The 121,896-nt window shown below is 43.8% G+C and overlaps 2 protein-coding genes, 1 long non-coding RNA gene and 1 gene segment (V, D, J or C); 1 reads left to right on the forward strand and 3 right to left on the reverse strand.

The window, feature by feature from the left end:
* Nucleotides 1-34: 34 nt before the first annotated feature.
* LOC124481654 lies at nt 35-3,503 on the reverse strand. The segment is given in 4 exon segments: nt 35-520; nt 667-746; nt 3,031-3,293; nt 3,415-3,503. Coding segments are annotated over 2 exon segments (516 nt in total).
* A 6,925-nt stretch (nt 3,504-10,428) lies between these two features.
* LOC124482210 (vicilin-like seed storage protein At2g18540) lies at nt 10,429-20,862 on the reverse strand. Of its 11 annotated transcripts, XM_047042655.1 has the most exons (10): nt 20,508-20,862; nt 19,364-20,354; nt 18,229-18,304; nt 17,460-17,497; nt 17,253-17,318; nt 16,944-17,018; nt 16,571-16,711; nt 16,275-16,428; nt 15,140-16,000; nt 12,336-12,411 (listed from the first exon to the last, which is right to left on the reverse strand). In XM_047042655.1, the coding sequence occupies exons 4-10, from the start codon at nt 17,471-17,473 to the stop codon at nt 12,364-12,366; spliced, it is 1,359 nt and encodes a 452-aa protein (XP_046898611.1). In that variant the 5' UTR covers nt 17,474-17,497; nt 18,229-18,304; nt 19,364-20,354; nt 20,508-20,862; the 3' UTR covers nt 12,336-12,363. The 11 variants fall into 11 exon arrangements, with proteins under 11 accessions (XP_046898614.1, XP_046898617.1, XP_046898616.1 ...); XM_047042652.1 differs by lacking the exon at nt 20,508-20,862 and having other exon boundaries at nt 19,541-20,437; XM_047042654.1 differs by lacking the exons at nt 18,229-18,304; nt 20,508-20,862 and having other exon boundaries at nt 19,364-19,377; nt 19,541-20,437.
* Nucleotides 20,863-47,754: 26,892 nt separating this feature from the next.
* Nucleotides 47,755-117,164, reverse strand: dagla (diacylglycerol lipase, alpha). 3 transcript variants are annotated; one of them, XM_047041366.1, is made up of 21 exons: nt 116,912-117,164; nt 116,352-116,510; nt 67,796-67,897; nt 67,455-67,666; nt 67,142-67,243; nt 66,825-66,963; nt 66,566-66,653; nt 66,276-66,410; nt 66,107-66,184; nt 65,879-66,003; nt 65,453-65,603; nt 64,680-64,763; nt 64,237-64,314; nt 60,375-60,455; nt 60,010-60,152; nt 57,213-57,281; nt 56,892-56,964; nt 56,580-56,785; nt 56,317-56,443; nt 51,900-52,063; nt 47,755-51,381 (listed from the first exon to the last, which is right to left on the reverse strand). In XM_047041366.1, the coding sequence occupies exons 3-21, from the start codon at nt 67,888-67,890 to the stop codon at nt 50,268-50,270; spliced, it is 3,264 nt and encodes a 1,087-aa protein (XP_046897322.1). In that variant the 5' UTR covers nt 67,891-67,897; nt 116,352-116,510; nt 116,912-117,164; the 3' UTR covers nt 47,755-50,267. The 3 variants fall into 3 exon arrangements, with proteins under 3 accessions (XP_046897322.1, XP_046897321.1, XP_046897323.1); XM_047041365.1 differs by having other exon boundaries at nt 116,619-117,164; XM_047041367.1 differs by having other exon boundaries at nt 47,755-51,213; nt 116,619-117,163.
* On the forward strand, nt 117,091-121,674 carry LOC124481456. The gene is made up of 3 exons (XR_006957647.1): nt 117,091-117,132; nt 118,331-118,453; nt 119,270-121,674. It is a non-coding gene; the product is annotated as an uncharacterized LOC124481456 (long non-coding RNA).
* Nucleotides 121,675-121,896: the final 222 nt, after the last annotated feature.

Below are 121,896 nucleotides of genomic sequence, written 5' to 3' on the forward strand. Positions count from 1 at the left end.
GTTGGTTTCTGCCCAAACATGTAATGGCTTTAAGTCAGAATTAAAATGAATCAACTTTTTTCCCCCTCTGGAGGTAGATAAGGTAACTGCCTACTTAGGAAGACCCATTCTTTCCCACCACCAGTGAGCAGGCTGGGCCATGAACAGCAGGTGTCAGAGACTCCTGGCAGCCTCCCAGGGAGGGATATTGTCTCAGAGCTCCGTGACTCTGCAGCACCGTGCTGACTGGCAGCGCACAGATACACCGCCTCGTCAGTACTGCGCACCGCCTCCACGGCCAGAGACCACATCTTTTTCTCCGAGCTTGACACTCCAAAGCCAGAATCAAACCCAGGTTCGTAGCTCGGAGACCCAGCTACGAGAGTAGCCATCAGCACGGGCTCCTTCCCTCTCTGCTGCCTGTACCACGACATGTAGGGATGGTCTGTGTTGTTCTGATAACAGTGCATCTCCACCGAGGCGTCAGGCTGGCTGGAGATGTAGCCTGGCCACTGGGTGATCAGCACAGTCTGGCTCCAACCTGAGGAGAACCAGGAGTTAGACACTCAGAACCGGAGGTAGATGAGAACCAGGAGTTAGGTCCAAGTGAGTCTCAAACTCACAAGCACAAGACAAAGAATGAGGTAATTCAGTGTTGTAAAGGCAGAGGGTGAATGCTTGTTGTACCTGTGTGCCAGAGAGCAAAGACACTGATGGTGAGGGCTCGGAACATGTTGACTCAGTCAGAGACAAACACAATACAAACACTGACAAGTACAGAACGCGACAGGCAGGAAATAACATAATCAGTTCAACCACCACAGTAAAACACGTCACTTCCTGAATTAAAATGATACAGAGGAGCCACCCACATGCACCAAATAATATCGAATGTTTATGAAAAGAACACTTGAATTGTGCATTACTCAGTCCTCCTGAAACAAACATTTTAGAAGGGGTTTATGTTGAGGAAGTGGGCAAGGCCGGATTAACCATTAGGGCAACTGGGCCCAGGGGCACATGACATCTAAGGGGGCCTGGACAATGTCAACTAAAATGTTATATCACGTTATGAACGCAGTCCTAACTTTCCTTAATGTGAGTACTTTATTGCAACTCGTTCGATCAAAATGCGTGTGTTGCCCAGGGCACAGAAAATTGTTAATCCGGCCCTGGAAGTGGGGCACTTTTAGCAGTGCCCTCGATTGACTGCACAGAAGGAATCTATAGTGAGCCTTGAGATGTGTGCGTGTACACGGCCCTGGAGGCTGATGTTGGCTGTGGTTTAAGTAGCTGGAGAGGGCAATGTACAGCATGCCCAGAAGAGGCAAGACTCCACCATGGGCTCCTATAGCCGCTAGGAAACAGTATTGCCTGGCGCATTGAGCGAGATCAGAACCACAATTTCCCACACAAAAGACCACGCACGAATACAGTGAGCTAAAAGCCACGCACCATTGGTTAAGTTTCATCAATCTTTGCCATTAAACAAAACCTAACACTTCAATAAATCGTTTCATCCTAAAATAACCATATGTTCACGGAGACAAGTTTGGACCAGTTGAGTTTTTGTTAAGGGAAGTGGAGGATTGGTTTCACTGTGGTCGTTGCTGTGCAAAAATAAACACCGCTGTCCTTTACTGAGGCCAGGGCCGTAACTACCATTGAGGACACCGAGGTCGTGTCCTCGGTATTTTTTTTCGTATTTCTGTTTTTTTTTTGCTTAAATCGTGGTATATAAACTCAAAATAAAGTACACGTGAAACTGACTGCAGGACGATGATCTTGGTCTCCCACAAACCGTAACGTGATTTTATACTTGAAGAGCCGAGTAGCTCAAGAGTTTGGACATATGTGCTGCGCGTCATCAACAAAACGTACTGTCGTTATGGTAACCACCAAACACAAGTCGGACGCTGATGTTACCGCCATAGACATACCGCTACTGTTAGTGAATAGCCTATGTTAGTTACAGTCACTGGAAGAGGAGCGCAGCAAACTAAACATGTAGGTTAAGAGAAGTTTAAGTGGCAGATGACTGTGAGAAGAAAGATTCATTTTCATGTGGAAATATTGTATTGCAGCAGCGTACTACTCAGATAAGGAAACATCAAATCAAAGTTTGGTTAACTCCGTCAGTACTGTACCGGTGGTCAATCAATTTCCACCGGTTGAATCAACATTCATTTTGCGATTGATATGATATGTCATTGATGTGATTGATTGAAAATGAAATTCAGTGGCAATTGGGAAATATCAAACTGACTCGCTATCGCTCGGTCGATACGTTCCAGCCTCAGTTTGATATTTCCCGGCATGACCGAACGGTCGAGGTTAGTAAGTAGTTTATTATATGGCAATTTTAGATTCTTTTCATTTTGTAAACGAAAATAAATGGTACCTTTAGGCTAATTGTAGCTAGCTCTTAAGTCTTCTCACGGTGTGTTTCATGTGTTGCCAAGCAACTCATTACTTTTGATAGAAAGCGGACAACATGGTTCTGCTAAAATGGCTTTAATTTCATCACAAAATAACGACACAAGTGATTCAAAGAGTCTGGTCTTCATCCTCACTTTCGATGACAAAGCTTTTCAGCATCATCTGGATAGTAAAACTCAGCAGCTGACTCGTCGATATCGCTCATTTTGAAGCTGACGTCAGAGGGCAATACGGATCCGTATTGACCGGCGAGGAGGGCAACACGCTGGGGTGACTACCCGTTATCCAATCAAAACGCTCGTACCGTCGTTGCCATATAATAATAATTTAAAAAAAATTGTGGTAACTTGCCCTTACTTCATGAGTCCCATAAAGGTCCTTCAAAAAGCCTCAGAATGCCCCATGTTTACCTCAAAATTTCAAAAGCTCCACACCGCCCCATATTGAAATGTCATAATGATGATGTTTTTGCTCCTTAAGACTCAATAAGAGAAAATGGCCATATTTAAATAATGTAATTTAAAAAAAATCCGGGGGAGCATGCCCCCGAACCCGCCTAGAAGTTCTGACTCATGACCTCAGTATTTTTTGGGGCCTGCGTACGGCCCTGACTGAGGCGTTTGAAATGAGCAACAAGCCGCTGGAAGTAGCCGTCCAGGCCATGGATAACCGCTTATCGACGTCCTTTTCCATGACGTGCTCCGAGTAGAAGAGTCTGCCAAGGAATTGGAGTTCTCCTATCACAGATTGCTGGTACCAGTAAATATAATTGGCGCCAGTCTGCTTTTGATTGCAGCGTAGCTCGACATTCTCTCCAGCGTCACTAATTAAAGCGTGTGGGATCTGGTACACCTTGCTAATCACGGAGGAACAACCTGGGACATAAATAATGATCATATACGTCTTTCAGATTAACATTACTCATGCAGTGAGTTACTATGAAAGTGTATCTAAAACTAATGTTTTCTAATGTGTAGTGTTGCTTATGTTGTTTACCTGTAGCCAGGAGAAAAGAGAAGACAAGGAGGACGAGAAGGCCAGCTTTAGACATTGTCATGGCTGAGAGATGTGAACATGACATTCAGTCCTATTTGTACACATAGCTGGATGTTTGCACTGGGATGTCATGAAAAAACTTGGGGCTGTGCCTGCCCCCTTCTGGTAACTACTTTTTGTATATGTTGAAAACGGATTATTTCAATCTGCGATGCTGTCTCTTACCTATGTTTCTTTTTATTCATTATTACACACATTCTCTCTGTTAGTTAGCTGACTGCTGGACACCATGTTGAGTTATTTAGGTATGTAGCCTATGCTGTGTTCATTGTGAAAGACTAAACTGACTCCACCACACTATCAGTGCAGTTTTAGAACGGTGGTGGCTTGTCAGGCATGTGGCTTTGGCACTGACTTTTTGTCACCGAGGGAACAGAGATGTAACACTGTGCTGACTCGCTGCACAGAAATACACAGCCTTGTCATCCGCGGCCATGTTGGAGATGACCAGGGCGGCCTTACCCTTAGAGTGGCCCGTTATGTTGAAGCGTCCTGAGTGGAATTTCTTCTCCAGGTTTGCGTTTTCATAGTGTAGCAACCCAACCAGCTCCATGGTCCCCTGGCCATCTCTTTGTTGGTACCACAGCATGTAAGGGTAGCTGTTGTCGCCGTGGTGACAATCGAGCCGTGCCTGCTGGCGTTCAGGCGTCACCAGAAGATGCTGAGGGGTCTGCTGGATGATGAGGGCTGAGAGGACTTCCTCTGCAAGAGACACAGAGACAACACCAGCTGAGAGGGCCAGGGCGGAGAGACACAGAGCCAACACCAGCTGAGAGGGCCAGGGTGGAGAGACACAGAGCCAACACCAGCTGAGAGGGCCAGGGCGGAGAGACACAGAGACAACACCAGCTGAGAGGGCCAGGGTGGAGAGACACAGAGACAATACCAGCTGAGAGGGCCAGGGCGGAGAGACACAGAGACAACACCAGCTGAGAGGGCCAGGGTGGAGAGACACAGAGACAACACCAGCTGAGAGGGCCAGGGTGGAGAGACACAGAGACAACACCAGCTGAGAGGGCCAGGGTGGAGAGACACAGAGACAACACCAGCTGAGAGGGCCAGGGCGGAGAGACACTTCCCTGGACAGGAAGGGCATGTTTCTGTCACACTTACCTGTAAGATAGAGGGACAGGGAAATAAGCACAGACAGGAAGACTGAGAACATTGTGTGACTTCCGAGACAGCTAGATGTATTTGAGCTTTATGAATTCAGTTGAACGGTTCTCCGTTGTCATTAACTGATGAGTGGGTGGTAGACAGACGGCTGCTGTCTCCATCTGGGTTCAGCAGTCGGCTGGTGTTTAATGTGGGAAGGGAAGATGAGAGAGGGGGAGGAGAGAGGGGGAGGAGATAAGCGAAGAGGAGGGGCGGTAGAGGGGGGAGGAGTAGGGGGAGGACTGAGGTTTTGTGTAACGTGGAGAGAGGAGCTGCCTCACCGTGCTCTACCCACAGCGCAGTAGTACACGGCCCTGTCCTCAGCTCTCACTGCAGACGCCTCCAGGAAGCCCTCGGCCTCAGCGTCACCTGACATGGTGAAGGGTACTGGAGTGTCTAATGTGTTATGGAACATACTTTCTAGAAACATCTGCTTGAAGGTCAGGAAGCCCAGGAGCTGAAGCCCCTGCCCAGACCCCTGCCTGTACCAGTAAATCCGATCGTATTTTTTATCATGGTGGCTGCAGGTGAGGTTGATGGCATCTCCTAGCTTCACAACGAGTTCCCGTGGCGACTGTTGAACGAAGTTGGTTGAGAAGCCGGATGCCGTGGCGATCCAGAGGAGAGGGAGGACAGCTCCCAACAGTTCTAATCTGGTACCAGTCCTGACCGTGGGACATGACACAGAACCTCCCCCTGGGACCCCCAGTCTCCAGACACAGGCCACCACAAGAGCTGTAGTCATGGTGATTGTCAGCTTCACAGAGGGGAGTAGATCAGAAACACACCTAAACTCAGTTTCATCTTTAAACTTTTTGACGTGGGAGGAGCTAAGGGACCTAAACTCTATTTGATCTTCATACTACCTGGTGTGGGAGAGAGTTATAGCTGCTACAGCGTCACAGCTAGTGTTGTGCTACTGCTATCTACTGGATGTGTTAAATTACTGTGTTGCTAAGAAGGAAGTGATGTTCCAAGGTAGACATAACATTACAGAATACTGTGAGTTAATTTAGCTGACCCAACAGGTTGACACACCAGCACCATGTGATGTGTGGGTGTGTGTATTTAGATTTGATGATAGATCTGATGCGTTAATAATTTATCCGTAGTTAATTTCTTTTATTTATCCTTTATTGAGTAAAGCCAACTGAGGATGGGCCCCAGGACTCTGCAAACAGCAAACAGAGCACAGCAAACAGAGTTCCAGAACATAAACAGCCTTCTGCGGCCGTTGGAACAACAAGAGCAGACATTATGATCTGCCACTTTCAATACTCACGCAAACCTACACCAGCTAACCTACACCAGCTAACCTACACCAGCTAACCTACACTAGCTAACCTACACTAGCTAACCTACACTAGCTAACCTACACTAGCAAACCTACACCAGCTACCCTACACTGCTTCATGGATCTCATTGGTGGAGGGGGGATATAATATCCCTAGTGATGCTTTCTGTCTCTTTCCTTCAACCCACTCTATCTCTGTCGCTCTGCCCCTCTCTCTGTCTCACTCTTTCTCTCTCCTCTGAGTTTAAGACTGTGGTCGTGGTTTGATACAGGTGTGCTGCAGGGCCTGATAATGTCTGAAACGTTTTTGTACAGCAGAGAAGAGCTCTGTACCACTGTGTAGCTGGCTGCACAGAAATATTGTCCATCATCTTCAGGTTGCCTCAGTTGGAGATGAAGGTGGGCTTCTTTCGCACCATCTCCAGTCACATTGAAGATGCCCTGATATGGAGACTCAACAGTAATAGTTTTGTAATAAACATACCCTATTAGTTTCAGGGCAGTGTCTCCCACTGAGCGTTGATACCAGAGAATAATGTTGTAACTTGGAATGTTATGACTACAGCTCAGTTGGGTTTTATGTTCTGGCTTCCCCAGGAGAGTAGAGGGAGTCTGGTTCACCTTTAAACTGACTGACACTCCTGTGGAAAGAGATGGAGGGTAACACTGATTAATACAATCCGTAAAGCTTGCCACACAGATTTGAATAATCATGTAAGGGGACTACACCCCAGTTTAAAGGCATTTTGTAGCAGCGTCAACTTGTAATGTCCTTTAAGTTCAGCAGGTTTATCTGTGATCCAAAACAAAGGAACAGAGAAGATAGTGAGAAGTCTGATCATGGTGACCATCAGTGCTGAGCTTGGAGGACCAACTGAGGACTTAGCTTCACTTCCTGGAGTTGGAGCAGGAACAGGATGTGATGTCAACTGACTGTGCTGATATGATGTTGCTGGATCTAATTCAGACGTCAGATGCAGGTGTTTCACTCTGACACACAAACCACTCTTGAAGAAGAGAGGAAGGTTTTTGTAGAGAACAGAGGGGATCTGTAGCACTGTGCTTTGCTAGCAGCACAGTAATAAACTGCACTATCTTCTGACAGAGACAGGCTTCTAATAGACAGAAAGCCATTCTTGGTTCCACTTCCACTGAAATCACCCTTCATTGTAAAATATTTTGCGTATGAACCCTCATATGTGGGAACCTGAGAGTAAATATATCCAATGAGTGTGAGAGCTGTGTCCCCTGGTTTCTGGAAGTACCAGAGCATCACTCTGTAGTCAGTCTGGCCGTGGGTGCAGACGAGCTGCACAGTATCTCCATCTCTGCTGAGGAGATCAGAGGGAGTCTGGTGGACCTCCACAGTCTGACACACACCTGGACACAAAATACATATAAAACACTTTATTAAACAACATAAATACTTTACATTTAGCACATCTAAATAGTAATGACTCTGAGAGGAATATATAACATTTACCGGTCAGGATGAAGAAAATCACTGTGCCTATGAGACATGTGACCATGTTGACTCTCAGTCCAGAAATGTTCAGGGACTCTGAGGAGCTCTGAGCTCTGGTTGATCCAGAACAAGACTTCACTCCCAGTCTGGTGCTGGAGGACTTGTTGAGCTGTAACTCCACCTACAGGACAGATGACAGATGTATATTTGTGTTCATGATTCTCATCTGAGTGCAGGCTTGTTATTATGGTTTGATACAGGTGCGCCTTGATATTGTCTGAAAGGTTTTTGTATAGCAGAGCAGAGTTCTCTACCACTGTGTCATATAAGCTGGACAGACATATTGTCCATCGTCTTCAGGTTGCCTCAGATTGAGGAGATGAAGGTAGGCCTCTTTCTCACCATCTCCAATCACATTGAAGAGGCCCTGAAATGGAGACTCGACAGTGGGACGTTTGTATGAAACATATGCTATTAGTTTCAGGGCAGTGTCTCCCACTGAACGCTGGTACCAGAGTATAGTGTCGTAATTAGGAATGTTATGACTGCAGCTCAGTTGGATCTTCTGTTCTGACTTCCTCAGGAGAGAAGAGGGAGTTTGGTTCACCTCTTGACTGAGTGACACTCCTGTGGAGAGACAAGGGTATTACTTTGTAATACTGAATCATGCAATCCTTAAAGCTTGCCACACGGATATGATTAATCATGTAAGTTTGCTACACTAAAGTTTAAAGGCATTTTCGTAGCAGCGTCAAAGTGTAATGTCCTGTAAGGTCAGCAGGCTTACCTGTGATCCAGAACAAAGGAACAGAGAAGATAGTGAGAAGTCTGATCATGGTGACCATCAGTGCTGAGCCTGGAGGACCAACTGAGGACTTAGCATCACTTCGTGGAGTTGGAGCAGGAAAAGGAAGTGATGTCATCCGACTGTGCTGATATGATGTTGCTGGATCTAATTCAGACCTCAGATGCAGGTGTTTCACTATGACACACAAACCACTACTCTGTCTCTGGAGGAGGGGATCCCTCACTGAATTGCTCCTCCCAAGGTTTCTTCCATTTTTTTCTTCCTTGAGGGTTTAGGTTTGATTTTTTTATGATTTGTATCCTGGATGAGAGAGGAGGGTTTTTGTAGAGAATAGCGGTGATCTGTAGCACTGTGCATAGCTGGCAGCACTGTAATAAACTGTACTGTGGCTGTTTACACTAAGGGTTTTAATGACAAGAGAGGTGTACTTTGCCTTGTCACCACCCAGATCCCCAATGAAACTAAAATGTTCTTTATTTGATCCTTCAAAGTTTGGAGTCCCATGATTCAAATACCCGATGAGTGTGACAGCTGTGTCCCCTGGTTTCTGGAAGTACCAGAGCATCACTCTGTAGTCAGTCTGGCCGTGGGTCCAGATGAGCTGCACAGGATCTCCATCTCTGCTGAGGAGATCAGAGGGAGTCTGGTGGACCTCCACAGTCTGACACACACCTGGACAGACAGAGAGAAGACACACATGGACACACAAGACCACAGAGTGGAAGTGATGCTCTTGTTAACATCTATACTGTGTGAGCATTATCTAGTCCATCATGGAGATGTTTCCTATGTAGCCACTGACCCTACAGTACCTGTGAGCCAGAGTAGAGAGAGAGACACTGGGATGAGAGCTTGGAGAGTCATGCTGGCCCATGAGATCTGGAGAGAGCTGCTCTGAACAGAACCACTGGTGCACCTTCTCCAAACTGAGCTTCACTAGGACTGGGAGGGCGGAAGGGTGTGTATGTGTGTGTGAGTGAGTGAAAGGCCTGCATCAACTGAGGTGGTGTTGCATCGGAAAGCTCCTCCTCTCCTCATGGCTGAGCAGAGTTCTGGCCCTGGATCAAAGCTGGTGACGGTGGCTTCATGCAGGTGTGTGGAGGAGTCCTACCACACAGACAGCACAGTCTGGGGGATGTTTTTGTATTGAACAGGGGGGATTTACACCACTGTGGAGACTAGCAGCACAGAAATACACTGCACTGCTCTCTGAAGAGAGCTGCTCTATGGTTAATGTGCAGGTTTGGCCTTGGTTTGCACTTCCTTTCATCTTGAACCCAGTTTCAGGATTGCCTGAGTCTGCTAGCATGTATCCCAGATACACTAGTTCCATAATGTTGATTATACCATATCATGATTGTTTATACCAGTAAATGCGATTGTAACCCTGGATATCATGTCGGCAGTTAAATTCAGCAGAATCTCCCAGGTTCTTCAACAAGGCTGCAGGATTCTGGTGAACTTGGTCACTCAAAGACGAACCTGCAGAGGAGAGAAAACAAGATGTTTTTGCCTTTATTAAAAAAGTAACACGTAGGCAAATGAATTAAAAATGGCATAAATATAAACTCACTTGAACCCCAGACAGCATGAATGGATATGCTGATGAGCAGGATGATCATGGTGCTCCTGTCTGCTGAAGCTCTACCAGTGAGGCTTCATTCAGATAAGTAGAGACTTGTTCTGACCTGTTACTGCTGGACCACTGTTGTCTTTACTGGGACTGGCTTTGATTCTGTGTTGGTTTGTTGGATTGATAAATGTGCAGGAAAGCACTTTGTAACGGTTTCTTAAGTTCTGTTCACATGAAGTCTGCTTACTGACTGAGAGGGAGGAGGCTGTCTACCACTGAGCTACACCCACCCCCTGCTGTGTCACAGTGACTCTGCCCAGAGGAGGTGGATGGAGGGAGTGTCAGCAGAACACACTGTCATCTCACATGACGTCACTCAGGACCTTTCAGGAGAAGTCTGAGGCAACAGCAACATTAGAGACGTGAGGATTAATGGAACTAGAGAGCCCCCTACAGTCCATAATGGGGATAAACATCATCAGATGGTTCATCATTCTGAATGAAGATCAAAACTCACTTGGGTTTTTTTTGCAGCTGCACATGATGTCTGTATCACTGTGTTCATAAACAGCACAGAAGTACATGCCGTTGTCTTCTGGTAAAGAGTTCTTCACTGTGAAAGACCCTCTCTCTGCTACAGTCTTGTTTGCAGAGAATTTGACTTCACTGAACTCTCCATAGTCAGGCTTGCTGCTGGCAACAGTGAACACAACCTGCTTCATCCCCTGTCCTGGTAGCTGTCTGTACCAGTACATCTGGTAGTGTGTAGCACCCTTGTTGTGACTGCAGTCCATCTCAGCAGGCTGCCCCTTGATTGACCAGAGGATGCTGGGGGTCTGGGTGACATCACTCCCCTCAGAGAGACCTGGAGACACAGAGACCAAAACCAGAACATGAGGATGACTTGATAAACCACCGTTGAGGTCCACCAGCTCAGCTAGACCTGAGAATGAATCTCTCCACACTGTAGCAGAGAGAACAGTTCCTGGAAAGTAGCTGCAGCCCACAGTAGCGACACAGAGACTGGGATGACAAGAGAGATCATGGATGAGGATGTCAGAGCTGAACACATCTCAGCAACTGACCAGAAACATGACTGAGCTGTGCTTTTCTCTCTGGAGGGAGGAAATGACGTGACTCTGAAGAAACCCTCCTGATCTCCACCTCCAGTCCTGTCACCTCCTCCACCAGGTTAGATGCTGTTTCTCTGTGTGTCCTCAGAACAAGTCAGACCGCAGACCTTTATCAGCAGATCACCAGTGTGGTGGTGTGTGAGCGTTGATCAAAGTGCTGCTCCTGATTCGCTGGCAGACGTGAGCCCAGGTGTAGAGAGGGAGCCAGCCTCAGACTGGCTGCTCACACACACTGATCACCACTCTTATCACAGGAGGGTTTTTGTAGAGGAGAGAGGGAGGGTGCATCACTGTGCAGACTAGCAGCACAGAAATACACTGCTCCGTCACTTGGAGAGAGTGTGGAGATGGAGAGCTTTGACTCGCTACGCCCATCTCCCTCAAAGCTGATTTGTCCTTTCACATCTTCTTCTGGATATGGAAAATCAATATACAAATAACCAAGTAGCTGGAGAGCCCCATCTAAATGTTGTTTGTACCAGAGGATACGATCATAGCTTTGAATGCTGTGTGAACAAAGGATCTCTTTGTCAACAGAGTCTCCCAGGTTCTTGATCAGAGCAGAGGGGGTCTGCTGAACTGACTGACTGGCAGAGGAACCTGTGGAGAGAAACAGTGGTGATGACATAAACTAAAACCATGACTTATATTTTCTCTCTGAAATGTTGTGCTGCTCACCCTTGATGCAGGGCAGACAGAGAGAGCAGAGGATGAAGGCTAGGATCATGGTGAACAGTCTTCTGTTGTGTGACGACCTGATGACCTGCTGGCATTCAGCATGGTCCTGTACATGAAGAGGATGAGGGCGGGGCTACCAGAGTGACATCACAACTGTCACCTCAGTACCAACATCCTCAATCTTCAAAAGTTGAGGTCTGTCTCCCCCTGCTGACTCAGTGTTCAACCCATCTCCTCATTACATACACACAATCTAACATTTCACAGCTTTAAATCCAAAGCAGCACATTCAGGGAGAGGGTGATCATCCACAATGTGGTTAGCATGGTTTCTTCCAGGCTGTCTTGCACTGAGCTACCCCCAACCCCTTCTATGTCATCACATGGTAGTTCATGGTACCTGAAGAAGGAAGTGTTGGTTTGCTTAGGTTAACGGTTGATGATGTTGTTTGTTGATGTTGCCATGCATCAATTAAAATCTTTATTTGAATCAACATTGCACTGTAGAAGCATGTGGTCAATATGTCAACTTTATTAAGGTTCATTGGTTCAAGGTTGATAAGGTTCATGTTTGAGGAAAAGCCGGTAGATGTAGTGGAGATGATTGATTTCCCTCCAGGCGGCCGCCATGTCTGATCTGAGGCCCCAACTGAAGGTGTAGACTACGTATCCTCAAAGGCCTTTATGTTACGGTCGGCCTCTTTGTTCAGTTTCTCCACATAAGCTTCAATCTCAGCCAGTCTGGCTCTTTTTTTCTCCTCTTTTGTTGCCTTCTTTTTTGGTTTTACTTTCTGCCAGAACTGTCTCCAGAAACCACGTTTCTTCTCCTTGTCTGTTTACAAGAGACAAGCATTAAATACTTCAACGTGGTTTAGAGCACACAGAATAACGATTGTCAAGCCTACAACAGTGTCTCAATTAAATCATTCTGACATCATTATATAGTACACTTTCACATCACAAAAACATTTCTTACTTGTCTCTGACTGTGCCTTATCTGACTCATCCGTCTCTGACTCTTCCTTATCTGACTCTTCAGTCTCAGTCACTTCCTTCTCTGACCCTTCCTTCTCTGTCACTTCCTTTTCTGTCACTTCCTTCTCTGACACTTCCTTCTCTGTCACTTCCTTCTCTGGCCCCCACGCATTCTTAACCTTCTCTCTGCTTTTGCGTTTCATTTCTGCATCGTCCTTCTTTACGACTGTGCAATCCTCCTTGGTATCTGCTATTTTCTCCTCCTTGAGTTTCTCTTGCCTTTTCATTTCTAGTTCCATCTCTTTTATTCTTTGCTCCTCTTCTCTCCTGTACTGACTCCTTTCCTCGATGGCTCTCCTATTCTCTTTCTCCTTTCTCCTCATGACTGCTAGTCTATGCTTCTCCTGCCACTGTCGTCTTGCCTCATCGGACTCTTGTCCGCATTCCTGCCGTTGTCTTTCCTCCTCCTCCCATCTCTTCTCTGATTCTTTCATTTTTGCATCCTCTCTCATAATTCTCTCCCTATCTTTAACCAACTCTATTTGCTTGTCCAATGTTGTTTGGAGCCAAAAGTTATCTGCAGCTTTTTCTCTCATGTCATATAACCTGGCCAACTGGGTTTTGTCCCTCTCTTTTAGTCTCTCCATTTCCGCCTCCATCCACTCTTTCTCCTTGTCTCCTTTCTCCTCATGTTGTTTGAACTCTTCCTCTGACTTTTTCTCAAGCTCTTTCTGTCTCTTCAGTTCTTTGTCTTTCCATCTCCTGTCTCCTTTTTGTCTCCATCTCAGCTCCATGGCTTTTCTATGCTCTTCTCTCTGCCTCCTCTCCTCCGTTTTTCTTTCCATCTCTCTTTTTCTTCCCTCCTCTTGGCTTTCCGTCTCGAGCCTTTTCCTTTCCTGCTCACTGTCTTGCTCCATTTGATCCATTTCTCCAACCTCACCCCTTTTTTCCTCAGTGACCACTTGTTGTTGCTCTGTCTTCATGGCAAGTCTGTGGTCCTCTGCTTCAGTCCGCTGCTCTTCTTGGATTTCTCCCTTTTTGTCAAGTTCCCTCTGCATGTCTGCTTTGTGTCTCTCCTCCTCCCTCTCGCTTTCTAATTCTTTTTGTCTCTTCATCTCCCTCTCTCGTCTCTCCTGTTCTTGCTGTCTTTTAGTCTCTTTCAGTCTCTCTATCTGTTCAAGTCTTTCAACTTCCCTTTTCAGTAATTCTTTTTCTTTTGCATCCTCCATCTCCTGTTTGGCCTTTCTGTCAAACTTGTTCTGTCTTTTTAGTTCTTTCTGAATATCCTCTTTTTGTCTTGCGTCCTCCCTCTCTCTTTCTAATTCTCTTTGTCTCTTCATCTTCCTCTCTCGTCTCTCCTGTTCTTGTTGTCTTTTAGTCTCTTTCAGTCTCTCTATCTGTTCAAGTCTTTCAACTTCCCTTTTCAGTGCTTCTTTTGCATCCTCCATCTCCTGTTTGGCCTTTCTGCCAATCTTGTTCTGTCTTACTAGTTCTTTCTGAATTTCCTCTTTTTGTCTTGCGTCCTCCCTCTCTCTTTCTAGTTCTTTCTGTCTCTTTTCCTCCTCCGCTTGTCTCTCTTGTTCTTGTTGACGTTCAATGTCTCTTTGTCTCACCTTCTCTTCAAGTCCTTCAAATTCCCTCCGAAGATCCTCTTTTTGTCTCGCGGCCTCACTCTCTCTTTCCAGTTCTCTCTGTCTCTCCCTCTCCTTCTCTCGTCTCTGCATCTCTTCAAATTCCCTTTTCAGTGCTTCTTTTTCTCTTGCACCCTCCATCTCCTGTTTGGCCTTTCTGTCAAACTTGATCCGTCTTTTTAGTTCTTTCTGAATTTCCTCTTTTTGTCTTGCGTCCTCCCTCTCTCTTTCTAGTTCTTTCTGTCTCTTTTCCTCCTCCGCTTGTCTCTCTTGTTCTTGTTGACGTTCAATGTCACTTTGTCTCACCTTCTCTTCAAGTCCTTCAATTTCCCTCTGAAGATCCTCTTTTTGTCTCGCGGCCTCACTCTCTCTTTCCAGTGCTCTCTGTCTCTCCCTCTCCTTCTCTTGTCTCTGCATCTCTTCAACTTCCCTTTTCAGTGCTTCTTTTTCTCTTGCACCCTCCATCTCCTGTTTGGCCTTTCTGTCAAACTTACTCTGTCTTTCTAGTTCTTTCTGAATTTCCTCTTTTTGTCTTGCGTCCTCCATCTCTCTTTCTAGTTCTTTCTGTCTCTTTTCCTCCTCCGCTTGTCTCTCTTGTTCTTGTTGACGTTCAATGTCTCTTTGTCTCACCTTCTCTTCAAGTCTTTCAATTTCCCTCCGAAGATCCTCTTTTTGTCTCGCGGCCTCACTCTCTCTTTCCAGTTCTCTCTGTCTCTCCCTCTCCTTCTCTTGTCTCTGCATCTCTTCAACTTCCCTTTTCAGTGCTTCTTTTTCTCTTGCACCCTCCATCTCCTGTTTGGCCTTTCTGTCAAACTTGATCTGTCTTTCTAGTTCTTTCTGAATTTCCTCTTTTTGTCTTGCGTCCTCCCTCTCTCTTTCTAGTTCTTTCTGTCTCTTTTCCTCCTCCGCTTGTCTCTCTTGTTCTTGTTGACGTTCAATGTCTCTTTGTCTTACCTTCTCTTCAAGTCTTTCAATTTCCCTCCGAAGATCCTCTTTTTGTCTCGCGGCCTCACTCTCTCTTTCCAGTTCTCTCTGTCTCTCCCTCTCCTTCTCTTGTCTCTGCATCTCTTCAACTTCCCTTTTCAGTGCTTCTTTTTCTCTTGCACCCTCCATCTCCTGTTTGGCCTTTCCGTCTAACTTCTTCTGTCTTTCAAGTTCCTTCTGATGATCTTGTTTTTGTCTTGCATCCTCCCTCGCTCTCTCTAGTTCTTCCCTTCCCTCTAGGGCTTCCCTTTCTGTGTCCAGAGCTTTTTGTCTCTCCTTTTGTCTCCTAGCCTCTCTTTGCATCAGCTCTTCTTCTCTCCTTTCCATCTCCCTCTGCGTCTCATCCTTTCTTTGTTTTTCTAATGATTGCTCTTTCATCCGTCTCTCCATTTCTCCCCTTCCCAACACTTCTCTGCTTTTTCCTGCCCGGCACTGTGACTCTGTTGTGTTTTTTACTTCATCTTGCCTTGCTTTTATTCTATCCTTCTCATATATTTCTTGGACCTTCTCCCTTTTCATCTCTAGAAGTTCACTTTTCAGCCCCTTGATCTCACACTGCAGTTTGTCTCTCTGCCTCTTCATGTTGTCCCGTTCTTCCACTTCCCTCCGTGTCTCGTTCTCCTTTTCTCGCAAGCTGTCCATCACAATCTGCCTTTTGTCAATATTCTGCTTTGTTCGCTTATCAACCTTTCTCTCTGTGTACATTTCATCACTGTACATCTCTCTTTCTTCCCCTCTCTTGATCACTCTCTCTCTACTGTTCTCTACCCTCTTCCTGTCCAGACGTCTATGGCAAGCACCATTGCATGCTGCTTCTTTCAGTGTCTGCACCTGCATGCATAAAAGGTCAATGAAACACTATACACAAGGTGGCCTATGCTGTCCTCTATAAACATTGAACTCACAAATGATAAAAACTGAATAGGGACACCGATTTGTCCCCATGGTAACTCTTCTGTGTGTCTCTGTGTCCCTATAGCAACTTTTTATTTTGTGTTTACGACCTTAAAGAATCTTGCAACTGATGTTAGAACACAATAATACCATTGTTTTGGGGCATAACTTTGGGTATGTGCTGAGGAAGTAGTAAGTAACATTGTCATACCTCCATCTTGAGATTCTTTATCTCAGCCTTCTTCCTGGTTTCAACATGCTGTAATTTCTCAACCAAGTTGCTCAGAGAAATATTTTTTAGTTGAAGCTCCCGGATGGTCTTCCTCAAATCCTCCACCAGGTGTTCTAGCTCGTTTATCTTCCCGCTGAATGACAAATGGTCCCATTACAACATGGTCAATATCTTTGTAGTTCACTCCACATGTCAAGCAATCCTTCCTAACATGTCTAATGCATAATCATTTTGTACCATTTAGAGTGTGCGTGTCTTGTGAAGAGGACACTTACTGGTTCATTTGAGGATGCCCCCTTTTGGCTACAGGAAGTTGACAGGGAAGTCGGTGAGACGAGAAGGAAGAGCTCTCGTCGGAGGAACTCTCAGAGTCACTGAGCCCCAGGGTGATGGTTCCAAGATAGAACCTCTCCCCTCTGCAGTAACATGGACACATCACAGGCAGCAGGTTATCAACTCACATTCAAACGCGACAGACCGGACATCACAATTGTGTTTTAACCTCTTTCCAAACACTGGCATTTAGTCTCTGTCTTTAGTCTCTCTTAAAACCATCATATCATCTAAACCCGAACTTCAACCCCAAACTTAGCCGTCATTTGGATGCCTGGACCTTCCTACGATTCTGTTGAGGCAACCCTGTCTTACCGTATGTTCTTCAACATCCTCATGTCTGGAATCTGTCCAGGTGAGAGTGCTCTGAAGGAGGAGGGTTCATCATCCCTGTGGAGGGAAACACACACATCCATCATGTGTTATTGTACACAGGTGACATGCAGATAGAGGTCTACATACTTAAAAGGTCTATTGCACTCAATGTACAATTTGGAAAAACACATCATCCAAATGAACATTCTGTATTCTTGTAATAAATCAACTAAAACACATCAGACGTCCAAACCATAAACTGACAACTACTGGGCTTGCAGCATAAACTCTATTTTAGTGCGGACTTACTTTCGACTCCCCCTCTTCCAAAAGAGAGCTTTGGGTAACTCTCCAGAGTAGAGAGCTACTTTCTCTCTGTTTCAACACACATACACACAACAAATTAGACAACATGATATCCATTGTAGAATCATATTTCATCATAACTAGAAAAAATTGTTGAAGTCTAAAAACAAAAATCTAAATCTCAGAAATATTTTGTAAGAAAGAACTTACATCTTCCTTGGCATTTTTCAATTCATTTTTTCTCTCCTCTGTAAAGACACACATGGCAAGGGAAAGTCAATACCAAATCAAATGTTTTGTTCTGTAACAAATAAAACACTAAAAGGTCAAGATACAGGAAGCAGCAATAAGGTTTCAGCATCAACTTTATGTCTAAGCTAAATGAGCATTATAAACTCCCCTTAGTAATAAATGGTACATTCAAGTCATTAGCCGCTAAATTATGAACAGCATTATTGTTACAGCACCATGACATGGTCATAATCTTGCTACACATTTATTTTATTTTTTTGTTGTTAGTCGTTGCCTACAATTTTGTCTGCATCTCAAATCCTTAGCAAATAATTATTTAAAACGTATTTGTTCATTCGTATTTTGTAACATTTATTTATTTAGGCTTCTTTTGTTTCTGTTTTTTCCTGTCTTTAACGAATACATTATTTGTGTTGTGTTAGTTCCATCATGGTCTGTCTGCCATACCACTGCTCTCACGCATTTCAGTCATTTCTCACACCTTGTATTTCAGACAACTGTTAAATATTTCTCACGCTGAGAAGTAAGGGATAACTAGTCAAGCTATAAAATCAATGGACGAGGCATACCGAGGGAAGATGTCGGCTGATATGATAGTTGTCCGTTACAGGCTACATAGTTAAATGTCAATACTGTAAAAGCATCACAGGCCCGCCCCCAGCAGTTATGTAAACCATTCCCCCCAAGCAAATGTGTATTAGAAGGAAATTCTTATCTTTGTCCTCACCTCAATACCTCCATCTTCCTGATCATGATCACAAACCGTTAGTAGCAAAAGTCACATAACATAAATTGAATCTTCTCTGAAATGACATTAGAATGTGTGTGTTGGCACAACATAATGTTACAAAACTTCTGAGATTAACAATGACGTCATAATGCAAAAGTTAAGAATGCGCCGCCATTGGTTAGACTGTTGGATGCAGACCGCCGCGTCCATGACATTTACATTTATGCATTTAGCAGACGCTTTTATACAAAGCGACTTCCAAGATATAGTTTTACAAAAGTGCCTAGGTCACTGATCATAACAACGCGAGCCCCAAACATTTCGGGAAGTCAAACATGAAGCCAACGTGCAACCAAATAAGTCCCAAAGGGAAGAACAAAAAGAGCATGTAGTTAGACAAGTTACAATTAAACAGCAATAACCTCAAAATTGCAAGAGAGTAGGCTACCTGTGGAAAAAGCAAGCAACAATAATATATTTCGTCCATAATGGATTCTTGTCGTCACGTCCCTTTACGTCTAACAAAAGCCCACCTCACGTTGAAAAAAAATATATATCTGTTTCAGTTTGTGTTTATGTTTGTTTCTGGCTAGCTCCAGTCTCTACATCAGTCTCAGTGTTTATCAGGGAGTTATTTATTCATCAGGACATAATGCTTTTATCACTGAACAATAGGTCACTGATATTAAATACATCGATGCATGAAAAAATTTTGATCTTGGTCAGTAAGCAGCATTGTGAGTTGCTGTGGAAGAGCAGGCTATAACTGTTAAACTCATTATTGGCAAAATTATGAACAGCATTATTGTTACAGCACCATACAGCATATGACATGTTTTAAATCTTGCTGCACATTTTTTCCCCTTTACTGTCAGTTGTAGCCTACTATTGAGTCTGCATCCCAAATCCTTGGCAATAACTATTTTAAACATATTTTTTTATTCGTATTTTGTATAAATGTTATGCTTTAGGCTTCTATTGTTTATGTGTTTTCTGTCTTACAGATGCATTATTATTGTTATGTTAAGTCCATAATGGTCTGCCATTTTGTTATGTAAACCTTTCTCCTCAAGCAAACATGCTTATTAATAGAACATTTCTCAGTTGTGCCACTTAATGTCTTTGTCCTCACCTCAATACCTCCATCTTCCTGATCATGATCACAAACCGTTAGTAGCTAAACCAAAAATTAACTACATTCACTTGAATCTTCTTTGAACTGACAGTAAAACACAGTGCTGGCACAACTTAATGTTGCAAAACTTCTGAGGTTCATTACATCACAATGAAAAAGTTTAGAATGCGTCACCATTGGTTAGAATCTGTAGGTCGCATCAACTGAGGACTTAGGCCGAATCCCAATACTCCTCCTCACCCCTTCCCCAGCTTCACTTCCTGGAGTTGGAGCAGGAACAGGAAGTGATGTAATCTGACAGTGCTGATATGATGTTGCTTAAAGTGATTCAGATGTCAGATGCAGGTGTTTCACTCTGACACACAAACCACTCTTGAAGAAGAGAGGAGGGGTTTTGTAGAGAACAGGGGGATCGGCAGCACCGTGCATTTACCAGTCAGGAATCAAAAACAAAGTTCACATTCAAAGCAGTCTACCACCCCCTATAGACTAATACTTGTAAGTACCCATCATGCATTGCATCCTCTCAAAGTAAGAACCCTCAACAGAAGTAACATCTGTAGTTGTGATGACGATATCTATCTCCTCTGAGTACATTACTGTTATTGTGGTTTGATCCAGGTGTGCTGAGGGGCCTGTTGATCTCTGAAAGGTTTTTGTAGAGCGGAGCTGAGCTCTGTACCACTGTGTAGCTGGCTGCACAGAAATATTGTCCATCATCTTTAGGTTGCCTCAGTTGGAGATGAAGGTAGGCTTCTTTCTTACCATCTCCACTCGCATTGAAGATCCCTCGATATGGAGACTCAACAGTGGTATTTTTTAAGAAAACATCCTATTAGTTTCAGAGCAGTGTCTCCCACTGAGCGCTGGTACCAGAGTATAGTGTCGTAATTAGGAATGTTATGACTGCAGTTCAGTTGGATCCTCTCTTCTGGCTTCCCCAGGAGAGTAAAAGGAGTCTGGTTCACCTCTTGACTGAGTGACTCTACTGTGGAGTGAGAAGAAGAGTAAAACTGAGTTAGAGAATCCTTAAAGCTTGCCACACGGATTTGATTATTCCTGTACAACTACAACACTACAGTTTAAAGTCATTTTCCTGGTAGTGTAAAAATGTGATGTCCTGTAAGCTCAATAGGCTTACCTGTGATCCAGAACAAAAGACCAGAGAAGATAGTGAGAAGTCTGATCATGGTGACTATCAGTGCTGAGCCTGGGGGACCAACTGAGGACTCAGCATCACTTCCTGGAGTTTGAGCATGAACAGGAAGTGATGTAATCCAGCGCTGCTGACATGATGTTGCTGGATTTAATTCATACCTAAGATGCAGGTGTTTCACTCTGACATACAAACCACTCCTGGATGAGAGAGGAGGGTTTTTGTAGAGAACAGAGGTGATCTGGAGCACTGTGCATAGCTGGCAGCACAGTGATAAACTGCTGTAGCGTGGTTTGCACGGTTAAGATTAGCAATACTTAATTTATAATAAAGTATACAGTTCTTGGGGGCACCACCTCTGATTTATTTAAGGGACAGAGGAAACCTTATTGAATAATATTGAATAATAGCACTTGTAATAATCAGTCTAATCTTAAGTAGCGAATTCCATGAAAGTAGAGCAGATCAGATAACGTGAGGGATAACGCAAGTATTATAAACAATGATTTATTTAAGAAAATGTAATTATGATGAACAAATACCAAAGAAGTTATAGGCTAGTTGAGAGTGAGTTGAGTTAAACAGTATACAGTAGGTCCTAAACTATGATGAGAGCGGAATACTAGATGGTGGGTTGAGAGCGCGTGGGGAGGGGAAGAGAGAGAGATAGGCTTCAGGAGAACAATGGAGGGAGTCTATGTTAACTAATTCTAACGAAAGTTAGGTTGAATCATTTGCAAACTAAAAATCAAACGTAACAAATTAAATCACAATATGCCAATGTTCACAAGTAAGAAATGTAGCAATATCGCAGTTACTGTTGTCAGTTTGAAGAAGAAGAATCAAAGTTCCGTTCGTCGTTGTCAAACGGTTAGAGCAAAGGAATCTTCGTTAAAGTTCCTGGTGGTCCAGTGAGTTGCTGATTGAGAAGGATAGGTCAGATGTGTCGCGAACATATCCGGTGAATCCTTGCGAAAAAGCAAGGTTTGCTTGTGCATCAGGGTTTTATAATCCTTGCGAAAGGGGGGGTATCCTTTTGGAGGTGAACTCTTTGATTGGTCAGTTACTCCCACCTGGGCGTCCATCCTGAGATTGACGTATGGGTGTGAAGTAGTTGATAACTTTTCAGAGTTCAGCTATTTCAAATGTCCATGTATTTCTAATACTTCAAAATATAACAATACAACATTAATAAATGGTTTAGTTTGTAGATTAAAATCATTTTGATATCAAGATTAACTGATTTATCATAACAGGAAAGGAAGTTACATTAAAACATCAAATTATATCAACACAGCATAAAAGGGAAAGCATACATTATAACACATCAACTACTGTCATTGAAATAGTGTCCATAAGCCATGTAGTCCTTGAGCATATGTTTGTAAATCCAGAAAAGTTAGTCTTTCCTTAAACTCCTTTGTCTGCATACTGTAAGGCCATTTCGGTCTACCTTCTGACCCCATGCTGGGCCAAAAGCTTTGAAGGTCCTGCTCTGGAGATAAGGACAAGGGGGGAAACCCCCTTTCTCCTTGTCGGGGGTAGGGGAAAGGTGTGAGGGTACGTGGTTTGTTTGTTGGCTCTGCTACACTGCACTGTGGCTGTTTACACTCAGTTTCTTAATGACAAGAGAGGCGTTCTTTGCCTTGTCACCACCGAGATCCCCAGTGAAATTGAACCTTCAACGTATGGAGTCCTGAAATTCAAATACCCGATAAGTGTGAGAGCTGTGTCCCCTGGTTTCTGGAAGTACCAGAGCATCATTGTATTATCTGTTTTACTGTGGGTGCAGACGAGCTGCGCAGTATCTCCATCTCTGCTGAGGAGATCAGAGGGAGTCTGGTGGACCTCCACAGTCTGACACAGACCTGGACAGACAGAGAGAAGATATTACCACCACATGGACACACAAGACATCAAAACACTTTATTACAATATAGAAATCATTCACATTTAGCATATTGATGTGGAAATCTCAGAAGGTTCTCAGATAGAAGTGGATCAAAAATAGAGTCTCAAGTCTCCAAGTTTAGTTCTCAAGGCCAAAGAGGTGGCTTGATGGTGTTTATTCAGGCAGATAGTTGTATACAAACAACACTGGTACAGAACAAAAAAAAGCAGGCAACTCTCCCCAACACTGGGTAATATAGGCAGAATATTAAACGCACACCCCTTGTGCCAAGAGATAAGATTGTGCAATATGGAACCTTCTAGATGCTTCTGGAAGATGAGTCACACACACACCCCCCCCCCCCCCCCCCCGTTACTGCGCACACAGCCTCATCCTTGTCTTTGGGGGCTGCGCTCCCCTCTTATCCAGTGACCAGAAATAGCATGTTCCCCAAAAACCTCCACTTTCCTCGACCAACCCAACCATGTTGTTCTCACAAACCTTCCTTCACCCTACTCAGCCCCCTCCTTACTTGAAGTCACTCTGACATGCCCGCGTCCAGGTCCCACCCTTGGGAGTCAGTAGCTCCTTAGTTTCTCCTGAGAACAGCTGGAAACACTCACTAACCATGGCAACCCCTGCTCCCTTGTCTCTTCTTGGTCCAAACTAAACTATCAGCAGTGTTCTTCATAACAAGATACACACACAGAAGAAAATCCCCCTGTATTAATCAGCCCAGCCTCACACTCTCGGCCCCCCTCCTGCCTTTCAAGGCAAGTTTCCTTCCTGTTCAAACAGGCCTGTTTGCAGCCAGATGTTTAAAGGCAGCCTAAAATTACAAAATATCAAATAACATACTATGGTTAAAATAAGTCAATAAAAATACAGTAACGTAGACACACCCAGTTCGCATATAAGCAACAGAAAAGTGTACCTGCAGTACAAGAGCATCTGAGGCACATGACACACATGACATCAACACAACAAACACACATATAAGAAGACAGTACATCAATGCTTGCATACCTGATTGGCAACAAGCTATTCCTTAAGGCTATGTTTGAATGTTTTGTTTGTGTCTTTTGTGCGTATGTGTGATGGCAGAGCATTCCAAGTGTTTGCTGAATTTACAGAAAATGCTGATTTGCTAAAACATTATTCACTAATCAATAGAACTAGTCATTAGACACTAGTTAGTATGTTCTCATGTAAGCTTGCTATTAATAAGAGTAGATTGTGTTTATGTGTCAGGGTTAATAGATGTTCGGGATCAGGAGAAAGTACTGGTTAAACGTTCCTTGTCGTGACTACATTTACATTTAGTCATTTAGCAGACGCTCTTATCCAGAGCGACTTACAGTAAGTAAAGGGACATTCCCCCCGAGGCAAGTAGGGTGAAGTGCCTTTCCCAAGGAGCTCCAACTATGAACTCTTTAGTCTGATTGGTCATGTGTTAAGAGCAGTGAATCTCTTTCTCTGAGACTGTTGTAACATCATTACTGCCTGCCTGACTATCACTATATATGTTTACATTCTTGTGCCCTATAAAAGGTGGTCCTCCGGCCTTCAGAGCTGAGAGAGACATCATTGAGACCTAAGCCTGGTGTTGTGTTGTCATTTTATTGTCTGAAGTCTGGTTTTCTCTCCCAATCTGCAGATTGATAAATACGTGTTAAAATCCAGAACTCAACTGAACTTAGTCACTCCGTTTATGAAGAGACGGACTAAACACTTTCTTCATCAAGACCAGACATGTTGTTGTATTGTAAGTGTGAGCACTACGTTTACTATATTGATTTAACAATTCCCTTTGGAGGAAGCACTTGAAAGAAGGAAGCAAATGTATGCAAAAGTGGTAGTGGAAGCTAGGCAACGAGGTTGGACAGCCAGCCACACAAGACCATGGATATGGGTGTGTCAGAGGCTTGGTAGCTAAATTAACCATAACACATTTGTTGGATTTCGGTTTTCAAGGACAGTCACTCAAGGGAGTTTATAAAGGAGCAGTAGTCATCTGGTGAAAGGGCAAGCTATAACAGGTTCATCTTTATCGGGGAATTTGAGCAGGAAGCTTAGCTTTTCTACGATTGGTTTATGCTTATGTTAACCCTCACGCTCTCCTCATTGTCTATGCAGCTTGCATTTATCCCTCGCGCTGTCTCCGGGTCGTTGTGACCCACAGCTCTGTCTATTACGCCACCTTCGCACTGTCTCGGGGTCATTGTGACCCACACTGGGGGAATATAAATGTTTCACTTTATTATTATTTTTTTTTGTATTATGAGAAGTTGTCAGACGACCGCTGTGGGTCACAAGGAACCGGAGACAGTGCGGGGTCGCGTAATAGACGACACAGACGTTGCAGTGTAAAAGAAAAAAATATATATATAAAGAGGCAGAGACAGCACAAAGAACAAGCAACTCCCCTTGTGGTCTAGTGGCAAGGCTGCGAGGCTGTCAACTCCACAGCCCTGGATTCCTCCCCGGCCAGGGAAAATATGATTTTTTTTTATTTTTTTCATGTAGACAGATAATGTTTCACTTTTATTTTTGTATTACGAAAGGTCGTCAACACGAGAGTGGCGTAACAGACTAGGTATGGTGAGTCACAGCGCAGACTAGGATACAGCGCGAGAGTGTAATAATAGGCATGTAGACAAGGCTAGAAATAAAAAGTTTCACTTTATTTATTTATTTTTGGCTATGAAAAAGTTGTCACAATGTCAGTTTGACTCACCACGACCCCGAAACGGCACGAGAGTGGCGTCATAGACTAGGCAGACAACGCGAGGAATAAAATCAAATGTTTCACTTTATTTATTTTTGTACCATGAAAAGTTGTCACACCGTGCATGACACCGTGCATCACAATGACCCTCAGACAGCACTATGGATAGACCTCCAGCCTGCCGTCCTGATACATCATCTATTCATCCCATGCATGTAGTGGTGGTGGTGGTGCTGCTGGTGGTGGTGGTGGTGGCGGCAGCAGCAGCAGCAGCAGCAGCAGCACTGTGCTTTGACTTGAGCAAAGCCCATCTTCTGCACTCGACTGAGTTGTTCAGTCTCCTGCACACACTCCCGCAGGTCGTCCGGGGTCAACGGGAACCTCTCCTTGGCCGAAGCCCAGCTCGGTGGGGCATGTGGGGCAGTATACACGCGAACAGGATTTGCAGACATGCCTCTTACAACCGCGACAAACAGTGAACGTTTTACGGTCCTTCTTCACCGGGCAGACTTGACATCTCTTCCTCTTACTGGCAGGGACCGGCGAGGTCGGTCCTGCCGATGAGGAGGCGGCGGCTGCTGCTGCGCCATCCTCTTCGGGTTGTCGTCGAGGAGGTGGATCGCGACAGCTGGCCATACGTAGATCTTTCACAACCGCGGCAGCAGCTTCCGCGCAGGGCAGACATCGTCTCCTCTCGTTCAGCGGAGTCACGAGGGCCCTTCCGAGCTGCTCGAGGAAAAACCTCCTCTTGTTGCGCTTACGCGGCATCCAGTTGGGGTTGACCTCTCTCCATATCACAAAGGCGTTGTAGGAGGAAACGTCAACGATGTTGCTGAAGATGACGAGGGGCCACCGGGCCGTCTTCCTTTTACAGCTGTAGGCCGCGATGACCTTGTCCAGATTGTCTACACCTCCTTTGTTGCGGTTGTAGTCTAAGACGATGGTCGGTTTGCCGTCGTTTCTGTCGCTGATTTCGTCGTTTGTGTGGCGTGTGCTCATGAGTAAAACTTTCTTATTTTTCTTTGCGAGGTAGGAAACCAGAGTGGTGGTGGGAGTGAAGGCGAACTGCGACGACAGCACCCGTCGCCTGTTCGTCGTCGTCAGCAGCTCGGACGGGAGCTCGGACCTGTTCTTTCGCACGGTGCCAACCATGGTCATGTTTCTCGTCGCCATGAGCTCTCGTCCGAGGTCGTAGGATGTGAAGAAATTGTCACACGTGACATTGCGATCCTTCAGGCCGTCTGTCATATCGAGCACGACGCGCATCCCCTGGCTCCTCTCCGGGGCTCCGTCGCTCGACTTCCCGGTGTAAACTTGCATCTTCCAAGCGTAGCTGGATTTTGCGTCGCACGTGACCCACGACTTGATCCCATACTTTGCCGGTTTGCTCGGCATGTACTGCCTGAAAGGACACCGTCCTCTGAACGCGACCAGTTGTTCATCCACGGTCACTTCGGGCCCTGGGTCGTAGAGGCGGGGTAATCTCTCTACCCACATATCCCAGACCTCTTGTATCGCCGCCAACTTGTCCGTGGCGCGTCTCGCCGCTCACGTCCCACGGTCGTCAAATCGTATCGACGTCGAATAGGTGTAGAAGACTTTCAGCTGCATGGTAGCGCGGAAAATCGCTCTGCCGCTTTGCGCGTCCCATAGACTGGCGGCCGCTTCGCCTCGGGACTTGTACACCCCTGCCAGGATTAGCAGCCCTATGTAGGCACGTAGGTCAGAGGCGTCCATGGCTTTCCACTCCTCTCCGCGTTTCAGATAGCCTTCCCGATTTGTCTCGTCCAAGATCACTGTTTCGATTTGTGGCGTGACAAAGAGTAAAAACGTAGAGACGATGTCGAGAGCGTGGGAAACGGCGTACGCTGTGGGTCCTCTGGGGGTCCTCTCACGGCTGTCACGTTGCGACAGCAGCCTCGGATTCCTCAGATACGCAACCGAACGCCATTCAATTTTGCCATCTTTCGACAAGAAAGTATCTCTGTCGATTTCAGGGGCTCGGGCGGCGGCGGCCGCTGCTGAGTTGTTGTCGACCGCATTATACTCTTGCCCGTCTGCTTGTTCCGACACATGCTCCGCGTACTCTTGCCCGTCGTCTTTTTCTTCTTCTTCTTCTTCTTCCTGCTCTTCTGCCACATGCTCCACGCACTCTTCGCCGTCTTCTATTTCTGACACATCCTCTGTCTCCTCTTCGGACTCACTTTGCTCGATGTTTGCAAACATCTGTTGTAGAACTTGCAGGGCACTGAAATCCCGAGCCATAGCTGCGTGACCCTAGACAACGGCTGTCCTGACCCCCAACGAATGTGTGTTAGTAGCACTTGCCTACAGCTCACGTGATTACATGGACAAATGATTGATGATATGATCGACGATCGTAAAGGCCGTGGTTGGACTAAATGGAGTGGGAGAGTGGGATGTTTATTTATTTATATAAAGGTATATAAAGGCAGGCATAAAGTATAAATTATAAAAGTGACCAACTTTTGGTCGCTCGACCTGACCTCACAGGCCTAACGCGCCTCCGGGCCGGCCGGCGGACGGGCGGGCAGGCATGTCCCGCCGCGGTTTCCCCCTGACGACGCTCGACCTGACGTCACAGGCCTAAAACGCCTCCGGGCGCGCGGGCCGGCAGATGGGCGGGCAGGCATGTCCCGCCCCGGCCTCAAATTCCGAGGGGTGACACGCCTCTGGGCGAGCGAGCGGGCGGGAGGGACGCCCGGCCAATTCTCCCACCTAGAGGGATCGACGATCGTGAAGGCCGTGGTTGGACTAAATGGAGTGGGAGAGTGGGATGTTTATGTATTTACGTAAAAGTATGAAATTATAAAAGTGACCAACAGGTAAGTTCGTCTATCACGTGACCCACGATCGTTCTTCATAATCACAATAGCGTGATATTATTCCACTCCACGAGGCCTGCCATGCCAGGTCAGGTCAGGCCATGCCAGTCGCGCGTGCGGGCAGGCATGTCCCGCCTCCCCGCCTAGAGGGATCGACGATCGTGAAGGCCGTGGTTGGACTAAATGGAGTGGGAGGGTGGGATGTTTATATATTTATATAAAGGTATATAAAGGCAGGCTTAAAAGTATGAAATTATAAAAGTGACCAACAGGTAAGTTCGTCTATCACGTGACCCACGATCGTTCTTCATAATCACAATAGCGTGATATTATTCCCACTCCGCGAGGACTGCCATGCCAGGCCAGGCCAGGTCAGGCCATGCCAGGCCATGCCAGGCGCGCGTGCGGGCAGGCTTGTCCCGCCTCCCCGCCTAGAGGGATCGACGATCGTGAAGGCCGTGGTTGGACTAAATGGAGTTGGAGGGTGGGATGTTTATATATTTATATAAAGGTATATAAAGGCAGGCTTAAAAGTATGAAATTATAAAAGTGACCAACAGGTAAGTTCGTCTATCACGTGACCCACGATCGTTCTTCATAATCACAATAGCGTGATATTATTCCCACTCCGCGAGGACTGTCATGCCAGGCCAGGCCAGGTCAGGCCATGCCAGGCGCGCGTGCGGGCAGGCATGTCCCGCCTCCCCGCCTAGAGGGATCGACGATCGTGAAGGCCGTGGTTGGACTAAATGGAGTTGGAGGGTGGGATGTTTATTTATTTATATAAAGGTATATAAAGGCAGGCTTAAAAGTATGAAATTATAAAAGTGACCAACAGGTAAGTTCGTCTATCACGTGACCCACGATCGTTCTTCATAATCACAATAGCGTGATATTATTCCACTCGGCCATGCCAGGCGCGCGTGCGGGCAGGCATGTCCCGCCGCGGTTTCCCCCTGACGACGCTCGACCTGACGTCACAGGCCTAAAACGCCTCCGGGCGGGCCGGCCGGCCGGCCGGCGGGCAGGCATGTCCCGCCGCGGTTTCCCCTGACGCTCGACCTGATGTCACAGACCTAACGCGCCTCCGGGCCGGCGGACGGGCGGGCAGGCATGTCCCGCCGCGGCAGGCATAAAAGTATGAAATTATAAAAGTGACCAACAGGTAAGTTCGTCTATCACGTGACCCACGATCGTTCTTCATGATCACAATAGCGTGATATTATTCCCACTCCGCGAGGACTGCCATGCCAGGCCAGGTCAGGCCATGCCGGGCGCGCGTGCGGGCGGGCAGGCATGTCCCGTCGCGGTTTCCCCTGACGCTCGACCTGACCTCACAGGCCTAACGCGCCTCCGGGCGGGCCGGCCGGCGTCCGGGCGGGCAGGCATGTCCCGCCGTGGTTTCCCCTGACCTCGACCTGAGGTTACAGACCTAACGCGCCTCCGGGCCGGCCGGCGGACGGGCGGGCAGGCATGTCCCGCCGCGGTGACCCCTGACCTCGACCTGAGGTAACAGGCCTAAGGCGCCTCTGGGCCGGCGTCCGGGCGGGCATGCATGTCCCGCCGCGGTTTCCCCTGACGCTCGACCTGACGCGCTTCCGGGCCGGCCGGCGGACGGGCGGGCAGGCATGTCCCGTCGCGGTTTCCCCTGACGCTCGACCTGACCTCACAGGCCTAACGCGCCTCCGGGCCAGCCGGAGGGACGCCCAGCCAATTCTCCCGCCTAGAGGGATCGACGATCGTGAAGGCCGTGGTTGGACTAAATGGAGTGGGAGAGAGGGATGTTTATATATATTTATATATATATTCTCCGGCCGAGAGTAACGATGCAAAGTGTTTCATTCGAATCCAAGAAAGCAATTCATTTGACTCAACTTTTCATGATAAAATAAATAAATAAATTGAAACATTTTCTTTACACTCCGCGTGGTATCTCTCTCTCTCTCTCTCTCTCTCTCTCTCTCTCTCTCTCTCTCTCTCTCTCTCTCTGTCTAGCCACCTAGTGTTAACTAGTGATATAACGTGGCATATTCACTTTGGGGGTCACAATGACCCGAAGGTAGCACAAGGGTTAGGTAAAATTATTTACCTACACGACGGTGGGTCACAATGACCCGAAGGTAGCACAAGGGTTAGGTAAAATTATTTACCTACACGACGGTGGGTCACAATGACCCGAAGGTAGCACAAGGGTTAAGGGAGTCAGGTGGCTGAGCGGTGAGGGAGTCGGGCTAGTAATCAGAAGGTTACCGGATCGATTCCCCGCCATGTCAAATGATGTTGTGTCCTTGGGCAAGGCACTTCACTCTACTTGTCTCGGGGGGAATGTCCCTGTACTTACTGTAAGTCGCTCTGGATAAGAGCTATGGAGGATTATAGGGGCCAAAACTAAATAAATAAATACTTGGATAAATAAATAATTATATAACACAAAGCTTAATTAAATGACACTAAATATATAAATGTTACATGTATTTGTGTGTATACATGTTTACGTTTTCATGTGTTTACATTTATTCATTTATACTTACATTTATTCATTTATACTTACATTTATTTATTTATACTTACATTTATGTATTTATACTTACATTTATCCACGGTGAAACTTCCTGCAGCAAAATAAATCTGTCGTCCCCCCGTCACCAAGTCAGGGGGCGGGTCATAAATAAATGTAAGTATAAATGAATAAATATAAGTATAAATGAAGAAATGTAAACACATGAAAACGTAAACATATATATATATACACACAAATACATGTAACATTTATATATTTTGTGTCATTTATTTAAGCTTTGTGTTATATAATTATTTATTTATCCAAGTATTTATTTATTTAGTTTTGGCCCCTATAATCCTCCATAAAGAGCGTCTACTAAATGACTAAATGTAAAATTACATAACCTTCACTAGACAAGTTTTTACCAATTGAAAAATTGCTGTTTATTTTACATTAAGCTCAAAAAACTATTTTGCACTCAAATAAAGGCAATTTTTTGGGGGTTGTGTCAGGCCAAATAGTGTCCTAGGGCCAAATAGTGTCCTACCTGACGTCACAATGCCGTTCCGAAGCAAGGACGCGTCCGTTGCTATGCCGACCTTAAATTCCTGAGATATTTACGCGTGCTAGCAGGAAACTGTCATGGTTGCTATACTGGTTACTAGGTAGGAAGTTTTGTATTTAGGCTTATGTAAACCAGTTTATTCTACTCTACTATTTAAAGTTTTCACTCGTTTGATAGCTAGTGCTAGCTGGCTAATTGTTTTCGTCAAAAGAATTCACTTATTTAGCATCAGTTTTAACAGACCGGGAAGGCAACGTATAGTATTCTACCTGCGCGCGTTGCTGTCTCAGGAATGTCGAACGAGTGAAAACTTTAAATTATTAATTAATTATTCCCACTCCGCGAGGACTGCCATGCCAGGCCAGGTCAGGCCATGCCGGGCGCGCGTGCGGGCGGGCAGGCATGTCCCGTCGCGGTTTCCCCTGACGCTCGACCTGACCTCACAGGCCTAACGCGCCTCCGGGCGGGCCGGCCGGCGTCCGGGCGGGCAGGCATGTCCCGCCGCGGTTTCCCCTGACCTCGACCTGAGGTTACAGACCTAACGCGCCTCCGGGCCGGCCGGCGGACGGGCGGGCAGGCATGTCCCGCCGCGGTGACCCCTGACCTCGACCTGAGGTAACAGGCCTAAGGCGCCTCTGGGCCGGCGTCCGGGCGGGCATGCATGTCCCGCCGCGGTTTCCCCTGACGCTCGACCTGACGTCACAGACCTAACGCGCTTCCGGGCCGGCCGGCGGACGGGCGGGCAGGCATGTCCCGTTGCGGTTTCCCCTGACGCTCGACCTGACCTCACAGGCCTAACGCGCCTCCGGGCCAGCCGGAGGGACGCCCAGCCAATTCTCCCGCCTAGAGGGATCGACGATCGTGAAGGCCGTGGTTGGACTAAATGGAGTGGGAGAGAGGGATGTTTATATATATTTATATATATATTCTCCGGCCGAGAGTAACGATGCAAAGTGTTTCATTCGAATCCAAGAAAGCAATTCATTTGACTCAACTTTTCATGATAAAATAAATAAATAAATTGAAACATTTTCTTTACACTCCGCGTGGTATCTCTCTCTCTCTCTCTCTCTCTCTCTCTCTCTCTCTCTCTCTCTCTCTCTCTCTCTCTCTCTCTCTCTCTCTGTCTAGCCACCTAGTGTTAACTAGTGATATAACGTGGTATATTCACTTTGGGGGTCACAATGACCCGAAGGTAGCACAAGGGTTAGGTAAAATTATTTACCTACACGACGGTGGGTCACAATGACCCGAAGGTAGCACAAGGGTTAGGTAAAATTATTTACCTACACGACGGTGGGTCACAATGACCCGAAGGTAGCACAAGGGTTAAGGGAGTCAGGTGGCTGAGCGGTGAGGGAGTCGGGCTAGTAATCAGAAGGTTACCGGATCGATTCCCCGCCATGTCAAATGATGTTGTGTCCTTGGGCAAGGCACTTCACTCTACTTGTCTCGGGGGGAATGTCCCTGTACTTACTGTAAGTCGCTCTGGATAAGAGCTATGGAGGATTATAGGGGCCAAAACTAAATAAATAAATACTTGGATAAATAAATAATTATATAACACAAAGCTTAATTAAATGACACTAAATATATAAATGTTACATGTATTTGTGTGTATACATGTTTACGTTTTCATGTGTTTACATTTATTCATTTATACTTACATTTATTCATTTATACTTACATTTATTTATTTATACTTACATTTATTTATACTTACATTTATGTATTTATACTTACATTTATCCACGGTGAAACTTCCTGCAGCAAAATAAATCTGTCGTCCCCCCGTCACCAAGTCAGGGGGCGGGTCAAAGCCTCTGATTGGTGAATGAACAGTATTACACACCAGGCAGGCTCAACCAGTCAATCAAGCTCTCTTCAAGCTAGAGGGATCCTCTATCGCCTACTCTACAGCTGCTAGGGGTGTGCGACACTGCACAATGTGGTATAGATCCGATACCAAGGAGTAAATACAGGGCCAGTATTGCCAATACCGATACTTTGGGCTTAGAAAAGCAGTGGAGGGGCAAAGTGAGTTTGAGCGAAGTTAGACGGTGTTTGCACAACCACTATGATGTAAAGGGAGTTGTGTACTCAGTGTGAAATGAAACTTAAGTATCGATCTTATCACGCTATCAATCAGGCTATTGATACCAATGTTGGTATCGATAGTTGCCGGGTTTCCCAACCCGGCCACTGTCGGTCTTAAGATCGATATGCCCACCCCTATGCTGTATCATCTCGCTGAGGATCGTGAACACATTTTCATTGATGTCTGTGTCGGTTAGGGCCAATATCATTCCTATAATTTCAGCGAAGCTCTCAATATGATGTAAAAAAAAAAAAAAGTGAACTGGCAGGTGCCTCCATCTCTTCAGCTTCCGCCAACATTTCGACCACTGTAGCATTCAATATTTCATTCATTGAATCCGCACAAGGTGCTGCCACCTTGGAATAGTCAAAAGCAGTCGATTCAAGTTGAACCACCAATCAGAGGCTTTGACCCGCCCCCTGACTTTGTGACGGGGGGACGACAGATTTATTTTGCTGCAGGAAGTTTCACCGTGGATAAATGTAAGTATAAATACATAAATGTAAGTATAAATAAATAAATGTAAGTATAAATAAATAAATGTAAGTATAAATGAATAAATATAAGTATAAATGAAGAAATGTAAACACATGAAAACGTAAACATATATATATATACACACAAATACATGTAACATTTATATATTTTGTGTCATTTATTTAAGCTTTGTGTTATATAATTATTTATTTATCCAAGTATTTATTTATTTAGTTTTGGCCCCTATAATCCTCCATAAAGAGCGTCTACTAAATGACTAAATGTAAAATTACATAACCTTCACTAGACAAGTTTTTACCAATTGAAAAATTGCTGTTTATTTTACATTAAGCTCAAAAAACTATTTTGCACTCAAATAAAGGCAATTTTTTGGGGGTTGTGTCAGGCCAAATAGTGTCCTAGGGCCAAATAGTGTCCTACCTGACGTCACAATGCCGTTCCGAAGCAAGGACGCGTCCGTTGCTATGCCGACCTTAAATTCCTGAGATATTTACGCGTGCTAGCAGGAAACTGTCATGGTTGCTATACTGGTTACTAGGTAGGAAGTTTTGTATTTAGGCTTATGTAAACCAGTTTATTCTACTCTACTATTTAAAGTTTTCACTCGTTTGATAGCTAGTGCTAGCTGGCTAATTGTTTTCGTCAAAAGAATTCACTTATTTAGCATCAATTTTAACAGACCGGGAAGGCAACGTATAGTATTCTACCTGCGCGCGTTGCTGTCTCAGGAATGTCGAACGAGTGAAAACTTTAAATAGTAGAGTAGAATAAACTGGTTTAAATAAGCCTAAATACAAAACTTCCTACCTAGTAACCAGTAAAGCAACCATGACAGTTTCCTGCTAGCACGCGTAAATATCTCAGGAATTTAAGGTCGGCATAGCGACGGACGCGTCCTTGCTTCGGAATGGCATTGTGACGTCAGGTAGGACACTATTTGGCCCTAGGACACTATTTGGCCTGACAGTTGCGCGCTATTCGCACTCGCATTAACTGCGGAACTGCTACCTTTACCTAGCATCACTCAAAACACATCCAGGCCTACATGTATTAGCAGGCTAGCTGTGGTGGCGTACACAGGGGCAGATCCTGGTGGACCGGTCTGGATCAAAGTCCAGAGCCTATTTTTACTCCCAGTCTGTCCCTGCCGCAACAAGCATTAAACAATGTTTAATCAACAGGTAAGATGAAGCGAGCCATTCAAACGACAATTTCCTTTTACAATTGCAAACCTCCTTGCGAAACTACATTAGCCAGAGGATCGGCTACTGATTGCTGTATGGGCTGCTTAAAACATTTGCAAAATTAACAGTATACCCACTTCTCAACGACCACTACACCACTGACTCCGACGTCTCTGCGTGCTGAAAACAATTCACTTCCAGAAGAGTAGGTGCTGCTCCACTGCGATGCTAGCTAGGTTATCGAAAAGTCGGAGCACATTTACAAATTAGCCGTTTCATCGATTAAATAGGCACATTTTCAGCAACTACACTGCCCATTTCTCGTCACATTTTAATTCAGATGCTGATTTACATGTACTGTTTAGCTGAAATATGAATTGTAAACTTGCAACAATGGCGGTCAAAGGATTCTGTTCATCTTGTTGGTCACGGCAACCCCACCCCTGACGCAAGCGGTTCATAATACGGAACGATCACAGCCAAGGGGTATCCGTAAAATGACGGACGGATAGTCAGGAAAATAAGGAAGTGCACGTAGAGTTCTCCGAGGGGCTCTCCGAGGGCACGGAGAGGGCGTTCCTTGACAGAGAGGGCGTTCCCTGTGTGCGTGTCCGTAAAAACGCAGAAGTACAAATTGGCCTTAAGGCTGCAGGACACTAATAGAAGTGTAGAATAAGAGCAACAGAAACATTTTAATGTGTATGTATACATACTGTATATGGTGTGCAGCATTATAGAAAATGATATAAAAGAAAATTAATGCAAATAAACCCGTTTGTGCTCTCCCAACCCCCCCCCCCCCGCCCCTGGCCAATAAGGCCTGGGGGGGAATCGATAAGCAGGGATTGATAAGGAATCGGAATTGTCAAAATCTTATCAATACTCATCCCTAATACAAAAGTTGGTATCAGTATTGATTGATACTCACGTTAGGAGATTGATACTTTAATTTCAAATGTTCTTCTCTACATTCAGTACACAACTCCATTTACATCATAGTGGTTGTGCAAACACCGCTCCTCTCACTTCGCTCAAGCTCACTTTGCCCCTCCCCCACCTCCCTGCTATGCTGTGAGTTGTTGCCAGTGTGCACGTACAGTAACACGACTTGGCAGAACACTACCAACAGTATTTTTGACAAAACTCTTTGCCCTGTGTTTTGTTATGATCATGATCAATTAATTAAAGGAAAAATCATCATCATTCAATGATCATGAACATTGTTATTTTTAATTTCAAATTTGCATTTTGATGATGAAGCACCCCTCCCTGTTTGCATCTATTGTGCTTACTAGGGCTGTCCCCACTTGGTCGACTTGTCAATTTTCTGGTCGATATGCTCTTGGTCGACTTAGATTGTTTTAGTCGAGCTGCCATATGGCAGTGTGAGATCTGATTCCCGCTTGTGTCATCATTGCTGAATTAACGAAATGTTCAACAGAAATTGTAGATTATATTATTTAAGACAAATAAACCAACTCTAAAAATATATAATTTAAAAGAAAAGGTGTTTTCCCTTTTTTGATCTGCGCTTTGTTTTGTTTTGGTATTTTGCACACGGCACGAGCATAAGTGGCTGCAGAACTACAAACTCTGCCATAGCCTACTTTGTCGGTGTTATTAGTCAGCATGTACATTTATATTTACATTTACAAAGTGCCGGGTGACTCGAAAAACGTTGAATGCAAACTGAAAAGACTCCCTGGGACCTGGGCTTCTCCAGTCAGCAATCCAGGAGAGTGCTATGGTGAATCTGCCGAACTGAATGAAACTCCACCTACTGTCTAAGGGGCGGAGCCTATAAATAGGTAGTTCACCTAGCAGTCCACCCTTTTGCACTCCCCGCCAGGACTCCAGAGTTGTCCTGTCTCCGTGTTATGTCCTGTCTCCTCCAAAGTGTGCGTCTTCTACAGTTAACGTGAGTGTTCATGTCAATCCATCATTTGTTTGTTTCTTTTGTATGCCTTTTGTGGAGGTTTGGTGACATGTGCTTTGTTGCCCTAAATCCCTTTGTTCCCAGACATGTGCCAGGAGCCATGTGGGATTGTTTGTTTCTTGTTCAGCACCATTTCTTTTGAGTTGTAGATTGTGTCTTCGCACACGATTATCGTTTATTGTTTCATTGGATTGACCACTCCGTTACCCAATCGTAATTGTATATGCCTCTTTGTTTATGTTTTCTGATGCAGCACACGGATAATAAACTACTGGTATTGCATCAAACCTGCCTTCTCCCCTGCTTCATGTTCTGACCACACTCCTTGCCGTTCGAGCCTTCTGACCAAGGCTCTGTCTGCTCACCTACACTCACTCCCCCCGAACCACATCATCCATTCACCCATACAGTTCCTTCAATGGTCCTTCGAGCCGGATTCTGAGTGAGTGATACCATGGCAGGCAACGGTAAAGAGTCAAGAGACTTGGACCTGGAAGAGAAGGCTCTACAAGCAAAATCCAGGTCAAAGGAGGAGACGGCGACCAGGGCAACGAGAGAGAGGCGCCCACCTGAGCGCTACGGCTCCTCGGATCCTGAAGGAGGAAACCCCAGTAAGCCCAAAAGCCTCACTCATCACCGCCAGGTGGATGAACGGCCTCCACCCTAGGAGGCTGCTGATAGCCAGGCGAATGACGAGGAAGAACCGGAGCAAACGCTCCAAGCGAACATAAAGGAGGTAGAAGGGGAGGAGGAAGAGGTAGTCACCCACGACTACGACCAACCTGACTTGGCAGTGGGAGAGCAGCCCACTCTACAGCCAGCTCCACGGTCGGCAGATGCTCCATCCCACCCGGGAGAGGTGAGACCTGACAGATCCAGAGGCAAGCGCGAGCCACTACCAACGTCCTCCTCTTCTGGCTACACTTATGCCAGTGGAGGTTCCCGAAGCTCAGGCAGGAGCCAGCAGGTGGAGCTCACCCCTCTACAGGCGGCCATGATCGGGGAGAGGAGGAAACTTGGAGAACAACATTTATTCAAAAGCGTCTGCTAAATGTAAATGTAAATGTAAACTGGAGGAGATACAGAATCAAATTCAGGAGGAACAAGCTCTAGATGAACGGGCACAAGAACTGGATAGGCGAGCACAAGAGGCTTTAAGGGAGCGGGAGAGGATGACCCGGTCTCTTACTCTACAGCGACGGCTGCGGAAGGTCCAAAGAGAATTGGAAGAGGCTCGGTTAATAACATCCTTCACAGGGGATGCAGGTATGACCACAGAATATCCACCCGCTCCGCCGGTTACGTCCAGTGTGAATGACCCACCTCAAGTGCTGGCTCCTTTCTCCATGAGCCCCAGAGTTCTGTATCCAGCTGAACCTCTTGAGCTGTTCTCCGAGCAGCAGGCTCCCCCGGCGGGTCCCCGTATATCTCCCTCCTATCCAGTCCCTGCGGGTCAACGACCCCCTTCTCCGTTCCAACGCCTACCTCCAGCTGTGGGTCAGGCTGCGACCACCACGAAGAGTCACCCGGTGGTCCGAACTTCCAGTCCAGAACATGCCGCTCCCTCACCTCCTTCGTTTCACCGTGTAGCGCTGACTGCACCTCGTCCACCCAGGAGTCAGAGGCCTCCAGGTCCAGTTCGTGAGGGAACTGCACTTCTTTCCATGCCTAACCCCGCTGGGAGGGTATCAGAGGGCGCTAGTATCATGGAGCTATTAGTGGCGACTGCCTTTGGCGTCCCGAAGCCACAGTTGCCGTATTTCGAGAGCGGGAAGGGAAGTGACTTTGTTCTGCTTAACATGGCGCTGGAGAATCTGTTGATATCCACGCTCACCTTTCTGAACAGTACAAGTTCCAGGTCCTTATGGATCACTTGAGGCTGCCAAGTGCATACAAACTAGCGAAGTCTTATATGCACGCCTCAACTCCTTACGCTTCTGCTCTTGCTGCCCTTAAGGCAAAGTATGGCCAGCCACGGCAGTTGGTCCAAAGCGAAATCGCTAGCATTCTGCATTCACCACCTGTGAGACTTGGTGACAGTGACGCATTTCAGGACTTTCAGTGCATTCCTTGATCGGCATGCTGCGGTCAGTGGAAGGCGCAGACGGAAGCGAGCTGCGGTGTGGCTCCCATGTAGACAGGCTACTCACCAAGCTCCACGTCCCAAACCGAGACAGTTTCATTGAGCACTGTCTGCTTTGTGGCATCCTGAGAGATGGTTCAGGGCAAACATACACCTTGGAGGACTTTTCAGCGTGGCTCCAGGTTAAAGCCCGGGCCAAGAGTATCGCCCAACAGGCCTCTGGACTGGCGTCAATGGAGAGACGAGAACCAGCCCAGAAGAACCCGGGGAAGAGATCCACGCCAACTACGATGTACCTGGGCCACACAGCCACGGTGGAGTGCCAGCTTGATGTCCAACAGAGCCGTGGAAAGGGGACGATCATCCATGGCAAACCCAAGTTCCAACCTTTTTGCCCATACTGCAAGAACAACGAACACTTCCTGGGAACTTGCCCGAAAGTTAAAGAGTTCAGCCCATCACAACTAAGGACATGGATAGAGAAGAACGATCGTTGCTACAGATGTGCACGGTCATAAGCCAGATAAATGCACCCTCAAAAAGCCTTGCAACATCTGCAAAGAGTTGCATCTCACCATCTTGCATAACATAGCACTTCAACGATTAACCACAGGCCCCCATGTCTCAGATAGATCAGCTGCGGGAAACACCCTCAATCTGCTCGTCCGGGCACCTTGCCCTGCCGACACTCTGTACATAGATCAGCCGAACAGATCTCCCCGTGTGATGTTTAAAGTAGTCCCAGTCTTCCTGATTAATGGCCAGCAGAGAAGGACATACGCCATACTGGACGATGGTTCAGAAAGAACAATCATCCTAACCTCGGCAGTGTCCCAGCTGCAACTGAAAGGGCCAGAAGAGATCCTGAATTTCAGAACGGTGCGTCATGAAGTGATTCCCATAACTGGTGAGACAATCTCCTGCTCGATCTCCCCACTGAACCAAAAGAAGAGGATCAACTTCCTTATAGCCAATGCCTTTAGTGCCCCTGTCCTTAACTTGGCTGAAAACTCCTGTCCAGCCTCTGATCTGCAGAGGGAGTATCCCCACTTACGAGGCCTACCCTTACCGGATGTCGTCCACGCCCGGCCACTGATCCTGATAGGTTCGGATCATTGCCTTCAGGGCCCAGCCAATGCCTTACCTCAACCTCTGACTTCTGGGGTACAAACCTTGTTCACACTCTGCAACACTGTATCCTGCCCAGCTACTGCCGAGCTGATGGAGAACGTGGAGAGGCTGTGGAGACTAGATTCCTTTCCACACCGTAAGGAGAAGGAAGTAAGCCGGTCTAAGCAAGATCATTACTGTCTGGAGCTGCTCGAGACGAAAACCGCAGCGATAGAAGCAGGGGGGTGTCTCGGTATGCTACCCCATTGCTCAGAGCACCCAACAGTCCACAGTTAATCTCTTCAGTCCATAACTTGATGCCATGGCTGCGAGGAACTGAACGCAGGTTAAAGAAGGACCCTGAGCTCGTTGAGATCTGCAACCAGGAGATCCAGAAACTGGTTGAGCTGGGGTATGTGAAGGAGGTGGATCCCAAGGATGATCCGCCAGGTTCAGAATCTTGGTATGTCCCACACCACATCATCAAACAAGCAAGTGGGAAACATCGACTGGTATTCAACTGCTCTTTCCAGCTCCATGGCCTGAACCTGAATCGCAGCCTTCTTCCTGGTCCAACTCTGGGTCCCTTTCTTCTTGGCGTGCTCCTCCGTTTCCGTGAGCATAGCGTGGCCATCAGTGGTGACATTAAGTCCATGTTCCACCAAGTCCATCTACTTCCTGCTGACAGGCCACTGCTCAGATTCCTCTGGCGAGCTAAGGCACAAGCTGCACACCCAAAGACCTATCAGTGGCAGGTGTTGCCTTTCGGTACAACTTGTAGTCCTTGTTGTGCCGTTTACGCCCTGCAGCGGCAAGCAAAAGAGCACCCAGAGAGTGACAAAAGAGTGGTGGAGTCAGTGTTGAGGGCGTTCTATGTTGACAATTGCCTGCAAAGCTTCCCTTCCTCAGCCACAGTCAAAGCATTGCTGGACAAACTTCTTGCCACACTGTCTCTCGGGGGATTTGAAATTCGCCAATGGGCGAGTAATGACTCCAGTGTTGTCAAACACCTCCCTCCAAAGGCAAGATCTGTTAGCACAGACTTGTGGCTCTCTCAAGCAGGCATTGACCCCCAGGAGTCCACCTTAGGCTTGCGCTGGAGCTGCCTTCCGGATAGCCTGGGATACAAACACAGTGTGACACCCATCAAGATTCCCACGCTCTGCCTGATCTATCGCACTCTTGCCAGTCAATATGACCGCTTAGGGTACATCTTACCTTATACCACCAGGGCCAAAGTGCTGGTTCAGGAATTATGGAAGAAAAAATAGGGCTGGGACGACCCCGTCACTCCATCTGAACTGGTTGATCGATGGCTGAAGTGGGAACAGGAACTGGCTGACCTCTCAAGCATCAGACTACCTCGCTGCTATGTGCCCTCTTGTGCTGACCAGCCAGGTGTACACTGCATGTCTTCTGTGATGCCTCGGAAAGGGCCTATGGCACCGTGGTCTACTTGCGTGTCCATGACAGTCAAAACCGTGTTCATGTGGCATTCGTCATGGCCCGCTCTAGAGTGGCGCCAAAGAGTCAGTTGTCAATGCCTCGACTCGAACTGAGTGCTGCCTTGTTAGGGGCACAGTTGGCCACCACCTTGAAGTCTGAACTTACCTTGTCAGTAGCCCGAACTGTCCTTTGGAGTGACTCCACAACAGTACTGACCAGGTGGAAATCTGAGTCGTGCCACTACAAGGTCTTTGTTGGCACTCGTATCGCAGAGATCCAAGACCTCACAGATCCGAATGACCGGAGATATGTGGACAGTCCAAACAACCCAGCTGATGCCCTGACCCAAGGCAAGACGCTGGGTGACTTAGCTCAACCTAACTGCTGGACTAAAGGACCCTCCTTCAACACCCGGAAACTTGCTGGCCTGTTGCTCCGTGTGTCTTTAACACCTCATCACTCGCAAACAGGCCTGAATCAAGGAAAGCTGCGGCGTGCCTGAATGTCTCTGTTGCCACCAGTACCTGGCCGAGTACCTCTCAGCATCAAAGCTGGAGCGACCTCATCACTGCCACTGAGCAAACATTGACCCAATCCGGTCAGGTGGCCAAAGGTGTAGCAGCAGAAACCTTCCTATTGCAACAAGCCCAGGAGTCCTGCTTCCCTGAAAAGCTTGACGCTCTCCTGAAAGGAAAGCCTATCTCTAGGCAGGGTCGTCTACTCCAACTCTCTCCTGACCTGGATCCAGATGTCGGGCTGATGAGAGTAGGAGGAAGACTACGTAGATCCTTGGACCTGGACCCAGACATCATCCACCCGATCATTCTGCACCCAAAGCATCCCACTACGCAGCTCATCATCAAGCAATATGACGAGTCCCTACTGCATCTGGGCCCAGAGAGGGTCTTTGGAGAGTTGAGACGCAAGTGCTGGATCGTGGGAGGAAGACCAGCCATCAGTAAACATCAGCATGGTTGCAGGGAGTGTCATAGGTGGAAATCCTCTCCTAAACTTCCCAAGATGGCTGATCTGCCCCCGGCAAGGCTGCGTCTCTTCAAACCACCATTCTGGTCCACCGGTGTAGACTGTTTTGGACCCTTTATCATTCACCATGGCCGCAGGACAGAGAAGCGATGGGGAATCATCTTCAAATGCTTAACCACTCGTTGCGTACACCTGGATTTGCTTGGGAGCATGGATGTTGATGCCTTTCTCCTAGCGCTCCGTCGTTTCGTCTTTCGTCGTGGCAAGCCCTTTGAGATCTGGGCAGACCGGGGAACAAACTTCCGCGCTGGAGACAAGGAATTGAACCAATGTTTCCAGGCCATAGAACCCAAGCTTCAGGAACACTTGGCCGGTCAGCAGATTCCATTCAAATTCAATCCGCCAGGTTCTCCACACTATGGAGGAGTCTGGGAGCGCAAAATCAGATCCGTCAAGAATGCCCTACGAGTGGTTCTCGGGAATCAGACCACTTCTGAAGCTATCCTTCACACTGTCCTGATTGAGGTAGAAGGCATCCTGAATTCAAAGCCATTGGGATATCTGTCATCTACTGCCGGGGATCCTGATCCTGTCACTCCCAGTTTGCTCCTGATGGGGCGGCGGGATGCCTCCCTGCCACAAGCCATCTTTGCCAACAGCAAGCTCCTCGGGCGAAGGAAGTGGCGTCATAGCCAGATGTTGGCCGACCATTTCTGGACACGGTTCATTCGTGACTATCTGCCTAACCTACAACCAAGAGGAAAGTGACTGAGGGAAGTTCAAAACCTGGAAGTAGGGAAGACTGTTCTGATCCTTGACCCACAACTGTCTCGGGCCTCTTGGCCAATAGGTCGAGTTACAGCAGTCACGGCCGGTAGGGACGGACGCGTTCAGTCAGTTGACGTCCAAGTCGACCGACGAACGTACACCAGACCCTTGTCTCGACTGATGGTGCTTCCGGAGTTGGCAGAAGAGTGAGTCTTCCTTCCAGGAAGGAATTGATCCCAATTCCGGGGCGGCTGTGAAAAGACTCCCTGGGACCTGGGCTTCTCCAGTCAGCAATCCAGGAGAGCGCTATGGTGAGTCTGCTGAACTGAATGAAACTCCACCTACTGTCTAAGGGGCGGAGCCTATAAATATGTAGTTCACCTAGCAGTCCACCCTTTTGCACTCCCTGCCAGGACTCCAGAGTAGTCCTGTCTCCTCCAAAGTGTGCGTCTTCTACAGTTAACGTGAGTGGTCATGTCAATCCATCATTTGTTTGTTTCTTTTGTATGCCTTTTGTGGAGGTTTGGTGACATGTGCTTTGTTGCCCTAAATCCCTTTGTTCCCAGACATGTGCCAGGAGCCATGTGGGATTGTTTGTTTCTTGTTCAGCACCATTTCTTTTGAGTTGTGGATTGTGTCTTCGCACACGATTATTGTTTATTGTTTCATTGGATTGACCACTCCGTTACCCAATCGTAATTGTATATGCCTCTTTGTTTATGTTTTCTGATGCAGCACACGGATAATGAACTACTGGTATTGCATCAAACCTGCCTTCTCCCCTGCTTCATGTTCTGACCACACTCCTTGCCGTTTGAGCCTACAACAACGGTTTATTTTTAATAGTTCGAAGTCGAAAATGATGTAGCCTACCACCTGAAAAACGTAAGTTGGTGTAGCGTAGCCGTACTTCACTCATGCTAACGCTCTGGGTTGAAAAAGGAATATCTATTATAAGAATCACATCCAAACCGAATGACATTATCTTCTCCGGCCAAGACAAAATCTTTCTCTGTTGCAACGTTCCCCACTCAGTTTCTACTTAAGTTCGCATGCTGCAAGTTTTCAGGCAGTGATAAGCGCGCTCTGATGATTCGCATGTTAAACAAACAATATTTGTAATTTGTAGTAGGCCTACATTGTAAGAGATACTAAATACCATCGGCATTCTGTTACAACAGGACTGGTGATACGAGTCTTATTATTAGTAGGCTATTAGCGGCTGAATCTGCGATGTCCAGCAGCCATTGAGTCAGATTGCGAAAATGTTTGTACGTTTAAAGTTCAATTAGTCGATTTTCAGACGTTTTGGTCGACCAAAGAACCTTAGTCGGGGACAGCCCTAGTGCTTACGTAACAAACCTACAGTCGCCGAAAAACTACACGCATTGACCGTGACATACGCATTTCAGCCCCTTCACAGAGGCTTGAGAACCCTATTTATTTATTATTACGTTTCATTAGGCCTATTTAGATGGAACAAAACGTGAATTGAATCTTACTCTGTACTTGAGGCCTTTTGCAGGCATCTGTGGGAGTGGGAGCACTCGATGGTCTCTTCAAAAATCGATATCTGATATCTTCTGATATCGATGGCTAATTAATCCATTCCGAACAGGTAGACTAATCCACAACGTGTATGTGTGTACATACTTTGTGGATCCTGATGTCGCCGCCGCAGCCGCAACGCACTGATTGGAGGGTCACAGACCATACAGCGCAGATGAAATGATTCAGACTACAGCTTTTAAATGTTAAACAATATGAAATTTAGTCTTTGGTGTTTTAAAATTACACCAAATTTATTTCGGATTGTTCCAATGGCAGAATACGGGGCGCAGGGAACTTAAATGTGCGTAAACGCGCATACACGCTATTTAGAGGTGGATAAACGCTATTTCCGAATTTCAGGAGGTGTGTAAACGGCTTTTACGTGCGTTTAGCCCCCACTACATCCCTGGCTACATAAATAAAGTTTGATTGATTGATCAAATTATTTAAATCAATTTGTAAAACAAATGCGTATGGAAAAAACATACGTTCAAATATATTTGTCATAGTAAAGGTAAGGTATTTCTTTGTAAAGGGATGAGGAAGACAGTTGACATGTGATTACAGTATGATTACAGTAAGGTGAGTGTGTGAGTAGGGTTGGAAAATGCATACTTATGGGCTAAAACTCTAGAATGGGATTTTGCGATGGAACTCTTTCAACCATGTTAAGCTGGCACTGCAGTGGCCTTTCCTAATAGGCAGCTCCCGACCCCCAAATTCTGTGAGGCAGGACTGAGGGACATGACAGGTCTAATAATAAACGACCTGGTGGCAGGGCCAAGGATCGGGTCAGGTCAGGAGGGCGACCCGGGGGCAGGGCTGAGGATCGAGGAAGATTAGGAGGTTTACCCGGAGGCAGGGGGGAACCGTGCGGGTTCACGAGTAGGTTAGGTTCACAGAGTAAGTTACCATGGACACTGACCAAAGGTTTTCGTTACCTCTCTTTCTGGAATGGAAAACCCAGATTTTGCGTAATTTTTGGGTTACCCAACTCAGGGTTTTCACTAAACCCGCTTTCTGGAATAGATTTTCTTCAATATCATGTTTTATTAAAAGCTTAAAATATCTTTACAGGTCATAAATGTTGTTCAATCTTCCCCAAAATTGGCACAGATGATCTTCACACCAGGCACACAGAATTTTCACAAAGATTTTTAAAACCGTTTGTCAATTATCAAAATAATCTGCAAAACCACCAATTATTTTCTGGATTGACACTAGATTTACTATATGGGCTCAGAACCCATTTCTGACTATGTAAATCTGCTTGGCCTCTTCATTACTGCTTGCAGCTATATTTAACTCTGGTTTAGCTAAATGATTCATCAAATGTTTGAACTTTCCGCTGCCATTGATGGTTGAAGTTCGCAGATATAATTATTTCACAGTGCAGGTCATGTATAGTGTCAATACATTTTATTAAATGGTAATTAAATGAGGCAATAAAGAAATGTGACAGTAAATATTTAAATACTGAAATAAATAAATACTGATATTAATAAATACACGTTTAAATAATTAAATTTAAAAATAAATAATTAAATATTACATTACATTTACATTACATTTATGCATTTAGCAGACGCTTTTATCCAAAGCGACTTCCAAGAAAGAGCTTTACAAAAGAGCATAGGTCACTGATCATAACAACGAGGTAGTCCCAAACATTGCAAGCAGCCAAAACATGAAGCTCACATTGTGGAAAACTAAACAAGTGCCAAAAGGGAAGACCCATAAGAGCATGCAGTTATACAAGTTTACAAATTAAAACAACATGAACCACAAAAAGTGTAGGACTGTACCTGTGGAAGAACAATCAATAGTAAAATATTTCACAGCGAGTACAAGACTTAACTTTGTTATAACTAACCTACAAGAGCAACAAGTCACTCAATAAGAGTCATTGTGATCCTGGAGGAAACTAGCAACAGGTCTAGCCAAGCATTCCTAAGTGCCGTTGTACTCCCGGAACAAGTGTGTCTTGAGCCTTTTCTTGAAGGTGGGGTTACAGTCGGTGTCCCTGATGGAGGTGGGGAGCTGGTTCCACCATTGGGGGGCCAGGCAGGAGAAGAGCTTGTGTTGGGACCTGGCAGTCTTGAGCGGTGGGACCACCAGGTGGTTGTCTGAGGAAGACCGTAGGTGACGGGTGGGGGTGTAAGGTTGCAGGAGAGACTTGATGTAGTCGGGTGCAGTCCCGTTCACTGCTCGGAAGGTCAGTACCAGGGTCTTGAATCTGATACGGGCGTTGATGGGTAGCCAGTGGAGAGAGATGAGGAGCGGGGTAACATGGGAGCATCTGGGTAGATTGTAGACAAGGCGGGCCGCTGCGTTCTGAATCCTCTGAAGAGGTCGGGTTGCACATGCTGGGAGACCAGCGAGCAGCGAGTTGCAGTAGTCCAACTTGGAGAGGACCATTGTTTGGACTAGCAGCTGGGTGGAGTGCTCAGACAGGTATCTCCTGATCTTCCGGATGTTGTAGAGGGTGAATCTACAAGACCGGGAGACTGCGGCAATGTGGGCCGTGAGGGAGAGCTCGTCATCCATGGTAACCCCAAGGTTCCTGGCAGAGGATGAAGGGGTCACCGTCGCAGATCCCAGGGTGATTGACAGATCATGGGAGATGGAGGGTTTAGCCGGGATGATGAGAAGTTCTGTTTTGGCGAGGTTCAGCTGGAGGTTGTGCTCGGTCATCCAGGCAGAGATGTCTGCGAGGCAGGCCTCAATCCTAGCTGAGATCCCCGGATCAGTCGGGGGGAACGACAGGTACAGCTGCGTGTCGTCAGCTGCAGCAAATATTGACACAAGCAATCATATGTTTTACAGTTAATAATTTCTGGTAACGTTTCACATGTTATTTATTGAATTATTTAATATAGACTCAAATCTCCCTCCATAAAATTGCTGGTAGGCTCTATATTTTCTACTCGTGTCTACTGCTTGGATGCTATCCCAAGTGCTTTGGCCTTCATAGGACTTGACTCAGGACAGATCAAGAATATGGTTGGAAAAAAAAGACAAATAAGATTTAGTTTCTCTGAAGTTGGTTTTGCTTTATTTTATTACAGGCAAGGCAGTGGGGGATAGGGTTCAAATACATTCTCATTCTGGGACAAGACGGGAAGAGTAGCAAACCAAGTAAACAATGACAAGACATAATTGATTAATTTTCTCTTCAACATGACCAATCTCTTAATCTGATTTTAAAGGATTGTGTAAAGTTCTGCCAATAGACTAAATCTTTTGTATACTGTAGATTTTTTGTGTTCTTACTAAATAGATTTTTTCATACATCTTTTTCTATATATGTCAATATCGATATAGATTTATGATATACTCGTTTTCATAATACAGTAATTTTCTACATTATTATCCTATTGAAATGTAATATATTTTTTCTTAAAAAGACAAGTAACAAGACATGGCTTATAAATAATTACACAAAGAAGACAGTGCTGTACATGCCATAGTGAAAAAGTACCCTCTGCTTCCTGTGACTGTGCTCATCCCTTCAGTCCAAATCAGATTGTTAGCATAGACTGGAAAGTCATCAAACCGTGAACTGGACACCAAGGAAGAGCCTGTTAAGAGGTACAATAGCAAGTCCCTTAGTCACGATACAGTACAGAGCGTTACTAATTGTCCCAGCGACCCCATTAACATGTCTGTGTTGCACCACACGTTACTGTAATTACCCCATTCATTATTATAGAGTCCATTGCCTAGAAGATCCCCAAACCAGTCTCTCAAACAGCTCTCACTGCCACCATGTACCCCATTCAGTACATCTTCACCTGGACATTTCCCCACATATACATATATTCCCTTATTTAGGAAAGTCTGCTAAAACTCACCATACTCAACCTTAAAAAGCAAATGTTACAAGAGTAATAAAATGCATAATAATACCATCAACAATAGCAATAATCAGGATATCAACTGTAATGGTAATAAATAATGTAGTGTTTGTGCTAATGCAACATAACCCCAACTGATATGAAGTATGTATATGCCCCATATTCTAGTAAAATGTAGTGATACTTGGCTCTGTAATGAGCCTCTTGCTCCAGTCCAAAACCACCTAGGCTTGAGATGAACCAGTTTTAAAGAGACTCAGACTCTAAGGTCAAAAATTGAAAGGAGGAGAGCGATTACCTCCCCCAAAAGTGGACAATCGTCAACTCGTTTTTTAAGGGTCCCTTTGTGGTTGTTTGTATTTAAATATTAACAAGTTTTCAACTACATTATACACCAACAACCTTGACAGTTTTGGATGGACACCTACAGATACTTGTCAATTCTCCAGATTACACTCACCCCATCTTTTGTAGGAGAATAAATAAATCTCATACGGTATCTCAAATGTTATCTTTCAGCAAGCTGATCTTGGTGGAGACTCCAGGAAAGGGCATGGGTGTAGAGAGCATGGCAGTGTTAGTGAGTCAAAATGGCATCCCTTTCCACAGTGCTTCAACACAGAAATCCATTTGATTGGCAGAGCGAGAGATATTAAAATGAATCCTATCCCTTTTTTAGCTTAACTTGGTACTTTAGGGCTTTGTTTGTTGTTTCAATGGTATATACTTGAACAGTATTCACATACATAAACAATATTACACCTTTATATAAATACATTTGGCAATACATTTTTGGCAAAGGAGGATGGGATGGGGAAAATTGTGCATTTGTATGTGTATGACATTATCCAAATAAAAGTATTAACATTTGAATAAGAGAAACTTCCCCTTTAGTAAAGAAAAAAAAGTAATCTATCTTCATGCACTTCAAAATAAACAACTGGCGGCATTGTTTTATTTGTCACAATCACTGTTTTTAAGACACATGTATGTTATCTGATAAACATTCCCTCTCACCCACACAGTCAATTCCTGAAAGACCTGAGGAACTTAGAACATCTTAGTACCACTCCTCTCCTCTACTCAGCACTCTGTCTATCTGTTGTGGTCGTCACATTCCTGATATTGAGTTAAAGAGTTTAACGGGATACAGTGAACTTCTAGGGATGAGGAGGGAGGGCACTAGATAACATTTTCCACTTTTGCCTAATGTGTATTTTTTTCTTCTAAATTAGGCACCTGACTCTGGGAAATGCATCACCTAGATTACCTACAGTATAATAACTTCTCCCCTGCCTAGATCTTTACTTATAATAATGCCACATCTCTACATAACAATGCCATGTGGATGTGAGTGAGATAGTGTGTTGGAATGATATTAGTGAGGCTCTTCCTATTCAGCACAGGCCCCTGGCATGCACAGATAATTACATATTTTACACAACAACAGTAGTGAAAATGCTATACACAGAATTGAGCTTTAACACCTGAAAATGTTTTAATTAGAGTTCTTTGTCTCAGTCACTTCGTTTATGGTTTTGTTGTGTCTGTTGTGTCTCTGATGGATGCCAGCACAGCAGACTGCATTCAACTGCATGCATGCTCTGTGGTGCGTTGGAGAAGGTCAGATGAGAACACCCAAGGAGGATGGAAAGAGTGAGGAAAGAGGAAGAGGGAGGAACCCAGCAGGTGTACTACTACACCATGGAAGATAGTACGTTTTCCTCTGGGTAAGGGCAGGGAGTGGATGTTCTTAATGAGAGTGTGGTTGGAGGAGCTCCATCAGAGGGGGACAGGTCATTCAGCTCCCCAGAAGAAGAGAGGGGGAAGGAGGGAGAGAGGGAGATGCCGGAGGAGGGGTCTGCAGAGTCAGCAAAGGTGCGGGGGGGCTTGGGGACCAGGTTGGGCTCAAGAGTGGCCCTGGCCAGCAGCTGTTTGTCCTCCCCCCGTTGTTGTCCTTCCCCCGACCCCTCTTCCTGGTCGTATGATCCTCTACCAGACTCGGACTCTCCATCAGACAGCTCTAGAGGGGGAGAGCTGCTGCCGTCTAGCCTGAAGAGAGAGTCCAGGTACTGGGCAAACTCCAGCACTGCCTGGCTGGGGTTCCCATTGGAGAGTTGGGGTGGAGGGGTGGAGGCAGAGGGCTCTGCCTTGAGCTGCATCTCTTCTGCTGTCTCTCTTTTCTCCCACCCCTCCACGTCTCTTCCATATCCACCGTTTTCTGGCCCAAGGTTGGTCCGAGCCCTGTGGGGGACTGGGGGGGTGCTGTCAGGGCTGTAGACAGCAGGTATATCCTGGACTCCCCCATCTAGCTCCGTATCATGTGGGGTGCTCGAGTCAGACTGCTGGGCCAGGACAATCTGTCCTGCAGGGGCTGGGGAATGGTGGCCGCTGAAGCGAGGGGTGGCGGGTGACAGACGCATGATGTAATCTGGCGTTGATCCAGACTCCAGGGGGGTAAAGTATGGCCCTGCCTGTCCTAGGTGCTCCGGTGTGGCCTGGCAGAGGCAGTCGGCAGCCAGGAGCTCAGTGCGGGAGCTGAGGGAGGGGTTCTCCTCTGGGATGGGGGCATCCAATGAGAAGGGGAGGCAGCCCAGCATGGGAGATCCCCTCAAAGCCGCAGATGAGCGTCTGGAGTCCAGGCTGTAGAGAGACTCAGCATCAGACAGGCTCTCCATCACGGCCAGGGGGGCCTTCCTGTCTCTCAACTCCACCGCTAGGCGCTCCCTAGCCCCCCGTAGAACCACCGGTACTGGGGGAGGAGGACACTCCGAAAAGCCATCAAGGGATATCTCAGACCGGGCACAGGAACTAAGGAGAAGGAGGAGGAGTGGAAAGGAGAGATGGTGGGAGTGGAGAGGAGTGGCAGAAAATGACAACGAGAAAGAAAGAATGAAAGTGTAGAAGTGTGGGAAATAGACATTGTTTGAAAATAGTAAGGGAGGGGGGGGGGGGGACCGTAAAGAAAATGACACAAAAGTTAAAAAAAGGAGAACATAAACAAGAGGGGTGGGAGAGAGTAGCAGCCGGGAGGTTACATACAAACATGACTACTGGGAGGCTAGACTAGTTGTTCTCTGGGCCTAGGTGGGCTAAACCACAGAGGACGAGGAGGGAACTGGACACTACCATACGTAACTCTGTGGTCAGACAGCAGGCGTGCATGCGTGAGAGAGAGGGACATATGTACACAGAGTTAATTGGTCATGCATTACATAAAGATAATTTCATGCTATGTATAAATCGGACACTAAGAAGAATAGACCAGGTTTCCCCACTCCTCCCCTCCCAGCTTCCTCCCTCCCTCTTCGACACGCCAGTAGACTAACCGGACACTGCTGTTCCTGCGGTGATGCATGGCAGGCGTGGGCTGCTGGGAGTTTGGCACGGCCATGAAGATGGTCTCAGGGTTGAGGTCGACCTCCGTGGGGCTCACCATGATCTTAGCAGCGGATAGCAGGGCAGTCTTCCCTTTGTTGTAGTTCTCCAGCACCTGGGGATAAGATGGGAGTGAGGAAGAAATTAATGCACGGTCACCTTGCAACCAAGGCTGTGGTTATAGGCGGATCACCAGGGAGCTCTGGAGGGGGGGGTGAGAGAGGGTTGGAGTGTGGAGATGGTAGGGGGTTACGGGGCAGAAAGTTATCATTATTGACATTACAAAGACAAATTGTATGTTGTTAGACAGGTTATAACTGCAGAAAGGTCAAATTAATACAAAAATAGAACTGATATAGAAATACACATTAGAACGGAATGTTAGAGCTGAGAAAACAGGGTATTACAGATAGAAAACATGGGAGAAGTATAATACCACTACGCCCACCAACATTGACTTTATCACTATCATTCTCCACCAATCTCCTGTGGACATGCTTCACAGGCACTCACCTCACCTACACAGGTTGCTGCACAATACCTCAATATTGTGTGACAGATATGGGAAGGGAACACTTCCTGAAGAGCAAAAAGGCTGTAGCTATTAAGCGTCTTGTGCAAAGACTATTGAAGAATAACAGTTTAAATGGTATCAGCAAGATGTCACATAACATAAGAATGTTAGTAGGATTCTCATAGATGGATTAAAAAGGGCACTGCCACTGTAATGCATGAGAGAGTTTCTGAAGGTAGCTTAGTTTTGTGAATGAACACACATTGTCTTTTGACACATGAACCATGAAAATGATTGTACAGATGTAGAAGGTACAAAATCATACAGTTAAAGAAAGATTACAACATGATGGAACATCACCACGCATGGCCACTGTTAAACATTTGTTTGACTTTAATGGGTTAATGAAAACAATGAAAAGACACACGTGTAATGAATACACACAAACACGGTACCAGTACGTGCATATACTTTAAAGGGTCCTCTACAGATGAACAATAATGCAATGTAAACAATCACATGTAGCTAATAGACAAAGCACAAATTAAAATGACATGTTTAAGGAAGATACAATACATTGAAATGGCAGTAAACAAAGATCTCTCATGCATATAATGGCTGAGTGATGGAAAAAGAGTAGAGAAAGAGACTGGGGAAAAACAGCAACTATGGGGAAAACTAGGCTCAGTATTAGATTGTGCTCTCGATTTAACAACCAAGCCCCAGCAAAACAAGGGCACACACTATCACTCCTGATATTAGTATAGAACTACCAACAGCAGTAGAAGACATCCACACCAGAACTATAACTCAACAAGCCAAAAGCAAATACAAAAACTCCCATAATTGGTGTGTCTCATAGAAAGGCTCCAGAGAATCAGGGACATAGGATATACATGTCTAGAGCCAGAGGTGAAAGGCTAGAAGTCGGTAACCTCACCTCTCCAAATACAGGTTGCCCAAACATCATACAGTACAGTGCAGAAGCATTCGGTTTAACCCATTACTTTGACTGTAACCTGAGGAGTTATAACAATAATTATGACTATAAAATAATGGCTGCATAAAAATCAAACTCATGTGTATTGGATAGAATTTTAACACTTAATCATCAAAATTAATAAACACTGCATAGACTCTCTTCTCATTGGTCCAGACTGGTGGATCTGTAAAGGCATAGGTAATTCCTGAGAGCAAACAGATGACATCACCACAGCACTGACCAATAGAAACACAGTGTGACATGTAAAGGGGACTGCATAGAAATCTACCCAGAGACAGCTTCCTATTGTGTCGAGGTACTTAAAATGTGGTGTGTTGATGTTCTATTCTTATACAGCAGGAGGAGGTGTAGGAAAAACGAGGAGCACAAAGACACACACACAACACCTTGAGCTGCCAATTAGAAACCGCAGGAAGCCCACCAGGAATAAAGCAGAGAGGGGTTAGTGTGTGAGTGTGGAAGAAACCGCAGTTACCATGGAAACCCTGCAGCGTCTAGAGAGAGAGAAGCGTGCGTTATTTGGTAAGTAGGGCGTGTGTGTGTGTGTGTCAGTGTGACTGTGCTCCCCAACCTTAATAGATGTGAGAGGATAAGAGTTAGCCAAGGTTCATAATTATTAATACTGGTGTGTGGAACAGTAGTATCATTCTAAACTGGGGGGACTGAGCTTGGGTTGAGATTGGGTTTGTAAGGAAGGCAAGGGGGCAGGTCTGTTTTGGTGGAACATGGGGTGCTGCAGGCCTGAGGTAAAGAACGCAGGTCTACATACAGGCTGGATGCCAATTCGTGACCGGGGCTGGGGGCGCTGTGTGGCAACTGGGGGAGCGAGAGCTTGGGTCTGTCTCAGGGGTGATGTCTGACAGTGAGGTGGATGGTGGGGTTGAGAGAGAAGCAGGGGACAGGACAGGAAGTGTATCTGCTGGGCTGTGTAGAAGAGGAGAGATGGAGACGACATCACCTGGAACTAAGGGAGCAGTATGAAAAGAGGATGCCAGGCCCTCTACAGAAACAGCAGAGGTATCAGAGTGAAGAGGGATAGAAGGGAGCTCTGCTGGGTGGAGAGATTGGCCGTCTGCAAGAAGAGGAGGAGATGAAGAAGGTGGGTCTGTAAAAGATATGGAGCGACTCTCTGAAAGGGGAGAGGGGGAAGGTGGATATTTGTGAGTATCCGATGAGATATCAAAGATAAAAGGGGTGGACGGAAGCTCTTTTGGATATAGAGACGGGGAAATAGAGGAGTGCGGGTGTGTTTGAGAAGTTATGACAACATTAGTGAAGGATGCATGGTTCAGTTCTTCCACCTCCACTGGCTCTGAGTCTGTCAGTTCTGAACTGAGCCCAAATGGTTCCAATACCTGCAGAAACACCATACTAATCAAACAACTACACACACACTCAAACATACGCAAGCAGTCATACAACAAATACGGTAAAGATACAGACCTCTTCACTGTACTTGCACAGAACAAACAAAAGGCTGAACACTGAACGCGCCGCAGACGCGACTGGTGTAAATAAGGGGTAATATACAGTTTATGGACAATTGTATGTGGACATTCTTGATGAACTTTTCATTCCAAAGGGGCATTCCAATGGGCATTCCAAAGGAGTTGATTCTTACTTTTTTTTCTATGACTGCCTTCACATTTCAACAAAGGCTTTCCAAAACGCTTTGGAACATTAATGTGGGATTTGCTTCCATTCAACCACAAGAGCATTTGGAAGGTTGGGGTGATTAGACCTGGCTTGCAACAAAACTTTTCTGTATGGACCTCGCATTGTGCATAGGAGAAATTCCCATTTTCAATAACTAGGGACTATTTTTCATGGTTTTGGGCTACAGCCCTTCGTTCCACTGGTGGAAATATTAATACTAAAGCATAACAATTTCACTATAGACAATTCTGTGGTTCATACTTTGTTGCAACAATTTTGGGGAGACACTTTCCTGTTTTTGGCTTGATAATTTCCCGATGATGCACAAAGTGAGGTCCAGACAGAAATGTTTTGTCAAGTTTGGTGTGGAAAAAACTTGAATGGCCTGCACAGATCGCAGACTTCCATCAAACACCATCAAATCAAACACATTTGGGATGAATTCTAATTCAATCTGCAAACCAGGTCTAATACAGTGCCCAACCTCTCTAATGCTCTTGTGGCTGAATGGAAGCAAATCCTGCATGAATGTTCAAAGTCTATTGGAAAGCCTTTCCAGATAGGAGAAGGCAGTTTACTGTTTTTAATGTATTTAATGACATTTAGTCATTTAGCAGACGCTCTCATCCAGAGCGACTTACAGTAGGTACAGGGACATTCCCCTTGAGGCAAGTAGGATAAAGTGCCTTGCCCAAGGACACAGTAATTTTGCATGGCCAGAAATCGAACCGGCAACCTTCTGATTCATAGCCCGATTCTCTAACCGCTCAGCCATCTGACTCCCCCATATACACCCCAATATGGAATCAAACACACAGCCAAGTGATACCATCCATAAAAGCTTTGTGATCTCACACTAGGTACCATGGAGGATCAGTCCCAGGTCTTTTGGCAAACATTTAGATGAAACATTCAGATCTAAACATGCGCGCACATGCACACAGAAACACAACAACCATTTACTGAGCCTGTCCCAGCAAGCAGCCCTCAGAATGGACCCATGTGAAGCAGTGTTTCTTGATTGTATTTCATCGGTACCCTCTACCACTACAGTCACTTTTACACAAAGTCCAATCGAACACATTCGTCAGCGCCCATGCCTGCACCCACACAAACACCGACACCCAACCATACTATACACCTCTCTCTCTCTCTCTCACACACACACATACACACAAACAGCATCTCCACAGACCTTGTTGAGGCCTTCCATCACCATGTGAGGCATGTGTTCATTAAGCATTGCAGGAGAGATGATGACCTCATCAAAGGCTTTGTTGTCCCCCCAGAGAGCAGAGTATGTGGGTTCCTCCTGGCCACAGCTAAACACACAAATTAAAGATAGAAATTAAAAAATCATACAAACCAGAAAATTGATGTTTTTATGAAAGTGCTCAATGTTCTTTAAAACTGATGTGAAAGCCTGCCAGCTGGCTTGGAAAATTCCAGTCTCCTCACCAGGTTTCTGGCGGGTGGTTGTGCACCACATGGATGACCTTCCCAGGAGGGTACAGGGGGGTGGAGGCTGACAAGGCGATGCTGAGGTCACTGGGGTGCAACCATAGCCGTGTGCTGGGAGGCGCAACTGGGGGGGGCTGGGTGCTGTCCTCCACAGGCAACTCGGACTTGGGGATGCACTTTGTGCCCCCTGCGATGATCCTCCACTGTAAAGGACACACACACAATTATTGTCAGCCTGCCTAGTAGCTACAGTGTGTTACTACCATTACATCCTGTCTGTGTGGCTGACTGCCATCTGGTACACGTCACCTTTGGCTTGTCACTTTTCTGCAAAACCTCCAGTAGGTGTCGCCGAAACCCCTCCAGCTGGGAAAGGCCGATCCTGGGGGACACAAGCAGAGAGCAAGAATGACTATGCTGCAGCTGGTATGCGGTCTGACAGGTACTAAACACATTCTAGCCGTGTGCATGTGCAGAGTTGTAAAAGCTTTCAGCTATACATTCATGTTACATCAGATTGTGTCTCACAGAGGTGCGCAGTGATGTTATATATCAAGAGTATTGAACAGGGCCCTGGGATCCTCTGAGAGGGAGATGAGGGGAGGGCACAGGAGGAAGCATATTACTCACCTTGGGACCAGGTCCTTCCCCAAAACCACTGAGGTAACAAACTCCTTGGAGTACTCCATAGCATCCTCACTAAGGATGGATTGAATTTAGAGGAACAATTAGACAGGAAAATTGAGAGAAGAGGATCAAATAGAAAGTATTTGGCATTCAAATACATCCATGCTCATTCTCATTCCTTGAGTGAAATTGGAGGAGTAGATTTTTGTAATCTCACAGTTAACAAACCGCCCCCCAAAAAAATCATAGCTGCTCGATCCGATCCAAACAGACTGAATAATTCAGAACCTCTCCACAGCAAACATGGAGGTGTGATAGGGTGTCAAGGCTCAGTATGACGCCGCCTACGATATAAAACATTCAGCACATATCGACACATGACGATAGCACAGGCACAGGAGGTGTCATAGAGCCAATTCATTCCCCCCACAGTCAGATAAGTGCTGGATGAAGCAAACAAATGGTCTCACTAAGTAAGACTGCATATTCCTTGTTTCATAAACTCACATTCACAACATATTTAATAGGTCCTTTATAGGTGCTGCGCAGTGCTGAAGAGGGCTGAAGGACAGGACTTGTGGCTGGGTTCCTGTGGATGGCTGTTGCTGTCTCTGCACATGTTTCAACCACAAATGTCCTTATCTAGCTTTTCCACTGGCAGTGTGAGCTGGAGCATGTCATATCTGCCTGACACACACTTACACTCTCTCCGCACGATTTGCATATTAGAGTCAGTTAAAGCAGTCACTTCAGGGACGCAGTCCATAAAGGCAGGAGAAATGCCGTCCGACCCATGCACACACTATTATTCAGGTGCTGTATGGACATCATACAGTGCCCTCCAAAAGTATTGGAACAGTGAGGCCAATTCCTTTATTTTTGCTGTAGACTGAAAACATTTGGGCTTGACATCAAACGATGAATGTGAAACCAGAGATCAACGTTTCAGCTTTTATTTCCAGGTATTTACATCAGGATCTGATGCACAAATTAGAAAATATCACCTTTTTGTTCAAACCCACCCATTTGTCACGTGAGCAAAAGTATTGGAACATGTGACTGACAGGTGTGTTTTGTTGCCCAGGTGTGTCCTATTACATACATTATTCAATCAATAAATACCACTGAATGTCTACACTCAGGTTCAGATTGGGTAAGATAGGTTTTGTCTATGCAGACTGTATTCAGAGGTGAAAATAACATGAAAACCAGAGCGCTGTCTTTGGGTGAAAAACAAGCAATTGTGAGTCTTAGAGAAGATGGAAAATCAATCAGAGCCATTGCAGAAACATTGGCCATAGCCAGTACAACCATTTGGAATGTCCTGAAGAAGAAGAAAACTACTGGTGTACTAAGTAACAGACGTCGAACAGGTAGACCAAGGAAAACATCAGCAGTTGATGACAGAAACATTGTGAGAGCTGTAAAGAAAGACCCTAAAACAACTGTTAGTGAGATCAGCAACAACCTCCAGATGGCAGGAGTGAAGGTATCACTATCTACTGTTCGCAGAAGACTTCATGAACAAAAGTACAAGGGCTACACCAGAAGATGCAAACCACTCATCAGCAAGAAGAATAGGAAGGCCAGGCTGGAATTTGCCAAAAAGTACAGAGATGAACCTCAAAAATTCTGGGACAAAGTTTTATGGACTGATGAGACAAAGATTAACTTTTACCAAAGTGATGGAAAGGCTAAAGTTTGGAGAAAGAAAGGAACTGCTCATGATCCCAAACACACAAGCTCATCTGTGAAACACGGTGGAGGTAATGTCATGGCTTGGGCTTGCATGGCTTCTTCTGGGACGGGCTCATTAATCTTCATTGAGGATGTAACACATGATGGCAGCAGCAAAATGAACTCGGAAGTCTACAGAAACATTTTGTCTGCCAATTTAAGGAAAGATGCAACCAAACTGATTGGCAGAGCCTTCATCATGCAGCAAGATAACGACCCAAAACACACTGCCAAAACAACAAAGGAGTTCATCAGGGGCAAGAAATGGAAGGTATTAGACTGGCCAAGTCAATCTCCAGACTTAAACCCTATAGAGCATGCATTTTACCTGCTTAAGAGGAGACTGAAGGGAGGAACCCCACAAAACAAACAACAACTGAAAGAGGCTGCAGTGAAAGCCTGGGAAAGCATCAAAAAGGAAGAATGCAAAAGTTTGGTGACGTCAATGGGTCACAGACTTGCTGCAGTTATTGAAAGCAAAGGATTTGCAACTAAATATTAAGTCTTATTCACTTAAATATGTTTTAAGTATATCTGTTCCAATACTTTTGATCACATGACAAATGGGTGGATTCAAACAAAATGTGATATTTTCTTAGTTGTGCATCAGATCCTGATGTAAATACCTGGAAATAAAAGCTGAAACGTTGATCTCTGGTCTCACGTTCATTATTTGATGTCAAGCCCAAATGTTTTCAGTCTACAGCAAAAATAAAGGAATTCGCCTCACTGTTCCAATACTTTTGGAGGGCACTGTATATCCCCTCTCTCCCTCCTCCCTACCCAGCCTCTCTCTCCACCCAGCCCCACACTCCCACTACCCAGACCCCTTCTCCTCCCACACAACCCCTCTCTCCACTCAGCCCCACACTCCCTCCACCCAAACCCATTCTCCTCCCACCCAGACCCTTTCTTTTCCCACCCAGCTCATCTGCCCCACCTAGCCCATTCTCCCCCAACACAGCCCCTCTCTCCCCCAACACAGACTCTCTCTCCCTCACCCAGCCCCTCTCCCCCCACCTAGCCCTATTCTCCACCCACCCAGTCCCTCTCTCCCCCCTACCTGAGAAGGCCACCAGGCGGGGAGTAGGAGTAACACTGCAGAGTGGGATATTGGGGCCGTAGCAGGAAGGACAGAATCGCAGCGGTACCCGCACCTAGAGAGTGACCCACGATTACCAGTCCATAGTGCATGGTGCCTTTACCCTGCGTTAGAGAAAAGGGAACATTACCACACATGGGCTGGAACGAAATATCCTGTTTTCTCAAGTTTATCTTATGAGTAGATTGCATGTTTGTTGTTACATTCATAACATGCTAATGCAGACATGTGTGCAGATAAACACTGATCTACAATCCAATTTGCCAGGCACACTATACATTGAATTGATGTTTTTTTTATTAATGTACATAAATCTAGTCAAGTACCAGGTCTCTCCCAAAGGCTTGTGACAAGATCATCTCCTGTTCCAGCTTCTTCTTGATGTACTCTGCAGAGTACACCATCCCCTGGTAGGAGGAGAGAGAAGGGAGGAAGAGTGGAGGGATAGAGGGAGACATGGAAAAACATGGGAAGGAAAAGGAAGGACATCCGCAGCAACCAAGACAAGGTTAGACCAAACGAATCGTGCAATATCGTGATTCAATATCAACTGCTCTCTGTTAATAATAGGTGGTGGGCCGAAACTCAAAATCATGCATTTGAACGATCCCTGGCGATAGAGCAGCTGGATTTTTCTGTATCGCTTCAAACTTTTCTACAACCTTTAAAACATTTGTTGGCATGTCCAGTTCTTGCAAATTTTTCAAGGAACAAACATTTTGTTTCTTTATCGATACAGGCATGTTTTCCGGACAACTATGGGCCGCATCCAATAAGAGCTCATATGACACTTTCATAAAATCCACCAATCATATACCCCGATATTCAAGGCGAATAAAGCAGGAAGTAAACATTCACATGTGCATTTTGGTGGGTGACTGGACTTTTTTTTTTAAATTTTTTTTAAGACTGGCATTGTTCAGAGGGCCGGTCCAAATGCGTTGGCGGGCCATATCCGGCCCGCGGGCCTTAGTTTGGGGACCCCTGATCTAAGTGCACCACATTGTATTTGAAAATTACTTTTACTTTTAGAGCAGACCAAGACCTATCACTCATTTGATTATGTTGACACAGCTCAGTCTCCCATCTTCAGCCAGCTCAATCTACCATTTCCAGTCAGCTCAGTCTCCCATCTTCAGCCAGCTCAGTCTACTATCTCCAGTCAGCTCAGTCGCTATTGAGCTAGAAAGCTGACAAAAGTATCTGAATTTGAATATGAAAGATCTGAAATATTTGTGTGTCGAATTTCATAAAACTGAAATATTTTGCTGTTGAATATATAATATCTGAATTATTTGTATGCCGAATTTAATAAAACTGAATTATTTTGATCCAAAAATAGAATTTTCTAAAATTCAGATTGCAGGAATTCAGATTGCAGGAATTCAGATTGCAGGAATTCAGATTCTTGAAATTCAGGTTATTGAAATTCAGATTGCTGAAATTCAGATTGCGGATATTCAGATTTTGTCTGAACTAATTCAGATTGCTGAAATTCAGATTGCGGAAATTCAGATTTTGTCTGAAATAGGCCAAAGGTGAAAGAGCTTGCTTTCACAGGAAAAAGTAGACGATTTCAGAACGACCGAACTTTACCTCAGAACAAACTGTTGCAAGTTGGAGGATGACCCAGATCACACATACGTATCTGGGATAGCACACATACGTTCCGATGTGTAGAAGATACGTCGGCAAGATTTAGCCCGAATCCCAATACTCCCCCTTACCCCTTCCCCTTAGTTTTGCGCCTTCCCGTGAGAGCTAGTGGTGTCCCAATACTCTTTTGGAGCTAGGGGAAGGGCTAAGATTAAGGGCTATACACCCCTTAAAACCAAGTCAGATCGGGAGCTTACTTGAAACCTAGGGCCATGTGAAAACTGCGCGACCGGCAACAATGGCGACCAAATCATCCAGAGTCCGATAAATGTTATGTTATAGGCTTAATTAATTGATAAAAAATTATGACAGTCTTGTTTTGTGTTATATACAGTCATGAACATATATATTTGCAACCATTTTCCTAATTGAAACGTTTCAAAAAATCGCTAGTTTGGTACGCTAATGTTACAGTTCTTTGCACAACAGTCCCGCATTTCTTTGACTAGCATGTCTACAGTTTTAAGTAAACTCCATTAGCAGCGAATTTCGTTTAAATGCTTTGGAAATATTGATACGTGCTAGATGACGTACCTGTAACCAAGTGGCGTCCCATCCCAAATGTCACTTAAGAAATGAACATATAGCCTATAGGCTGAACATTGACTTTGATAGGAATGAGACAATGAAAAATATGCTTGTCCATCCAAAATTGGCTATTAGCAAAACAGTAGCTAGCTAGCCTGACTTGATTCAACCTGGATTTTCTGTGTGGGTATTATAATTAAGAGACACAATTGAAGTTCATGATTTTATATCAGGCTGGATGTTGATGCCATCAAGTTCTTAAAAGAACTCCAACACAGAAAAGAGAACAACGGAACATAAATATATAGGCTATAGCTTTGCCAGTTGTTCCGCGTCTTCCATCGGTCTCCGCCGCCCTCCGACTCTGTATCGACCCACTTGGTAACAGTAACTGCTAATTTTGGCAGATGAGAAGACAAGTTTTTACAAGTTTCATAAGCACTTGCTCCATACTATTCCTCCAACGAGCAACTCTTAGCTTTTGTTCTGAGGTAAAATTCGGTCAGAGAATCTAGATTCGGTCATTCTGAAATCGTCTACTTTTCCCTGTGAAGGCAAGCTGTTTCACCTTTGGCCTAGTTCAGACAATCTGAATTACAGCAATCTGAATTTCAAGAATCTGAAATTCCGCAATCTGAATTTCAAGAATCTGAATTCACGCAATCTGAATTTCAAAAATCTGAATTCCTGCAATCTGAATTTTAGAAATTTGTATTTCTGGATCAAAATAATTCAGTTTTGTTAAATTTGGCATACAAATAATTCAGATATTATATATTCAACAGTAAAATATTTCAGTTTTATGAAATTCAACATACAAATAATTCAGATCTTTCACATTCAAATTCAGATACTTTTGTCAGCTTTCTAGCTCCATATGTCTCCCATCTTCAGCCAGCTCAGTCTACTATCTCCAGTCAGCTCAGTCTCCCATCTTCAGCCAGCTCAGTCTACTATCTCCAGTCAGCTCAGGATCCCTTCACCAGCCAACTCAGTCTACAGTACACTCAACAAGAGGTAGACACAAGACAGCTTACACCCTCTACCTGGAACACATTATGGTATCAGATGTTTTAAAACACAGTCCAACTCGGATGTTGTGTACTACTTTTTACAGGGTTTTTGGGGATCATGTGCAAGGACTACCCCATTCAGAGTCAGCTACTGTCACGATACACGATAAGAGGAAGACCCAATACTACACAAAACACTTTCAACATGCTACATATTAAGGTATTCGTTGTATAAAAACGTCTCAATGTTCTCATATTTCTTTGTTTTTTGGATATCCTGAGCTCAGCCAGCTAAATCTCCAGTGTCAGTTTTAATCACCGCCACTGATTAAAAAAATGAAGAAAATAAGGTAAATTAAAGACAGACAGTGACACGGAAAGCAAGTATTTAATTAAAGCTCAACCGACCTACCATTGTGGTGCCGAGACTTGTAGTCTTACTAGGCTAGCTACTTGACGCATGGTCACTTAGGTTGTTTTTACTATCAGCTGATCCTGTTACGAACCATTCAATTAGCTAACAAGATGATACACAAGTTCTGGTTGGTTGGAGAGTTTTGGTAGTTGAGACGATTGCCTGAAAGTTGCTAACTTTGAACTAAGCTACAGAAAACATTTGCAAGAATTCATGTACCAACAAATGAAAAAGTAAAAAACGACTTTGATCATATAAAAAATCCAGCTCCTCCATCGACGGGGACAGGTAATTTCAAAAACTAAAGCAGATACGCGGGCTCGGCCCACCACCTATAAGCGTAATCAGTCACTAAGGAGAGGTGAAATGACTTCTGTGCTTTGGGATCACATTACTAATAATGAATTAAGTATACTGGATGGTCCTACAGCTGAAGCAGTGGAGCAGATTGGAGAGTGTGGGAGAGAGGGTATGGAGGAATGTGTGTGTGTGTGTGTGCGTGTGTGTGAAGCAGGAGAGTGTGCCAGTGAGATGTGTTTTGTCTGGAGTAGGGGTGTGTGTGCGTGTGTAACTAACCTTGTGCCCCAGCCAGGTTCCGTGCTGCTCCTCCAGAGGTAGACGCTCAGAGTCCCCTGTTAGGTCAGTCAGCGCATCCTGACACACACACGGATCAAGAGACATAGATGATGTTAGGATAAGGATGTAATATTCGAGAAAAGAAAGAAAGAAATATATGTTTTAAAAAGAAAAAAAAAAAAAGTGTGAGTGTCAGAGAGACAGAGAAAAAGAAAGTGTCTTTTGATAATGTTTAGCGAGCATGCAAGGGGGCAGTGGGAGGCCGAGACAGACAGATAAAGTACCATCAAACAGAGTAATCTGACTTCTGTGTGCTGTACATCACTGCACTGTGCATGCATGGAACACAGTTAGATGTCTGTGTGATGACTTGGATCTGTCTGTTGTATCGGTCATTCCATGAAAGAGACACACATAAATGCACAAACTTTCCTAATTCTCACCTTGGGAGACAGAGTACCTCTGATACTGATGACAACCTTCTTTTTTCCATGATCCACTGCCACAAAGAATGGCGTCTCATAGACCTTTTGTCCAAAGACAGATAGGAAGAGACCGATAGAGAGAGAGAAAGAAAGAAGTGTAAGGGGGTGATATCATTCAACCATGTTCACTCTCTATCTCTCTCTCCCCCACACACACACACATTCAGGTTTTATGGATCGAAACTTAGTGTCTGCACTGCCACACAGCACTGATCTGCTTTACAAATTAGTATCTACGTCACAGCGACACATCTACGTTAGATCACAGACGGTTGCATTCTGTTACTCAGCTGGTACGATGCGAAGACAAAGTAATTAACACATAAAACACTCAGAGACTGCAGGTAGGTCTGTTCTAATATCTGCAATTGATTTAGCTAGTGTTGCTGTTGTTGCTAAATTCAATACATTTAAGGGGGCGGAGCTTCAGCTCCTTCATGCAACACGCCCCCCCAATCTCAAGCAGAGAAGACTGCTGATTTTGTCACGATTTCAAAGCCTAATTTAACATACTTGTCAGATTTTTTTTCATTCAAATTTGGATGCGTAGTTAACAAGACACTCTTTTGTGGTGTGATGAACTTAAAACTCATTTTCAATTCCACTTTACAGCATCTTTAAAGAATAGGAACAATCAACAGGCAGTTCAAGATGTCATTTGTAAGGTTCCAGTTAGTCCCCGCCTAACCCCTGACCACTGTTTGAAAGAAACCAATCACAAGTTTACTCACCGCGTCGTGGCAAGAAGTGTAGATAATGTGGACCTGTTTGAGCTCTCTGTCCAGGAAGTGACGTCGAATGGCCAGGACGTTGCAACCACAGCAGTTGTCCTCCTCCACTGTGACCGTCTGGGATAGACGGGAGCCTGACACAGACGTACATCTGGGGTAGGGGTGGGGGGGTGGGATGTGGTACATGGAGTTTAAATACATCCTTATCAATAGTCAAGTAGGCTGTGTGGGGCCATTGTTTGTTTGCGCATTAATGCATGTTTGTGCTTGCGTGCTGTATGTTACACGCATGTTTGTTCGTCATGTGGTTTATTGGGAGGGAGGGAGGGATAACATGATGGTGGGATGAAAGGAGGCCTGGCTGGTGGACAGATGGGGGGAAGGAGGGAGGGATGGGAGGGGGGAAGAAGGCAGGGACAGACTTACGGGCAGGAGCTGGCTAGACGACAAATTCCACAGGCTGGCTTCCTCATCAAGTACATTGGCCAGCCATAGGCAGCCAGGGCAAATAGCATGTAGTAACACACCTCCTTATACATGGCCATCTCAGTCTGGGAGCCACACACACACAATTAAACACAAAATGAAACACACATTTGCTCCTCATCATAGACTTTACAGTATACAAAAAGAAAACCACACAGACTCATTTACCGAGTTTTTAAGGTCCAGGTATCTTGTGTTGCGGGTGACAGGCATTCCAGATAAGAAGGCTAAAATATCATTGTTGGCCTAAGGGGAAAACAACACATTTTATTTAACAGACAGTCAAAGCATACTTATATGTCTCCTTTTCCCTTTCACAAACACACACAACTCCTACCTGGTCCAAGATGGCCGACCTCTTGGACCTCTGCCTCTGGCGGAGCAGAACCAGTCCAGCAATTATGTCACTAGGCACAATGTCCAGGTCCCTGAAGAACTCGGCAAACAGGCTGGCCACCTCTGAGTAGGCGTCCTGTCAGGAAAAGAGATCTACATCAACCTCTACCATGTCTGGCCCCTATTGGACACCCTGCAGTTCCGAGAGGTGAGCAACTAACAGTAGAAATGCAGTGTAGTTTAACAGACTAAAATAAACCAGTGTGTGTGTGTGTGTAGCCTAATACTCACAGATTGTGTGTCCTGGGCTCTGGTACAGCACATGAAGAATTTGAGTCTCCTGCTCCAACTGCTTGCCTGCCCCTCTTCCAGTCTGTGTCTGAGAGAGGAACATAGAGAATGTCACACACACAAACTACCTAAGAGGAAGGCAGAGAAAGGGGGTGATATCATTCAGTCTCCCTCTCCCCTTCTCTCTTTCTCTCTCTCTCTTAATGCAAGTGTGTGTGTCAGCCCTTTAGCGTGTGTGTGTGAGTTTGTCTGTGGGTACCTGAGTGTGTATGTGGTGAGGTTGCGTTGGCGACGGCGGGTGGCTTTCAGCTTGACGAAAGTTCGTCCAGTTGGATCGAAGGTGCACATGAGGGTAAAACACATGCTGAAGATGACCAGCCAGTTACACACCACAATGCCTAGGGAGAGGGGAGGAGAGGAGAAACTATTAACAGCTTAGCAACTACAGAAAAACACCTGCCCTTGGATATCTCTTCCCAAATAATTAGTCAGTCTTATCTTCAAAACATATATGTTCTTTTCAAAATCCTAACATTCCCTTTTTCGGATGAATCTACAAAATTCTTTGTGTCTCACCAAGAGCCAGGTTTTTGGCAGTTACATCGGAGCATGGTTGGTAGTACTGAACTAGCCAGGCAATCCCAACCACGGCATACACTAACTCCACTAGCAGGATTGCTAAAAAAGCAAAGGAGAGAGAGGTTGAGATTTAGGGGGTTGGACAGAGGGGAGAGAGAGAGGGAGATATATTGATACATTTTTGTATCAATGTCATTTTATATTCAATTTGTCAGACACTGTAGATCCCATGAACACAAACACAGCTCTGTCAATTCCTCTTTAATGGGGTTTATAGAAGCACACAGAGCAAGTGCATGTAACGTCCTACCTAGTCGTATGTACAGCACATACTGCACAGCCTCTCTAGGCTGCGTGTACAGGATGCTGCCCCTCATGCTCAGCCACATGATGGCGCTCTCACAGATCAGACAGCTGACCAGGATGCCCAAGTAGCCACGCCCATGGTCCACCAGAGTGACCGAGCAGGACTGGTCAGAACCATAGGGTAAGCCAAACAGAACCACAGACAGAACCACCAACCTGGAGGAGAAAAGGAGAGGAGGGGGGCTGGTCAGAGATAACTTGAGATCTACAAGGAACACACAAAGAAGTTTCAGAGACACAACCTTAAAAGTCAGGAAAGAGATGGCGAAGCACGCAAACACTCACCATACGCAGTGCAGCACAAACAGAAAGAGGGCGGGCAGCACCAGGTCATCACTGCCGACTGACCACCGCCGTCGAAACATCACCATGCCCGGCATCACTGCCCTGTAGACAAGGAGGGGGGAAAGGGTCACAAGAGGAAGAGAAAGAAAGTGGGACACTGACTGCAATCACAGACCGTTTGCTCACTGCCTGGCCATACTTCCTTCACCACTAAAAGAAGATTGCATCATAGGCTGTACTTCCTCAACTCAACTGCAGCCTCAGCCAGACTTCTGGCTGTCTCTCACCTTTCTTTATCTTGCTCTGTCTTTGAAGCTCTCCAGATGGAAAAACATAGGGAGAGAAAGGGGCAGAAACATATGAGAGAAGGAGAGCGGGGTTGTGATGGGGTATGAGTAGGGTTGGGTATCTTTTGGGTTTTTACGATACGGTGCCAAATCGTTTTTACGATACGGTGCCAAATCAATACTTTTAAGCCATTTCCAGTGCCTAAACGGTGCCTGAACCGATACTTATATAATAAAAAATGAGCCACAAAATGGAGGTTTACATTAAAGAACGGCTTTTTTACAAGCACTGTTGTCTGTCATGTTCTTCGACTTTCCGTGTTCCGACTTGATCTGGATTTTTTTCCCGACTATGAATTTTGAGTTTTGCCGATTATTTTGCCGATTATTCTGACACCACATGAAGGCAGTAGGCTATAATTTATCATGTGCGGTGATGATTCTTCTTGCGTCCGTTTCGAAGCACCAGAGAGTAAATATTATAATCGCCAGCTCAGGCATTTAAGTGTCACAAAATTAGGCACCTAAATCTGCGTTCTGATTCGGTTCAGTTGCCTACATATCGGTCATATAGGTACTAGTGCCAAAACCTATAAGCACTGGGTTTGCAGGTTCTGTTTGTTCCAGCATCTGTTCAAGCAATGACGACTTGAAACAGGCAAAGCATTTAGCGTTTGGTCCACTCTATCCCTCTAACCAAACACACCCAAAAAGGCACTCTAAAACAAGTTTAAAAGCCTCAGGCCTGTGTTGAACTGAAATGGTGAAGAGAGAAAGAAAAAGGGAGGGAGTGTGGTGCGAAGGAAGTGCGAGCCAGGGAGGGTGGGGAGAGCATGAAGCATCTGGAGAGAGGGAGAGGATGGAGGTGGGGGGGAGTATAGACAGAATATGAGAGAAGTTTAGAGAGGGAGTGAGGGTTTGCTTCGTATCATGGCGATGTGGTGAGTGCTGCTGTTTACATATTTGAGCAGAACAGAAGCACCGTCGTCTGTTTTCAGTGACAGGACACATGGGTCCCAGACGGTTTTTCAGTTTGTGACAGAACCCTGGCTAACAGTGGGGCCGTTTGCCATGCAGGCCCTCTGGCATAACGGTTAATTTCATAAAGTAAGGGGTGGAGGCAGAGATACATGAATTTAATTTGAATGACTACAATGCAGCTAATGCAAGCTTAGCTAACATAGGATTCTGCATGGAAAAATAACTGCTGTTTAAACAAGTTCGGCATCACATCCTCCTTTTCCTCTGAAGTGGACTAAAAAGCACTTGGCCACACAGATTTAAAAAGCCTTGGGGAAAATTAAGAGCCCTTACCTACACCAATCAATACTGTGCTTTTACATATATCTGTTAATGAGGCTGAGTAGGCCAAGTGCACGTTCCAGGGGTGGGAGTGGATGTCTGAGGACACGGTTGGCATAGGCCTAAGCCATCTGACTCACAGCAGCTCACTCCACTCTGCCACCTCATTTCCTTACTGCCTGCCACACAACTTCCTGTAAACCCCCTGTGGTTGTGACTCACAAAAAGGAGAAGGGGAAAAATTAAGTAGGTGAGAAAAGCGGAAAAGAGAATGGTCCCATCTCATTTAGGGCAAAACAATGAGGCTAATGGAGTACAGCAAGTCCCAAGCTGCAAGAAGCTGAGGGGGCCGGCGGGGATAGTGACATCAGCGGCATAGGAAATGTGGACGACTCTCAATACTCTACAGATGCACCGTTCCATACTCCATTCCTGAAGTTAATCACAGGTGTCACATGAAGAAACTACATGTGCACAACACATGGGACAAACATCTGTGACAAATTCTTTTATTTTTTATTTGTGATGTTCTTATACATTTGGGGATTTTTGGGATTCCCGCAAAGACTGCGGCTTGTGTTTTGACTTGTATTATTGTTTTTATTGATTGTGTTTTGGATTCCCGCAAAGATTGCAGCCTGTGTTTTGTCACATTTTATTTATATTGGGAAACCGCAAAGACTGTGGCTCGAGATACCGCAAAGACTGCGGCTTGTAATCAAAAGGCTTGAGCAACACAGGTTCTGGACTGCTCTGCAAAAGGTCTGAGATTGTGTGTTTTGGATTTGAATCAAAAGGCTTGAGCAACACAGGTTCTTGACTGCTGTGCCAAAGGCTTGAGCTCAGGCTTGAGTTCTGGACTGCTCAAGAAAAAAAAAAAAAAAAAAAAAGGCCTGAGCTTGGGTTTTGTTTAGTTATATTATATTTTGACATTTTTATTTATATGATAAAACTGGGACCTGTGTTCAGAAGGGGTTTATTACTTTTATTATTTATAATATTTTTATAGATTTTATGTAAAGCACATTGAGCTGCAATTCTTGTATGAAATGTGCTATATAAATAAAGTCTTATTATTATTATTGAAATTATGCAAATATCCAGAACTGTTAAGAACTCGGTTTGTGGCGCTCAAGGGAACCCTAGTTGTGGAAAAACAGTAGAAAATATACTAACTAAATATAGCTGCAAGCAGCAATGAAGGGGCCAAGAGCACAAAAGAGAAAAATTAAGTAGCTAAAAAAGCAAAGCAAAACTTTGCTTGAAGGCCATATGGCAGGTTAAACACCACTGTCGATTAATGGGTACATAAAGCACTCAAGGTATGTATATTATACAGGAAATCTCAAAATGGTGTCTCAAAATTGTGTTTAAGACCAGTTTTTGTCATTTTCTGGGTTAGCATTGGCATATTAGCGCAATTCGACGATGACGTCACATTGGGGAGTCGTGGAGCAGAGAAGCCTCAGTCTTGTACTAGAACTATGGCGACTGACCGGAATGAAGAAGAGGTGGCAAGAACCAGTAATGTATATGATGGCCCGCAGCCGGCCGTCAAAGCCAAATAAATGATTCATATATCATTTATTAAATGATTCATTTATTAAACGAGGAGAATGAGTGGAGAGTTGATGAAGTGTCCTCCTGGTGAGTTGCTATCATTTAGCAACGCAGCAACGACCTCTGGAGCTCGTCTACGAACAGCAGTGCACATCTACAATTTATTTTTACTGTCAGTGAATAGCACCGAGTGGAAGTCAACGTTTTCTTTATATCTAGTGATCATTCAGTGCCTGACATTACTTTATGAGGCACTACACTAGCCTACATTTACGTTTCACTTATCCATCCACAAAAGTCACGTCCGGGTAAACATTGTGCCTTTGACCAACGAAGATGAGCTGTAATATTTAACAAATGATAACAATTGAGGTGTTATAAAAAACGGTATTTGTTACATTAAACATTTACACAATTTCTGCAGAATGAAACACTTTCTGTTATGTACTGTATTGCAGCTTTGTCCCAATATCTCTACAGACCGTGCAGCTAATTTGACTTGAACGGGGGCTTATTACTTGAAAGAGGAATTATTTACTGAGTCTTCTCAGTTACATTATCAGGGCTTGGAAATACTGTGACTTGCTAAAGTAGGCAAATGGCTAGTAGTAGAACATAACATTTGATAATAATTGCAGTCAATCAAACAGCTGCAAGACCCAGTGAAATGTTATATACAGCTAGCAAACTAACGTTAGCTAGCATCGCTAACGACATTGGCTAACTCAACTTCGGTAGGCTATCGTCAGTATTTGCAAGCTGGCCAGTGCAAGTAACATGCCATTTTATTTTGTTTGAGTTTAAAATTGTCCAGTGGGGAAAGTACATTCTCTTCCACTTGCCCTACAAATCCACTTGTCCCGGACAATCATATTGTTGTAGTTCAGATAGACTACCGGGAAAACGTAGCTCTTTCTAGATCTAGAAGACATCATGCTAGCTTTGGGCTAGCTATGGGCTAACTTTCCAGTCCCACCTGTAAAATCCCCCCAAGATCATCCCAAATTAAATATTTTCCCCGACAATGTAAAAACCTTTCCAATTAGATGATACTAGCCTAGTGTTTTTTTCTAATCGATTTCAATGGTCTCAAAGCAGACTTTTGTCTGTTGTCTTCCCAACGTGACGTTATGCAATGCATTGTGGGGGAAAGAAAAATTGTGCAAAAAGTAGCAACTTTTTCGTATCATATTGCATTTTGTGACACCCAACAACATCAAATACAATGGATAACAGTTTAAATGTTTATTACCAACAAGCAAATGGCGCAAATTCGTTGGAAAAATTTACCTGCCATATGGACTTTAAAAGCGAAAAATATTTGCTTTTAAAAAATTGCATTATACTTTTGGCAACCCGGTGGCGCTACCCCGAAACGTTTGGATTACCTTAAATGGCATTGTGCAAAAGACGTATACCGAGTTTTGTAATGATAAGCCAATGCATCAGTAAATATATAATTTTAGGACAAAATTAAAAATGGCCAACGCGGGAAAGTGTTATATTTTATGACTTGGTATGCCACAAAGAATCAGAAGACTCCAATCTTGTGATTTGGTGTCAAACTGTTCAGATGTTATGATGCAAGAAATCCGATGCACTGGCTAGATGAAGCAGCATTATATTTACAAAGCACAAATTAACCTAACTCTTCTTGAGTATAAATACCCTGAGAATGAAACATTATCGTGACAATTATGATTATACTGCTAGACAGCTACTGTGGCATACTTGGCTTCACTAAACAGATAATCCAGATAATAAAATATTTTTTGTAGGCATGGTCTAAAGATGATCTGTTACAATTCATGAAAATCGGAGTTCAAAAAATAGTTTTTTTCTTATATACAAATAACGGAAAAACCTTCTGGACGACGATGACGTCACATGGTTCAGTCGAATCGTCTGCATCTAAGGAATCCATCTTAATCACTTAAGAAAAACAGTCTTAAGGTTAAAAAGTTGTGGGCGTAAACAACACCTTCAACACACCTGCAGCTTCGCTGCTGCTTGGCCCCTAATAAAGAAACTAACGATTCCAATCAGTGCCACAGCAGCTTGGCCCCTAATAATAAAACAAACAAAAACAATAGGTGCCATGATACATTCTATAACACCTAATCAGTTTTAATAAATTTTCAGTACATTCAAATAACAAATTGAATTTTATGCTTTGATAACTCAAACTTTCAAAATGTCAGACGGCACAACCGCCTGTGCAAATAAGCAGTCTAAGAAAACTGTAAAAAAATTATGCTTTTAATGCCGTTGAGATAACTGAAGAACTTTTGTCCGGTCATTTGTATGTTCTCAAATGTCAGGGTGGCACAACCGTAAACATGGGACTTTTATTGTGAAGTAAACAGGTTAAACAGTAAACTGGATGTTACATCATCAAGAGGACCTCAAATGACCCGAGTCAATAGGTGCGTTTGACATGGACTGACTTCATGCAGCGCTGCAGCTGGCTGACTTGAATTCTGGTTAGACTTTTTGTCCGACTTGAGACGGCGCCGAGGCTAGGTCACTGTGACATAGCCATCAAAGTACCGTGAGATCGATTCAAGACCTGGCAGCTGTGTCGCTGAGCGCATTTTCTCAAGAGCAACTGCACGGGTTCTAATGACGACAGCTATTTCATGATTGGCCAGACTCACACAGGACAACTTTGACTGGTGTTTTGTAATCATTCTGACACCTTAAGTTTCGCCAATGCTCAAATCCGGACCAAACTGTTAAATTGAATAAAACAATTGTTGAAGAAAGGGTTTTTGAAATCTCAGATTTGATTGTAGTTTTTGTAAATTCAACATGGATTATAGGTTGAAAGTTGAATGAACGAGTACCTATGTCAGGGGTCGGCAAGTAACTTTGAGATTGCGGGCCAGAGTCTGGGTTACTGCCTATTTAGACGCTGCGATAAGTGCCCTTGCGATACGTGCACTCGCAACAACTAGGCCTACATGGAGAATGGGTAGGTCTACTACAAATAACTAATGATAATAAACCATGTGAATGAGCCCATTGGTGGTCTGTCAATATAGCCTCGCCTATTATTGTGAATAGTAGCAATGATGGACTTTTTTCAACTTTAAGCCTCCTAATTTGACCTAGGCTCCTTGGAGTCTATCTTAGGGTACTTTTATTTCAAAGTAATTGATTGACACACCTCCTTATAGACCAATTATTTGTTTGTAAACATTCGGGATACGCGCAAAATGTGGTTGCAGAAAACCAGGAAAGGATAGCATTTAAAACGGCAAAAGGACCACACGGATCATCAAGAGATAAAGTGATTCCCCATTGATCTGGCACATTAGAATTTTGATTTGGGTCATGAAAGTCTTGAAATTTGATTGAGAATGTCGCCCGGTACAGACCGCATAGTCGGGCGGCAGCCATGTCGTCACGTCATGTCACAAATTCATAATTTTACAGTTTTACAGTTAATTCTACATCTAAAAAGTCAAGCAGGGCAGCTTTCAAGAGATATGGGAATTTTGCTTTTAGCCAGCTGGTCCGATTATTTTTGTGATTTGTTTAAAACTGGCAATCTGAGTGAGACTGCGTCCCCATGTATACACTGTTTTGACGTTAGCAGAGTCAGACTTGGTTACTCACTGGCAGTGTGCACAATGTTGTATTTCACTCCATTCAGAAACGTCAGGGAAGACTGCCTGTTGTAGATACGAGCCTGCTGAAGATAGCCAGCATCTCGGATTTCTTTAACCGAGCCTGTTTCATTCGTCATTTGCCTGAGAAAGCAACCTCCGTTAGACAGGCTAGTTTTGCCCAATCACTTGGTCAGGCTATTTAAAGGTATCGGGGTCAAGTGACTTTTGTGCATAGACAAGTGAAACGTAAATGTATATTACTAGGCTATTTCTAGTACATTTTAGAATTTTGACATTACTTAAATCAACATGGTCGTCACTGTCATCCCAAAGTGGTGGGTCGTCATCGCTGGTGCACATAAATACTGTCTCATCCAGTGAGAATAGGATTACTAGCCATAACTATGGCTTTCTCAGGCAATATATCAGCCGTGAGGTGTAGCAATCATAATGTCTATGGTAGCGAAAAAATACTTCATAAAAGTCAATAGGTGTATTCGACTTCCTGCAGCACCGACAGCCGGCTGCCTTGAAGCTGAGAATGCGGCTGCAGGCGATGCCGGCGCTGCAGGAAGTCGAACGCAGCTAATAACACCATACCCAGTTTCCGGTTTCAAAATAAAAGTAGACGGGAAAAAAATTATCCAATATAACTATTATCGGAAATATTTTGACGGGCCAAATAAAATCGCTGACGGGCCACAAGTGGCCCGCGGGCCGCCTGTTGACGACCTATGTCTTTTCGATTTCTTACAGGGTGAGTCTTTGTCGCCCATAACACGCTCAGTAGCGGAGCCAGAGGGGTGTCCGGGTCAGCACTGGACACCCCTGACATCTGATTGGCCACCCCGGGTGCCACCCCAAAATGTAATTTGCTACTGGGGAGTCAGATCAGTCAGACGGAGTGAGCCAGATGGCTGAGCGGTGAGGGAGTCGGGCTAGAAATCAGAAGGTTGCCGGATCAATTCCTCGCCGTGCCAAATGACGTTGTGTCCTTGGGCAAGGCAGTTCACCCTACTTGCCTCGGGGGGAATGTCCCTGTACTTACTGTAAGTCGCTCTGGATAAGAGCGTCTGCTAAATGACTAAATGTAAATGTACTGGAAATTTTATGCTGATTGACATTTAATTTGACCTCTTGTTGAAAGAAGCTGCGTTGCATTATTCAAATCAAAGAGAGACATTTGTTGTGAGATACAGAAGAATAAGAAGAACAGACAGCAGAATAAAGAATATTTCCACAGCTCCACAAGCTCTTTTTGCGATTGAAAAAGGCCTAATATTTGAAGTAAGTTATGTAGGGCTGTTTTGGCAGCCCATTGTCACTGGTCACCCAGACACCCGTCTGGGACAGTTGTTGATTTGCATGAATGCTAAAATGACAATCACACCTTAATGACACACCTCTGGAGAGGTGGTCTCAACAGTTGAAGAGGAAGGTGGACATAGGAAGACTCTGAAATTATCATTAAAAGTTGTGTTCTTGTAAATATTGTTCTAAACAGCCTTTAATGTCATGTTTGATATGCTTTTGTTTCTTATTTTATGTATTACATTCTAGTAATAATTTTAACACTGTAACATGTACATGTACAGGGTTTACAGAGTTTGTGCCTGCAGCAGACCAACATGTGTTTAACATATTCCCTTGTCTTGCAAGGGCACCACTTGGTCTACTGCAGCCTTGATTAATGATCCAATTTGAATTTGTATGCCTTAGACAACTTTTCAATCATGTGACCGGTGTCCCCATTTTAGTCAGGTTTGGGTGTATATAGGAAGAAGTTTTACCAAACACTAAGTTCTGTTTACGATACAGCTCCGGTGCGTTAGGCGCCTAGTCTTCATTGTGAATACCTTTGTTAACCATTGCTCTGAAGGTATGTTTTGTATTTGATGATATTTCATTATCATTGTATTGATTATCTTACTATTTAGATAATAAACTATTATTGTGCATTTTGACGTTACTTGTTCTCTTTGAAACTTGTTCTCTTATCTATCAAGCTACGGCGGTGAAAACTTAGATCTAGTCTGGTTGATGCGGCTAACTGATTATGAACATAGACTTTTCGAGTAGGTTTTAACTTAAAGCCTCTGAGTCACTTACAGTGGATCTCCACGCTCCGAATGAATTTACCGGAGCCTCTGAGTGATCGATTACATATCCTACTAGGTCTATATGGTTAAATCTATATTATAGTAGAGATAAACGACTGTTTAGTGAACACGCATACTTTAGGGTCGGTGCTCTGATCAAGCAGACGATTTTTACCTACGTCAGAATTTCATGTCATTAACTGTTAAGCGCTCGAGGTTACAGGTAACGCACTTGTGCACGTGTCTTAAAATTGGAGTCAGATATTAACAAGTCAATTATCTCCCTGAGAATCTAACCGAAGGTGAATTGTGGTTCCCAAGCCAGGGACAAACTCTGGCCTTTCGATTCACCGACTACAATTATAAGGTTTGCATTGGGTTTAGGTTTCCTGTTTTTTTGTTGTTTTTTTTACAAATGTTGATTAGCCTACAGTAGCTGTGTAAGTTAATGATGGAACTTCGACTCCAATAACAGACAAACTGAGACAGTCAGTAGGCTTGTACTCCAATTTTCGATTTTTTTATAATCAGGTTTTAGAACAAAAAAGTTGCTTTGTCTCAAGAGCTCTTTGTAAGTTTGGTTTAGATCTAATTGTATATGATCCTGTGGACAAAAAGACACGGACGCTGTCTCTTTTCATAACTTGTATTTTACCACTGCTCTTCTTGACATCGCTATTCGAACAGCCCTCACTGATTTCACTAATGTGTTCAACATCAAGCCTACGGAATCTCCCGAGGGACAAAACACCCTTGTCCGTTGTCACATAGAAAGGTCTGCTACAGTAGGCTATCCTCAGGATTTGCAAGTTAGCTAAACTTATACTAGCCTATATCTTAAATAATTTTGTAGACATAACAATGGATTCTGCCACTAAATGAGTGACTTGGCTTTTTTTCTGGACATGCCATCCACAACCAGGGCTAGACTGGGACAAAAAATTGGCCCTGGCATTTTTCCAGGATTCCACAGATTTATTTTGGTCTTGTTTAGGCCAATTCCAAAACTTTTCTTTGCTGTTAAGCCTATAGCCTACCTATGTTACTATTATAATCATGATGAGTGTTGCTTACTATTACTATCTTATTGTTAATGCCATCGTTGTGGTGTTAACTGACTAAGTTCTAACAATATAACGACCATAACAATATTGTGGTTATCAGACATCATTTATTCATCTTCGTCTTTGCTCCAGAATAACATGTCAACAATCTATAATGACGCCGTAACATGCCACGGTATTATAACTAATGATACTATAAGGATTCCTCCGTCGGGAGGTACCCTATTGTAATTGTTGGTATTATTAGGGGCCAAGCAGCAGCGAAGCTGCTGTGGCACCTATTGTTTTTATTAGTTTTATTATTGGGTGTGCTTTGCCTTCGGCAAGCATATTGTGGTTATCAGACATCATTTATTCATCTTCGTCTTTGCTCCAGAATAACATGTCAACAATCTATAATGACGCCGTAACATGCCACGGTATTATAACTAATGATACTATAAGGATTCCTCCGTCGGGAGGTACCCTATTGTAATTGTTGGTATTATTAGGGGCCAAGCAGCAGCGAAGCTGCTGTGGCACCTATTGTTTTTATTAGTTTTATTATTGGGTGTGCTTTGCCTTCGGCAAGCACAACCATTGTTATCTCACATATATATTATTTTTATTGTGAGAATGCTGTTAAGCTGTTTTTCTGTTTCTCTTTATTATTAGTATTCCAACTTCTTAGTTCTTCCGCCGTTTTTTGGTTTTTAACTAGTCCTGCATACTTTCAACGATTCCTACAATTTTGGTATCAAAACGTTCAGCTCCTTCAGGAGATGTTGGCTATGACTTGTGGTATTTCTCACTTTTAGAGCTTAAAGTGTACATAATCTAGCTAGATCGTTTTTATTTTAGCAAGTTTTAGAGAAATATGTAAAAATCGAGGCTCGACTGTCATAGCTGACCGTCACGAACAGCCAAACCAGGGCAGGGGTATCTTAGCTAAGTGTTTGCTGCAGCTGGCGTTAATCCACGGACAAACTCTTCCTAACTGGAAAGCTTTTACTTTTAATTGACGATATTGAACACAGATGTAAAGTAACTTGTCTTTACTCTAAATATCTTCTCCGTTTTCAATTTGAAGTAGTAGATCTATATACCACTTTGACACACTTGCAAGAAATGATCCGCTGGTTAGATGTAGCATGATCTTGTTATTTACTATAAAAAACTCACCAGGGACAACGACAACATCACCAACCCTGCACTATGAATTATTATTTTGATGTCATCTTAAATTAAGTGTCTGAACAGGACTGGGTGTGCAGGCACGCATGATTAGTTTCTCCTCCGTTTTGAGATTCTAGGTTAGAAATGTTGCCAGTCTGTTGTCAATGACCAGCGGTTGCTACGTTTTTCCAGCAAGTTCCAGTCATTCCAGTGTTGTCCTTTTACCTTCAAATTCGTTCAACCCAGACTTCAGCAACTGGTTTTCTGCACAATTTTCACATTTTCCTGCAGCTCATCTTTCAGAAATGTTCCCCTTTTTTTTTGCATTGTTCTTCTTCTTTTCTTCAGTTTTCTGCCTTCATCTTGCTCCAGGTCCTTCCAACTGCCATTACTTTTGCATTTTTCTTCTCTTTTCTGTACTTTTCTGCCTTCATCTTGCTGCAGGTCCTTTATAACATATATTTCAGGCCTTTTGAAACTCCAGCAGATAATCTTCTGCTAAATTTTCAAATGTTTATGCATTGTTCCTCTTCTTTCTGATTTTTTTCACTTTTTGTTTTGCATTTTTCTTCTCTTTTATGTAGTTTTAAGCCTTCGTCCAGCTCCAGCCCCTATTTAAAATACCTTTCGGGCGCTTTGAAGCTTCATCTTATAACTTTCTACAAAATGTTCAGCTTTTTTAGCATGGTCAGCTATCCCCATTCAGGTTTTCAGCATTCTCACTTTCATTCAAATTTTTTCTGTTTCTCTTTATTATTATGCCAACTTCTTAGTTCTTCCGTAGGTTTTTTGGCCTTTAACTAGTCCTGCATACTTTCACCGATTCCTACAATTTTGGTATCAAAACGTTCATCTCCTTCAGGAAATGATGGCTATGACTTCTGGTATTTCTCACTTTTATACTTTTTAATGAATTAAGGTTTTTGTGCAAATTATTGTCCCATTAAAAGTAATGGTAAATCCTTTCAAATCATTAAAAAGCTTCCTCCTCTTTCAAACTTAACTGCTTCAGCATACTTTCAGCTAGAGACACCATTCAAACTTTAAAATGTTCACAATACATTCAGCTATTCCCAAATGATTCAGCTTTTTCAAATATTCAGCCAATTTTGAATTGTGACAGTTTGAAATACATGAAAAATGTTGCTCCTTCTTGATTTTTATGATTGAGCAGCCAGCAGAGTGGCACACTCTGCTGGCTGCACTTTTTCTGATATTCAATTAAATTGTCAAACAAATTCCTCTGACGTTCATATAGTTTAACTTACAAAAACAAGTTTTACCTTAAAATGTAGGAAAACTTGTCCTCTTTCAGCCAATGTAACTACTAAAGAGCTCACATTTACAGATTTTCAGCTTTGAGCCTTGAAGCGAGAGCAGCCTTTCAAATTCTCTCACTAACTTCAATGGAGAGGTGGGTAAAATTCGTCAGATAATTTCGAAAGTGGACGTGTTTTTAATCTGCCGGTAGAGTCGTATTTCTGACCGCACAGACATATAAAGGACATGTCTGGTTTCGGGAGAGTCTTGGGTCTCGGAAAATATCCTCATTTTTTGGATTGGACGTATAGTTTTGCGTCTAGGTTAACTTGTTTGAGGTGTGGATTACAGTTGAATTTGTGATTCTCTGCCCAGCTCGTTAGCGAGCACAGCTGCGCCATCACCGTGGCAACCAAACAGACACGCACCATGAAAGCAGACTTGGGTGACGTTTTGGAAACTGCCAAAAGAGTTGTTTTTCTGACTGCACAGATATCAATGGTTTCGGCAGAGTCTTGGGTCTCGGAAAATATCCTTATTTTTTGGATTGGACGTACAGTTTTGCTTCTAGGTTAACTTGTTTGAGGTGTGGATGCTAGGTAAATGTTTGTTATTGTCATAATCGAGCTAGCCTGATGGCTCTCCATAACTAATAAGGGTTCGACTTTTTTCCACAATCGACCAAATTGGCCAAACAACAAGGTATGTACATTGAGCTTAACGTGTCAATAACCTAGCTAGATCGTTTTATTTTAGCAAGTTTTACAGAAATATGCAAAAATCGAAGCTCAAGACAGTCATAGCTGACCATCACGAACGAGCCGTGGCTGGGGTAAGTGTTTGCTGCAGCTGGCGTTAATCCTACCTTTAAAATGCTTCGTAACTGAAGAGTATTTACTTTTTATTGGCGATATTGACAACAGAGGTTAAGGAACTTGTCCTTAATCAAAAGATGGTCTCCATTTTTTATTTGAAGGAGTTGATGTAGCTTATGTAGGAAATCTTCCATTGCATTCTCTCTGTAGCTTCACGCCTTCGGTTATTGTTCAAGCCTACAGTGCGGTGTTAATACATACCACTTTGACACACTTGCAAGAAATGATCCGCTGGTTAGATGTAGCATGATCTTATTATTTACGTATAAAAAACTCACCAGGGACAACGACAACATCGGCAACCCTGCACTATTTATTATTATGATGTCATCTTAAATTAAGTGTCTGTACAGGACTGGGTGTGCAGGCACGCATGATTAGTTTCTCCTCCGTTTGAAACTGAAACCTAGATTCTGGGTTAGAAATGTTGCCAATGACCAACGGTTGCTCCGTTACAAGAAACAAGGAACCAATCCGATTGGCCAACGCTCTTCACTGTTCCACTGTCCTTCCACAAGTACTTTCCAGCTCTGAAAAGAGTTCCAGAAACTACATTTCTGCTAATTTTTCCCTCTTCTCAACATATTTAGCATCTTTAAGTGACTTCATTTTATAAGGATGAAAAATAATTCTAAATATGAACATCATTCATCTCCCATCTCCTTCTTTAAACCTTCAACTTTTTCTGCTCGGACTTATAACTTTTTTTCAGCCATTTAATCAATTCTGCCTTTTTTCCAGCAAGTTCAAGTCATTCCAGTGTTGTCCTTTTACCTTCATATTCGTTCAACCCAGACTTCAGCAACTGGTTTTCTGCTCAATTTTCAAATTTTCCTGCCGCTCATCTTTCTGAATTTTTCCCCTTTTTGTTTTGCATTTTTCTTCTTCTTTTCTTCTGTTTTCTGCCTTCATCTTACTCCAGGTCCTTTCAAAAATAAATTTCATAGCAGTATCTTCCAACTGCCAGTACTTTTGCATTTTTTCCTTCTTTTCTGCCTTCATCTTGCTGCAGGTCTTTTCTAACATACATTTCAGGCCTTTAGAAACTCCAGCAAATATTTTTTTGCTAAATGTTCACATTTGTATGCATTTTTTCTCTTCTATCTGATTTTTTTCACGTTGTTTTGCATTTTTCTTCTCTTTTCTGTAGTTTTATGCCTTCGTCCTGCTCCAGCCCCTATTTAAAATACCTTTCGGTCACTTTGAAGCTTCAGCTTATAACTTTCTGAAAAATTTCACAATTTTCAGCTTTTTTAGCATGTTCAGCTATCCCCATTCAGGTTTCCAGCATTCTCACTGCTGTTTCACAGGAACAGCCTTTTCTAGTTCTTTTTGCCCCCCTAAAACTTTGTCAATATTTGGACTACATACACAATGCCTGTGTCAAAATGTTTGTCTTGGTCGCGATTTAGTTGCTTGTATTTGGATTTACGTTCCGTTGCACAGTTTAGGAGGTTACAACGTTTTTGTTGAGTCAAAGTGCCTTTAGTCGACGAAGGGTAATCTGTGCTAGCTACGTCACCACGTCAACACACGTTAGCAACAACGCATGGATACAACGTGATAGAGACGTTCTAGCACGCAAAATGGAGCTTGGATTACGAGTGAAAAATACCACCCCAAAAAATCCCAACCATTTGGCTTTGTTGAGAAAGCGATTTCGAGTGGAACTGCAGTCTCGGATGTTTGATTTAGGTCGTCAAAGTCTTTGTAATTTGAGAGAGTGCGGGTCGCCCGTGAGATCGCCTAGTCTTTTAGGTGGCAGCCATAGTAGGAAGCGTCATACTAGTATTTTTTGTAGCTAATTTTATAGTTCAATTTTACACGACAAAACAGAAAGAGGGACATTTTATGACGATATGACTATTGTGAAGACAGCCAGGTGGTGAGATTTTAATGTAGGTTGCTGTAAAAACATTGATTTGTTTGCTACGTGAGAGCCCCGTCAGCCTCCATTGATGATTGCGTCAGCAACAACAGTGTTGTCAATGAATGTTGACACTCTTGGACAACAGTGTTGTCAATCTGCGTCTAATGAGTATTTTCTTAATTAAGTACCAGTGTCAATTCTACATCCAAGTGGAGAGCAGTGTTTTAAAGATAAGGCAATTGCGAAGACAGCCAGCGGGTCAGCATATTTTTGTGATTTGTGTAAAACTTGGAATTTGAGTGAGACTGCGTCTTGTTTTGACGTTAGCCTCTGAGTCACAGACTGGCTCGCCCACTGGCAGTGTGTAGTAGTAGGCTACAGACAGTCATGGGCGTCGCCGCAATGTAACTTGTTGTCTGGATCCCCCCACATTTGCAATCAAAATATTAGTGCATGACTGGTCTTCTAGTCCAGCGATCTTTCCATTACTTCACAATCAAATCAGTTCCACTTAAAAAGTAGGGAGAATACCCATAGCAATAGAATTCCACTCCATGTTTTCAAGAAAAAAAGCATCAAGCACGCAGATTCAACTCCCATACACTTTGATCGACGCATTGCGCTTGTAGCTAGTAGCACTTCAGACATGACTGTTCAACAGACAAGATGGACATAAGGAGGGTTTTTTTGAGGAAGAGGAAAGTAAGTCAAAGTTGCCCAGTTTTCCCTTCAGTGGCCAAAGCACCCTTATAAGACATTCTCTGACTATAATAGCATTAGTTAAGCCACAAAGATCCTTTTGCAAACATTATGATTATAGCTAGCTAGATAAGCAAGCTTTTTACCTACATCTAGCACTAGGCAATACCATACTTTATTTAACCTTTACAAGTGGAACAGCATTTGTTGATTTCTTAATCTGGGTCTGAAATATGTTGTGCTTTTGGCCGTGTTCAGATTTAGGCGTCTGTTTCAGGCAGAAAGAGATGACAAGGATGTTTTTTCCAAGTAGCTACAAAATAAATTGCTGGTGTTTTTTTTATTGCCATAACAACCGTGAGCTAATCTGGAGTTAACCTTAGCTAACATGCTAGTTTGTCTAGTTTGTCTAACATTGTCTTCCAATTTAAATAAGGTTGCTCAACTTGTAATTTTGGCAATTCGCAGAATTGTTAGTCTGTAACATGAAGGCAAAACTGATTCAACCATTAAAACCATATATCCTCTGAAAGCTTATACCCTGTAGGATGTTATCTAATGAGACAAGAGACACGTCCATCTGTCCATATTAGTATGCTGCCCATGCATAATAAATTTGGTATTGGTAAATGGAGTAGGCTATATGGCTGCTACTTTTTTGGGCTGTGCCATTTAGGGAAACTGATTCAACCACCTAAACCATGTATTTTCTGAAAGCTTACATCCTAAGGATATGATCTGTGGAAAAGACTACAGGTTTGAACACAAATTTGATCATTTCTGAACTGTCCAGTCATGCTTTAGGGCAGAGGTCGCCAACCTGTCGATCGCGATCGACGTGTCGATCTCGGAGACTTTCCCTGTCGATCTCCAAAATAATTTCAGAAATACTGATCTCCGACTAATTCATGAACGCGGAGGATTCTTAAACTGAACGCGCGTTCTCTTGTACCTGGATTTGCATATTGGCCTGTGCGTGTTGCAAAGCAATTCACCGACAGAATAAATGGGCGTTTTTTCCCGAAGACGACCTTTGAGAGACCTGCTATCCCAGGATACCTGTGGGCGTGGTTGCCGTTGGTTTGTTTATTTACCCGGCCGTGTTGTCCACATAGTGTTAGCAAGCATGGCAGAGGCACCACGAAAGAGGACGAAAAACTACAGTTTCCATCATGAATGGGAGGAGGAATTCATCTTTACCTTGGTAAAAGACAAGAGTGTGTGTATGTTGTGCCACCAGCCACAGGCACTGTCTAAGCGAGGAAATTTGGAGCGGCACCACAACACTAACCATCCGAAATTCAAAGACTGCTATCCACCAAAGAGCGCAATCCGCGCCAAAAAAGTTCAGGAGCTGAAAGTGGAGTTGAAGGCTCAACAGTCGCTTTTCTCACAACCTACGTCTCAAAGTAAGGCTGCAACTGAGGCGTCATTTCGTATTAGCCACATTTTGGCTAAACACAAGAGACCTTTTACAGATGGGGATTTGTTTAAGGAACTATTGACCGTCACCGCAGAGACTGTTTGCAGCACCTTCAAAAACAAAGAGGACATAAAAGCTGCATTCCGTGCTGTGCCTCTTGGTCCTACAACAGTGACACGAAGGATCGAGTTACTGTCGGATAACGTTGGTCAACAGGTGTTGGAGGACTTGTCACTCTGTGAATATTTTTCACTGCAGTTTGATGAATCGCTGGATGTAATGGACACGGCTCAGCTTGTTGTATTTGTCAGAATGGCTTTCCAGGACTTTACAACAAAGGAGGACTTCCTCACTCTTCTCCAATTAAAAGAGAGAACGAGAGGTGAGGATATTTACAACGTTTTTAAAAGCTATGTCCGTGAAAAGAACATCCCCATTCAGAAACTGGTTGCAATCACTACCGATGGGGCACCGGCAATGTGCGGTGTGCACGCTGGTTTTATAGCACTGTGCCGTAATGATCCGGATTTCCCCGACTTCATGAAATATCACTGTGTGATTCATCAGCAAGCCTTGGCTGGGAAAGTTGTGGACTTTTCTCATGTCATGTCACTGGTGGTCAAAGTGGTAAACTCGATTCGAGCAAAAGTGCTTCAGCATCGCTTATTCAAGGCGTTATTGGATGAGCTCGATTCGGCGTATGGAGACCTGCTTCTGCATGCTGATGTCAGGTGGTTGAGTCGCGGAAAAGTGCTGCAGCAATTTGTTGACTTGCTGCCTGAGATTAAGACGTTTCTGTCGAAAAGGAACGAGGAGCACGAGGAACTTTCAACGGATGCGTGGCTACTGGACCTGGGGTTTCTGACGGACCTAACCGGAAAACTGAACTCGCTCAACCACGAACTCCAGGGAAAAGACCGGCACCTCCTCCACATGATCAGCGCAGTGAATGCGTTCAAGGCCAAACTCTGTGTCTGGACCACGAATCTGAGGAAAGGGACGCTGACACACTTTACAAACCTGGAAAAAATGTCACAGTCCATCAAAGACTCTTCTGACTTTCACCCTGAGCAGTACTGTGTGCACCTGGACAAACTGGCAGCGGAGTTCAGTCGACGTTTTGGTGAGTTAGAAATCATGAAGGATATTGCTGCATTTCTTTCAAACCCATTCCTGCCTATTAATACAGAGGAGGTTGCAGACCAATTCGAGAAAGCATTTGCTTTGCCAAGTGGAGTGGACATGGAGATGCTTGATTTGCAAAATGACATTGAGCTGAAAGCCAGGTCAAGGGACAGTGACTTTTGGGGACTTGTCAGCCGAGAGAAGTTTCCTCTCCTCAGTGCATGTGCACTAAAAGTGAGTGCCTACTTTGGATCGACCTACCTCTGTGAAATGGCATTTTCACAGATGAAAATCACCAAATCCAAGTACAGGAGCCGGCTTACTGACAGACACCTCACAGACTGCCTCAGACTGGCTGTCTCTGCTTATGAGCCAAACTACAAGGCACTCACAGACAGTGTTCAGTCACAGCCATCACACTGACTTGTCACATGAGAAATTTGTCAGTGTTGTGTTGTAACTTCAGTTTATAAATAAAACCGTTCATATCCAGCCTGCTCATTGCAAAAGTGTTTTTTCTTGTTCATATTGTTCACAAAGTGTTTGATTTCATTCAATTACAATAAGGCCAAATATAAAGTTAAGTTGTAAGTTCAGTCTGGAGTCTGTTCTGTCTCTCAACGCCTCAATAGGTAGATCTTCGGGTCACCAAGGCAAAGGTCGGTGATCTTTGGCCTAAAAAGGTTGGTGACCACTGCTTTAGGGAGATGCTTTTTTTAAATGTAGCCTACATAATTATTAGGCTATTAAACCTATACCAATTCTGAATTTCATATGCTGATAACACGATTTACATCTCAGAAATCTTCATATGAAAAATCTACATTAAGCTTATTATTATCAATATGAAAGAATGCTCAATGCATCTCCATGTCTCCTGATATAGGTGGTAGAGATTGAGAGTGAGTCAGAGGCAGCATGCAGGGGCAGTGGAGACAGCTCTGTTGCTGAGGTGAGTGCTGAAAGGTGACAGGTAGTTGAAGATGTCCCATTGCTTATTGGGAAGTTTAGTTTTCAAAATATTTTAATGTCCAGCCCCTCAGTATATGTATAACAACTATGGTAAATAGTTGTGGTAAATGCACCAGAATGCGGGAAATTGCATCTACATCTCAAAAAATTATAGGGGAGAAACCCCCAGACCCACCGCATAATTTGACCGCTGTCAAGGGAAGTGGCCTTTTTGCCTCGGATTCACGTCTTTCGTAGCACTCCGCAAGTAGTCCGGTAACTTTTCAACCCCAGCGTACTCTGTTGCTTAGCGACGTCAGCTGATTTAAAGCCTAAAGAATGTTCAAAGTCTATGAAGTTCAACGTCTTTGGCGAACTATTTCTCTGCTGATCAACAATACGAATGGTAACAAATACATTGTAAAAAGACACAATGTGTTAAGTTATTTTTGTTGGCAAGTAGCCGTATAATAAGCGGGATAATGCATAGAACGCCGGTCATTATTGGGAAAATAAGCCCCTTCAGGGCGAAACAAACCCCTCCACTTCGCGTCGGGGTGCTGTTCGCCCCGGCAGGGCTTATTTTCCCCGTTAATGACCGGCGTTCTATACATTATCCCTTACAAAAGAAACATTCTCATTTCCGGCGCTTTCAAACAATCAGTGAAGTGTGGATAGCAACGGCAGCTAGCTTGCCTTTAGCAAACTGCTTTTGAATTAGCCATGTCCCCCTAAATTAATATCGAACTTATTTACGTTTTGGGGGGCTTTTTTTCAGTTAACAGACGGTACTATTTGAATCGCAATTCCATCTAAAATACTGCCAGTGACAACGTTGTTACAGTAGCTTGTTTCAAAGGGGGTTCCTTGTTTCAAAGGGTGTTCTTAAAGAATTATGCAATATGAGTAGGCTAAATGCTTGAAAATCTCACTAGAAGGGAAAACGGACCCACCTGCAACCGACGCAAGAAAGCACACCCTACAATTTCTCCAGAAATTGTACCCTCTCTAGTTATTATACTTAGGACTAGGAGTCTATGGCAGCCCATAGAACCAATTGGTGCAAAGTTTTGAAATTTGGCACACTGATTTGGAACAGTCTCCTGATTTTTGTCACCAAGTTTCATGTCAATCCCTGAAGCACTATAGCGCCACCAAGGGGTCAAAGTTGAAGGTGTGTTTACGTCCACAACCTTTGAACCGTAAGACCGTTTTTCTTAATTGAGGTATCATTGGATTCCTTGGATGCAGACGATTCGACTGAACCCTGTGACGTCATTGTCTTCATGATGGTTTTTCCGTCATTTGTATTGTACGAAAAGCTAACTTTTTCAAACTCCTGCTAGGCGGTTGCTCCGATTTTCATGAAAATCGTAACAGATCATCTTCAGACCATGCCCACAAAAATGTATCAAAATTGTATCGATAAGTAAAACCGTTCACGAGTAACGCGCCAACGATTTTGACAAGGAGCACGCCAAAGCGGACGTGAGGCCTTGTCTCTGCGACAGTTTACCGTATGGAGACGAAACTTTGATAATGTCATCATGAGCAAGTCATCTAATCATCTTTCTACCACAATCACCTTGATATGTCAAAATATGACTAAATTACAGCTGCACTTGGGACAAATCTGACAAAGCGCGCCACGGGTGAAACGGCTTCCTTTTTTTTATACAGTAACCGACACAGCATTTCTCAGCAGCGAGAATAGCTCACTGGGATAAGACGGGCTCCTTTCATATGTAAGGTCCTAGGATCGAATCCAGCCACAGGTTTCAAGCAAGTCTTGATGCCGGATCATCTGTTTAGCGAAGCCAAGTATGCCACAGTAGCTGTCTAGCAGTATAATCATAATGGTAACGATAACATTTCATTGTCAGGGGATGTATAGTCAAGAAGAAGTGGATTTATTGTGCTTTGTACATCTAGCCAGCGCATTTTGTCTCAAAATGACATATTTACCAAACGCATCGGCTCATCGCTACAAAACTCGGTATACGTCAGTATCAAAAGTTTCGGGGTAGCGCCACCGCGTTGCCGAAAAGTATAATGCAATTTTTAAAAAGCAAATGTTTTTTATTAAAAGTTTTGCTTTGCTTCTTTAGCTACTGAATTTCCATATTGAATGCTGCTACATTGCTGCTTGCAGCTATATTTAGGGTTCCTCCGGTTGGAGGGAACCTATTGTTATTGTTGGTATTCTTATTATTATTTATCTTCTCCTTGCGCCCCAATATCTCAAAAAGTCCCCGGTCATACATTTTCTAATTTGGCACATTGATACTACATCCAAGTGGGTGACAATATTCAACACTGAGAATAGCTCAATGGGCTGGGATGGTGACCTGTAAACTATTAGGTCGTTAGTTGGAATCCAGCCATAATCTTTTGGCCTTCATAATTTTGATTATCTGTTTAGTTCAATAGGATGACATCATTCTGACGTACCACAAACAATTTCACCTTGGTATGTCAAAATGTGATTGAATTAGAGCAGTTTCAACGTTGGCTGAATCTAACAACGCTTACCACAGGAGAAACAGCTTATGTTTTTATACAGTTACTGAACATGACACTACTCAACACTGATAATAGCTCAATGGGCTGGGATGGTGACCTGTAAAGTATCAAGTATTAGGTTGGAATCCAGCCATTATATTTTGGCCTGTCATAATTTTGATTATCGGTTTAGTTAAACAGGATGACATCATTCTGAAATACCCTGCACAAATTCATCAAGGACCCATAAGGTCCACCATGATGGATTTTCCTGTACAGTGATAATTTGGGAACAACTTCCAAATAGATCTCCTCCTACAAAAAAGGTCAAATTGACTTGAAATCTTGTACAGAATTGTATCATTGACATATAATTTTTTTTTACACAAGACAGTTGAATCAAATACAAAATGGCTGAAAGGGGTGTATTTATGTAAATTACCACATTGCCTCAATAAGTTTGTGTCACTAAATCAAATGATGGTTTTTCAAACCTAGTAGGCTTTAAGATGACACCACCCTGCAAGTACCCTGCAAATGTTCACCTTGATATGTGAAAGTTTGACTTAATCACAGTCGTTTGAGCTTGGACCAAATCTGACAATGCTGGCCATTGGAGAAACATCTTATTTTATTATCCAGTTGATGACTGAACATGGAAGAGTTCAGATCTGGCAATGGCTCAATTGGATGAGATGTTGTGCTGGTAATTGCAGAGTTGTAGGTTCAAAACCAGTCAAAGGCATAACATTTTTTTTATTAGTTTTTCTAATCTTCCGGTCAATCCTCCGGTGGTAAAACATAGCAATGAGTGTTTATTTGAGCCCATACAACACTCCGATCATCTGTTTAGCGAGACTGTGTAAACCACTGCAAAACAAGCCAGGTTTATAACAGTAGCTAGCTACTTGGAGTCTATACATGGTAGTGTATATTGATTTTTCAGCCTGTTGCCTGTTGCGCAAATTCATTTCAGGAACCTAAGCCAGGACAAATTGCCACTGATACTAGACATGATTTGAAATTCCCTTACATGACAAGTTATGGCATCCCAAGCAACCTTTTTAAAGCACTATGAGTAAGCTATTCTTTACAGCAGCAACCCAGTCATCCCGTTGTCCCGTTTTTATGTCCCATATATAAATAGGACTCAATTACTTTAACCAAAGCTAACGAACATTGCTTATCTAGCTAGCTATAGCTGAACTTTAACCAAATCTGACAATGGGTGAAATTGGAGAAATGTCTTATTTTCTGATACAAAAACTGAATAATCTAATATCTAAGTCTGTGAATGGCTTAGTAGGATGAGACACAGTGCTGATGTATGAAGGGTAGTGGGTTTGAATCCAGTTAGAGGTACAAACACTTTTTTTTTTAGTGAAGTCTTCTTGTTAATCCCAGTTTAACTTTCTATTATGTCAATGTTACAACATTTTGCCATTTTGAAGGAGGAATCCGCCATTGCTGCTTGCAGCTATATTGCTATAATTACGTTTGTCATGCCATGAGCAAAATAGCGTTCATTTCAAAATGGTTAAATCTGCTTCAAAATATCGGAAATAAACTCTACAAACAATCGTAATGTATGTGTGCAACCATTAGTAAAACGTGCCACAATAAAGGCAGGCAACTGTAGATTATCAAGTCCTTTCTCCTTGTTCTCATTCAGCCAAGCCCCACCCCTCGCCTCTCGGCTTGAGGCAACAGCCCCGGTGGATGTAGGTGGTATTGCATTTCCGATTTTCTACCCGACTCGTCTGGTTGTTTTTATTCTAATAGGTACGTTCGACATGGACTGCGGCTGCATGAAACGACCGGCGAGAGTAGCCACTTGCAGTCGGGGAGGAGTTGAAAACGGCTCTGTAAAGTCGGACATTTCAGCTTCTCGTGGTTTGCTGCGTTGACATCAGCCACGGCCGATTAAGCGCTGTTTGCTTACTTTACTTTATTTATAATTAAACGTAGTCTTTCCGTTAGTGAAGAGGCGGAGTAAAACCCTTCAATAAATTTTTTATTTAATAAAACAGTTTGGTCCGAATTTGAGCATTGGCGAAACTGATGGTGTTGGAATAAATACAAAACACGCGTTAAAGTTGTTGTGTGTGAGTCTGGCCAATCATGAAATAGCTGTGTCGTCACTAGACCCCGTGCAGTTGCTCTTGAGAAAATGCGCTCGGCTACACAGCCGGCAGGTCTCGAATCGATCTCACGCTACTTTGATGGCGACGTCACAGTGACGTATCTTCGGCGCCGTCTCAAGTCGGACAAAAAGTCTAACCAGAATTCACTGTTTCAAGTCAGCCGCCTGCAGCCGGCTGCAGTGCTGCATGAAGTCAGTCTGTGTCGAACGCACCTATTAACTCCAGCCAACATATCTAACACTATCTCCCCCAATAATTTAGGTTCGATACTTGAACATGGCTCATACTACTAGCTTTTTCATAGAATAATTTTTCCTGATTTTTGCCAAGTTTGAAACCAATCCGAAATGGGTAAACTAGCAGCCCATTTATTTGCTTACGTCAAGAAAAGTTGCCTGGAAACGTGTTTGCGGGTACGAACAGGGGAGTATAACGGTGTGAACCTGTGAAACGCACTCCTCAGGTATGTAATGGGCTACCCGCGTCAAAGAATAACTAGCTTTTCTTTGACGTAGCTGGTAGTGGTCGAGCTTGGCAAGTCAGAGGTCATGCGTTCGAGCCCAGTGAGTGGCGAACGACGCCTTGTAGTGACGGAGCGTGGCCACGTCCATTACATACCTGTGACATTGGTGCCGTGACCCGGATTCACGAGGTTAGCACTAGCTAACCGCCGGAGTGAATTTCAGAGGGGTGAATGTAACGGGTGTGAACCTGTGAAACACACTCCTCAGGTATGTAATGGGCTACCCGCGTCAAAGAATAGCTAGCTTTTCTTTGGCGTAGCTGGTAGTGGTCGCGCATAGCAAGTCAGAGGTCGTGCGTTCGAGCCCAGCGAGTGGCGAACGACGCCTTGTAGTGACGGAGCGTGGCCACGTCCGTTACATACCCGTCACACGAGCACAAAAGGGAACATCAACAAATCGCTGATTTACCTGAGCTGAATGAGAACAAAGAGAGAGGGCTTGATAATATACAGCTGCTTGCCTTTATTGTAGCACGTTTTACAAATGGTTGCACACATACATGACGGTTGTTTATGTCCGTTATTTTAAAGCAGATTTAACCATTTCGTAATGAACGTTTTATGCTCACGGCATGACAAACGTAATTATAGCACAATATAATTAGTTGTAATATCATGGCATGTTACAGTGTCATTATTGATTGTTGACATGTTGATGTGGAGCAAAGACGAATATGAATAAATCATGTCTGATAGCCACAATATGGTCGTTATATTGTTATAACTTTGTCAACACTACAACGATGGCATTAACAATAAGCTAGTAATAGTAAACAACACTCATCATGATTATAATAGTAACATAGGTAGGCCATAGGCTTAATTTAGCTTGCTTTGCAAAGCTAGAACGACGGAGCCAAATATTTAAGTTTCAGGTTTATTTATCAGACACAATACAGCAGTCAAACTATAAACACGAAGCAAAAAGAACAACGTATAGGCCCTGCACGTATAATACTACAGTACTAATAGTATTGATCTTTGTAACGTTCACATGCATCTGCTTCTTGATCGGACTTGTACCCCATTCTGACAGTTTTCTGCAATGCCTTTGCTCCAGCTCACAAGCTCGCAACTGGTTGTCGCAAAGTATGACGTATACAGCTAGTTGCAAGCATGCACGTGTTTCGGAGCGAGGAACAAGCTTCTGCGCAAGACCGGACGAGTCGGTCTGGAAAGATGGCGCAGTCTCGTTTCCCTCACTAAGCCACTAAGCACTTTTAACTTTTTTAAAGCCTATTTAATTCAAAATAAGTAGCAAAAGTCAGGTGGCGCAATCAGCTTCAGGTGGCGAAACTGCAAGGGATTGTACTAAACTGTGGTGCATGAACCTGCTTTGTTTATTGTATATTGGTACACATGCCATATATCGTTAGATAGCTAAGATTTGTGTGATTCTATTGATGTAAATGATTTCAAGATACAATTACAACAGCAGGTACAATCAACGTCCTTGAACACAAACAAAATATTCAAAGTGAAGTGGTGGATGAATAAACTGGGCATGAAAGCAGAGTCTGGGGATGGAAGTTTTTTTTTCTCCCCCCATCCTGCTGACATACTTTTTTACTACACAACTGCTCTTGAAATTGTTTGTGGTACGTCAGAATGATGTCATCCTATTGAACTAAACAGATAATCAAAGATCAGATCTTGATTCACGGTACACACATTTGAAATGATTTTTTCAATTAACTGAAGCAGATTTTGAATCTAGGTTCCCACCTTTGGGGGGGGGCTACGCCCCTAGATAAAACCTATTATTTTTCCTATGACCCAGCAAAACTAGGGGGGTCTGGGGGCATATTCCCCCAGACATTTTGGAAAATATCCTTTTAAATAGTGTCCTCTAGTGGGTTTTAGAAAGAGATATTAACACATTTAGATTTAAAATATGAAAGAAAAAAATTGGGGGGGCTAATGAAACTTTTTTGGGGGGGCTCCAGCTCCCCCCAAGGCTAGATACACCCATGATGTGATCTCAAGTGATGTATCCTGTTTTTGATCAATTTACTACTTTTACTTTAAAGATCCCATGATATGCTGTTTTTGGATGCTTTTATATAGGCCTTAGTGGTCCCCTAATACTGTATCTGAAGTTTCTTTCCCGAAATTCAGCCTTGGTGCAGAATTAAAGCCACTACGAGCAGTCCCACAATGAGTTTTCCTCAGGACATGCTGTTTCTGTGTCTGTAGCTTTAAATGCTATGAGGAAGAAAGAGGCGGCACTAACCACCATGCTTCGGTCGTTTGCAAGCCATGATGTCTCAAGGAAAACCAATATCACGCGTGCACGGTCGTAGCTGATTTTCTCATTGGTGGGCCAAATTCTTTATGCGGGCAAAGCAGAGAAAGGGGAGGTAACCTTCGCTCTTATGACGTCATAAAACCAGCATTTTCAAAACCTAGCGTTTCAGCTTTCATTTTCTCAAAGGCGGAGAAGAATACCAAGGGCTTGGTTTACACCTATATACATTTTCTAGCCACTATAGGGGACCAAAGACAGGCTAGGGGAACTCCTATTAATGTTAAATAACCTCCTAAAGTGAACATTTGGGACATTTAATAGAAACTGTTGACAAAAAAAACAATTGTATTTGAAAAAAGTTATAATATTCAGCTTATTTTCTCTCATTACTAATGTTGTCAGGTGGCACAACTGATAATCGTCAGGTGGTGCAACTATGTAAAATAATTTTTTATAAATAATATAAAATAAATAGGTTAAAATGAACAAATGGTTGATATATATGATGTGAATATCTGTTGTATTGAATCCATTCATTTGTAGATTTGTAGAATTATTTTTCTGTCTTTAAATGTAAAATCGGACACTAAAGATACTAAATACCTGGCCATTAGGATGCAATGATCTTAAATTGTTATAAATACAAAACACCAACTCAAAATAATCTTAGGGACTGTAGACACTCTAAGGCAGGGGTCTCCAACCCTGTTCCTGGAGAGCTACCTGCCTGTTGGTGTTTGCTCCAACTACACTAATTTGACCTGATTCTACACTAGTTACCTGATCAACCAGCTAATTATTAGAATCAGGTGTGCTAGATTAGTGTTGGAGCTAAAACCTACAGGGAGGTAGCTTCCCAGGAGCAGGGATGGAGACCCCTGCTCTAAGGCAGGAGTACCCAACCCTGGGACCCCCTGGTCCTCAGGGACCCCCTGGGACCCCCTGTCCCGCATGTTTTAGATGTTTCCCTGCTTCAACACACCTGATTCAAATGATGTTCGTTATCGTTATCGTCATTATCCAGCTTTGTAGAAGCCTGCTTATGACCATTAATTTGAATCAGGTGTGTTGAAGCAGGGAAGCATCTAAAACAGTGGGTCCCTAAGGACCAGGGTTGGGAACCACTGCTCTAAGGGATAATTGTAAAAGGATTTTACTTAAAATAAATAGAAGGAAAATAAATATATATTAACAAGTATTTTTGTTGCGCCACCTGACATATTTTGGGTGGTAAAGTAAAACATTCTGTAAAAAAGGAATTTAAACACTTTAAAATGTTATTTAAGTAACGGAAGTTGCTTAAATACACTGTTCCAGTTGTTAAAATATGCATTAAATCCATTTTTAAAATACTTGAAAAATGCTTTTTTTTAAACCTTATTTCTGGTCAGTTTCCTAGAAAATTGGTTACGCCAAGAAGATAATACATTTTGAGCAGTCTTATCGTCTATTTGATGTGTTTGTCTAGAAACTTTATCAGGCGAAGTTTAATGGTTTGTATTGAGCAGGAATGGTGTGAGAGACGAGGTAAACTTTGATCTCAATCTTTTTCAAACTTTCCTTTCTGTCTTTTGCCTCTACCTCTCCCACTTTCTGTCTACTTAGTCTGTGTCTTTCTCTATCTTTCTTTCTCTCTCCATCTCTCTCACAGCCTTGCCCTGGTTGATCCATGTCTTCTTAGTTTGGCCAGGCTTTATTGTAGCTCTTTCAGACACATCCCACCACGTCTCATCCCAGATCCAACCTTCGCAGATTGCAGTGACCTCCGCTGCAATCAGCCAATAAACCTGGTTGTCAGCTCCATGTCTGCGCAGTCACTGCAGTGACCTCTAGTGAGACGGGGCTGAGCTAGTTTCTCCTCAGCGTAATGGATGGTACTCATCAGCGCATGTCTTAACCCCAGAGCATCCCTCCATCTCTATCTCTCTCAAGGCCATCTATCCATTTCCCTGGGGAGAAAGCCTATTTTAGTGCTTTGTGCAGCTGCTGTTGGCAACTGGGGGAATGCACTTATACAGTAGTTTTTGTGTATTACTGGAAGTACAGCTGATCATCATGAAGTTTACTGACGTCAGATGTCTGATGTCCTTTTCTTTTACTTGTTTACTCTGCCAAAATAGGTTGAAAATGTGGTTGATGCATGAAAGGTTAAAAAGGTTAGGTAATTCTGTTGAAATCTAATGCGTTTACTTGGCTAACCTGTACCATAGACCCAGTGCCTACCAAACCACAATAAGTGTATAAGGTCTGATGATGCATGCTGTGTAAAACTGTTACATCCTCAGAGTTCAGTATGACATTCCCCCCCAAAAAAAACTCTCAGGAGGGGAACCAGGAAAGAGAAAATACAAAACACTGTCAGAAATATCCAAAAACTAGTTAGCGAAAGCATTCCGGCACGGAACGATGCATAACCTCTCATTGCAAGCCCCTACTTATACCAACACACTACAGTACAGACAAAACCATGGCTGTACTAGAACGCCCATCAATGGGATTGATGTTGTTCCAAAGTCAAGCTTACGCGCATTAGGCTGGTTAACCACCAGGACTGGTATTTTAACAAGGTATTGTGTCTTCCTCTTTATTCACCTTCATTCATCTTTTCAGGCCAAGAAGCAAAAGTTCCAAGGTACTGGCAGTAAGATCATACTGTAAGTTACACAGACTGCTGGTTTCCACTCTAGTATGTTGCTTCTAATCTCTCTGCTGGGAGAGTGATTCATTGTATCTCTCCCTCTCCCTCGCCTCCAACTCAGAATTCTACTAACATGTGTTTGGTGGAATGTGTGTGTGCTACAGGCCCCTGCATGCAAGCAATGCTTTTGTGTTATGCTCAGTCAGTCAGTCAACTAGCCACCATGGTATGGTGATGTACGTGGATAGTCCCTGTTACATCATAACTCCAAGGGTGATATTTTCTCTAGCTTTTCAGAAGTGATGTCAGTCTCTGCACCAGGCACTGGAACACTGCTAACAGAGTAGAACAAGACAATTTCAATAAAGTGCTTTCGTTGTGCTACATTTATGACGTCTTTAGGATGTAATACTCTTGCTTCTGGTCTGTGGTTAGTGATCATACATGAGACTACATGGACTCAATAAAACTGCTGAACTGCATACCTGTTTGCATTCAGGACACATTCTACTGAGAGAGGATGAAGTCATAATACATAATGACATAAGCACTGTGCTTCTCTATTTTACAGATAGACTCACCCTCCCTCCTCACTCGCTGGCTCAATTCATACTGCATGCATTCAGTCTGACATAACCAGACAAACAAACTCAAAACAAACATGCTCAAGCTACGCTACTCTGGCTACTAGCATCAGGTCGACTGGAAGTGGGTCACAGTAGCTGAAGCATCTTTGCATAGCAGTTTGGTGCAAAAACTTTTTTTTTGTTATTTCCCCTTTGCCCATCTTTTTTTCTAAGTTTGGTTTCATTCATTTAGCAGAGGATTTTATCTGAAACTATTTACAAGCGGTGCATATTGATACTTCTTCCTTGTCATGGTGAGGCCAATTCAAAAGGGTTTACGTCAAAAGTAAATATACAAATCATCTTAGCAAATACACTAAACACAGAGGCCATGAGCCAAAGCTACTCCTAATTAAACAGGTTCGTAGAACTATACAGCAACCACAAAACCATCTTCCCACACCATCACCATACGATATTATTGATCTGTGATGCTCTTCCCTGCAAGTCCACAGAGGTTACAGAAAGCTGATAATAGATATTAGTTTATATGAAGCAGTATATCAGAGGGTAGGCAAAGATGCAAAGAGAGAATGCTTTCTCTGAAAAACATACTAATAAGTATTGATCGATTGATTAAATACAATTATCCTGTTTCTGCCTCTGTGTTGTTGCTGACATTCCAACACTTCCTCTAACAGTCAAACTGGTGACTGTGCCTCTCCACCTGACAACGTCACTGGTGTAAGAGTGTGCATGAACAGTTAATGTAACAACACAATCTAATCTCTTTATTTAAGACATGGTCATAAACAGTGTATTTGATATGACTGATTCACTATCTGGCTAGACACAACAACATACAGACATACAAACACTAACAAAGCCGTACATGTTTTACATTTATTTTAGACAAAAGAAGAAATGTGTAGGCTAAATTTAGCAAAATCTCAAAATACACACACACAGGCACATACATGTCAGACAGACACAAAAGCTGGCAAACATGCAAGCACATAATACAAATATCACAGAAACTTAGGGAATAGAGAGTGGAGAAGAGGTGAAAGGGATTGAGTGGGCAGGAGTGGGGCGAAAGATGAAGAAAGAGGCAGAGGGAGAGTGGGAGTGAGTGGCACATGGCTTTCAGTCTAAAAAAGGATAAGAGCAACACAAAGCCAAGACCAGAATCTGGATTGGATGGATAAAGAAAGAAGGAGAGGAGACGGAAATGTAGGTTTCCTCCACAGTGCTGCCTTGATGATGCAGATGCGCATACCAGGTTAAATTGTTTTATACCTCTTATAAAATATGTATAGTGAACGAGCATGTGGGTAGAGTGAGGATGGAAGGAGGAAGAAATAATTAAGGGATAGAGATGGAAGCAAAGAAGCAAAGACACAAAGCTGACAAAAAGAGAGGACAGACAAATCCTGTATTGTAGTAGATTGTACACAAGACGCCATAAGAAGAAACTAGAGGAGAGAGCAGGAGAGACAAAGGAAAGGGGTGTGTTGCAAGGAGAAGAAGGAAGAGGAATGGAGGGAGTGTGTGACACTGACCTAGGGAGACAGGGACTGGAAATAGGAGGACTGGCAATAGGAGTCTAAACCAGATGGGTAAAGGGATATATAGCCGGCAAGAGAGGGAGAGGGTGAAAGACTGAAAGAAAGAGATTGAAGCAGAGAAAATAAGAAAGATCAAAGATGGAGTGAGACAGGGTCCTGGTAAACTGCCAAACAGGCCTATCACACTCAGTATCCTCCTTTTCGGGCCCCAGTCCTGCTCACACCTCACTCTGCCAGGTGTCGGGCTCACCCACACCAACACCCATATACACATACACACACTACCCTCTATTCTCTCTCATCGCCCCACCTCCTGTCCCCTTGATCCTGTCCCCTCCCCTCTCTTTCAAACCATCTCCCCCTCTATCATAACTTTTATGCTCCATGTTCTAAACTCCTCTCTTACCTCTGGCACCTTCCCCTCTGCCTTCAAACAGGCCAGAGTTACCTCTTTACTCAAGAAACCCTCCCTTAACCCTGCCGTCCTCCAGAACTACAGACCGGTATCATTGTTACCCTTCTTTTCTAAAACAATTGAACGTGCTGTATCTAACCAACTGTCTAACTTCCTTTCTCAGAACAACCTGCTCGACCCCAACTAATCAAGACCGGCCACTCCACAGAGACTGCCCTCCTTTCAGTCACCACTGCCCTCCAGTCTGCCAGAGCAGCTTCCAAGTCATCCGTCATCATTCTGCTGGACCTTTCTGCGGCGTTTGATACGGTTAACCACCAGATCCTGCTCTCCAGACTTTCTGAGATGGGCATCACTGGCACTGCACTCCAGTGGATCTCATCCTACCTGTCGGGAAGATCCTACCAGGTCTCCTGGGGAAGCAAACTGTCAGGCCCTCGCCAGCTCTCCACTGGTGTCCCACAGGGCTCCGTCCTTGGTCCCCTCCTCTTCTCTCTGTACACCACCTCACTTGGACCAATCATCACCTCCCATGGCTTCTCCTACCACTGCTACGCTGACGACACGCAGCTGTACCTGTCGATCTCAGCTAGGATTGAGGCCTGCCTCGCAGACATCTCCGCCTGGATGACTGAGCACCACCTCCAGCTGAACCTTGCCAAAACGGAACTTCTCATCATCCCGGCCAAACCCTCCATCTCCCATGACTTCTCAATCACCCTGGGATCTGCGACGGTGACCCCCTCATCCTCTGCCTGGAACCTTGGGGTTACCATGGATGACGAGCTCTCCCTCACGGCCCACATTGCCGCAGTCTCCCGGTCTTGTAGATTCACCCTCTACAACATCCGGAAGATCAGGAGATACCTGTCTGAGCACTCCACCCAGCTGCTTGTCCAAGCACTTGTCCTCTCCAAGTTGGACTACTGCAACTCGCTGCTCGCCGGTCTCCCATCATGCGCAACCCGCCCTCTTCAGAGGATTCAGAACGCAGCGGCCCGCCTGGTCTACAATCTACCCAGACGCTCCCACGTTACCCCGCTCCTCATCTCCCTCCACTGGCTACCCATAACGGCCCGCATCAGATTCAAGACCCTGATACTGACCTTCCGAGCAGTGAACGGGACTGCGCCCGACTACATCAAGTCTCTCCTGCAGCCTTACACCCCCACCTGCCACCTACGGTCTTCTTCAGACAACCGCCTGGTGGTCCCACCTCTCAAGACCGCCCGGTCCCAGCACAAGCTCTTCTCCTGCCTGGCACCCCAGTGGTGGAATCAACTCCCCACCTCCATCAGAGACACGGACTGTCTCTCCACCTTCAAGAGAAGGCTCAAGACACACTTGTTCCGGGAGTACAATGGTACTTAGGAATGGTTTGCTGAACCCAACGCTAGTTTCCTCAAGGATCACAATGACTCTTGCTTAGATTGTTGCTCTTGTTGGTTAGTGGTAACTGGTTTAAACTGTTGTATTCTATTTTAGTTAATCCTATTTTTATTGCTTTCCTACAGGTACACCTGCACTTAGAGATTAATGTTGTGTAATTTAACTTGTTTAACTACATGCTCTTATGGTTTCTTCTCTTTAGCACTATTTTTTGGTTGTTCACAAAATGTACTTCTTGTTTTTGACTACCCGCAATGCTGTGGGGCTACCTTGTTGTTATTATCAGTGACCTATGCACTTTGTAAAGCTCTCTCTTGGAAGTCGCTTTGGATAAAAGCGTCTGCTAAATGAATAAATGTAAATGTACCCATCCCAACACCCACACACAACATATCCTTCAAAATGTGTCCTCGCCCCACCATTTTTAGACTCAGCGTAGTATTGAGCGCATTTAATGTATCTACTATTAAAAACAAAACAAAACTTTTGCAACTTTATTTCTTCTTGCAATTGATAAAAATTGCCCATTTACTCTGTTGACTATACTTCAAATGCCTACTGCAACAAGTGAATGCACCTGTCAGTCACAGTGATCTCCTAGCTACAGCCAACCCGGCCCCAGAGGCAGAGCATCGACCACCCCTCTCAACAACTTATTGCTGCTAACGCTATCGAGCATAGATTAAAAAACGAGTCAGTTGCAGATGGTTACCAAAAAGGTGATTGTATTGGAACGAAACAAGGTAGCTATATCAAACTTACTCAACGTTTCCCTATCACAATAAAATGATCATGCAGAGTAGTATGCATTTTTAGCTACTACATGTTAACTAGAAATCTAGCTTACATTACATTATTTGCTAGCTAGCAAGCTAGCTAGGTAGGTGGTATTATTTTAAGCTCACTGATTAATTTGTTTGCCCCAGAATAGATTAAATGACCCAAACGATGACACGTGACCCAAACCAAATCCAATCATAAATTTGGTATGTACTGAACAATCATGTACTGTAACTATACATTTGACATGCCTTGTGTGTAAGTGTCTACTAAGTTCCTCAAACGTATGTGAATGTTCACAATTATCCATTGTCAATTAACAAAGAATACAAATAGGACACAGAAGTTGACTTGTTCATTAAAATATAGACTGGTCCCGAAGAAAGGCCCCCGATATGTCCCAAATTTTGCCCCACCACTTTTGGACCTGTGGTGCCACCTTTGATGCAGTGTCACACATTTTGGTACTCCAGATGCAATAATCGGGTTCAATCACACTAGTGGCGGCTGCTGGTCTTTCAAAGAGGGGAAGCTCATTTTCGGCCTACATCCTAAAAACGTTCCATTTATTTGGCTAGTTCACTGGCTGGATCACCCCTTCAACACTAGCCTAACCTACTGAATGAATTAATGAATGAACAAACAATCTAACAAAACAATATTAATCTCAAAGAAGGACATTTGGAAATTAGGTTAAACTGAAACAAGGCACGTGGTGTATAATTGTATGAAATGTATGATGAAAATTGGTTAGCAATTTCGCCAAGCAAATACAGAGAAATAGGCTGCAGTTTGTCTTTCAACTACAGTTGCAAAATCTGCGATGGGACTGAGCTTGAATAGCTTAGATTACTTTTTAATAGTACAAAATTACTGTCAATCAAAAGGAGATGCAGTCTTTCGACAGACCCTCCAATCATCACGCGGAAGCCCAGCGTCCAGGCCAGCCCACTCCTCCATTCACCCCCAGAGACAATGAGCGTCCAGGGCGGGACATAATCGTGTCAAGCTTGCTTAATGATGCGCGTGAGACAGACTGTGTAGTAAGGTTGACATGTTTATTCAGTTGCTCACCCCGTAACTGACCCCCGCACCCCACATTCACTCCCTCATCCTATTGGTCCCCAGTCTACCAACATAGGGCTCCCTATTGGTTAAACCTACATGTCAATTAACTATTATGAGTATTATTGAACACCACATCTTCCCTTTTAAGATAAAGAGTACACTGTTGTTTCCATCGAACCATTCAAATCCTTATTAGCTTCTAATAAGTTTTCACATAACCATGACACCATAACACAACAATAACTCAACATATTTTTCAGAGATTTCTTTCATTTCATTTAGTTCACAAGTTAAGTCTAGCGGGCTCAATGATGGCTCTCCCAGACCTAGTTCTGAGATTAGGAGTCTCTGCAGGTAAGACTGGAGGTGTCAAGGCAGGTGACATGGGAGCCTGCTCTGACATGTGCTGCTGTGGTGGTGTCCTCTCTTGTGTAGGCTCCTGTAGAGGTATCAGATGCAGGCAGTTACGTCTCACCACCCCCTGAGGTAAATCCACCAAATAAGATCTCGGAGTAGAGTGGTTCTGAATCACAGTTCCAGACGTCTTAGCGTCGGTGACCCATGCAGGTTCTCCTGGTGATAAGCCACTGTGCGTTTTTGCACGGTGACGCCTGTTGTAGTGTGCAGCATCTGACATCCTCTTCTCCTTTTCCTTCTGAGCCAGTGTGTGGCTGTCAGGCAATGTAGGATCCAGATGAGAGGGAACAGTTGGCACCGTGGTGCGTAAACGTCGGCCCACCGTAACTTTGCGGGAACCTCAGGCTGCTGGTGACATGTCTGAATCCGTATGCAGCTGTAAACAAGGCGAAGGCCTGTCCAGAAAACTGAGGTCCGTTATCTGACATCATCACCTCCGGGATGCCATGGAGAGCGAAGATCGACTTTAGATGAGTGATGATGTCAGTGGACCTGGTGTGAGATAAGAGTGCAATCTCAATATATCTCGAGAAGTAGTCGACGACAAGTAAGTACGTCTTACCTAACAGTTCAAAGAGGTCCGCCCCCAACCTTTGCCAAGGTCGATCAGGGTGCTCTGAGGGCATGAGTAGCTCATTGGGATTGTGTTTCTCTTGTATGCATGTTCTGCATTTGAGTACCATGTCGTTTATCTGCTGACCCAGTCCCGGCCACCGTACAGACTGGCGGGCACGTGCTTTACATTTCACAAAACCTTGGTGTCCTGCATGCAGCCTGGCTAGCACATCGTTCCACAGTGTTGCAGGCATTACCAGCCGCGAGTCTTTTAGGAGCAACCCGTCTCCCACCATGAGTGTGGCTCGCTCTAGCCAGTAGTTTTTCAGCACTGATTCCTGTTTGACATGCGCTGGCCATCCTTCACTACACAGCATCATGACCCATGAGCAGACACTGTCAGCTTTAAGCTGCTCTTTCAGATTTTCTATGTATGAGGGACTGGCAGGCAGATTTTCCATGATACAGTCCACATATAAGTTTGTGCTCTCCATCAGTTCGTTTTCATCTGGGGACATGCCCGCTGTCCAGAGTGACTTCCCTGGCACATGTATGATTGTATATGAGTAGCGCATGAGCCTCATTCTGAAGCGCTGAATTCTTGGCGGCAGAAGATCGAGTGCTTGGGCTCCCAGTAGGCTCAGAAGAGGTTTATGGTCGGTCTCCAGGATGAAATGCTTTCCCAGGAGGAAATCCCAGAACCGTTCACAGGCCCATGTGAGACCCAGAGCCTCCTTTTCAACTTGTGCATAGCGTTGTTCAGTTGGAGAGAGTGACCACGATGCATAAGCCACAGGACACCATTCACCGTCCACCATCTGGAGAATAACGCCTCCCAAGCCATACGAAGATGCATCGGCTGATACTTTAGTGTCTCTGTTTGGGTCATACATGGCGAGCACTGGAGGAGAAACAAGTGCTTCCTTCAGCTCCTTAAACGCCATTACCTGGTCTGTGTCCCACACCCAGTAGTTCTTTTTCGATAGGAGATCACAGAGTGCTTTGTCCTTTTCAGCCAGCTGAGGAATGAATTTTCCCAGCTGGTTACCCATGCCGAGAAAGCTCCTCATCTCTGTCACATTTGTGGGCTCCGTCTTCTCTGTGATAGCCTCCGTCTTCTTCGGATCAGGCCGGATGCCTGTGACTGAGATGATGTGGCCCAAAAAGGCCATCTCGCCCTTGGAGAGTTCACACTTTTCCACATTTAGGGTGATGCCTGCTTTCTCCACTCTTTGCAGCACAGCCTGGAGTCGAGTGTCATGCTCGTCTTGGTCCCGCCCCCACACTAGTAAGTCATCGATGTGGCAGACCACACCCTCCAACCCCTCTATGACTTCCGCCATCATGCACTGAAAGTGTTTGGGTGCAGAGTTGATGCCGAAGGGAAGGCAATTAAAGTGGAACCGCCCAAAGAGTGTTATGAATGTGGTGTACATGGCTGACTCTTTAGCTAAGGGGATCTGCAAGAACCCCATGTTAGCATCCAATTTACTGAACACTTTTGCTCCGGCAAGCATTCCGAGGGACTGATCCCACAGACGGCAGAATATACTTATCCCGGCACACAAACTCATTCAAGCCGGTATAGTCCACACACAGTCTCAGGCGTGGACTGTTTTTCTTTGGTACGACCACCATACCGGCACACCAGTCTGTTGGCTCCTCCACACGGCTGATGACGCCCAGCTCTTCCATTCGCTGGATCTCTTCCTTGACTTTCCCCACCAGCGACAGGGGAATTATCCTAGGGGTTTTCAGTGAGAAAGGCACAGCGTTTGGTTTAAGTTTGATGTGATATGCCCGTTTCACCTCACCTAGCCCACTGCACAGTCTAGGGTATGTCGACTTGAGAGTGTCCAAATCCACGCTGTCAACACGACGTTTGAGCAGGCCAAGGGCTGTAATGGCTGGAAATCAAAGCAAGGGCGTGCTCAGATTTTTGACCACATAAACTTTCTGCTTGGTCTGCTTGTTTCCACTCCTCAGCTGAAGTCTGGCGAACCCTGACACATCCAGCGGAAACAGTCGCGGACCAAGCAAGGGTCTTTCTACCTTCGGGAGAACAGACTGCTGTGTATCGGAAAATATGCTGTTTATATCAGTCTGTGACACAGCAGTGACATCTGCTCCGGTGTCGAGTTTGAACCTGATTGTGGTGTTCCTTATTCTTATGTTAGTGGTCCATGGAGCTTTGTCGGACGTCACAGAACCCAGGAAGAAACTTTCATCCTCCTCCTCCGTCTCAATACCGTCCACGTTTTCACCTGCACGATAGACACGCTGAAAATGACCTTTTTCCCCACATGAATGACACTTTGCATCGTTGGCAGGGCACTCATGTCTAGGATGAGGTGGGCCACCACATTTGTAGCACTGGGAGCTGTGTGGATGTCTACTCTGGCTGCTGAAGTGTGGCTTTGCTCCATCACTTTTATATTTGTTGAATTTGTGCATCTCTCTTCGCCTTCTGCCTTCAAACACTCTGTCCACAGAGGCAGCATCCATCTGCACTACACTACTGGCATCACTCCTCAGTGTGTTTTGTTGCTTTTTTGTCTCCTCTGATTGTCTCGCCATGTTAATGGATTTTCCAGGTTTAAACCATTTGCATACTTTCATTTGCCTCCTGTTTGCGCATGTTAAAACGCGCAGGCTCATATACAATGAAGAAAGACTCAAATCCATCCCTCACTTTTGCGTAACATTCCTGCCTTGAACAGGCTGTGTAAAGGGGGCTACTGTTGGCTGCAGGGACACAATCAGGGAAAGCAGGTTTAAAAAAAAGTGACACATGATGCTATTTTACTTGTGGTTGTGTCTCTGCTATAGACAAATTATTTGTTTGTAAACATTTGGGATGCGCGCGCAATGTGGTTGCAGAAAACCGGGAAAGGATAGCATTTAAAACGGCATAAGTGAGAATGTCACCCGGTAGATCGCATAGTCGGGCGACAGCCATGTCTTCACGTCATGTCACAAAGTTCATAATTTTACAGTTTTACAGTCAATTCTACATCTAAAAAGTCGAGCAGGGCAGCTTTCAGGAGATATGGGAATTCTGCTTTTTGCCAGCTGGTCCGATTATGTTTGTGATTTGTTTAAAACTGGCAATCTGAGTGAGACTGCGTCCCCGTTTTGACGTTAGCATCAGTCAGACTCGGGTCGCTCACTGGCAGTGGGCACAATGTTGTATTTCACTCCATTCTACACTAGAGGACTTATAGATACGAGCTTGCTAGCTAGCATCTCGGATTTCTTTAACCAAACCTGTTTCATTCATCATTTGCCTGAGAAAGCGACCTCCGTTAGCCAGGCTAGTTTTGCCCGAGCCAGCTTAGTTTTGCCCGTTCACTCCATTCTACCCCAAAAACGTCAGGGAGGACTGCCTGTTGTAGATACGAACCTGCTGAAGATAGCCAGCATCTCGGATTTCTTTAACCGAGCCTGTTTCATTCGTCATTTGCCTGACAAAGCGACCTTTGTTAACCAGGCTAGTTTTGCCCGATCACTTGATCAGGCTATTTAAAGGTATCGAGGTCAAGTGACTTTTGTGCATAGACAAATGAAACGTAAATGTACTTGTCCAAAGGACAAGTGCCTCAAAAAGTTAATGTCAAGCCCTGCAATCCAGTGGCCAGAGATATATGATGACCTGACCAACACTCCAAGTTTAATAGAACCGGGAGAAGTTCGTCTTTTGCAACAGACATGCGCAGTTGAGTTTGCTTGACAGTCGTGTGACGTAGGGTGATAATTGGTCTATTGACTGCCCCGCCCACTTTTTCCATCTTTTTGCATTTCCGTTGTATTGGCACTTCCGGTTTACCAGGGATATCATTCAATTCAATGGAGAACTGCCGCTGCTGCTAAAATATTACATAATTAGGTTGATTTGTGCCAGATGTGCCATGTTTGTGTGCTAAAACAAGTCAACAATACACCCTTTCACTGGATGGCTTGAAAACAACTTTTACGTGTTTATATAATTTGTTTGCCGGTCAGATCGCTGCCCGGTGCTCTGCTGTGCTGCGATAAGCAGGCGTTAGAGTACATTATTAGCCACAAACATAAGATGTTCTAACGATTTCACTGCAGGGCATATGCATTTGCTATACCTTGTTTGAAAGCTTAGGTCCCCTAGAATTTAGTCGTGTGGTTAATTTTACAGTCAGTACATTTGAGATTCCCCCGCAAAACCGACCAGCTAACATTGTTAGCAGTAGAATGTTAGCTTCTTATTTATCTACTTAGGTATGCTATTAGCCATGAACTGCAAATGTACTAATAAATAGTAACAACTTTTTCATCGAGGGTCTTTGGTACAAGCTTTATGCAACGTGTTAAAACTTACACGATATAGGGTGTGTAATAGTAATGTCGTATCTTATGGCAATTAGAAAGAAGCATCTATCAAATAATTTGATTGCTGCGTTGTTTCAAAAGATTTACATTACATTTAGATGCACTGCAGCAGTTGTTTTGCTTACAGCCATGCCCATACATTTGGTTATAATCTTGTATCTACTAATATCATAAATTGAGAACACTAAAACATACTACAATATAGCTAGTTTCTCTTATTACACACTTTATGTTGCAAGTGATAGGAGCAGACAAAAGGAAACTTTTGTGTGTTTTTTTTTTATTCAGCGCCTTCAGCCAGGGACGCAGATCCTCAACTTTGGCTGGAGGTCGGTGCAAACTAAATGTTGCACCGACTGGATGTTCTTTCCATGGTCAAAACAATGATAATACAGGGTCTGATTCCGTTTTCTCCAGCTGTTATGGCAGCCACGAACTGCACAGTTGAGGCTGGGCATCTCTATTAGCCTTAAATTTGTACCAGAGCCTGTTTAAGACATTCTCTTTTAGTACCGTTATAAAGCGAAAAGTATATAAACCAGAAATGAGAATACGCAGATGGTAGCCCATCGCGACTCCCGGAATAAGGTCAATAAACTGCAGCCACAACATTTTGACCACTGACAGGCAGGGCCGGACTTACCATTGGGCTCGACTGAGTTACAGCCCATGGGCCCCGTCCTATAGGGGGCCCCGCCCGTTTACGTGCAGCGGAGGACTGAGCTATTAGCCAGAAAGCTAAGTTGAATGGCAAATGGATGTGAGATGATCGCATCAAAGTTGACATTCTCCAAACAGTAATTAAAATTTGACAGTATGTTTAACATCAAGACTAGCCAGCTATCTAGCCATGTCATTGTCCCTCAATAATTTAGAACGGTTAACAGTTTTGCTGGAACTACTTGGCTGATCAGAATCGAGTATTCACCCAGACCATGGTATAATTCAGAATAATTAAACATTTTAAATAGACTTCAGCAATGAACATAAATTATGTTATTTTGTTTAGTTGTTTGTTCAGAATTGTGATCTCTATTTTATTCTTAATTTATCCAGAATTGTGCAGCTCTAAATACATATAGCTTGTGTATCAATTTGTTTTATTCAAAGTCATGTAGGCCTATAGTTGGTAGGGCCCGAAAATTGACCCAAGCCCCGGGGCCCCCACCGCCCCTGCTGACAGGTGAAGTGAATAACACTGATTTTCTTGATATTTTGGCACTTGTCAGTGGGTGGGATATATTCATGAAAGCAGGGCATGAAAGCGAACACTTTGTCCTCAGAAATATGTTACAATCTGGAAAAATAGGGAAGCATAAGGATTTGAGCCACTCTGACAAGGTCCAAATCGTGATAGCTAGAGGACTGGGTCAGAGCATCTATAACTGCCAATGTTGTGGGGTGTTTTTAGTCTGCAGTGGTCAGTACCTATTAAAAGTGGTCAATGGAAGTAAAAGGGGTGAGCGCGGCCAAGTCTCATTGATTCACGTAGGGAGCGAAGGCTGGCCCGTGTGGGCCAATCTAACAGACAAGCTATTGTAGATCAAATTGCTGAAAAAGTTTATGCTGGTTCAGATAAAAATGTGTCAGAACACACTGACACCTGTTGTGTGTGGGGCTCAGTAGCCATAGACCAGTGCCCATTACAGGGGGTACACTGACGAAAGCGCCTACAATGGGCATGGGAGTATCAGAATTGGATTATCCCTGTAGCGCCATTTGTATCATATTTGATACATGAGTTTCAGAGACCTCTACGTCATTATCATGGGCAATACTTTCCCCCAAAAAACTGTTGCATACGATCCTAGATATGTGTTCTGCCAATTGGTAGATTTTCAATGCACTACGGGCAGTATCAGGCATATCATTAACGAATATCATCCACGTCTTACTAAACCTAGTCACACGAAAGTGAACGAGGTAAACAAATCCTTTCTGTTTCCTCTTCTGAGCCTTTACAGGTCACGTGAAAAAGGATCCAAAGACCCGTACCCGAAGACCAAGGCGTCTCCGGCTGCTGACTGTCTCTCTCACGAAGTGGTTTAAACGTGTGATATTGTTTTACATTTTGAAGCATTAGCTTTGAGTGCTCAATGTTTCTTTTCTCAGATTTTTTCTGCGCCACCCTTTTTCTCCTTTTCGCTTCCTCTCCATTACTTTGGAGAAGAAACAAACACGTAATAAACTTTCTAAACTCTGTAGGCTATTGTTTTACCCGGACTCACTTGACTCACCACCGCTCCAACCATAGACATTATAAAGAGTAGACGCCGCATCGACCGCTACTGGCGCTGACGAACCGTGGGGCTGCCATCTTGGAACGGGCAACCGCTCCACTTGCTGTCAGCGCATTTAATTAATCATACCGAATTGAATACCGAACTGATTTTCACGCGGTTTGCTTTGCTGCAAAGGTCATACATGTAGCAATAATACAGGACATGGTTATTCTTTTCACAAAATACAACAAATAGTATGGTAATGTTAAATCTTACTTGTGAAAAGTAATCCTCGAGCCCTGTTTGCGATTGTCCGCCGATTTGAGCAGGAATATGCTGCACAGTGCTGGCATCTTGTTTATTCTGATGCTACGCTACTAGGAATTTGCCCTGTCCAAGATGCCGGCCGCATTTCACGCGCCCAGCAGCCAATGCGGCATCCATGAATGGCTCCAACTCTGAACATGGAAGACGGGGATGTATTGACCAATCACGGTCTGTAAAACGTATGCACAAATGCACTGTTCAACTTTTCACCAAGCTCACTCCAGTAAAACGGTTGTATAGTATTTAATAAAATATTTATTAATATATATATATATCAAATCTAATGTATTGACCAAATAATGTATTGACCAATCACGGTCTGTAAAACGTATGCACAAATGCACTGTTCAACTTTTCACCAAGCTCACTCCAGTAAAACGGTTGTATAGTATTTAATAAAATATTTATTAATATATATATATATATATATCAAATCTAATGTATTGACCAAATAATGTATTGACCAATCACGGTCTGTAAAACGTATGCACAAATGCACTGTTCAAATATATATATATATACACACACAATTATTAAATATAATTTTTTGCATTATGCCGCGGCCGTTACTTTGACCGGCCATTCGCGAAATCTCCCGACTCTCCCGACGGCCAGTCCAACCCTGCCTACCGGGCACTCAGGGTAACCAGTTGTGTACTGCTGGCCTGGCTAGCTAGCTAGCACAGGGAAAAGTTACGTTATGTTTGGAATTTAAAAGAACAAAAACCCCACAGAAGCACCAACATCGGCGACCCTGCGCCATGCCTACATTTTTGGTTAACAAATGCATCAAACAGTAGGCTACTTGGTACACAGCCACACAGCTGATTAATTTGTCCTCCATCTTGAAACTGTAAAGCTAGAAATGTTTACCTTGACCAACGGCTGCTACGATATAAGAAAACAATCTGATTGGCCATGGCTCATGAAAATTGCTCCACATTCAGGCTACAAAAAGTTGAGAATATCTCAACTCGAATCGCTTCCATCCAGACCCTCACCCCTCACTCCTTGGCTTGAGGCAAAGGCACCGGTGGATGTTGGTGGTATTGCATTTCCGATTAGCTACCTGGCTCGTCCAGTTGATTTTGCAAGTGTCGTCGAAAGACAAACTGCTGCAACCTATTTCTTGTTATTTGCTTGGCGAAATTGCTAGCCAAAATTTCTAGCCATTGCTTGCCATCATACATTTCATACAATTATACACCACATTCCTTGTTTCAGTTTAACCTAATTCCCACATTTCCTCCTTTAAGTTTGATATTGTTTCGTTAGATCGTTTGTTCATTCATTCAAACTATGCTAATGTCATAGGGGTGAACTAGCCAAATAAATTTAAACATTTTACTATGTAGGCCGAAAATGAGCTTCCCCTCTTTGAAAGACCAGCAGCCACCACTGGTCATTAGTGAGCTTAAAATAATACCAACTACCTAGCTAACTGGCTGGCTATCTCGCTAGCTAATAATGTCATGTAACACTATTTACTACCTTGCATCATGGGAATTGACCAGCCAATGAGCCACGCTATCTTCATTTGTTCATGTTGTTATTTCGTTCTTCAGTCAGTTTGACAGTATAACCTTCAAATGCATAATGCAACCCCTCTGCCTGCTTCTTTCTCAAGTAGCGTTTTCGTTTTTTCCACTAATACTCCAATTGATAATTATTAGTATAAGAGTATAGGGCTTTAAAATGTTTTGGCAGTAATCAAGGTTACAGCTTCAGTCCAAAAAAAGATTCAATGTGCAATGCAAAATAGATTTTCCTCGAAGATGAATAATTAGAATAGCCTATACAAGATGGATCAAAAACATTTAACCTGTAATGTACTTAAAAGGATTTTGACTGTTTTTGCTGTATAATAATAGGAAACGAACATCCTGCTCTAGAAGAAATGTATACCATTTCTGTTTCTAATCATACTTCTTAAAAGTATATCAAACGTGAACAAAAAGTGTACTATCCATATTTTAGTATACTTATAGTATACTTTCATATATTTCTTTTTTGTAAGGTCTTTTTTGGTCGATGCTCTGCCTCTGGGGCCGGGTTGGCAGTAGCTAGGAGATCACTGTGTCAAATTTCAATTTTTATCAATTGGAAGAAGAAATAAAGTTGCAAAAGTTTTTTTTGTTTTTAATAGTAGATACATTAAATGCGCTAAATACTCCGCTGAGTCGAAAGTGGTGGGGCAAGGCCCTACCACTTTGAAAAGTAGTGAGGCAAATGCATGCTCGCCACACGTGTGCCGGCGGCTCTGGTGGAACGCTCTTTCCGAGCTCTCCGTGAGCCCTCGGAGAGCCCCGGAGAGCTCGACGTGCACCTCCTGAATTTCCTAACTATCCGTCCAAATTTCGGATAGTTACGGATGTGATTGGTCCGCTAACGACATCATTATCATTACGCCACCTACTCTTCCGACTGTGAATTGTTTTCAGCACCCACAGCCTAGAACCATAAACGAAAAAAAGTCCATCACAGTGGTTCTTAAACCTGTCCTCAGGGACCCCCTGTCCTGCATGTTTAAGATGTTTCCTTGCTCAACACACCTGATTCAAATGCATGTTCGTTACCAGGCTTCTACAAAGTTAGATAAGGACCTATTTATTTGAGGACAGGTTTGAGAACCACTGGTCTATCGTATATGTCCATATCCGTATCTGTCCGCCCACCCATCCGTAAACGGAGTCGGAGTAGCATATAAAGCCCTTAATTCATCCTCACAAAAGCATTTAGCCAATTCCCAGCAGAAAGACCATGTACCCCAGTCTTTAAACACAATTTACCCTTTTTGACACATGACTCTGGTTCATTCACACTTCTTTGCAAAAGTCTAAACACACCTGTCACTTTAAGACACAATTGTCACCATTATGTCATTTAAAAAACTCTGCCTTTGATAAGTTAACTCAAACCAGCACAATTCAAACACCCTTAACAACCAATTATCCATGTGTAAGCATTAACAAACAAAAATACTCAACAATCAATCAGGGGTTTGGAATTAATACAAAGGTAAGCTCATCTGTACTTGAAATCATGGATTCAAATATCAGAGGAAGAATTGTCAGAATGAGAGGAGGTGGACAAGGGAGAGGAAGAGGCAGAGGAAGAGTAAGAAGAACAACAATCTCAAATTAGATCCATGCCACACTCTGACTCTCCAAGCCATGGAAGAAGCTTGTGGGACATTGCTGTGGAGTCTTGTCAGGGATGGCTCAGGCATTCAAGGGCATTTTTCCCTGCCGTTTAGCTAGAGAAAACATTGCCTGTGATGTTGAGGAAAATCTCTGGCCTGACCCTGGTCAGAGACAGGATGCTGACCCAGAATGAACAGTACTGTAGCGTACTCAAGCCCTGTTACCCAGGTGAAAACACTTTGTTTATTTCCTTGGTTTTTTTGCCTTTGTTCCACATATTACAATTATGAATTTGTGTTGTTGACTAAGAGTACAACTATTTGTACACTGTGACCACTACAGTACACAAGAGCTCAAAATGCAATTGCTGTATAGTGTAAATAGAAAATAAAATGCCTGTAAGAAGGAGAATTGCAGTATTTGTTAGAAGTTTTATGATTTACATCATGTCAAACTCATGAGGTGGAACATATCTAAAATTAATGGACACGTTATAGTCAATGGTTCATGAAAACCTTTTTATAATAGTGTTTTCAATTCCTCCCAGCAGTGTGTAAAGGGTATTCAGAGGGTTTAATTTATTTGAGGGCTTTGTGTGTATTTTGTATGCAAAGTTTGGTCTCTACGACAAATAATATGGTTTTGATTACAGTGTTTGATTTTGGGTCAAAAGTCAAGGGTTTGGCCAAACTGTGTAAGTATGAAGATGTGTGTTTAGAGTTTGGAAAAAACACAGTCCACATTCAAGAAATGTGTCTTAGTAATTGAGAAAAACTGTAACCTAACTCAACATATCCAAAACTATCTCCTCCAATATTTTTTGTTCTATTCTCAAACCTGGCTCATTCTACTATCATAGAAGAAGAAGAATATAATTTTTTTTGCTAAGTTTGAAACTAATCCAAAATGGGTAAACCAGCACCCCATTTATTTGCTTACATCAAGAAAAGTTTCCTGGAACTGTGGTCGCGGGTACGAACAGGGCACGAGCACAAAAGGGAACATTAGACGATCGCTGATTTAACTGAGCTGATTTAGTATGGAGCTATATCAGGGCCAAATGTTTTGTTAATTTGAAAATAAATATATATATATATATTAGTTGAAAAACTAAAGCTTGAAATTGAAATTTTTTGTTTTGGTCTAAAACTTGAAAAATAAAACCATGTATTCAAACTAAAAATAAGTGGACCAATTTTTATTTCAGTTTGAATAACATTTAGATTAAAATCTGGAATTATTTTGAATAAATTATGAATCTTGATTTTTCACTCTTATATCTGTTTTATTTTATGTTTCATCTGCACATTCAAACAGAAAAAGGGAACAACGTGGACACTGGTTGGGTTATCCCAGAGGTCCGCTCTGTGTAGGCTGCACTGCTGAAATGGAGAAATTGCTCTCCATTGGCCTTGCTTAAAGCAGAAAATTGTATATCTTGGCCAGACCCGTACACAGAGCCGTAAGGGAAGAGAAATGCTGTAGGTATGGTTGTAAACATGGCATGTAAGCCTTCATGAATGAATCCTGGATGTGAAGGCCTACATGCTCACAGCTAGGGGAAGGACCACACAGACAAAGAGGAAGGTTCTGGGGCTCTCTCGGTGACCAGGACTGACTGAACAGTAATTTCCTTCTGTTGGACATATTAGGCCTTCAGAAACACAACCTTAGCATTGTTCTCTTCTATGGCCTCTCACTCTCTCCCCTCCCTTTCACACAAACTCTTTCACAACAGGAAGATGTTTTGTAGTAATGTATAATATCTTACCCAAACTGCGAATGCATGGGTGCATGTAAGCACTAACATGACCTTTAGTACTGTAACCAGAGATCATCTTTGACCTGTCCTGGAAGGACTAGTGTAGGGTCATACCTTTTCAAACACACACCTGGGACACTTGACATGACTCTCCGCACAAAGCTATATGGATCATTTATGGTCTAACAATTTGGGGGCTTGTACTTGGTCTGATTTGGCAAGAACAATATCTTCTATTCCATTTGAACTGGATATCTAAATAAAAACCTAATTGTCTTCCATCTTATCAACCGGATTTGGTTAAAAAAAAAAGTGACCCAAAGCATTGAGCAGAACTCAATTTATGAGAGTAACAGGTTACTCCACTGTCTTGGAATCCTGCTGATGTTCATGATGTAGATTACACCCGACATGTTCTCTTATCCTCTTATATCTTCCCCTTGCAGTGGTCAAAGGGGACAGGTCCAAGAAGTTCAGTGAGTATGTTTGCGGAGCATACAGGAACATATTAGAGTTTAGAATTTGCTACACTTCCAGACAACTGTGGGTGCATGGCATAAACAGATTCATGCTGTCAAATGGCACACTCTACTTTAACACCATTACAGATTAATTGATTTTTGCCAAACGCTAAACTACTCACCTGTGTTGTTACGATGCCGTGTCAAGAACCACTGCATCGGTTCCGATTGCTTTCCCATCCTACGGTTGTCCACCTCTATTTCACCCCAACTCCAACAGTGGTCGAGGTTCTATCGGGATGAAACCGTCCAATCCACCGCGGTGAAAATAATGCCGTAGCCTGTAGATCACACGTATCCCAATGAATCGATCAATGAGTCCAGACGCCGAACATCAAATTACAGGTTAAACAGGAATCCAATGATACAATAAAATACAGCGCCTGTACCGTCAAACAGCGCACACGGTCACGATCGCTTTTAGTGGAGCAGTTCGGTATCCTTCTATAAATTGCAACACGTCCTTGATTTCTGTAATTCGTAATCTCCACTCCACTGAGTGTGCCGGGGAGTGCGCCCATGCAATCTTTCATACGGTCAGTCAGCCTACAACCCGGCGGTAGGCACACATTTGAATGCAGTGTCTAACATTGCTGACAACCGACTGGACTCCTCCCGAACCTAATCGGTGCAGCCACAGCGGCGACGGCCTGTCCTGATAAATCTGTTGTTATAAACTCACCCCCCTCTGGACTGAATTTTCTCCCCGAAAAGATACGTCGTTACTATTCCCATTGCCTATTCCACTCCTGCGGATCAAAACCCAATTCGCCACAGTGCCATTTGCGTAGAGAATTTACGTCACCTACAACTCTACGATAAAACGGGTTGGATTTACGTTTTTCACGCAAGCCTGGCCGTTTTTTGAACACTGTGGATACCGTCGGAAATTCACGACAGCTGGTAAATGCGCGACTGGTGGTTTGTGAATATCGAGGAATCTCCGAGCCGGAGAGATTGGGCGTGGAACCGCGTCATTTCCTGATTTTTATACACTTTAATTAGATAGGTGTGCCCTAAGCGACGCTATTATTACCTAAACATATTTAAAAGGTAACCCGCACTCTGTTAAACGCACAACCAGGACATAAGCATATAATGCATAGGCCTTTATTATAGTTACATGACAACATCTGCAAACCTTGGATGAGGAGGGTTCATCCTGCTGGCGCCATTCATCCTAAATTGCCTAAAATAGGCTTGGCATATTTACCAGTGAATGTCTCCAACTTTCATAGCAGCCATACAACAATTCTTTGAATTAATTAGACTTTCTGCTTCATCAATTTAATTAGTTAAAATGTACCTATATCTGCTGTGTCAATTTTTTACTATTGTGTTTAGTGCACATATACCACTACTTGATTGACAATACTGTATAGAGAAGCTATTCTGCTGCTCTTTCCAAGCAACTCATGCTAACGCTTGTGTTGCAATTAGCAGATGGAATTATCCTCTTATGACAATTACTCCATTACTACTGCTCTGAGGGAAGGTTTTATTTCAGGTTCCACTGTATTGCTAAAGAGTTGGATGAGAAGTATGTTGAGTAGTTAAAATATGCCACAGGAAAGAGAAGGACATTCTGTCTGATTAAAACCATATAATTTCCAATGAAGCTCTGCTCTTGGCCTCAGAGTATATTGGTAACACAGATAATTTATTCACTGACCAATTTAGGCCATGAGAATACACTAGTGCTAAAAAGAGAAATAAAGAACTCATATACACGTCAACAAATTCAACACTCAGCAGTTACATAAATCATCAAGTATTTCAAAGTTTTCAACAATGACTCCACACGCATCCATGCACATCGATGCACATCAGTATCCTAGAAGAATTAAGGCTCACAAAATAAATCAATTATGCTTTCAATTTAATTCTAAACATTCACGTAATAAAATTTCACATTTAATAATATTAAGAGCATCAAAAATGTATTTAAGCTTTGGACAAAAAGATTCACTAAGAAGTTGACAGACAACACACTCCCATTGGAAACTTTAAATCCCCCCTCTGTATCCATACCAGATGGTACATCCCATTCCCTCTGCTCCTCTCTCTCCTCCCCTTTTTTACTGTGCCCTTCATCTCTCAGGTCTCATTTGCTTGTCCTAAGGACATTTGCTTGTCCTGCAGACTCCCTCCCGGTAGCAACCTCTCATCTCCATCCACCTTGTAATCTCGGCAGTACTACTGAGGAGCCTAACAGATCTGCTGGGTAGGTCTTCAGCTTCTCATACTCTTACCAGAATCCCTTAATGTCATGTTTTGGTCTTTAGTTTATTTTCTTTTTTTATGGCCTATTTACAGCTTGCATCCTCTTATGTGGCAGCTGCATACCAAATCCTTTGATTCAGTCCCACCCAATCTCTGTCTCTCTCTCATTCTCTCTCTCTCTTTAATTTCACTCTTTTTTTCTCATCCGGTGTTTTTTGTGTCTTTGTAGGGTAGTGCCCACCATGGTGCTGTTATCCTTATTCCTCCCCTCCTCCATCTTGTCCTCTGATTATAGGACGTACTGTATGACTCATAGAAAAATAGATGTATACTCATGTCCAGAACAAATTGTGTTTCATTTGAACCCTTCTGTCATAATGCAGGAGATATGCATTTCACTTCTGTATGCATCTATCGTCTAGGTTCTTTTGTAACTGCTGCTGTTGCGTAGCCTGTACCTACATCCCCCATTTCCTCCTTCTGTTACAAAACTAGCAGATTTTCCCATGAGGAAGTTGAACACTGGAAGCTTCCAACTGGAGTTTATTTATTTCACATATGTCATTCTGAACAGCAAACAAACATGGATAAGCAGTGGGCATCTTTCATCCATCAAGGTCACATGTGAGCCCTTGCTGACCTGAAGCAGCCATTCCATCCTGTCATTGTGCTGTGAAGAGATTGTGTTAACGCTTCCAGTGTATAGTCACTGTCACATGTCGATGTAATAACACAAGAGAGACCCATTAGGGCAGATAACTGGTCTGTGTATGTGATTTTAATTTGGGTGTTTATCTGTGTCTCTGTTTTATGTCAGTCCACCAGTAAAACAACAGTGAACTCCTGAGAGAGATTCATCCACTGCTTGACCTCGTCGTATGGAAACCAAGGCCAAGAGCGGGGCACCCGTGCCCAAGGGTGTCCCTAGAGCAGAGAAGAAGGAGCCTGTTGCCCCCCGTAAGGCAGACCCTGCCCCAGATGCCCCAGCTGCCCCAGCTTCCCCAGAGGTCGAGAACCCCCTTCCTCCCCCCCAGGATGGAGCAGCAGAGCAGGAGGCGGCGCCAGAGGGTGGCCAAGGGGAGGTGGCTGCCAGCACAGACTCTCTAGAATCCCTGAAACCCTTTTTGATTGGTGGAGCCATCATTGCTGCCGGGGCCATCCTGCTTGGAGTGCTTCTATTGGCACGGAGAAATTAGAACCAGCCCTTTGTCTTCATATGCTATTGGTCAATGGGTTAGCTGGTCACTTACTGATGTGTGTAATAATAGACTATTAAGGCTGTTTGGTAGAGATGGGGAATGGGGCTTTCAGTCTGACTTTGCTTGTAGTGAATATACCCATATCAGTGATGTTTTAAATTAAACATTTTGGTCCCTGATGGCTAGATAATGCCAGTATACTGCATGAATTTGCTCCACCCATGTGATTGCACCATCTTACTCACACTGGTGCACAGACTTCAGAAATCAATAGAAGTCAATCATATAGTAGATGCACACTCAGCAATACTGAGCTCATTTACCACTGCCTTTCAGTACATCAATTGGCTTTACCTATTTAATCGGATTTGCACATCAAAAGAGAAACACATTCTTAATCTCTGTATGTTTTTGCACAAGACATTTGATTTGGTCCAATTTCGAATAGCAGTCCCTTCTCTCTGACATTTCACACTAAACACTTGCAAGTAATAACAGTTCAACCAAGGATGTTGAATTTTTCAATATTCAGTTTGTTCAATGGTTTTTATGCTACATACATTTCTGTCTGGATCGCTCTGCTCAAATTAAATCAAATTACCATTGTCTCCTTATCAACCCTGTCGGATAGTGGAGTGTAATAAGTAAGACAGTAATCTATGGTTGTTAGTGTTGACCATTTCTCAGTCAAATATCAGTTTAACCTTAATTTTCTGTCTGATAACAGTTAAAGAATGTCTGAAAGGCTATCTGATTCAGGCCATCCCTATGTCAGATGCTGGATTACTGAGAGGAGCACAAACAAAGACATTTAGAAACTCAACCTATTGCCAAACATGTGCTGTGTTTTAGTGAAGCAGAGGCACACTGTGACCAGATGTCATCAATATGAAAAGCTTGGTACTCACAACGTCACCACACATACTATACAGTAAACAACATGTACAGTAGACAGGTTTGGTAGATTAGAGACACACTCTCCAGTCTCCAGAGAGTCAAAGGTAACCAGGGACTTCATCCTTATGGAATATGGAAACATCCCCAATTGGAGTCATAGTTAATTCTATAGTTTGTGTTAAGAATAAAGGGTGCATGTTATAACAATATATTGTTATATTGTATAATTATTATAATGTTATGAAATAATATAATGTTGGAATTTATTTTCAAACTATTGTAAATTAATTGTAATGTATGTACAAATTATTCCCCAAGAGATTATATAGGTGGAATTCAAAAAGCTAAATCTGTTCTTCACCATTGACATATCACAAGTTTTGAGGGTTATGTATGATATTGGTGTGTTATTGAATTTGACAGTAGACCAATATTATTCTTATAGTTTATATCTTTGTCAATCTACTAATCCCAGGAGCAGCATTTTAAAATTACATCACAATGACTATCGATGGACCTAATTCTCTCATCAATCTAAAGTAAATTGCAAACCAACACAGTTGGTACAAGCTAAAGTTATGCTAGAGGATTATCACAACACAACCTTATAGCTTTTGTATCTCTTGCGTTATGTCAAGTATTACATTTGAACACATAAGTAGTCCAAACATCCTGCATGAATACTAGCCTTTAGTTTAATATGATGTAGTAATCACCCAAACAAAGCAACAGGCGTGTGTTACGCCAAATAACCTTCACATTTTACTGTATAACATACAGAATTAAACAAAAAAATCTCTTATTTTATTTTCCTTTGTTTCAAGAGCGTATAAATGCAATAATTCCGGTAGGACTCTTTATTTCAGCACGTTTGGTAAATCTGTAGCAATTAAATTGATCAGCAGGATCAACAAGGGTGATGATGACGAGGGTGGTGATAATGGACATGGAATATGATGATGATGATGATGATGATGATGTAGCCTATTCTTGATATTCTCTGTTCCATGCCACACCTTCCATTTTACACACTCTCTCCCTGGCCCCCCAAAGCTCATAATGATAACCCAAAAAGGAAATGGTTCCCTTGTAACTACAGCTGACCTGTAATAAAGACAATGAACCAGTCAGCATACATATGTGTGTCTTGTTCTGTCCACCAGTAGAATAAGGGTTGGACACTATTATACAAACATCTTTAAATACATAATTTCTTCGTCTTTCTTCTGAGTAGTCACTGATTTCATATGACTAGAATTGTAACAGTTGAGCTGAAGAGCACATTCCTTGAAATTTGAATTTTAGGTCGACGTTTGAGAAAGAAGAGAGCAAGGCAGGCCAATTTACT

Source organism: Hypomesus transpacificus, chromosome 19, assembly GCF_021917145.1.
Source record: "Hypomesus transpacificus isolate Combined female chromosome 19, fHypTra1, whole genome shotgun sequence".
NCBI lineage: Eukaryota > Metazoa > Chordata > Actinopteri > Osmeriformes > Osmeridae > Hypomesus > Hypomesus transpacificus.

Excerpts from the sequence above, each read along its gene's own strand:
- dagla (XM_047041366.1), bottom strand. The coding sequence starts at position 67,890 with ATGCCGGGCATGGTGATGTTTCGACGGCGGTGGTCAGTCGGCAGTGAT. Across the intron at positions 66,964-67,141 it reads TGCCAAAAACCTGGCTCTTG|GCATTGTGGTGTGTAACTGG; the intron begins GTGAGACACAAA and ends CCCTCTCCCTAG. Across the intron at positions 60,456-64,236 it reads GAACCTGGCTGGGGCACAAG|GGGATGGTGTACTCTGCAGA; the intron begins GTTAGTTACACA and ends TCCTCCTACCAG.
- LOC124482210 (XM_047042655.1), bottom strand. Across the intron at positions 16,429-16,570 it reads GGGCATCCTCAAATGAACCA|CGGGAAGATAAACGAGCTAG; the intron begins GTAAGTGTCCTC and ends TTTGTCATTCAG. Across the intron at positions 12,412-15,139 it reads TTGAAAGACTTGAAGAGAAG|ACAAGGAGAAGAAACGTGGT; the intron begins GTAAGACAAAGA and ends TCTTGTAAACAG.